General features: G+C 46.2%; 1 protein-coding gene across 10 annotated transcripts; it reads left to right on the top strand.

The window, feature by feature from the left end:
* Window positions 1-60,534: 60,534 nt before the first annotated feature.
* INF2 (inverted formin 2) lies at window positions 60,535-136,252 on the top strand. Of its 10 annotated transcripts, none has more exons than XM_083731393.1 (23): window positions 60,535-61,135; window positions 99,014-99,422; window positions 101,720-101,835; window positions 103,145-103,304; window positions 105,801-105,834; window positions 107,297-107,438; window positions 108,658-108,799; window positions 110,617-111,516; window positions 112,601-112,746; window positions 114,164-114,225; window positions 114,615-114,717; window positions 114,835-114,920; window positions 116,836-116,936; window positions 119,211-119,281; window positions 120,232-120,339; window positions 120,469-120,539; window positions 121,591-121,711; window positions 121,829-121,993; window positions 123,113-123,215; window positions 125,136-125,300; window positions 127,566-128,327; window positions 129,759-129,833; window positions 132,716-136,252. In XM_083731393.1, the coding sequence occupies exons 2-22, from the start codon at window positions 99,029-99,031 to the stop codon at window positions 129,830-129,832; spliced, it is 4,026 nt and encodes a 1,341-aa protein (XP_083587519.1). In that variant the 5' UTR covers window positions 60,535-61,135; window positions 99,014-99,028; the 3' UTR covers window position 129,833; window positions 132,716-136,252. The 10 variants fall into 10 exon arrangements, 9 of the variants coding, with proteins under 9 accessions (XP_083587519.1, XP_083587517.1, XP_083587522.1 ...); XM_083731396.1 differs by having other exon boundaries at window positions 60,659-61,135; window positions 110,617-111,315; window positions 111,352-111,516; window positions 129,756-136,252; XM_083731395.1 differs by having other exon boundaries at window positions 60,659-61,135; window positions 125,139-125,300.
* The last annotated feature ends 7,927 nt before the right edge of the window (window positions 136,253-144,179 follow it).

Raw genomic sequence — 144,179 nt, 5'->3', positions numbered from 1 at the left:
GTCTGAATACCGCATGCTTTGAATCTGAATATTTAAATGCAGCAAAATATATCTCTGCAAACTGTTCATTTTCCAGGCTGCCGGATGTGCCGGAATTAAGAACGGTTCCTCAGCAATTCTTTTCTTGCTCTGTAATTTCTGCACGGCCCAAATGCTTTCAGCACAAAAGTGCTGCCACAGTGGTGACCATCAAAGATTTATATAACTGTGTTGCAAGTCAAGACATGTTTCCCTCTGGAAAAGGAAAAGGGGGGGGGGGACCCCAAACCTGTCAGTGCTGCTATAAATGTAACCTGAAGTATGAAAGCAGAAATCAACGTGTCACTTATCACTGGTAATAAAGGTCCTGCTGTCAGAACCCTGCTGACAATTTTTGAATCTGAAGAACAGGACAGGATGAAAGCCAAGCTGGGGTGTTTTTCCCCTCCTTCCCCACTGCTATATTCTTCAACATGTCGTTGATGCAATAATAGTGCATTAGTGGTAGATTTATCTTGGGCTGTCCCTGCATTTTTATGCTTTATTAGTTGTTCTGTGACGCTTCCCCAGTCATATTTGCATTATTGCTATTGGTGGAGGGGAGACTTGCACCAGAGCACAACAAAAGTGAAACAAAAGAAATGAATTGGTGGTGTAAAAGGTTGCAGTTTTCCAGAGGGAAGCGATGAGCAATGCACTGATTGGAAAGGAAGTACAGTGGTACCTCAGGTTACATACGCTTCAGGTTACAGACTCCGCTAATGCAGAAATAGTACCTCTAGTTAAGAACTTTGCTTCAGGATGAGAACAGAAATCATGTTACGGCGGCACAGCAGCAGCAGGAGGCCCCATTAGCTAAAGTGGTGCTTCAGGTTAAGAACAGTTTCAGTTTAAGAACAGACCTCTGGAAGGAATTAAGTACTTAACCTGAGGTACCTTTGTAGCATCATAGAATCACAGAATAACAGAGTTAGAAGGGACCCCAAGGGTCATCTAGTCCAACCCCCTGCAATGCAGGAATCTCACCTAAGGCATCCATGACAAATGGCCAGCCAAACTCTGCTTAAAAACCTCCAAGGAAGGAGAGCCCACAACCTCCCAAAAGAGACCATTCCACTGTCAAACAGCTCATACAGTACCGTCAGAAAGTTCTTCCTAACATTCAGTCGGAATCGGCTTTCTTATACAGTCATACCTCATGTTACATCTGCTTCATGTTACATTCTTTCAGGTTACGTCCCGCGGCGTCCCAGAAGTACTGGAAAGGGTTTCTTCCAGGTTTCACTGCTCGCACATGTGCAGAAGCGCAAAATGACATCATGCGCAGAAGCAACAAATCACAACCCATGCATGCACAGACGCGCAGACGTAGATTGTGTTCTGCTCATGTTGCGAAAGGGCCTCCGGAACGGATCCCGTTCACAACCAGAGGTACCACTGTAATTTGAATCCATTGGTGCGCCTCCCATTCTCTGGAGTGGCACAAAACCAGCTCGCTACATCTTCCATGGGCCGTGTGGCATGCCCACCCCGAAACATTTGCATGTGCACAGTCGTGAGAGTGGACTCCCAAAACACCCCCCACCCAGATAGCCACCATGAGCCCAAAGCTTCATGAATGCGCAATAATTTGCAAAGGACACAAAGGGGGATCTGCAAACCATTCTTCCCATAAAGATTCAGGCGCAGCAGACTAATGTTCTCTCCCTCTCTCTATATATATATCTCCTTGCTTTCTTCAGAATGAAACAGCTGTGTCCCACCCCTGACATTCAGCTAATAAAATATTACAAAAATACAGTGTTTCATATTAAAAAATGTTGCATTAATACAAAATTACTAATATATATATATATATATATCAATACCAAGTCATTTTCCTTCTGATACACCCTTTCTCTGGGTTGTCACCCAGCTCCAAACAAACTTTCAGCTCCCGCACAAAATTCTCACAATGAGAAAAGGACAGCACATACCACCCTAGGCTTTCCCTCTAGACTTGCTTTTTATGGGCGGGCCCAAAGTGGATGCCTGCAGCTGTGTCCCATTTAGCTGCCCTCTCCACACCCAGTTCCAAGTGCAGCAGGTTTGCTGAATTTCCCAGGGGGTCCAGAGGATAAGAAAGGGGACCCCCTCCACCCTCAGCTAATAGAATATTGGTTGGTGTCCGTCTGTCTCAGGAGACAATGGAGGGGGTAAAGCCAATCCATTGGAGAGTCGCAGCGCCTGCTGTGGCTGTAGAGACTGATGTAGAAGAGACATGTTTTGTTGCAGCTGGGGCAGAGGAAGGCCTTCGAACTAATCCCCAAATCCACTTGTTTTCTCTCCTGTGTCAGAACCAAGAAGGCAGCTACATCCTGAGCTTGAGAATCAGTTAGAAGTCCAAACAGGAAGTAATAATCCATTAGTACATAATGCCCTCTTCTGGTTATATTTGAAGATACGATTTTTAAAAAATAAAAAGTCAGAAGAGATAGTCCTGCTTCCTCCAAAGGGGGCAAAGGGATATATATCATTTGCTCATGGAAGTCAAATTTTGTTAGCTGATTTAATCCCAGAGCAAAAATTAATCAGACAGTCCGGCTAACTGCATCAAGGAAAGCAATAAATTATCCTGCCTCCAACCTAACAGCAGCATTAATGGTGCAAAAGAGGGAGGAGCTTTGGGGTGATTAATGGCTCTTTAAGTTGCCTAAAGGGGCTGTGAAGCTTCCTGCTGACTGGCAGTGGGACCACCCCACCCCCACTTTTGCATTAAAAAATAGGAGAATGGTGCCTTTGGAAGTGATTGATTTGCCACATGCAGCTCAGAAGGAATGTGATGTGCCTTTGTGACTGCAATAGACGGAGGATTCCTGCTTCATGCCATGGCACCAGTCCTTTGTGCCACTGGAGCTTGCTCCTTCTTCAGAGCCTGTTGGAACATCAGTTCCCTTGTGGGAAGAGATTTAAGCTGTGTATGCACTATACCCCTTCATGGATCACTGCCTTGCCGTGGCGAAGGGGCTTGAATAACTCAGAGAAGCTATGAACTATGCCGTGCAGGGCACCCCAGATGAACAGGTCATAGTGGAGAGTTTTGACCAAACGTGATCCACCTGGAGCAGGAACCAGCAAGCCACTCCAGTATCCCTGCCAAGAAAACTCCATGGACAAAGACAACAATGTATGGAAGTGAGAGCTGGACCATAAAGAAGGCTGATCGCCGAAGAATTGATGCTTTTGAATTATGGTGCTGGAGGAGACTCTTGAGAGTCCCATGGACTGCAAGAAGATCAAATCTATCCCTTCTTAAGGAAATCAGCCCTGAGTGCTCACTGGAAGCTCCTGAAGCTGAGGCTCCAAGACTTTTGCCACCTCATGAGAAGAGAAGACTCCCTGGAAAAGACCCTGATGCAGGGAAAGATGGAGGGCACAAGTAGAAGGGGACGACAAAGGACAAGGTTGTTGGAAAGTGTTCTCGAAGCTACCAGCATGAGTTTGACCAAACTGCAGGAGGCAGTGGAAGACAGGAGTGCCTGGTGTGCTCTGGTCCATTGGGTCACAAAGAGTCGGACATGACTAAATGACTAAACAACAACAACATGCACTATACATTTAAAGCACATTCTGACCTCACCTGGAAGAATCGTGTACCAGTGGCCAAACTTAGTGGTGAGCTGGATGGGGGCCAACCAGCTGACTCTGAATCCTGGGAAAATGGAGGTGTGGTGGGTGGGGGGATTGTGGGAACGTTACGGATGGTAGGAAAGGATATATTGAATAAGTATTATCCTTCCTTCACTTAGGCTAGTAAGTGGTGTAGCAGAGCACATTCCCCTCAATATATGTGGAAGCTAGTCTGCAGATTCGTTTGAATCTCTCAGTTAAGTTTCCCCTTTGATCCCTCTTAAAAGGATAAAGACACAAGAGTCTTTCTGAGTAAAGTAACAAAAAGTTTACTCACATTTCAGTTCACGATTTGATCCCTGAAAGGAAGGCTTTGCTTAATGGCTACACAAAGAAACTGTGAGTTCATCTCATGTGGAGCCTGAACTCATGTGCTGCTGGCTGAGAGCCGGCCGAGAGCAAAATTACACTGAAACAACAAAATGGCTGCAGGAGAGCAGCATGGCAGCAAAAGGTAAGAACAAGACAACGGCAGTATCAAGATGAACAAGAGACAAAACTGCAAGTGAGAAAATGGCTGCATGACTTGGCTCTTTTATGGAGTCAGCCAGAGCCATGCCCATCTCCCAGGTCACATGCAGGGGGAAGATGCTCCAGACCAGTGGAACAGGAAGTTACACTGACTGGATGTCCCCCTGCCTGTGTCCACTCTAGGGAAATAAGGAATGTTGCATTTGACTGCACCAATGGATTACATCCCACAGGGATGAGATCCTCCAAGTGTCCCTATTTTCCAGGGACAGTCCCGAATTCACAGAGGTCGTCCCGGTTTCTAATTTGATCCCGGAATGTCCTTTTCCTTAGGACACCCTTATTTTCATCAGAGAAATGTTGAAGGTTATGGAGTTTTATGACCCCTGAGCCAAGAAAATAAGTAACTATACAACCTTAAGAAGACATCTGAAGGCAGCCCTGCATAGGGAAGTATTTTAACATTTAATGTTTTATTATGTTTTTATTTATGTTGGAAGCCACCCAGAGTGGCTGGGGCAACCCAGTCAGATGGGTAATGCTGATGTAAAAAAGAGCTGTAGCATGACTTCTTCCTGTACCTGTGAGATAATATGGGGCAAAACCCAGATCATTTGGGATGAGCTTCTGCTAGAACTCCCCCATTCTTTACCCCAGTGTTTGGGGAAGGTAATACAGCCATGGGATGGAGACTCAGTGTGGGATCCTTCCATGTTTTTTAAGCACTAAAATGTTTCATTCATCTGCTCAGTTGCAAACTGCATGAAGAATTAAGATGCACAACTCTGGTTTGCAAGCCTCAGGTTGTAAAGCGTTCGGCGTCAGAGTGACATTGCACCACCAAAGGGTTTTCTGAAAGAGCTACCTTGAAAATAGGATCTGATCAAGTGAGACATCAGGAAACAAAGACTCGCGCGATGAAATTGCAAACAAAGCAGCATATCTGGAATCTGCAAAGTCAAACTTCATTTTCCAGGGAAGACATAAGCAAATATTTGGTCCAGTCACAGCAGGGATTTTATTAAGCCCTATTTTACTTATTTCCATTTGTTTGGGTGCCTGGGAGATTGTCGCTGAGGCTTCCCGGCACAGATGCATGTGAATATTTCATGCCTGATAAGCCTCAACATGAAACAAGTTTGCCTCACAGTCAGCCAGTCTGCTAGAGAGGCTGTGGCAATCAAGATGTATTTCTGCTTGTTCAGGTGGGGAGGCCACTGTTGGTTTCTATTTCCCTCACTGAGCAGCAACTGCAGTCACAAGACACTGTTTTGCATTCCACAGTTCAAGTTACTGTTGGATTCCCATGGGAATGGGAGACTGGATGTGACGTACACTGGTTTCCTGTTTTTCACTGTTCTCTCGGTGTTCTTTGTTTCCGAGAGGAGTTGCTTCTCTGCTCTCGCAGAGGCAAGATGCATGTTTGTATTCTCTCAGCATAGAGTGTAAATAAAATTAAGAATGTAGCACATACTGCTTATCCTTCCGCTGTGTGTGACGACGCTCTGCTTGGGCTCAAGATAAGACGAGCCTGTATCAGCTTCAGCTTCAGATGGGCCAAAGCTGGTCAAAATCTCACAGCCACAACCGCTGCTGCTGCTGCTGCCGCCTTCAACATCTGTGGGAAGACTTTTTTAAATGCAGTTCATCCTATTCCAGTTCCCCATCTGCAGGATTGGTCAAGCCTGAACTGTATATGAAGTTAACTTTGTGGAATATGTGAGATACACCCATAAACACATACTAGAAAGTTGGAGGATTCAAAGATGCTCCAAATTTGCACACTTCTTGATCACCTCATCTGTCTCCTGAGAAATCTCTATGTGGGACAAGAAGCTACAGTTAGAACTGGATATGGAACAAAATTGGGAAAGGAGTATGACAAGGCTGTATATTGACTCCCTGCTTATTTAACTTATATGCAGAATTCATCATGCGAAAGGCTGGGCTGGATGAATCCCTAGCTGGAATTAAGATTGCCGGAAGAAATATCAACAACCTCAGATATGCAGATGACACAACCTTGATGGCAGAAAGTGAGGAGGAATTAAAGAACCTTTTAATGAGGGTGAAAGAGGAGAGCGCAAAATATGGTCTGAAGCTCAACATCAAAAAAACAAAGATCATGACCACTGGTCCCATCACCTCCTGGCAAATAGAAGGGGAAGAAATGGAGGCAGTGAGAGATTTTACTTTCTTGGGCTCACCAGACGGTGACAGCAGCCACGAAATTAAAAGACGCCTGCTTCTTGGGAGAAGGGCGATGGCAAACCTAGACAGCATCTTAAAAAGCAGAGACATCACCTTGCCAACAAAGGTCCGTATAGTTAAAGCTATGGTTTTCCCAGTAGTGATGTATGGAAGTGAAAGCTGGACCATAAAGAAGGCTGATCACCGAAGAATTGATGCTTTTGAATTACGGTGCTGGAGGAGACTCTTGAGAGTCCCATGGACTGCAAGAAGATCAAACCTATCCATTCTGAAGGAAATCAGCCCTGAGTGCTCACTGGAAGGACAGATCCTGAAGTTGAGGCTCCAAGAGTTTTGCTACCTCATGAGAAGAGGAGACTCCCTGGAAAAGACCCTGATGTTGGGAAAGATGGAGGGCACAAGAAGAAGGGGACGACAGAGGACAAGATGGTTGGACAGTGTTCTCGAAGCTACCAGCATGAGTTTGACCAAACTGTGGGAGGCAGTGGAAGACAGGAGTGCCTGGCGTGCTCTGGTCCATGGGGTCACGAAGAGTGGGACACGACTAAACGACTAAACAACAACAATTGCAGCTGAAATATAGTTTATTTGCTTGCTTCAGCAGGTATAGAACTCGTTTACACCTGCTAGTGGTCAGGATGTGGCCATGTCGCTTGAGTCAATGTGTAAAGACATAGAAACATGGACCAAATAAGGAGAAAGGTAAACAGGGGTGGTGGTCAATGAAATCAGAGTAATGGGAGATGTCAACAAGGGTGGAGATTTTAATTGTTTAATTAGGCAGTTGTGATAGGCTGTAAACCTCGCAAGTACCCAGCCAATGGGGAAACAAGGGAGGGAATATAATATAGGGGATATAAGCTTGTGTTTTGCCAGTTTGGGGGGGTGCCTACTCTGGACACCCGCTCTTGCAAGAACGTTTTCTGATCAAGAAACTCGTTGCTGCTTCACCAATTTTGCTCAGGTTTTATTTTGAGGATCTCAAGACCCACGTCTAACAGCAATCAAACCCGCAGCCTTCGTGTTATTAGCACCATGCTCTAATCAACTGAAATAGAAACCTAGACGGTACCCTTGTTTAGGGAAACTTTTAATGTTTGATGTATTACTGTATTTTAATATTTTGTTGCAAGCCACCCAGAGTGGCTGGAGAAGCCCAGCCAGATGGGTGGGGTATAAATAAATAATAATAATAATAATTATTATTATTATTATTATTATTATTATCATCATCATCATCATCATCATCATTCCAGGGGCTCCAGATCCAGCACAGACTTGATACTGGATCTCGTTATTCTGCTTTGGGTTACATGGGCAAGAAAAATGTGCCACCAGGATTGCACTTATTACTATTACCATTGATATTCAATTTACATCCAGAGTGGCAATAACTCCCTGATCACTTGTTTGGAGTGAGGAGGTCTATATCTAGGCTCCCCTTTCAAAGCCATCCAAGTTGGCGACTATTAGGAATGAGGATGTTACTTTTACACATACGTAAGCCACAATGCTGCAACTGCTAGACAACCTCAGACAGCCCAGACTTGCTTACATTCATCGTTTGAACAGCTTGTGGTTAGGATGCTTGTAAACAGGACAGCTTGCAGCTGGAATATGGTTTATTCGTGGGCTTCAGCTGGCATAGAATTCGCTCACACCTGTAACTGGGACAAGTAGTGGTCAGGATGTGGCTCTGTCGCTCGCGTCAGTATGTAAATGCATAGGAACATCGATCAAACAAGGGAAATAATAAATAATGTTAGTAGGGTAATTAGGCAGTTGTGATAGGCTGCAACCCTTGTAGTACCCAGCCAATGGGGAGACAAGGGAGGGAACCTGCGCTTGGGGTATAGGGGATATAAGCTTGTGTTTTGCCAGTTTTGGGGGTGTGCCTACTCTGGACACCCGCTCTTGCAAGAACGTTTTGTGATCAATAAACTCTTTGCTGCTTCACCATTTTTGTTCAGATTTTATTCTGAAGGTCTCAAGACCAACTTCTAACAGCGACCATCACTGCCTCCTGTGGGAGTGAGTCCCATAGTCTAACCATGCCATAGTCAAAACAAAAAAAATTCCTTCCAGTAGCACCTTAAAGACCAACTAAGTCAGTTCTTGGTATGAGCTTTCGTGTGCATGCACACTTCTTCAGATACACTGAAACAGAAGTTTCCAGACCCTTCTATATAGTGAGAAGGTGGGGAGGGGTATTACTCAGAAGGGTGGTGGGAATGGGTGATTGGCAGATAGCTGTGATGAGCCTGTTGACGACTCTTAACGACTGCAATAGGTCTTACAGGAAAAAGCAAGGGGTGAGAAGGTAAAAAATGGCTTTGTCATGTATAATGAGATAAGATCCAAGGTCTTTGTTCAGACCAGGTGTCTCCATGGTTTTAAGTTTGGTGATAAGTTGCAATTCAGCAGCTTCTCTTTCCAGTCTATTTCTGAAATTCCTTTGTAGTAAAACAGCTACTTTGAGATCTTGTATAGAATGTCCTGGGAGATTGAAGTGTTCCCCTACTGGTTTCTCTGTCTTGTGATTCCTGATGTCCGATTTATGTCTGTTTATTCTTTGGCGTAAGGTCTGGCCTGTTTGTCCAATATAGAGAGCTGAAGGACACTGTTGGCATTTGATGGCATACACAATGTTAGACAATGAGCAATTAAATAGTCCCGAGATGGTATGTGTGATGTTGTTGGGGCCAGTAATGGTGTTGTCCGGGTGTATGTGGCAGCAAAGTTGGCATCTGGGTTTATTGCAGGCTCTGGTTTGGTATGTTTGCGATGGTAGCTAGAGGCATGTAGATATGTTTGTCGGTCAGTTGGTTTGTGTGGCAAGTTTCCTCCCCCAGTTGAAATGAAGACACAGAAACGTTGCTTTAAGGTTAATGGGCGTGAAAGGCCACAACTTTATTGATTACGGAATTGAAGGTATTGGCCTTAGGCATTGGCTTCTATCGACTACCCGGCATGGTGACCGGGAAGGGTTGAACACACCGCAGGAGTCCTGTTGAAGTACGCCAACTAGGATCCCACGGGTGTCACCGCTCGGGGGCGTGCCGGAGGCCCTACCTCTCCAGGCTTCGGACAAGGCCACGCCCCCCTTGGAGTCCTCTACCGGACTACCCCTTCTCGTTGGGGGAAGGTGATGGCGCTCCCTTCCCCCCTCCTTTTCCTATAATTTGCCCCATGCCAATGCCTAACCGCCAACACCATGAAAGTTGTGACGATTGCTACGAGGTAGGCGAAAAAACCAACTGGCAGGAAGTGCGCCAATTTGGAAAAATTCCTACCAGGCCCCTTGCGGCGACCAACCGAAGTCCATAGCAAGGCCAATTCTAGCTAAACCTAAGGGTGGGTGGGATGGGAAAACCGCTCAGCTGCTGGGCGAGGGGAAAAGAGGGCGGTCCCTGGGCGTGCCTGGCCTTAAGTAGCCCAGGCCGCGCCTCCCCTCGCCCGCCGATTGGCGGGCTGGGTTGCAGGCATGCCCAGGGATTCCCCCAACTCTCGCGGGGGGGCGAGGGAAGCCCCCGCGAATGTGGGAGTGTCCTGCCCACAACACCCTCTCCTCTTCATGATCGGAAAGGGCTTTACGGTATAAGGTGGTGTAAATACAGGATGGGCGCATAGACACCACCTTATACCGTAAACCAACTGACCGACAAACATATCTACATGCCTCTAGCTACCATCCCAAACATACCAAACAGTCCATTGTATATAGCCAGGCACTACATTACAGCCGCATCTGTTCCAATTCTACAGACAGAGACTCTCACCTAAGAGATCTACAGCAAACCTTTTTAGAACTAAAATACCCAGCAGATGAAGTTAGACAACAGATCAACAGAGCCAGACTGATACCCAGAGAGAACTTGCTGCAAGACAGACCCAAAAAAGAAAATAACAGAACACCTCTAGTCATCACATACAGCTCCCAAGTTAAAACAGTACAACGCATCATCAGAGATCTACAACCTCTCCTGGACAATGACAGTTCTCTTTCTCAAGCTCTGGGAGGAAGACCTTTCATTGCCTACAGACAGCCACCCAATCTTAAACAACTCCTAACCCACAATAATACTACAACCAGACCTAACACGGACACTGGCACCAGAGCCTGCAATAAACCCAGATGCCAACTTTGCTGCCACATACACCCGGACAACACCATTACTGGCCCCAACAACATCACACATACCATCTCGGGACTATTTAATTGCTCATTGTCTAACATTGTGTATGCCATCAAATGCCAACAGTGTCCTTCAGCTCTCTATATTGGACAAACAGGCCAGACCTTACGCCAAAGAATAAACAGACATAAATCGGACATCAGGAATCACAAGACAGAGAAACCAGCAGGAGAACACTTCAATCTCCCAGGACATTCTATACAAGATCTCAAAGTAGCTGTTTTACTACAAAGGAATTTCAGACGTAGACTGGAAAGAGAAGCTGCTGAATTGCAACTTATCACCAAACTTAAAACCATGGAGACACCTGGTCTGAACAAAGACCTTGGATTCTTATCTCATTATACATGACAAAGCCATTTTTCACCTTCTCACCCCTTGCTTTTTCCTGTAAGACCTATTGCAGTCGTTAAGAGTCGTCAACAGGCTCATCACAGCTATCTGTCAATCACCCATTCCCACCACCCTTCTGAGTAATACCCCTCCCCACCTTCTCACTATATAGAAGGGTCTGGAAACTTCTGTTTCAGTGTATCTGAAGAAGTGTGCATGCACACGAAAGCTCATACCAAGAACTAACTTAGTTGGTCTTTAAGGTGCTACTGGAAGGAATTTTTTTGTTTTGACTATGGCAGACCAACACGGCTACCTATCTGTAACTGGAACTATGCATTGAAAAAATGTCTTCAAGAGCTTTCTTTTCAACTGAGGCGAAGCCTGTCTGATAAGTAGCAGGAGGGAGTTCCAAAGGATAGATACCACCACCTAAGCGCCCAATTGCGACATCCAATAGCATGGACCTTCTGATGTGATGGTAGCTGCAGGAGGACCTGTTTTTGAAAAGACAAACATTTCTGGTTGTGCCCTACGTGGATTGCATTTTCACCATACCCTGAATTGCAGAAAGACCATAACCACAAATACTTTTGCGTGGTTCTTTTAAACTTAATAGCTCACATGGGCTGCTCTCTGAATTACTGCCTCTTATTTTATGGCGAAATTAATATTATATACACAAGAGCACTTTTAAAACACCCAATAGGGTAAAAGAAATGATTGCTATGTTGAAAAATATAAATTTTTATGCTTGGGAGTTATTAGCGAAGCCCCATTCCCTACTCCATTAACGCGCTGTAGGCTGAGTTTTTTTTTTCCTTTGACCTTTTATTTTCAGATGGGTTGCAGCCTGTTATCTCGCCACTTTAATAAAACCATGATTCACTCATGTTTTTTAACAGCCTACTAATTTGTCTGTGTTCCTATATTATATTGGGTTTCATAACTTTTATATGGAAATCAATAAAAAAAGATCCTTTTGCCTATCTCATTTAAATCACTGAATAATTAAACAGTCTTATCAATCCACCAGCCCTTTCCATCAGGATGACTAAACTGTGGAGATTGGAACCAAAAAAATTGGTACTTTCAGGCTGTCACTGTTTGGGGGATTCAATCACATAGCAACAAATTTAGGCTACATGACTAAAGTGGACCAGGAGGTCTATCTGCAACAATCCTGGATAACAAACTATTTTAAGCCTGTGGGCACATTTGGATTTTTGAGCGAATGCTCGCCATCCCCTCTAGCCACTCATCCAACTTCCTCCTCTAGCTCTATGTACTTTTCGAGGGAGAAAAACATAACTAACTAACTTTCCACCTGCCTTGCTCCCCCCCCGCCCCCCGGCCTGGGTCTCCTCATAAGGAAGCTGGTCCTGGAGGAAGAACTGTGAGGGGACAGACTCCATCAGGCAAGGCCTTCTTCCACCTGCCTTGCTCCACCCTCTAGTCTCTGCTTCTCAATTTGTATTGTATTATTTCATGTACTGTGGCTTGCCATTACTTTATTGATTATAGTTTAGAAATTATTTATCGTAACTGTTCAGGGTGAATTTCTGTAACTTTTATATGCTGATATCATTTTATACTACTCTAATGATTCCTGAATGTTACTTTTTGATGTAGGATGTTTGTTTTAAAGTTATGTTTTATTATCACATTTTTGTATTGTGTTAGATTGTTATAGTAAAAGCTATGGTTTTCCCAGTAGTGATGTATGGAAGTGAAAGCTGGACTATAAAGAAGGCTGATCGCCGAAGAATTGATGCTTTTGAATTATGGTGCTGGAGGAGACTCTGGAGAGTCCCATGGATTGCAAGAAGATCAAACCTCTTCATTCTTAAGGAAATCAGCCCTGAGTGCTCACTGGAAGGCCAGATCCTGAAGCTGAGGCTCCAATACTTTGGCCACCTCATGAGAAGAGAGGACTCCCTGGAAAAGACCCTGATGTTGGGAAAGATTGAGGGCACAAGAAGAAGGGGACGAGATGGTTGGACAGTGTTCTCAAAGCTACCAGCATGAGTTTGACCAAACTGTGGGAGGCAGTGGAAGACAGGAGTGCCTGGCGTGCTCTGGTCCATGGGGTCACAAAGAGTCAGACACGACTAAACAACAACAAAGATTGTTATAAGATGTATATTTTTTGTTTCTTCAGCTTGTAAACTGCCTTGAGTATTGTAAGATAGAAAGACGGTATACAAATTAAAAATGTTGATGTTAATTATGTCATGGACTTTTTGCCCAGATGCTTCATGGGCAACAGGGGAAGAGCTCAAAGACACCAGTGCACCCATGGACATTGAAAGGTAAAAAATATAAAAGGTAAAGGGCCCCTGGATGATTAAGTCCACTCAAAGGCAGTGCTTTTTGTCTAAAAACAATGTTTAGGGGTACTCACATTAAACGCTCACTTCCATCTGAAACTCAAGCAACACCGTGACAGGAAATGAGGCCGCCATCGGGGATAGCAATGGACCTGACAATTCACTGTGCTAGAGAAGAAACTAATTTTTTAAACATTTTTTAGTTTCTTCTCCCGTTAGAGTCACAAAAAGTTCAGGGGTATGCGTACCCTGCATCCTCCCAGGAAAAAAAGCACTGGTCAAGGCAACTATGGGGTTGCAGCGCTCATCTTGCTTTCAGGTCGAGGGAGCCGACGTTTGTCCACAGACAGCTTTCTAGGTCATGAGGCCAGCATGACTAAACTGCTTCTGGCACAATGGAACACCATGACGGAAACGCCATTTAGCTTTCCGCCACAGTGGTAACTATTAATCTACTTGCATTGGTGTGCTTTCAAACTTCTAGGCTGGCAGGAGCTGGGACAGAGTTTCAACAGTTTCAGGAAGATAGCCGCTCTTCTGAACCAGCCTTCCACAATTTTTTTTTGTTTTTGTGTAGTCATTTAGCCGTGTCTGACTCTTCGTGACCCCACGGACCAGAGCACGCCAGGCACTCCTGTCTTCCACTGCCTCCCACAGTTTGGTCAAATACATATTAGTAGCTTCGAGAACACTATCCAACCATCTCGTCCTCTGTCATCCCCTTCTCCTTGTGCCCTCAATCTTTCTCAACATCAGGGTCTTTTCCAGGGAGTCTTCTCTTCTCATGAGGTGGCCAAAGTATTGGAGCCTCGGCTTCAGGATCTGTCCTTCTAGTGAGCACTCAGGGCTGATTTCCTTCAGAATGGAGAGGTTTGATCTTCTTGCAGTCCATGGGACTCTCAAGAGTCTCCTCCAGCACCATAATTCAAAAGCATCAATTCTTCGGCGATTAGCCTTCTTTATGGTCCAGCTCTCACTTCCATACATCACTACTATACGGACCTTTGTTGGCAAGGTGATCTCTCTGCTTTTTAGGATGCTGTCTAGGTTTGTCATTGCTTTTCTCCCAAGAAGCAGGCATCTTTTAATGTTGTGACTACTGTCACCATCTGCAGTGATCATGGAGCCCAAGAAAGTAAAATCTCTCACCACCTCCATTTCTTCCCCTTCTATTTGCCAGGAGGTGATGGGCCCAGTGGCCATGATCTTTCTTTGTTGAGCTTCAGACCATATTTTGCGGTCTCCTCTTTCACCCTCATTAAAAGGTTCTTTAATTCCTCCTCACTTTCTGCCATCAAGGTTGTGTCATCTGCATACCCTACAACTTAGGACCTTCCAGATGTTTGGGACCAAAACTCCCATCATCCCCAATTATTGAACATAGTGACTGGGGCAGATGAGACTTACAGAATCATAGAACTGTAGAGTTAGAAGAGACCCCGAGGGTCATCTCGTCCAATCCCCTGTGATGCAGGAATCTCAACTAAAGCATCTCCCACAGGTGGCCATCCAACCTCTGCTTTAAAACCTTCAACGGAGAGCCCTCCACTCTCTGAGGGAGACCGTTCCACTGCCGAACAGCTCATACCAAGGCAACAAGATGGGGAAGGCTACTCTAAATCAAGGCTCTTCCAAAAGAATCCCATTCTAAAGTACTAATCATCCTATCTCATGTGATCTATCACCACAGCATGAAATGAAAACAATTTTTCTTGTGTATCATCTCCCCCAAAGCAAATAAAGGCAAGACTTGACTTTGAATTAAGGTTTAATTAGTCATTCATATTGATGAAGCACTCATATGGGTTTGCCATATATTTAAGTAAAACCCCTAAACATCTCCCACCCCCAAAAAAATAATCTGGGCAGATGGAAATACATCTTAATAAATTTGGGTAAGAACTATCTATTATTCATCTGTTCATGTATAATTTCTCATTCCTCTTTATTCCAGACAGAGGATGCATGGAGACATCACTTGAGATTGATACCCCAGTCATAACTGTTGTCATCTGACCAGGGCCAGATTTAGGTTTGATGAGGCCCTAAGCTACTGAAGGTAACGGGGTCCTTTATATGTCCAGCTGTCCTTTGTCAACAAGAAATTGTCGCTGTTTATTGTGTTATATGTTATATGGTAATTTATGGATCTAATAGGTATCTAAAGCCATTTGCACATAACAAATAAGAGCCTACACAACTCAAAACACTGTTGCTGTATGTAGGTTTTATTTTATTTGTTCTTTTATCTTATATTTTGGAAATGTACATAAAGTTATTTTTTCTTTTAATTTTTTGGGGGGCCCCAAGAGAGTGGGGCCCTAAGCTATAGCTTGCTTAAAGGTAAAGGGACCCCTGACCATTAGGTTCTGGGTCATGTGGCCAGCATGACTAAGCCGCTTCTGGTGAACCAGAGCAACGCACAGAAACGCCGTTTACCTTCCCGCTGGAGCGGTACCTATTTATCTACTTGCACTTTGATGTGCTTTTGAACTGCTAGGTTGGCAGGAGCTGGGACTGAGCAATGGGAGCTCACCCCATCATGGGGATTTGAACTGCCGACCTTCTGATCGGCAAGTCTAGGCTCTGTGGTTTAACCCACAGTGCCACCCGCGTCCCTATAGTTTGTTTAGCTTATTCCTTAAATCTGGCACTGTATCTGACAGGCTTTGAACCTGGCTTGAACCAGATGCTATAGGACTCCCAACATTATTTATTGTCTATGCTGGCAGAAGCACATCTCTGCTCTCCCTGCTTTGATATCAGATATGGGGAGCCTCAGGCCCAGAGACTAAATACAACCCTCCAGGCCCCTCTGCCAAACCACCAGGATTCTCCCTAAGCCCCTCACCTCTACAGTTGCTCTTCATCCTCTTCAAGTGCTTTTGCCGAGCTGAAATGTGTTCCTTGAACTGTGAAAGTGCTTCATCCTTGCCGGAATGGAGGACAGTGGCTGGAATGTGATCTATTGAACAACAGCCCAAGCCACACCTGTACCTCCGCCTACTTTTCCACTGGCCCTGCCCAGTATTGGCATGTGGTCCCTGGAAAGTTGTCCATGAGACTGGGATAGATCACCCAGCTCTGGTATAAAGGTAGCAGGAGGAGAAGTTTGGGGAAACTGCAGCTGAAGAAACCCACAATTTGTGCCTCCTTTGTCATGCCTGAAGAGAACTGTGGAGTTTAAATTTTAGATAACAGACACATTCCTAGCACTATTTTCCTCCATTATCATGGGAGCAATGTCAAAGTGCTTTGCTACTGCTGTCATTTTAAATTTTATTTCAAAACTCTCATACGGAGTCCACTTGTCAACACTGTAACTCCATAAAATCCAAACCAAAACATCATAATACTAATCATTGCTGCTGAATGCATCCCCCAACATGCATATCCCAATTTAATAATATATAAACCTTACATACATAAAATTCTCATTTCTGTTTAGTTCATGACATAATCCATAAATGCAGACCACATTCCATTACCATTCATTATCTGTTTTTTTCCCCTTCTCTTGCGTACTATCAATTCATTTCTCGCCAGCTCAGCAGCCTGAAAAAATCACACATAAACTTCCAGAATATTTATATCCTTCCAGGCGGGCAACACCATTTACTTTGCTATCAATGAAACCTGTCGAATAAAAGCTCTCCAACAGAGCCCACAGTGGAGAATTCTCCAGAAACGAATCCCTTTAGTGTCAATTCACAGTTGGGGTTGGGGGAGAAATTCACTTTTGTTTGCATTTTAATGAGAAACTACCTCATTTGCACTTCTCTGACCAAACTCCAAGCTGAAACAGAGCTATCCTTCAAATCCGCCTTTCTCTGAATCTTGCAATGCTGTTCTCCAACCAAACAACTGGTGAAAATAACATATAAACATGCATTGTGTTAGAAATACATTGAGCTCAGTGGGACTTATTTCTGAGTAGATATATACACAGAACTGGACCATTATTGTTTTGGACTGCAACCCTACTTACCTGGGAGTAAGCCCCACTGGATTCAGTAGGACTCACTTCTGAGTAGAAGTAGTTAGGGTTGCACTGATAGGTGTTTTAAACAGAGGTTGGCTGTCATGGATGCTTTAGCTGAGATTCCTGCATTGCAGGGGGTTGGACTAAATGACACTTGGGGTCCCTTCCAACTCTATGATTCTTTGATTCTATGATCTTGTAGTGCAACACTATATTATTAGGATGATTATTGTTCTATGAGCCGCCCTGAGATCTCCGGGTATAGGGCAGAATATAAATTCTCTCTCTCTTTATACATACAGTCATACCTCTTGTTACGTTCAGTTCAGGTTATGTTCTTTCAGGATACGTCCCGCGGCAACCCAGAAGTAATGGAACGGGTTACTTCCGGGTTTTGCCGCTCGCGCATGTGCAGAAGTGCAAGGTGACGTCACACGCATGCGCAGACACACAGATGCGGGTTGCGTTCTGCTCATGTTGTGAACGGGGCTCCAGAACAGATCCCATTCGCAACCAGAGGTCCCACTGTATATATATTTGTTAGTTGCTTTTTCTTGCCCAAGGCAACACAAAGCGACTTATGATATGTATTCAGTGGTCTGTGTTTGCCTGTGCTTGAGTCTGAACTAAGGATTCTGAGCCCCTGTGTTCTGATTCGACACATATTCTCCAATCACAGAACATTTCAGGATTTGGGCCTCTGCCATTGGCCCTTAAACTCTGAGTCATGATTCGCAGCTTGGAAGTTTAGACGGCCAATCATGTTGGGAGCAGGAGTGGCCCAGGCCTTCAGAAATGTGTATAAGCAGTTGCTTTGTCCCTGTTGTCCAGTTCTGTTAGTTCAATAAAGGTTCTTGCTGTTATCACTGTGCCTTGTGGGAACCCACCTATACTTCAACTTACAACCTGACTAAGCAGACTATATATACAGTATCTACATAAAGGCAGACTTCCTTGGATTCTGTCGGGCTTACTGCCAGGTAAGTAGGAAAAGGAGATGAAGGAGGTAAGGACAGGTGACCCCACCTAGGCCCGAAGTCACCCCCCCCCCCAATAATCAGCCCAGGCCTCAAAACTGTCCAAAATTCCTTTTGTCTTCTAAAAATCCACAGCTAAAGTTTTCCTCTGTTTTCTCACAAGATGCATAGGCAAACCATTACTTTTATCAGTACAAGAGAGCTTCAAAAAGGCTAATAAATAGACTCTGTCAGAGCAGGCCTAAGAACTGACTTTTATCTCATTCAGTTGCAACATCTCTGGACATGCTGAACTGTTCTCATTCCCCTTTCCTGGGAAGGGTTCCAAGAGTCCACAATAGTCCCAAGAGAGCTTTCTGTACATGCTCAGGAACCTCAACATGGGACAGGACTCCTGAGGCAGGAGAAAGGGGAGGGAACTAGAAGGGGAATATATACTCTGTGCACATGACTGTGAACTCGTGCATGCTTTTTGTGAGTTATCACACTTGCTCCTTCTACCAGTTCATGGATGGTAGAAATAAAGCTTTTTCTCTGAAACTGTTCCTTGAGTGTCTGTTGACTCCCATCTCCCTTTCCCGGGCACAATATTTTTTCCCCACCCGAGGGCAAAGCCTCATAAGGCTACAGAGAGAAGTCATAAATAGTCCATGTAAAGGGGTCTTTTGAAATATATATATTGATATATTCCATCCCATTTCATTAGGAGCAGTGATGCTTGGGAAACAATTCTCAGTTGTTCCATTTTCCTCTTGCCCTACCTGAACTTCATTGATAGGACTAAGCTATTTACTTTGCATTCCACATACCTCTCAGACAGCTAGATCAAAGCTGCACCGAGATAAAAATGCAAACGGGCTTTAAAACAACAGCATCAGAGAGAGACGTCAGAGGAAATATCCAAAACCTACAGAGAAATTTGCATGTACAGATGCAGAGAGGTTGAAGGTGGGATGTTTGCAAAGCTTCCCCAATATTGAACATCAATAAAGAGAGAGAGAGTCTGCATGAAAGTTCAATTTAGAGCTCATTTGTAGTATCTGGAGTGGGCCTGTGAGCAATGAGATGAAATATCCTCTCAGCCATGTCGTTCCCTGGGTCCCTTTCAGCACAATGCTGTCTCTCAGCCCAACTAACCTTTCAGAGTTGTTGTTCACGGGGGCCTAACATGGTGCCCATGGATGTCAGTATGCCCATTAAGACCTCCTACAGGATCTGTGAAAGGCCTCAGTAAATATCCCCTCAAGAATCTGCAATTCATCAGCGACGGTTTGCTCTTCCAACTCAGTTCCTGTTTGCATTGGCTCAGCCTCTCCTATGTTGAACACACACCTTTAAACAAGCCCACATTTCATTGGGACTGGGCAGAGGGAGAATGGTGGAGACCGCCTCCCTCAAATCCTGACCCTTCTAGGGGGGAGGAAGAGGAAGACAGTCGAGATTGACAACAGGGGTTTGAGGGAGGTCACAGCTCAGAGGCAGATGAGGGGTAAAGTTGGGAAACCATGGGAGAGCCAGAGCAACAGCTGCCTGACACGTTGTTATTAGAAAGCATCCCAGACCCTTCATCTCCCAGAACCCGGCAAGCCTTAAAAGTAGGAGAGCAAAGAGCTCAAAGACAGAGGGCACTTAGAGGCACCTGTAGAGGAGGTGATGATGGTGGTGGTGAATGACGAAGTGGGAGAGAAGGTGTGTGGAGATTAACTTGGGACAATACCATTATCTAAGAGGCTGGGTTCTATAGCCTCTCTGTGTAAAGTTTGAAATAAAAAAGGACCATAAGAAACTTTCTCTTATCTTTGAAAGTCGGTATGGTGTAGTGGTTAAGAGCGGTAGACTCGTAATCTGGGGAACTGGGTTCGCTTCCCCACTCCTCCACATGCAGCTGCTGGGTGACCTTGGGCTAGTCACACTTCTTTGAAGTCTCTCAGCCTCACTCACCTCACAGAGTGTTTGTTATGGGGGAGGAAGGGAAAGGAGAATGTTAGCCGCTTTGAGACTCCTTTGGATTAGTGATAAAGTGTAATATCATATCCAAACTCTTCTTCTTCTTCTTTATACTTTCCTGGGGAACCAACCGGGAGCCGCTGACAGCATCCTGACAGGTACCAGGATTGGATACCCAATAATAATAATAATAATAATAATAATAATAATAATAAAAAATTTTATTTATACCCCGCCCTGCCTGGCCAAAACCAGGCTCATAGTGACTAACATCAAATATATAGCATATTACCATAAAATCAAGTAATCAATTAAAATACATCCTAAAATCAAATCAGAATCAATGTGAAATCCAATCCGATGGCAACCCACAAATTAGGGATGGGGACCTTAAATGCTCACCAGGCCTAACTGTTTATACTGATCTTATATGAGCCTGTGAGAAAAGTTGGGGGGTCACTTTCATGCAAGTTCTTATAAGGAGAGGGGGGGAGTCAGACTGGACCCCGGTCAAAGGCCTGGCGGAACAGCTCTGTCTTGCAGGCCCTGCGGAAAGATGTCAGATCCTGCAGGGCCCTGGTCTCTTGTGACAGAGCATTCCACCAGGCCGGGGCCACAGAAGAAAAGGCCTTGGCCCTGATCGAGGCCAGTCTAATCTCCTTGAGGCCCAGGACCTCCAAGATGTTATTATTTGCAGACCATAAGGTCCTCCGTGGGGCATACCGGGAGAGGCGGTCCCATAGGTACGAGGGTTCTCTCTTCTATCCTGACTAGAGGAGAGGTGCAAAGAGGTTCTCTTTCATATTCCCCACACACATCTTTTGATGCCGTGCTCCCGTGCGAGCCAGCTGGGGCTACCCCACACCAGCAGCAGTTCCCTCAGTGAGCATCAGCACCTCTTAACTCCTCCTCTTCCCCATCCTTGTCTTCTGTCATCATCTTCTCCTCCTCCAACAGGGATGGCATCGGGTGGGTGCGGCCTGGCCTTGTACCACCAGCAGCTCCCCCTCCAACCCCTCCATGGGCTCTGGCTCGGCTGCCTTCTTTCACACAAAACACACACATCTTTCAGTGCTGGTCTCTCTCGGGTACTAGCTGACTCATGCGAAAGCGTGGCATCGAAAACCGGACATTTGGGAATCCAATCAGAAGTTGGGGTGGCTTCTCTAATTCTGGGGTGTTCTGGTCAAATTGGGACGGTCAAGGGGTATGCTCTTTGTGAGCAATGACAGCAGCGGTTGGTGTAGGATTTTGTGCCGTGCTCTCACAATAAAAAATGGGAAGATGGCATCTGGGAAGAGGATGCCCTGAATTTTGGCTCCAAAGTGTTGGTGGGTATGTAATGCCTACCCGAGCAATTATGCCTCTGTAAACCAGCTCCATTCTGAAGGAAATCAGCCCTGAGTAGTTCCATAGTTGGGCTGGAAGGACAGATCGCGAAGCTGAGGCTCCAATACTTTGGCCACCTCATGAGAAGAGAAGACTCCCTAGAAAGGACCCTGATGTTGGGAAAGATGGAGGGCACAAGGAGAAGGGGACGACAGAGGACAAGATGGATGGACAGTGTTCTCGAAGCTACCAGCATGAGTTTGATCAAACTGCAGGAGGCAGTGGAAGACAGGAGTGCCTGGCGTGCTCTAGTCCATGGGGTCACGGAGAGTTGGACATGACTAAACGACTAAACAACAACAAACCAGCTGCTGGGTTTTGCATTTGGGCAGGGTGCTGATGTACTTAGGTCCTGCTTGCAAGCTTCTCATGGACATCTGGTTGGCCACTGTAAGAAGAGGAGGCAGGACAAGAAGGGCCATTGGCCTGATCCAGCATGCTCTTCTTATGTTCATAATAATACTAGAAGAAGAAGAGTTTGGATTTGATATCCCACTTTATCACTACCCGAAGGAGTCTCAAAGCGGCTAACATCCTCCTTTCCCTTCCTCCCCCACAACAAACACTCTGTGAGGTGAGTGGGGCTGAGAGACTTCAGAGAAGTGTGACTAGTCCAAGGTCACCCAGCAGCTGCATGTGGAGGAGCAGGGAATCAAACCCGGTTCACCAGATTACGAGTCCACCGCTCTTAACCACTACACCACACTGGCTCTCACCAACCATAGTTGGGCATTTTTCACTTGCACTGATTTCAATACAGTCGTACCTTGGAAGTTGAACAGAATCCGTTCCGAAAGTCCATTCAACTTCCAAAACCAAATTGCAGCTTCTGATTGGCTACAGGAAGCTCCTGCAGCCAATCAGAAACCACGGAAGCCCCATCAGACGTTCAGGTTCCAAAAGAACGTTCGCAAACTGGAACGATCACTTTGCGACGTTCGGGAGACAAAACCTAAGAGTTCCAGGGCGTTTGACAACCAAAGCACAACTGTATAAGAATAAAGTATGTCCTTAAAAGTGCAGAATTTTTGCCCGCTGCAACAGATCCCAAGCAAGCATATTGAATGAGCAGCATGCAAATCCGAAACAAGAAAACAAAGCATTTTGTATACAGTCAACACCATTCACTGGTAGCAAAAGGCCTTTAATTGTTTTGCAGTCTACAGAATACCAATAAACGCATGAGCTTCTGTGGGACCAGCAAGAAAACGGCATGACAGCATAAATAATGTTTTCTCTATTTTTATGCCAAGTTGGGCGGAGAGGAATCTAGGCATTAAGGGGAGAAAAGTGAAGGTATTGTTTGCCTGAGCACAAAGGAGAAATCCATTTAGTTCTTATCTCCTATAAATAGAGACATTCCAGGAGATAATGTACAATATTCTTCACAATGCCTTATTCACAGAGACATAAACCATAGTCGGTGGGTATTTTAAGGGGAGGGGGGGAGCTAAAAAATTCAGCTGTTATAAGGAATTGTAATTTATGGAGGAACATATGACATAAAATATAAAGCCCTGAATCCCCAGTCTAGCAAGGTTGAGCCACACTCTTGCATGCCAATTACACTATTTTCTGTATTCTGTGCACACAGGAGAAGAAAGGCTGGGGAACCTATTCCAGTGTCTTTGAGAAGGGCTGCAGCTCAGGGGTAGAGCTCCTGCTTTGAATGCAAGTGATGCCAGCTTCAATCTCCACCATCTTCAGGTAGAGCTGGGGATGTTCCCCGTCCAAACCTGTGCCGGTCAATGTGGATGATACTGAGCTAGACAGGCCAATCGTCTGACCCAGAATAGGGCATGAGGCCTTTGTCAAACAGGGCTACAGATGAACCATATGTGGTTATTCTTTGTTTTTGTTTTTGTTGTTTTTACAGTGGTACCTGGGTTCTCAAACTTAATCCGTTCCAGAAGTCTGTGCCAACACCAAAGCGTTCCAAAACCAAGGCGCGCTTTCCCATAGAAAGTAATGCAAAATGGATGAATCCGTTCCAGACTTTGAAAAACAACCCCTCAAACAGCAATTTAACATGGATTTTTACTAACTAAGGAGACTATGGATCCATAAAATGAAAGCAAGAAACAATGTACTGCAGTCACACAGTCAATCAATCAGTAGCTGAACTGGGTTCCACACAGTCATAAAAACAAAAGGGCCGCAAAAACAAAAACGCAAAATAAATAGCAAAAACAGACAGACCTCAGTGTAGCACTCAACATGGAAGTGTGGCACTCAAAACGGAAGTGTAACTCCCCAAATGGAGCATGTTTGGCTTCCGAAAAAAGTTCGCAAACCGGAACACTTACTTCCAGGTTCGCAGTGTTTGGGTTCCAAGTTGTTTGAGCACCAAGGCATTTGAGAACCAAGGTACCACTGTACTTTAACTCTGCACTGTGTGATGAAGTGTTTTCTTCTTTGGTCCTGAGTCCTCCTACACTCAGCTTCATCAGGTGTCAATAATAATAATAATAATAATAATAATAATAATAATAATAATAATTTATTATTTATAGCCCACCCATCTGGTTGGGTTTCCCAAGCCACTCTGGGCAGCTACCAACAGAATTAAAAGCACAATAAATCATCAAACATTTAAAACTTCCCTAAACAAGGCTGCTTTCAGATGTCTTCTAAAAGTCAGATAGTTGTTTATTTCCTTGACAACTGATGGAAGGGCATTCCATAGGGAGGGAACCACTAAAAGGAGGCCCTCTGCCTGGTTCCCTGCAGCCTCACATCTCACAGTGAGGGAACCGCCAGAAGGCCCTCGGAGCTGGACCTCAGTATCATGTCTGAATGATGGAGGTGGGCTATATTTAGGGCTTTAAAGCTCAACACCAACATTTTGAATTGTGCTCAGAAACATACTGGAAGCCAGTGAAGATCCTTTCGGAGCTGTGTTATATGGTCTCGGCGGCCACTCCCAGTCACCAATCTAGTTGCCGCATTCTGAATTAGTTGTAGTTTCTGCATTATGAGATGGCGTGACCTATTTTTCCAGCACTGTGCATCATTTTACACATATTCATCATATTTCCCCTTTCTTGCCTTTTCCATAAATGTAGACGCACTAGATGTTGTTACCTTTCACTATAGGGGAGTTTTCCCATCCTGCTGATGGTTCTACTTGTCTTTTGTTTCTATCTAAGTATTTTCTACTCTGATTGGTCAAGGCTCTTCAGAATTTCAGGCAAGAGCCTTTCACCTGCTTGAAAATGTAGAGGACTGAGCCTGGGACTTTTTACATGGAAAGCAAGGACTGTTCCACTGAGCTGTATCCATCTTCCAAAGGTGGAAACTTTGCAACCGAGAGTACTTCTACCCAGATTTCACTCTAAAAAGCATGCAGTGCATCCAGTAATAGAAAGCGAGAGAGCAGCTTTTTTGATTCATGGAAGAAACCTCAGGCAACGACATTCAAAGCCAAGTTCTCCAGCCCTCTAAAGACAGTGAGCTCCACTTCATCAATCACTTCTTTTCACCTGAACAATATTTAAGGCTTCCTTTCTTTGGAATTTCCCAAATAACATGTGCCTTTTACACAGAGGTTTCCACTGGCATGTCCTTGGGTGGATCGTTGTCTCCCTCTTGTGTCAAATGGGCAGCAGTACAATCCGTTTCAGCAGAACAGAAGTCATAGAACATGGATAGGCAAACTAAGGCCCGGGGGCCAAATCCGGCCCAATCGCCTTCTAAATCCGGCCCACAGACGGTCTGGGAATCAGCATGTTTTTACATGAGTAGAATGTGTCCTTTTATTTAAAATGCATCTCTGGGTTATTTGTGGGGCATACGGATTCATTCATTTCCCCCCCCAAAAAAAATATAGTCCGGCCCCCCATAAGGGCTGAGGCACAGTGGACCGGCCCCCTGCTGAAAAAGTTTGCTGACCCCTGTCATAGAAGTCAGAAGGGACCTCAAGTCCAATTCCCTAAAATGCAAGAATCTCAGCTAAAGCAGCCATGGCAGATAGCCATCCAACCTCTGCTTAAAACCCTCCAAGGCAGAAGAGTCCACAAACTCCTGAGAGAGTCCATTCCACTGTTGAACAGCTCAAGTCGATAGTGCTTTCTCCAGGGATGCTGCTGCTTAGTCTGAAATGCATCTCTGGTTCTTTCTCCCTTCTTCTGTCACATCTGACCTGCTTAGAGGGGTCAGACAAACAGATAAGTGACAGCACAGGTGCTGAGTAGCGGCCAACATGGAGGAGAGAGCTGTTGTCGTACGTGATGCGCATGATGTCAAGTGCATCATGCACTTCATGCACTGCGTGCGTGATGACCGCCTCGTCGGCCTCTTCCCAATGTAACCTTTGCCCACCAGGCTGCGTTGGTCCTGCACAGCCCATGCCAACATCCTGCCAGGCCTCCTCTGCCCCCTCAAGATGGGGGGGAGGGCTGAGCTGTGTCCCAGTGGACATTGGGGGGTTGTAGAGGCCTCAGCCCCATGGCGTTGGGCACTCCTCTCGCTTTATTGGCCAAGGGAGCCGGCGTACAGCTTCCGGGTAATGTGGCCAGCCTGACTAAGCCACTTCTGGAGAACCAGAGCAGCGCACGGAAACGCTGTTTACCTTCCCGCCAGAACAGTACCTATTTATCTACTTGCACTTTGATGTGCTTTCGAACTGCTAGGTTGGTAGAAGCAGGGACTGAGCAACGGGAGCTCACCCCATCACAGGGATTCAAACCGCCGACCTTCTGATCGGCAAGTCCTAGGCTCTGTGGTTTAACCCACAGCGCCACCTGCGTCCCCATCCCAGTGCTTAATGCCCTTTAAAAGCTGCGTAATGGCCTGATTCTCACCTCATTCTGTACTTCTGCAGCTTGGCTTCACAGTACACACATAGCATTACTACTAATGATGGGATAGGTGACTTTTTTCCCTATAGAAGATTGCATTACCTTTTTAGGTTATTATTATTATTATTATTAATTTATACCCCGCCCATCTGGCTGGGTTTCCCCAGCCACTCTGGGTGGCTTCCAACAAAAGATTAAAAATACATTAAAACATCAGTCATTAAAAACTTCCCTAAACAGGGCTGCCTTCAGATGTCTTCTAAAAGTCAGATAGTTGTTTATTTCCTTGACACTAGTTTAGTTGCTACATTCTGGATTAGTAATAGTTTCCATTTTATGAGATGGCATTACCTATGTACTGGGAGCCAATGCAGGTTTTTCAAGACCGGCGTTATGTGGTCTCGGCGACTGCTCCCAGTCACCAGTCTAGCCGTTGCATTCTGGATTAGTTGTAGTTTAGGTAATTTACTGCAACCCTACTCTGGCGGTGGGTGGAATAGGAGCTAGCAGTGGGCAGGACAAAAGCCAAAAGTGGGGGGAGCTCCCATTTTTTCCTGTCTGTCTCTTAATTCAATGCCCCCCTCTCTCTCCAACATGAAATACCATAATGCCAAGGGCTGCATGAAATTAACCAATCCTGCCATTGGTGCTTAGGCTCCTCACCCCAGCTGCAACTATGGATGGAACTAGGTCAAGGGAACGGAAGTTTTGGAACCGACAACTTTTCCATTTTCCTAACATCTTCTCTCAATCACCCTACAACGTCCTTTCTGATTCCCCTGTAGCAGGCAGCCCTGAATGTCAATGAGTGGCAGCTATCTGCTATTATAACATATCTCTGACCTTGGGAGAGATGCCTAATCCATATTCATTACGCCATTTAATTCCATCATTAGCTGCTCTGTATACCTAATTTATCACCCTAACCATGTCAGCCATAACTATCATCAAAGAAGAGGACCTTTCAGTTTCTCCTCCCACATATTCAAAGTATATATAGTCATAACATAAGACACCCATTCTGCAACTACTTTAAAGTGTACTGACTGCTAAAGGTTTTTTTTAAAAAAACAAACAAACGGAAATGCAGTTTTCAAATAAGTAATTAAATTCTCCCTGTTCCATTGCTGGTTGTCCAACTTACTACATGTTTAACTAGAGTTTAGATTCATATGTTAACTTACACCATTGACATGTGGTCTAGCTAGACCAGAAATCTGGAACATCAAGTCAATGTACCGATTGTGGTCCTCCAAGTCTCCCTACTTTGCCCTTGGAAGACTCCCCAGGCTGGACCCCCTCACCCCAGGCTGCAGCCCATCTTTGGTCCTGCTCCACCTGCTCTTTGAGTGTTTTTACCTGGCAGGAATATGTCCTTGAACTATGCTCATGTGGGACATTATTTCATTCAAACCAACAATTCATGTTTTGCCAGATAGGCACGTGAAGGTGCTGAGGCTCACAGAGCTTCCCTATAATTTGCTAGAGAGAACCCTGGGAGATCACTTCCTTTGTTTGCCTTAGCAGGAAGCTGTAACACTGCAGCCTGGGCAGCCTCCTCTTTCTTCATCATGCTTCCAAGCTGAAATCAGGAGCTCAGGCGCCATTTTTGAACTTACATTTTGTACTTTTGTAACTTGGATAATCGTTATAAACCTGCCTTCATTTCGCTACTGTAATTGCAGCCTCAAGACCTAGATTATGTAAGTAAATACTACTTTTATTTCTTCACAAAACAATGTGTTTGTGATTGTGGTTTTAAGGGGGAGGAAAGGGGTATACCAGGAAAATCCAGCCTTCCTTAGAGCATCCTGGTTTATTGTTTCTAGAAGGTTAAATAGAACTTGTCTTAGCTTCCAAGTTTTAGCTGCTGATCTCACTCACATGAGCAAGGAAAGATGATAACTAACCAATATGTTCTTTCCCAGTGTCTAAATCCATTCCTATAGATCATGCCTCTTGCTTCCCTGGATGGAGGGTGGAAATATGGTGTGAGAGAAAGTAAAAAAAACAAACCTCTGACTTCTCTATGGCTGGAATCTACCTACTGTACAACCAGTGCCCTGTCCACAGCAACTTTTGCCTCTGCCCCCTCCCCCTTCACTTTGGTCTTAACCATCTCTGGCACATGACCCACCAAATGTTGTCCATGAAAGCATGCTGTTCTCAGGCTGCCAAAGGTTCCTCAACCCTAATCTAGTGCAACTTCCTGTGTCCCACACTGGCCAACCAGATGTCTCTGAGAAGCTCACAAGCAGAGCAGGGAGGCAAATAGCCTTTTCTTCCTATTCATTCCCCGCAACCAGTATTCAGAGGCATATTGCCTCAATTCCAGGAAGTGTCATCCAAGCAACACAACTAGAAGGAGAGAGTCCTTTCAAGAGGCAGGGGGTGCCTTTCTCCTGACCAGTTATGACCCAGGTGGATTTAATCCTCCTACTCATGGATGCAAAGTGATTTGTCACAATTTTTCTTAGTACTGTTTGAGGTAGTGCATGGTTACACTGGTTGTCTGGCATGAATGGTGAGTGAGATTGGGTGAGGGGCTGTATGCATGTTGTGCTGATCGAACTTTTGCATTATACTGCCTTCTTGTGCTCTGATTTTATTTGTTTTTATATAATGTTTATGAATATGGAAATTGTTTATAGATCTTGTTAGTGAATGAGTACTTTCGGTGTGTGGGTGTGTGTGTGTGTGTGTGTGTGTGTGTGTGTATACACATATTGGCTTATATATTTATCTTTTGTAAATTGCTTCAAGTTATTTCACATAGGAAGCGGTCTCTAAATGGAAATTATCATCATCAACTTTGATGATGGTGGGTTCTGACAAAAATGGCGTTGAAATGTAACCACTGGGGGGGAAAGAAACTCAAGAGAGCAGGTATGCTCAGAGGAACGCAGAGGTTTGCAGAAGGGCAAAAAATATTAAACCCCCTCTTACCATACGTCCAAGTTTTCCGGACATTTTGCCGATTTGCCAAAAATCTGCCCGGCTGCCATTTTCCTACCCAATTCCCATACGTGTCGGGGAAAACCCAGAAACATGGTAGCCCTAATTTAAGGGCTGCCAGAAAAGCCAACCTATTGGGGTTTGAATATTCTCAGTGGCAATAGCAACTTGCCAGTTGGAAAAGAAAAATGGGAAAGTGAATGGAGCAAAGAACTAGTCACCCAGCGAGCTTCATGGCAGCCGTGCCAGATTACCAAATAGGTAGAATAGGCACCGGCCAATGGGCCGCATGCCCTTTAGGGGCCCCACAACAAAAGATTGTTGATTTGATTTTGAAAGAAAATTACAACCAAGCTTTCTTAGTTTTAGGAGATAAAATAGGAGAGGGCACCCAAGATTTTGACTGCCTAGGGGCCTCCACAGAGTTTAATCTGGCACTCTATGGCAGAGAGAGGGTATGATCCTGCGTCTCCCAATTCTAGGCCACATTCACACAATACATTTAAACAGTGCTTTTTTCTAATAAAAAAAAGTTTAGGGGTACTATCATTTTCCTACTCATATTTAAATACTGCCCCTCGATGAGGCCAAACTTAGATTCACAAAATGTTTAGGGGTATGCATACCCCTGTGTCCCCCCAGAAGAAAAAGCACTGGATATAACAGTTGTAACAGCCAATCCTTCTTTTTACTGGGAACTCTGTAAAGTACAGCTCTGTCGGGGCAATAGGTATCTCCTAACAGTTCTCAGCACCCTCAAGAAACTACAGCTCCCAGAATTCTTTGGGGGAAGCCATTTACTGTTTAAAGTGCTTTAAATTTATGGTGTGAATGTGGCCCTAGTCCAGTACTCTTAACAAGCGCTCTTAAATATAATGGGTTTGAGTGGTTGTTGTCGTTTGCAACTTAATCTTTCATATGTCCAAAGAGCAGTGTTTTGGACTTTTGGAAGGCGGCGGCAGCAGCACGGGCTTTATAGAAGTGAGATTGAAGAAAGCCAATTGTTGTACCTTGCAGAAGCCACTAGGTAGCACCAGAAGGAAACAAAATTCACAGGGTCCTTAAAATAATCTTTGCTGGAGCAGGAGCCTGACACTTAAGAACAGACTAGTGAGTCTGCTGGTGGGAGCTGTGGGGAGACCCCTATTCCCCTCCCAGAGCTATGATTCCAATGTTTTCTGGGAAGAGGGAATGATGGTTAAGGCGCTGTGGAAATATTATGGGGATAGGCAGGAGGGGAATAGTGGCCTCCTAAGTCCCATGGGCTGCAAGAAGATCAAACCTCTCCATTCTTAAGGAAATCAGCCCTGAGTGCTCACTGGAAGGACAGATCGTGAAGCTGAGGCTCCAATACTTTGCCCACCTCATGAGAAGAGAAGACTCCCTGGAAAAGACCTTGATGTTGGGAAAGATGGAGGGCACAAGGAGAAGGGGACGACAGAGGACGAGATGGTTAGATAGTGTTCCCGAAGCTACCAGCATGTGTTTGACCAAACTGCAGGAGGCAGTGGAAGACAGAAGTGCCTGGCGTGCTCTGGTCCATGGGTCACGAAGAGTCGGACACGACTAAATGACTAAACAACAACAAACACATCTCAGCACCCTTGACAAACTACATCTCCCAGAATTCTTTGGGGGAAGCCATGACTGAAGTGCTCTCATAGCCCTTTAAATGTATGGAGTGACCAGTGTGTTTGTGTGTCTGTGTGTGTTGGTTTTGTTCACTTCCCACTATTTATTTATTTTAATCTCATTTATGTACCACCTTTTCTTCCAAGGAGCTCAAAGCAGTGCCCATGGTTCTCCTCCTCCCCATTTCATCCTTACAATGTTTATTCCCTCCCTTGTTCCTGATGTAGATCTTCAATCACCCCTGGCTGGGAAGGGGAGCCATTTTGCGGTTCGCCTCAGTCGCCAAAATGTCTTGGGCTGGTCCTGGCCAGCCTTTCTTAAGGATGACATTGTTCTAACTCTCGCAAAGTAGGAGTCCATTAAAAAAAGAAAGAAAGAATAAATGCTATATTTTATGGGGGTAGAAACAGGTTGTGTCTGGAACATTGGTATTTGTGTATAGTGTCCCTGGGAATCTGCCAACCAGGAAAGGAAATTCAAAAGCTGTTCCCCATTAACGTTTTTCATTCTGCGGAATGATTCAATTATGTCCAAATCTGGTTGGCGGAACCAGAAAATGGCAACAGGCAGCTGCCTTGTGTCAAGAGGCCAGATTCTGATCCTGGAAAGGGCCTGCCAGCTGCAGCTGTGAAACTGCTGGCTTGTGCGTTGCAAATTGGCCTCTAATTTACACCACGGGATGGGAAAGCGCCTAGCTCAGCTACCATCTGTACTGTGTAAGTGGGGATTAATCCATTCGGAAAACCCTGGATCCCAGATGTATCTGATGCAGCAGCTGAGAGCCTGTGATGAGATCCCAGGTGGCTGATGAAGTCTTTGCCTAGAGGAAAAAGTCCCTTTTTTTTAATCAAGGCAGTGCTCATCAATGGGGGAGTCACAACTGTGGCAATGAGTCATCTATAGAAAGCGTTTTGAGTGTGCAGAAGTTTTTTCCCTCCCAAGTGCTATCTTTAAGACCCAGCTGTGATGGTAATAGCTGGCCAGCTAATATAATAATTTCTAGATCTCACAAGCGAAATGGAAAGATGAGAGGAGGGGGGAGATAGGCTTTTGTGTCGTTCATAATGATAGGATTTGAACCCAGATGTCTCACATTCGTTCAGCAAGCTTTTTGCTGGGCTGCGACAGTGATTTATGCAAAACTGGCAAACTACGCAATTTCATAGGTGAGGCAAAGTTGCATAGGCATTCCTCCTTTGCTTCTGCCCATCAGCTTGGCTTTCCTTTATTATACTGCAGAAGCAAAACTCTGGCCCGAGGGCCTAATGAGGTCGACCAGGCGACCCAGTTTGGCCCACAAAACAATTTCAGCCAAACCATGCCCATGTCAGGTGTGGGGAACACGAAGACACAGCGAGGCCAAAGGGATTCACATTGCAAGCCCCAACATCAGCTGATTATCTGTGCAAACAAAGACGGGTCACCTAATATCACTGTGATGTTGGATGATGTGATGTGAGATGATGGGCCATATAGTAAAGGTAAAGGGACCCCTGACCATTAGGTCCAGTCGTGACCATCTCGCTTTATTGGCCAAGGGAGCCGGCGTACAGCTTCTGAGTCATGTGGCCAGCATGACTAAGCCACTTCTGGCAAACCAGAGCAGCACACGGAAACGCCGTTTACCTTCCCGCCGGAGCAGTACCTATTTATCTACTTGCACTTTGACGTGCTTTTGAACTGCTAGGTTGGCAGGAGCAGGGACCGAGCAACGGGAGCTCACCCCGTCGCGGGATTCGAACCACCGACATTCTGATCAGCAAGTCCTAGGCTCTGTGGTTTAACCCACAGTGCCACCCGCATCTCTAATGGGCCATATATCAAACTTCAAAGGAAAATAGATGTAAGATCAGCTGTTTAAAACCAGTATCATAGGAGCCATCTCCTAGGGACCGAGGTCCCTTCAGCTCCCCCAATATAATATTTGGGGGGCCGGGCACCCCTAAAGTTGGTGGCCATTGCCATTCAAATTGTGTGTGTGCACCACGTAATGTGATTGATTATGTGGGGAGGGGCTTACCTGCCCACCCCCCGAGTATTTTATTCAAGTTGGCACCCCTGACCAATATACATAATGAAATTGAATCTCAGGTTGAAGAAGGCTGCCTTCTGCGGTCAGTCTTTGAGGGTGGCTGAAATATACTCAGAGTCGCAAAGTGATTTCATGCTCTTTATTCAGCTCATAGTGGTGAGGAGAAATGAATGGAAGTCCCCTCAAAGTATCTGCTTTATATACATTATTTACACAATGGGCTGCACATGATTGGCTAATTCTGGAATTCTACTGTAAGCCAATCAGGTTGTGGATTCACTTCTATCTGGAGCATGATTGGGTGGTTCCTGCCAACCAATCATACTGTTGCATTGTTCTAAGGCCAATCAGACTGCTGTATTCTGAATCCTATTGTTCTAGGACCAATCAGACTGCTGCCTTTTGGATCCTATTGTTCTAGGACCAATCAGACTGCTGCAGTTTGGATCCTATTCAATTCAGTACATAACAGTGGCATTGCCTCATGTGCTGCTTCCACACGTCTTGTGACCAAATGATGTTTGCCCTGACCGCCCCCTCCCCCAACATAACAATGGAGCTACACCTATGAGTCCAACTGGCTGCAGAACAGGCAAGGAAGACCACAGTTGGCCATGAGGTGCAGAGGCAGCAAACAAACCCAAGTTGCTGCAATGTCTGGTTCCTAGGTCGCAGTTCCTTATTCCTAGATGCTGGTTCCTTCTTCAACACAGAGATGAAGTTTGTATGCTCTGAACCACAAAGTAGCCTGTGGGCTACTCCAGGTCGTACATTGTGATGGCCTGGGAATCCGATTCAGAGGCTGAACCGGAGGAATCCCAGGCTGCACAGGAGTCCCCACCTCCAGGGCCGGCTGAACTGGGGCAGGGCCTTGATCCTGAAGCACCTGTATCTGTGTCGGATCCTCAGGAGCAGGCACCAGGTGAATCCACTCTGGCTCCAGAGGTGGTTGAGGACTCAGTGCCTACAGGTGAGTCTCCCCCTGGGCCCAGTAACCCTTCAGCCTCTCCTGAACTGCAGAGGCTGAGGGCAGAGAGGCAAAGGGAACTGGTTTCTCCCAGGAGGAGTGCTCGCCTTAAGGCCAGGGGAGGCGGGTCTCCTAGGGGCCGGGACAGCCCCTGGCCTCAGAGAAGATAAAGGCCAGTCAGCCCGGTCCCAGGTTGCGGAAGCAACGTCGTTGTTGAGTACCTGTTCCTGCCCGGACCCAGACCTGACCCTCCAGTGTTCCTGTCCCCGCCCGGCTTCCGGCTTCGGACCTCACCCCGCTCCTTGTGAACTGTTTCCAGGCTAGTGACCCAGGACCGGACTTTGACTACGCCAACGGTAACCTTCCCCCCGGGACCAGCACATACATCCTCTGTGGCGTCAGTGGTCTCTCCAGCCCAAAGTATTATTTTTGTGGAGCAAGCATTCACACATGTTGCCCCCAAATTGCACTCAGGAATAAGGAACTATGCATTTGCAACCTGAAATAAGCTTTGGGTCACCTCAGATCACAGACCCACATCATTGGGAGGTTGTGCCCCATGAGATGTCCCCCCGCGTTGTCTCCCTTCCAAGTGCTTCTTTTGGACAAATTGCTCACAAGCTTGTGGCACAGGAGGTCAGTGTATCTGGCTGTTAACCAGTTGGCTGCGGGCAGGATTCTTGAATTGCAGGGGGTTGGGATGGATGACCCTTGAGGTCCCTTCCAACTCTACAATTCTATGATTCTATTCTTCTATGACTGGCAAGAGAGCCAGTGTGGTGTAGTGGTTAAGAGCAGTAGATTTGTAATCTGGTGAACCGGGTTCGCGTCTCCATATGCAGCTGCTGGGTGACCTTGGGCTAGTCAGACTTCTTTGAAGTCGCTCAGCCCCACTCACCTCACAGAGTGTTTGTTGTGGGGGAGGAAGGGAAAGGAGAATGTTAGCCGCTTTGAGACTCCTTCGGGTAGTGATAAAGCGGGATATCAAATCCAAACTACTACTACTACTACTACTACTACTCTTGTTGTTGTTGTTGTTGTTGTTGTTGTTGTTGTTGTTGTTGTTGTTCTTCTTCTTCTTCTTCTTCTTCTTCTTCTTCTTCTTCTTCTTCTTCTTCTTCGATGCTGCTGTGGCCCTCAGACACTGCCTAGCCTGGCAGACCATTGACACTTCATCTACCCTAAGCAGCCAGATGGGCGGGATATAAATTTTATTTCTTAATTAATAGGTACAGTCATACCTCAGGATAAATACGCTTCAGGATAAGGATTTTCGGGTTGCGCTCTGCGGCACCCCGGAAGTAACAGAGTGCATTACTTCCGGGTTTCGCCACTCGTGCATGCGCAGACGGTCAATATGACATCACGTGCATGCGAGGAAGCAGCAAGATGCCACCCCCGCATGCGCAGATGCGCTGTCATGTCTTACGTTCCGTTCGGGATGCGAATGGGGCTCTGGAACAGATCCTGTTAGTATCCCGAGGTACCACTGTAATAATTAATGGATGTTGTCAGCTTAATGGACAGGCTTAACTTTTGAACCAGATAATTTTAACATTTTAACCAGAAATGCAATACCTGCGGCCGGAGAGAATTCTGGGATGGTTCGAATGGGGCAGCCACAGAAGGGCCTAATCATTTGCTGGTGCCAGGAGATATAACCTTCAGTTGCTTATCCAGGCTACTTTGAAGGAACTCTGAACGAGGAAACAATTTCAAGACAAACAACGCTGACATTGTTTCCCAGTTCCCAGTTCCTACTCCCCGGGGTGGCCACTTTCTTGTGCTGGGTGGAGGCTGGGGAGAAAACAATACATTGCTGAGCCTTCAAACCCAACCTTACTTTATTGCAACATAAGTGTAAACGGAGGGGAAAGTCCTACTGCAAAAAGATTCCAGTGTTGCAAAAGGTTGGTCTATATGACCCTCATGGTCCCTTCTATGATTCTACATTTGTGAGAATATTTCCATTAGAACACACCCTCTTTAGGAAACATACATATCACAGACTATTTAGTCTCTAGCCAACCACTTTCTACAGTGGTACCTTGGGTTAAGAACTTAATTCGTTCTGGAGGTCTGTTCTTAACCTGAAACTGTTCTTAACCTGAGGTACCACTTTAGCTAATGGGGCCTCCCGCTACCGCCACCGCGCGATTTCTGTTCTCATCCTGAAGCAAAGTTCTTAACCCGAGGTACTATTTATGGGTTAGCGGAGTCTGTAACCTGAAGCGTCTGTAACCTGAGGTATCACTGTACAACCAACTGTCAGCCCTGTACAGTGGTACCTTGGATTACATAAGCTTCAGGTTACAGACTCCGCTAACCCAGAAATAGTACCTCAGGGTAAGAACTTTGCTTCAGGATGAGAACCAAACTTGTGCTCCGGCGGCGCAGCGGCAGCAGGATGCCCAATTAGCTAAAGTGGTCTTCAGGTTAAGAACAGTTTCAGGTTAAGAACGGACCTCCAGAATGAATTAAGTACTTAACCCGAGGTACCACCGTACTGCACCATCTCTCATCCAACCATAGTCCTTGAAGGCACTTACTCAACCCAGATTTTTTCCATGCATGCAAAGACCTCCTAACACCTTATTTGGAGTTGTTCCTCGCTCTAACAATCAGTCTTACGTTCCTCCTAAACTGATTCTTGCCAGTTTTGGTAGGCAGGTCTCACTCTTACGCAGTGACACTGGCCTCACGGATAAAGGGTTTCACAGAATATCAGCTGCAAGAAGAAATTCTATTGCCAAAAGGTTTCTCCTTATATTCAACCAAAATCTACCCTCCCCTGACTTAAACTTATTTGTTTCGATTTCAACCCAACATACACAGGTTTGTGTGCAATTCTGCCCAGCATACACACGTTTGGGGTGCTATTTACATGAATATACGCACTTTTAGGTATGCTTTACCCTGGTAAAGTCGTTTTTGTACACATTACACAGCTAGGGAACTGCATTGCAGAATGAATTCTGAAAAGTGAAAATTTTGAATGGCAGCTTTCAGTTTGATCATTTTGCCTTTGCAGCCAAATTGAATTGAATTTCTCCCCATCCCTACCCAAACCAGACAGGCAGACCAGTTGAGAGTCCTGGGAAACAGCCTAAAATTGCTTGCTGTGAATTTATCATTCCTGGTAGCTGGAGCTCCTCTATCTCTTCCTCAAGCAGGATAAGAGAGGCTGTCATCTCCATGTGGTTTCCCCTAGGAAATGAGCACAACCTTTTTTGTTTAGTTTTAAATTCCAGTGACCCCGCGAGCTAAGAATAACTGGAGCAGCAGAACGAGACGGGCCTCGCTGAGCTGTTTGCTTTGTGAATCTTCGCTCAGAGCATGTGTGCGCAGGTTCGCATCTCATTACGAAAACTATGTCCTTATGAAACCTCAGGCAAGACATCTTGGGGCAGAACAAGAAATGTCTTCCTGAAGGATGATTCTATTTTGCAGTTCAGTCAGCAAGTAAGATGGCAAATGCTGCTGTTTCTGCTACACAGATGATTTCTTGTTAATCTTCAGCTCAATAAGGCAAACGCCACCCACTCTCCTCGGCACAGCTCCTGAGCAAAAAGATGGGTTTTTTAGCTGCATTTGACTTAAATGCAGTTTTCAACCTTTTTGAGTCTATGCCTCCCTTGACCAACTACATTTCTTCTGCAGCTCCCCTGTGGGGCTCAGGAGCCCAGTTATGCCACCCCCCTGCCTGCAGAGCCTGCAGCCCCTCACCCAGGGCCGGATTTAGGTTGGATGAGGCCCTAAGCTACTGAAGGTAATGGGGCCCTTTATATGTCCAGCTGTCCTTTGTCACTGTTTTTTTGTTGAATATATGCTATATGGTAATTTATGGACCTAATAAATTTTCACATGCAGAACGTAGGCACTCTATACAAATGAACAAACCAGTGATATTTTAGGGAGCAGCACCGCAACCCCATAGTTTCTTTTGACTGGACTTCACCGTCCAGGGGTACTTCACCTTCACCTTTTAACCTAAGAGTATGCTCCACTGATCTCAATTGGGACATTGAGCAGAGATGGGGAGGATTGCACTATGAGCAGGATCCCACCCTGATGGGTGAGTCCTCCATGATGTTGGTTAATCCCCCTTTTAAGCCTGTCTAAACTAATAATAGGTAGATGGAGTCCTTTACCTTTACCTTTAGTACCCGCCAATAGATGGCAAGGTTAGTGTTATCTACTGAAGTTCTCACCCTGGGCCAGCAGGGGGATACTGAAGATAGTTTTCACTCAGGTCCACATATGCAAATAAGGAATTGAAAGTGACATTCAGTGATTGGATAGTTACAGAAAGTTGTTACTGTTGCTTTGTAGTTGAGCTCTATATAAGCAGGCTGGCTGAACCCTTCAGCCCAGTTCTGTTCTGGCTTGTGAATAAACAAGAGCTGTTTGAAGAATCGCTGTGTCGTCTGATATGTTCACCCACAACTTTACAGGTAGGGAGAATGCACACAATGAACCAGGCACAGGAAATCCTGTTTGCTCCCCTGCTTTCTGATGCCACGAGACTTTTGGGTGTTTATGCTGCAAAAGACTGACACGGCTACTCCTCTGGAAGTAAATTAATGGTGACCTTAAGGTTGCCAACTTGAACCCACTCGCCCGCCAATCTCCGACACGGTTGCTATGCCTTTGACAACAGGGACGCAAGTAGCAGCTGGACATATTCCTTGTACAGGCAAAGCTTCATGCATTAGCAAAAGGGCAGAAACATCATTAACCAAAGTACATTACACTGAATGCACCCGGAGAGGGGAGTTGCACCAATCCTCCTCAGTCCCACTGATTTGTCAAAGAGGCTGTGCAAAACTTCAGCTTCCCTTCTGCTTTACTGAGCTAACGGCAACTAATGGGGGAAGCAGGGAGAGGGATTTAGAGCTGGGAAAATGCAAAGCAAGAACATTTTAAACACCCTCTCCCACAACGCCTCTTCTGCAGCCTTCGAAGCAGCCCTGTGAGTCTGCAAACGGCTATTGAACTAAAAACCCGCAGAGTTCCTGATCTCTAACCTCCAGCCCTGTATCTTAAGTTTGCTCTGAAAAGGGGCACCCCAGGCCTATCAGCTTGTCTGGCGGCTCCAGCCCAGGTGCAAACAAATCCTTTATAGGCGGGGACAAAGAGATAAGGCATGGAAATTGCACATTCCAGTACAGAGCAAAGAGAGCTGGGATTGTGAATTCGGGTGCAAACAGAGATGCGTCAGTGGCACCACCCCAGGATCGGGCCAGTTATGAAGGTGACTCAGAGAGGATGGTTGAGTCATGGTTCCTGTTTGGTGTGGGGGACTAGAAAAGCAGTAGGCAAGCAGGTTGCGGAAAAATTCGCTGCATTAGAGGGTTTCCCCCAACTCTTTGGTTTAATTTCAAACTAGGGTCTCCTCCAGATTGTCAAGCCTTTTGCAGGAGGGATCCAGTCGCATACAGGAAATGTAGGCTTGTGCAGTGAAAGTGGATTAAAGTTGTTGTTGTTTGGTCGTTTAGTCATGTCCGACTCTTCGTGACCCCATGGACCAGAGCACGCCAGGCACTCCTGTCTTCCACTGCCTCCCGCAGTTTGGTCAAACTCATGCTGGTAGCTTCGAGAACACTATCCAACCACCTCATCCTCTGTCGTCCCCTTCTCCTTGTGCCCCCCATCTTTCCGAACTTCAGGGTCTTTTCCAGGGAGTCTTCTCTTCTCATAAGGTGGCCAAAGTATTGGAGCCTCAGCTTCAGGATCTGTCCTTCCAGTGAGCACTCAGGGCTGATTTCCTTAAGAATGGATAGGTTAGATCTTCTTGCAGTCCATGGGACTCTCAAGAGTCTCCTCCAGCACCATAATTCAAAAGCATCAATTCTTCGGTGATCAGCCTTCTTTATGGTCCAGCTCTCACTTCCGGATTAAAGTACTCAGGTGCAACAAACCCACTTCAAAAGATGGTCAAAAACACGAGACGTTTTGCAGAGTGAAAGGGAAATGCACTAAAAAGTGTGGGATTAACCATTCTCCAATAGAAGATGTATAATAAGCAGATCAGAATAAATGAATGCTCACAAACAAATCACAATGAACACTCAATAAAGGCTGGAGTAGGGTTGCTTGCCGGACACGGGTGGCGCTGTGGGTTAAACCACAGAGCCTAGGACTTGCTGATCAGAAGGTCGGCGGTTCGAATCCTCACGACGGGGTGAGCTCCCATTGCTTGGTCCCTGCTCCTGCCAACCTAGCAGTTTGAAAGCACGTCAAAGTGCAAGTAGATAAATAGGTACCACACCAGTGTGAAGGTAAACGGCGTTTCCATATGCTGCTCTAGTTCGCCAGATGCAGCTTAGTCATGCTGGCCACATGACCCGGAAGGTGTACGCCGGCTCCCTCAGCCAATAAAGCGAGATGAGCAAGATGAGCGCCGCAACCCCAGAGTCGCCCTTCCCGCTAGAGCGGTACCTATTTATCTACTTGCACTTTGACGTGCTTTCGAACTGCTAGGTTGGCAGGAGCAGGGACTGAGCAACGGACACTCACCCTGTCGTGGGGATTCGAACCGCTGACCTTCTGATCGGCAAGTCCTAGGCTCTGTGATTTAACCCGCAGCGCCAGCCGCATCCCTTCACTTTATACTGTGCGGCTCCATATAATGCATTTTCCCATGTCTCTAACACCACAGTTCCACTACTAATAGCAGTTTTTTTTCTTTTTTTAAATATAATTTTAATTAATTTTTGCACAAATTTTCCAACATAACAACTCCAAAGCAACATCACAAATCTTTGGCTATCACAGCCTAAGACTTGCTTCAACCCCTTCTAATGGTTTTCTAAATTTCTTTGTGGTTTTGTGTTTTATTACTATGCTTATTGCTATAAACCCAAGTTTTTCTTAGTCCTTTTCACAATAATTTATAAAGTCCTCCTCACAGAACTTCTTGTAACAGTAATAGTAGTTTTTTTAGCCCCTTCTCTTTTGTCAGCTCGTGGGTGAAGGAAACTGCCCTCAAGTTGGGTGGAAGCCATGAGTCACAGTATTCTCGCAGCCGTGCCAACAGCTGCTGCACTTACTGCACGAGTCTTGCCTAATCCCAGCTAAGCCGTGAGATCATCATTTCCACATAAGCTTACATGTTTATTCACTAAAACCTTTTGTTCTCACTTCCCTTTTCTCTCTCTCTCCCCCACCCCCATGACCAAAAAGAATTTGGGCAGATAGATACCAGTGGTACCTTGGTTTAAGAACTTAATTCGTTCTGGAGGTCCGTTCTTAACCTGAAACTGTACTTAACCTGAGGTGCCACTTTAGCTAATGGGGCCTCCTGCGCCGCCGCTGCACGATTTCTGTTCTCATCCTGAAGGAAAGTTCTTAACCCGAGGTATCACTATTTCTGGGTTAGCGGAGTCTGTAACCTGAAGCGTCTGTAACCTGAGGTACCACTGTATATTTATTGGCAACATTCCGTGTATAAGACGACCCCCCAATTTAAAACTTTTTTTTAAATTGGGGGGAAATATCGTCTTATACACAGAAAAATATGGTAGTCCTCTCCCCCACACTTTCACAGACCATACAGTAGATTATTCAATGGCCAAAGGCCTGGGTAAAAAGGAATGTTTTTGCCTGGTGCCTAAAGACATGCAGTGATGGTGCCAGGCAAGCCTCTCGAAGGAGAGCGTTCCATAGTTGGGGAGCCATCACAGAAAAGACCTGTTCTCTTGTTGCCGCCCTCCGAACATAGAGAAGGGCCTCAGATGACAAGCGCAGGGGTCTGGGTCGGTTCATATGGGGAGAGGTGATTCTTAAGGTACTGAGGTCCTGAGCCATGTAAGGCTTTATAGGTCAACACCTATAGGTCAACACCTACGATTGTGTGGGCCAGAATTATCCGCCTGACGTAACTAACACACGCTGTGGATCTCTCACCTTTTGTGTTGTAGGAACATAGGAAACTGCCTTATACTGAGTCAGATCATTGATCCACTCAGCTCAATACTGTCTACATTGACTGGCAGCAGTTCTCCAAGGTTACAGGCTTTCCCAACCCTGCCTAGAGATGGTGAGGGTTGAACCTGCGACTTTCTGCATGCAAAGCAGATGCTCTCCCGCTCTCCCGCTGAACTAGGCCCTTCTCCAAGGAAATGGCCACGATGACTCGTTAACTCAGAGGGCTAGAGCACAGTGCTGCTAACACCAAGTTGTCGGGATTGATCCCCTTACGGGCCACCTGCATATTCCTGCATTGCAGGGGGTTGGACTAGATGATTCTTGGGTCCCTTCCAATTCTATAGTTCTAGGATAACCTTTGAAAAGCATCTGAGAATGCTCCCGATTATAAATCTCCACAGAGCACAAACTGTGGTCCACAATGATGGACCCACGCGGTCACTTTCCAGAGTCAGACTGCATCCATTTCTTATGTTTGGATAGTAAATAAAGCCTCAGTAACAGAGCACAGAGCATCTTCCTTTTTTGAGAAGGCTAATAATCTCGTTTTTAGCTGCTCAGACGTCACCCTTTTGGTTTACAATCAAACATGACGTCTCTCTCTCTCTTTCCAGAACAGGCATAATTCATAAGCTTTCTGCCCTTTTGTTCACTCTCCAGCTGACAAGCAGAGACGGCCCTTTGTCAAGCCGAAGGCCCAGCGCATTAAAAGACTTGCCTTGTATGCAAAAGAGGCCTGTTGTTTACATCTGCTCCCGCCTAACACCAAAGACCTTTTGACACATCCATCTCTCTCTTTCCTTCCCCCACCCCTGCCCCTCCCTAAAAGCCATACATTCGGTTTGAAACCCACTCACAGAGGAGAACTGTCTGGTGTGCTTACACCAAATGTTGGCTTCATTTAGGAAAAGCTGGCAAAGGGACAAAGGGACGCAAAGGACTGGCAGCATAGAGTTCAGGGCCAGTTGCCTCCACAGTCATACCTCAGGTAACGTTTGCTGCAAGTTGCGCGTTTTCAGGTTGTGTCCCGCGGCGACCCGGAAGTACCAGAAAGGGTTACTTCCAGGTTTCGCTGCTCACGCATGCGCAGACGCACAAAATGATGTCATGCGCATGTGCATGCGCGGAAGTGGAAAATCACGACCCATGCATGCGCAGACGCACGTTGAGTTCTTTTCAGGTTGCGAAGGGGCCTCCAGAACGGATCCTGTTCGGAAGCAGAAGTACCACTGTACTCCAGTTTGGGCAGAAAGAGAGAGATTGGTGAGAAGGGATAGAAGCATAGAGAAAGTGAAAGCAGGCTGGGTCTTGGAGACGAGAGGATATCAGACACCCAGACTCTGCCTGGAGAGTTTGGGAAGACCGCTCACCTTTCGCGGTGCGCAATGTTGCGGTCGGGCATTCGGGCCCTTGCAGTGATCTGGCTTGGGGGCGGGAGATTGATGCCCCCCTTGCGCCAACCCCCAGCCATGTCACACCCACCTGGACAATCAATGCCGTGGGGAGGGGGCTTTCCTCTCTCACCTCCTCGCCGGATCTCCCAACCCACTCACCCTCTTTTTAAGCTTTGGTATGATACAACCTGGCTATGGGCAAATGTCAGCCACCTTATTGTTGGGGCCAGGTTGGAATTTTTCCACTTGGCAAATTGGCACCTGCCATTTGGTTCTCGCCTACCTTGTAGCAATCATGAAAACTCTGTAAGGTTAGGCATTGGGTAAGCCTTTGTTTAAGGGAGGGGAGGTTGTAGCCAGTGTGGTGTAGTGGTCAAGAGCGGTAGTCTCTTAATCTGGGAAACCGGGTTCGCGTCTCCGCTCCTCCACATGCAGCTGCTGGGTGACCTTTGGCCAGTCACACTTCTCTGAAGTCTCTCAGCCTCACTCACCTCACAGAGTGTTTGTTGTGGGGGAGGAAGGGAAAGGAGAATGTTAGCCGCTTTGAGACTCCTTAAAGGGAGTGAAAGGCGGGGTATCAAATCTAAACTCTTCTAGCCTCCGCCCACCCCTCCTCTGTAAGGGTATCCTGTTACAGGGATCCGGGGGTGCATGTGGATCCTGTCCAAAGCCCGAACATGGGCTACAGGGGTCAGCAAACATTTCAGCAGGGGGCCAGCCCACTGTCCCTCAGACCTTGTGGGGGGACCGGACTATATTTTGAAGGAAAAAATGAACAAATTCCTATGCCCCACAAATAACCCAGAGACACATTTTAAATAAAAGGACACATTCTACTCATGTAAAAACACCCTGAATCCTGGACCGTTCATGGGCCGGATTTAGAAGGCGATTGGGCTGGATCCAGCTCCCGGACCTTAGTTTGCCTACCCATGGGCTAGGGCCATGCCATGACCCCAGTGCCCCTATTTGATGTAAGTCATAGGGCTCCCCCTTTGGGTGGTTTACCTTTAGTGTGACTCCCTGCAGATGAGCGGGAGTCAAGATATAGCCTGGATTCACCCAATGCCTAAGCCTGTTTTAGCCTATAAATCTAAATACTGGTGTCTGTGTACAGTCAAACCTCGGTTGTCGAACGTAATCCGTTCCAGAAGCCCATTCGGCTTCCGAAATGTTCAACAACCAAGGCACAGCTTCTGATTGGTTTCAGGAGCTTCCTGCGCTCAAGTGGAAGCCATGTTGAATGTTTGGCTTCCGAAAAACATTCAAAAACCGGAACATTTACTTCCGGGCTTTCGGCGTTTGGGAGCCGAAACATTCTAAAACAGAGGCATTCAGGATCTGAGGTTTGACTGCGTTTTTTTCATCAATAGGGAAGTGCGGGGCACGGGACCTTGGCATGCAATGGACCCTCACTCAGTGCCATGAACAAATGTCATTTTCTGGATGTAGAAAATGCTCAGGAGTCATCAGAGGGGTAATCATGTGAGTGTGCAGCTTTGCTGACATTGCATTTATCAGGAGTTCACTGCCGTCTGCAGGAGAGCTTCTTCTGCAAATTCCAAATATCTTGGAACCACCACTGTAACTTGGAGCAAGGTTTTTTGGTGTCTCTTCCCTTGTTCTGTCAAGCTATTATGACAGGCACTATAGTTTCTGGAAACAACACAAGGTGTTTTTGCTCTGACAGACCTTCCCAACTTGATGAATACGGAGATGGGTATCTACCTGGCATTGGGGTTTTTTCATCTGCTGCTATTTTCTGTCTCGTTTTAAAGTAGTTGGGATTTTTAGCTGTTTTTATTGCATGCTGTACATCACCTGGAGACATGTGTGGAAGGTGATGGATAAATATTAGTATAAATAACATACAAAAATACATTGTTTTAAGGAAAGCTGCTTCTAAATTTTGAACTGAGTGGCTGGGGAAACCCAGCCAAATTGGCAAAGTATAAATAATAAAGTTGTTGTTGTATACTACATTAGTCAGAATTGCAGACAAAAATGTGTAAATTGTGAGAAATGAACATTAATACACTGATTAATTTTCTTGATGCTTTTTTAAAAAAAAATGCAGTCCATTGTGGAAATGCGACACTTAACTGGGAGCAAGCTGCATCGAACACATCAAACACACTTTTGATTGAGTACTCATTTTTCATCTGCTGATGTGCCTTCACCTGTATAAGAGTGCACTTTAAAACCTTTATGCAGGAGACACTGCACAAATGCCACTGAGACATAATTTGATCCTGCATCCAACCAGGAGTTTCTTTCTTTTCTTTTTATGCAAACACAGCAGAATTGCATGTTCCTTGTAAACTAACCCGCCTCCCCCAGTCATCTGAATGACAATGGACCTTTTCTGAAGAGAGAATTCCCAGCCTTCAGGTCCATGTTTTCAGCACCATTTATTCACAAACACGCATCAAATGTTTGACCAAAGCTCTTGGTGCTGTGAAGGTGGAGGCTGAGCAGCGGCTCCTCCCGGCATGTGATTCTGTAGCAGGCCAGGTGTTTTATTCCGTGTTTCTGCAATCACATCAGGCAAGAAAGAAGAAATCTGGGCATCTTAGCTGCACGGGTGGAAAAAGGGAGCAGGGAATTTCTGTGGGTGTAGTTTGTATAACGTTGCTATACAATCTATCCCCACCACCCTTGACACTGAATCCAGGAGATATTGGGTATAAGGAATCTCGCATGCCTCCAATCAGCAAAGGGCAAGGCTGAAACTAACAGATAATCAGGGAAAACACAGTTTGTGGTTTCCCACAAAACAGTCAAGCTCTTCCCCTTCCTTTCCTGCTCTCCCTCTCCCTCCCTCTCTCCTGCAGGGGCAATCATAAGAAACTAGCTCCACCATGTAGGTTTGATTCCCAAGCCATCTTTGCACATGCATAGAAATTGGAAGTACAGTGGTACCTCAGAAATTGAACAGAATCTGTTCCGGAGGCCTGTTCGACTTCCAAAACATTCAGAAACCAAAACGCACCTTCCGATTGGCTGCAGGAAACTCCTGCAGTCAATCGGAAGCCGCGTCGGACATTCAGGTTCCAAAGAACGTTCACATACCAGAACACTCACTTTGTGGCATTCGGGAGCCAAAACGTTTGACTTGCAAGGTGTTCGGGATCCAAGGTATGACTGTAAAGAACTTTGTTTAAAAAACCGATGGGACCTGTGTGTTTTATTTACTCTTTTTAAGCAATGTTAGTGGCGTGTGAATGAGACAGAACAGGGGATGGAGAAGCATTATCAGAGGTCAAGGATATATTGCAGGCAGGCAAAAACAGTCAAAGAGGATGTGATGCAAGACCAGTGAGGGGTGTGGCCTGGAAAGAGAGGGGGTGGCTAAAGAGGGGGGTGGCCCAGGAACTGTCCCAAGGGCCAGCAGAGATGCCTCGAGAGCTCCTTCCCACCCCCAAATAAAGCACTGATTATGTTATGTAGTGAAGTTTCACCCTGGGCCAGCAGGGGGATACTGTATATAGTTTTCACTCAGGTCTGTAGATAGTTTTCCCTCAGGTCCGCGTCAGTTATTTTAGGCGGGAACTCTGGGCTGTTGTTACAATGTTGACAGCCGGCTGCCTATAAAAGCAGGCCGGCTGAGCTGTTTGCAGTCAGTTCTATTCCAGTTTACGAAATAAAGAGCTATTTGGAGAAATCGCTGGTCGTCGGCTATGTCAACCCACAACTTAACACTGGCGACGAAGGTGGGATCGATGGACATCAGAGCACAGCCAGATGCGGCCAGCCTCTGAACTGAGCTGAATCACTGAGCTGAATCACAGAGCGAAATCACTGAGCGAAATCACTGGACAGAACCAATTCAGAGCTGACTGTTCTGGCTAGAGCACTGTGTTCCATCCATCGCCCTTCACGCCGGCATCGGAATCATGGCTTCACTTGTGCCTCTACCGCCGTTTGCGCCAGCCTCTGAATCATGGGATTCCTACCTCGCTCGGTTCGACTGCTACCTCCAAGCCAACGAGCTGACAGCAGTATCAAAGGATCGTAAGCGGGGCCTATTCCTCAGCCTCTGTGGGCCTGAGGTGTTTGAGACGGCCCGAGCATTGGTTGCGCCCGAAGCAGTCCAGGCAACACCATGGGACACGATCCAAGAGAAGCTCCGCAACCACTACGCACCAAAGCCGTCCAAGATTGCTGCCCGCCATGCGTTCTACCACCGGAACCAGGCAGAGGGGGAGTCAATCAACAACTACACCACCGCCCTGCGACAAGCTGCAATGCACTGTGAGTTCCGAGACTTAGACGATGCCCTGATGGATCGAATCGTCTGCGGGGTCTGGGACATCCATCTGCAACGGCGTCTCCTCGCCAAGCCAGACCTCACGCTGCAGAAAGCCATTGAGGAGGCTGTGGCCTCAGAAGCTGCTGAACGCTCCGCCCAGGAGATCCGCAAGTCCAGCAGCCAGCGTCTTGCTAGGGAGCCAGTTCCGGTGCATCATGAAGAGGCCAGCAGTGATGAGGCATCCTCCAGTGAAGGCGATGACGTGCACCAGACAAAGCGGGAGCACAGGAAGTTCCAACAGAAGTCCAAGGGCCAACCGGAATGTGCCGGCTGCGGAGGCAACCATTCCCGTGCCAAGTGTCGATTCAGAGACGCCATCTGTAGGAAGTGTTCCAGAAGGGGCCACATCGCTAAGGTCTGCCGATCGGCTCCGTCTGACACCCCCCCTTCATCGACTCGCAAGTCCAAGCCTTCACTCCAGTCTGCCAAGGAAAGTTGTTTCGCTCTCACCAACTGCCGCTGCCCGTCTGGAACCACGATTGGCCAAACCGACTCGCCTACGCGACGCAAGCTGAACGTCACGGTGCTCATTGAAGGAGCTCCATGTGACATGGAGATCGACACCGGGTCTGCCCTGTCCATCGTGTCGTGGAGCACCATCAAAAGACTGGTACCCAGAGTGTCCAAAAGGCAACTTGACTCTCACCGCGTACACCTGAGAGACTACCAGGGAAACGACATTCCCGTGGTAGGCGTTGGCCGGTTCCGGATTGCCTTCAAGGATTTTTCGGGCCTGCTCCGGTTGGTGGTGGTCGAAGGTCAGCGGCCAAGCCTCCTAGGGCTAGACTGGTTTGATGCCCTCGGCCTGGAAGGCATCAACTGCATCTCTAACGCAGAGACTGAGGGTCTGGTCAAAGACTTTGCCGAGGTTTTTGACGGCACCTTGGGGCAATATACAGGTACGCCCATCTCCTTTAGCCTTGATCCACAAGTCGCCCCCATCAAGCTAAAGCCACGCCGGGTTCCCTTTGCTCTCAAGGCTAAGGTGGACGAACAACTGGACAAACTGATCGCCCAAGGAGTTTTGGAGCCGGTTGACCACGCCAAGTGGGAAACCCCCATCATCACGCCTGTCAAGCCAGATGGGTCGGTGAGAATCTGCGCTGACTACAAGTGCACGATCAACAAGGCACTTCAGCAGCACGCTTATCCGGTTCCTGTTGTCCAACACCTGCTGCATTCCCTGGGTGAGGGTAAGGTCTTCGCTAAGCTGGACCTTGCCCAAGCCTATCAACAACTGCCAGTCGATGATGCCACTGCTGAAGCCCAGACGATCGTCACCCACCGGGGGGCATTCCGTTGCCGCCGGTTGCAGTTCGGGGTGAGTGTGGCTCCTGGCATCTTCCAAAGCCTTATGGAGCGTCTCCTGCAAGGGCTTCCGGGCGTGGTACCATATTTTGATGACGTCTTGGTGTCTGCAGACTCACACCAGCAGCTGTTCGAGCGCCTCCGTGCCGTGCTGACCAGGTTCCAAGAGGCCGGGCTCAAGGTAAAGAGGGAGAAGTGCCAGATTGCTGTTCCACAGGTAGAGTTCCTGGGCTATCTTATTGATGCCTCCGGCCTTCACCCGACCACATCCAAGATCCGCGCTATCCAGCAGGCCCCCAACCCAAAGAACAAGACAGAGTTGCAGGCATTCCTGGGGCTGCTGAACTTTTATAACATGTTCCTGCCCCACAAAGCCACAGTGGCTGAGCCTCTTCACCGACTCCTTAGTACAAAGACGCCTTGGGCCTGGGGTCATCGGGAGACGGCGGCCTTCAACGCGGTCAAGGCTCTCCTTTCATCAGACAGTGTGCTGGTACAGTACAGTGAATCCAGGCCGCTGGTCCTTGCCTGCGACGCCTCACCTTTTGGCATCGGTGCTGTCCTTAGTCACCGTTTTCCAGATGGAAGAGAAGCACCACTCGCCTACTTTTCCAGGACACTATCTCCGACGGAACGGAATTACAGCCAGCTCGACAAGGAGGCATTGGCACTTGTGGCTGGAGTGAAGAGGTTCCATGAATACCTCTATGGCAGGACTTTTGACCTCATCACTGACCACAAGCCACTCCTGGGCCTCCTCGCCGGTGATCGTCCAACTCCACCGGTCCTCTCGCCACGCATGCTGCGATGGACTGTTTTCCTGGCTGCCTACCACTACCGGCTCATCCATCGCCCGGGGAAATCGATGGGCCATGCCGACGCCCTCAGCCGTTGCCCTCTTCCAGCATTTGTGGAAGACCCGGCTCCAGCTTCATCGCTCCTTCTGATTGAGGATCTTCCGGCAGCGCCTGTATCAGCTGCCACTGTGGCCTCTGCGTCTGCCCAGGATCGCACCATCAGCCGGGTGCTCAACTGGGTGTGGAGGGGGTGGCCACAAGGGCCTTTTGCCCTTCGCAACCAGACAACATGAACTCTCAGCTCATTGCGGCTGTCTCCTGTGGGGAGACCGCGTCGTGATTCCCCAGGGACTCCGTCAGCGCGTCCTGGAGGCTCTGCACGTTGGCCACCCGGGAATTGTCAAAATGAAGGCGTTGGCTCGGTGTTACGTCTGGTGGCCTAATATGGACGGTGCCATCACTGCCTGACAGATTACATCCTATATTCGCAACTTGTTCCAGGTGTAGAATTGTATTTGTATATACAGGCCATCCCAGCACAAGGAACACGGAGTACTCATTTTTCATCTGCTGGTGTAGCTTCACCTGCTTGCAAACCACCCGTCCTCCCCCCAAAAAACTCTCATAAAATAGATCCCAGACACCTGGAATCTGCTCTAGGCTACTGGTAGCATCAGCATCTTAAAATGCAGGTTTATTAATTATGCCCAGCAGGTGTTATTTAATCCTGTGGGAGTACAGATGGCGCATAAAGAGGAAGAAGCCCTGGTAACCCGAAGGACGCTGTATCTGAATCTCTGTCTGTCACCTTTAGATTCTCTGTTACAGGAAATGAAATCTTGGCAAGAGCTGCTTCGCATTTCCAAGCTAGGAAGCATTTGCTCCCAGGCTCCCGGCCTTCGAGCCAAAGAACATTTACAAGTGGATTATGCTACAAATCTGCGTTTCAGAAGTGCTATTGTACGATTACTCAGCTCTTCACTTCAAACGGAACCTGGGCTTGATGAGCACTCCATAATATTATAGGAAAAGGACATAAAACATGAGTCATCCAACAAGCAGTAGAAAAACCCAATTCACAGAGCCAAGTGTGGTGTGGAGACTCCGAACTTCCTCCAAACGCAAACTAATTAACAAAGTCCCAAGTGTTCCAAGTCAAAGGCTCTCCAAGATTTTGCCTTTTGATCTGCCTTCAAGCCTGAAGTGCATAACAGAACACTGCTGATGGTATTATTTTTGAACAAACCTGATTTGTAAAACAGAATGGTTATGCTGGGACCTAACCCACACACCCTCCTCCCTACAGTTTTACCTATACACTTGTTCAGGGCTTAGATATTAGCAAGGATTTTGAACCAATATTGCTATGCCCACAGACTTGTTCCAGCATCAGCCCTCCAAAGTTTCATAGAGTTGGAAAGGACCCTTGGGATTATCTAGTCCAGTGTTTCCCAAACTTGGGTCTCCAGCTGGTTTTGGACTACAATTCCCATCACCCCTGACCACTGGTCCTGCTAGCTAGGGATGATGGGAGTTGTAGTCTGAAACCCACTGGAGACCAAGTTTGGGAAACACTGATGTAGTTCAACCCTCTGCAATGCATGAATATGCAGTTGTCCCATAGGGGATTGAACCTGCAACCTTGGCATTATCAGCACCACACTCTAACCAACTGAGCTATCCAGGCTCGGTTGTTCTATTATAATAATAATAATAATAATAATAATAATAATAATAATAATAATAATTTATTATTTATTCCCCGCCCATCTGGCTGGGCCTCCCCAGCCACTCTGGGCGGCTTCAATAGAAACCAAAAGTACACTAAAATATCACACGTTAAAAACTTCCCTGAACAGGGCTGCCTTAAGATGTCTTCTGAATGTCAGGTAGTTGTTTATCGCTTTGACATCTGCTGAAAGAGCGTTCCACAGGGCGGGCGCCACTACCAAGAAGGCCCTCTGCCTGGTTCCCTGTAGCTTTGCTTCTCGCAATGAGGGAACCACCAGAAGGCCCTCGGCGTTGGACCTCAGCGTCCGGGCAGAACGATGGGGATGGAGACGCTCCTTCAGGTATACTGGACCAAGGCCGTTTAGGGCTTTAAAGGTCAGCACCAACACTTTAAATTGTGCTCAGAAACGTACTGGGAGCCAATGTAGGTCTTTCAAGACCGGTGTTATATGGTCTCAGCGGCCGCTCCCAGTCACCAGTCTAGCTGCCGCATTCTGGATTAGTTGTAGTTTCCAAGTCACCTTCAAAGGTAGCCCCACGTAGAGTGCATTGCAGTAGTCCAAGCGGGAGATAACCAGAGCATGCACCACTCTGGCAAGACAGTCCCTGGGCAGGTAGGGTCTCAGCCTACGTACCAGATGGGGCTTGTAAACAGCTGCCCTGGATACAGATTTGACCTGTGCCTCCATGGACAGCTGTGAGTCCAAAATGACTCCCAGGCTGCGCACCTGGTCCTTCAGGGGCAGTTACCCCATTCAGGACTAGGGAGTCCTCCACACCTGCCCGCCTCCTGTCCCCCCAAAACAGTACTTCTGTCTTGTCAGGATTCAACCTCAATCTGTTATCCGCCATCCATCCTCCTCCAAAGGATCATCGTGTCCAACCCTCCGCAATGCAAGATGTCTAGATGCTGTTGATGGGCAACTTCAAATTCTCTTCTTAGGTATCTTTAAACTGGTCTTAGACCAGGCAGCCCTACCAACAAAGGCTTGCTTGAAATAGAGGACTGTCCTCTGTGGAATAGGGCATTTGGCCACTCTGAATGATAAAGGCCTACCTCTCATTGAAGTAGGAAAAACTGTGTTTGGGGTGTACCCAGGGGCAGATCTCCTGTGAAACTAATGGAGCTTCAGGACCCCAAATCCTGGAGGGTCCCCAGAATCAACTTTAGTCCACATTGCTTAAAATATTGGGATCTAGTAGACCCAATATGAGTGGTCCAACTCAAACTGATTAATTTCAACAATCCGAAAGTTTGAGAGTCAGTAGCACAGATGCTGTAAAGGTTTGGTGATCTGTCGTGAAACAACCTCAATGAAGAAGATAGCAGTGGCGATCCAGACCTGGTTGCTGGTTATGAAGGGGCCCCTATGACAGTTCGAGCATCAAGACCCCTCAAAATGTAGGTCCACCACTGGCTGTACCATTTCACAATGCAGGTGGGGAGTCCTGTAGCTGAACACTTCTCCATATGAAGGGTCTGAATAGACCATCTGGCTAAGATCAGCCAGTGAGCTTCATGGTTGAGTGGGGATTCGAACCCAAGTCTCCCAGGTCCTCATCCAACACACCAAACACTGCGCCACGCTGGCTCTCAGTGGACCGTGGACCTTTCATGCTTCGTGTTAGTTTTCCCCACAGTCCATAATCAGCAGCTGGAGCACTTTACAATCTCACTGTACATTGTACGGGAACAATGCAGTACAATTCATCTTTGATATTTTCTGTGAGCAGGCAGCAGCAAAAGGCTGATAGGAGGCAACACACCCTGTACTCAAATGGCTCCGCCAATCTGAGATTTAGAATATGTACACACATTATAAACAAGTGTGTGCAAAATTACTGCAGAGTCCACACACCCTCTTGGTAACCAGAGGCATGGGAGGAGAGTTAAATTAAAAAAAAAAAACCCAGGTTGTTTTCTGGAATGAAATACAAAGGAAAATTCAAGCTGATATTCTATACCTGTTTACCTAAACTCATTGAACTCCGTGAGACTTTACTCTGAGTAGGGAATGTTACTCTGCTAAATGGTAAACTTGTTAACCCAAGTTAGAAAGGGTATTATCAGACAATATATCCTCTCCTGCATCCCTGAACATTCCCACAGATCAAACATGACAGGTGGCCATCCAAGCTCTGCTTAAAAACCTCCAAGGAAGGACACTCCACCCCCTGAGTCTGTTCCACTGTCAAAAACCTCCTACTGTCAGAAAGTTCTTCCCATGCACGTAGAAAACAGCTTACGGTATAAAGGTAACATTACTTGCTTGTTCTGTCCACTTTTGCCTCTGTTCCCACCCATCACAGACATGTGGCTCCTATAAATAAGGTTGTCCTGGAGAGAATGTGGTTCTTGTGAGAAATAGATTTCTCACCCTCTGATCTAATGAATTTGTGGTAGAGGTGTGATTTGAACCAATGGCTTTTTGATTCACAGCTCAGTGCCTTGGCCATTAGGCCGCGCCAGCTCCCAAGGAAGGCAGATCTATTGGCCATAACAGCTAATAGAGATGAGGTGCTGCCTTCATTTTCTGCTTATGAGATTCCCAGAAGCTTCTCAATAGCCGCTGTCGGAAAAACAATGCTGGACTGGAAGGACCTTTGATCTGATCCACCTCTCCTTATGCTCTTAAAATGCAGAGCCAAGTTGATCAAATTTCCCCAGAAAAGGGTTTTGCAGCATTGCAGGACCTGCACACTTCTTACCCCTGTTAATGTGGATTGTGTGACCTCCATCTAATGTCAAAAGGTTTGGTTAGCCACAGAATTCATCATGCGTTGCATTACGGATGAAGTCTGCAACATCGCCTTTTTGGAGTCTCACTTCAGCTTTTCCTGCTGAAAAAAAAATGCCCTGGGAAATGCTATGATGATTCGTCACCCTTTCAAAGGCAATGACTCAGGGGAACTCCGAGTATTCATGCAAACACTGGTTGCCTTAGTGCCTGGTTTGCAACTGCAGAAGGTCCCAGGTTCCTGTTCCCACCATCGCCAGGTTTCCCTGGGGATAGCTCCAGTCTGAAACCCTGGAGTGATGCTGCCAGCCCGTGCAGGCACTGCAGAGCTACACCAGCATTCTCCTGTGACATATGACTTGTGACAAGAAGTCTGCTCATCCCCTTTTGGTGCAGTGGTGTTGCGGGACGGAGGAGGCTTCACTGGGGCCCCAACAAGGGAATTCAAACTGCAGTGTCCTTCCTGATAGGCGGAGGGGGCATAAACCAATATAACTGGACCAGAGCTTCCAAAAGAATTGTTTAATCTGTTTCTGTGCACAATGACAGAGGCAAGAATAGTCTACGCACAAAAATGGAAGGAGGAGGAAGTGCCAACAAACAAAGAATGGCTTATGAAGATGATGGAAAAGCTGATATGGCTAGACTAACCATGAGAATTAAAGAACACAATGGAGAGAGAGAAAATTTGTGAATGGAAATATTCTGTAGAATATTTGGGGGGGAGAATCGTGGTTATGTTGAAACGTATGCAGGATTTGAAGCATAGCAGCAGATGAGAAGTGGTCGTTTAAGCATTTATAATTAGCATATATAATGGGTAAAATATAAGCAATATAGCAGCTTTATAAGGTAAGAAAAGAACAGCATGGAAGTGTGGGTGGCAAGTCAACTGCTATGAGATATATGTTCTGGTGGTTGTTTAAAATAATTTGAAAAAAATTGAAAAGCTAATTTTAAAATGTTAAAAAAGGAATGTTTTCAAGTAATATCAATTCTACATATGGAACTGCTGTCAGATTCTATGTATGGAAATGGATTGGATCCCAAAACCTAGGTTGCCATGCTAACCATGGTCATTTGCACATGGTTAGGATTGTAGTGTAAGATGGTTGAAGACTTGGGATCCATTCCAGACACACACACCCCTCTCTGGAAGATTATTAGAGCCTGGAAGAATTCTAATGTCCAGAGGAGCAGGTGTGATGGTGGCATTTCCATACACTGCAAACCGAAAGTCCAAGAGTCTTGTTAGCACAAGGATGGTAAAATGAGGAAATCCCAATGAAAAAACAGTGGCATGAAAAACAGATGAGCTATGCGGTATTGGCTAAGTTGACATACAAACTGTGCGACAAGGACAATCGTGACTTCATGGAAGAATGGGAACTTTTTATAAATTATCTAAAAAGACAACAAAATGATTTGGACTCCTTGGCAGGTTTTGAATAAATGTCCACAAATTTATTAGTTGAATACATAAGGCAATGATATGTACAGTTTTATAATATGCAGAGAACAATATGTGCAAAGAAACCAGAGAGCGGAGCTGAGGGAAGTCCTTGCGGGGGGGGGGAGGGAGAAAAAAGGGAGGAATGTAAATGGTTATATTGATTGATAATTTGTTTGTTAAAATTGATACACACACACACATTTCCATACACCACCAATTAAATTAACTATGCCACTATGAGAACTAGCCTGTGGAAAGAAATCCAAATGAGTAAACCAGCGCCAAGGTGTCTGGAGAGATGCCAATCTAGAGAATTTTGGCAATGTAAACTTCTAAGCCTTCATTCTCCTAAAACCCAGAAAACACTTTTTTCTCTCACTTCCAAATGGCACACATTTGCAATAGGGATGAGGTAGAAATTTGATCTGGCTCGCTTTTAAAGATGAACCTACCTAATCTGCAGTTTCTGAAGCATGTCACAAACTGAAACGCAGCCATAATTCTAAAACTGCAGTTCTCGTAATTCTGCAATGCCGTTCTCAGGCAGAGGAGTGTGCTCACTTGCATACACTAAAACTGATAAAGTAGGGCAAAGTACACCTATAAATGCATATTGTTAGTGAACATCCTCGGTCTGAAGGGTTTTTAAGTATTTGTTACCAATGGGGTAGGATCTGCTACCCCATTGTCTTTTTATCTGTGTAGATGTGTTTGTTTGTTTTCTAGAAGACACAACACAAAAGGAAAAGGGGATGAGGAGGGAAGAAGAGATAAGCAAGCTCAGGCACCTTTTCATAGAATCATACAGTCCAACCCCTTGCAATGTAGGAATCTCAGCTAAAGCATCCATAGCAGGTGACCATCCAACCTCTGCTTAAAAACCTGCAAGGAAGGAGAGTCCACAACCTGAAAAACTTTGAGCACTACTTTAATATCTCAGCTTCTTTACTACTTGCAAAGAAGGCTTAATCATTAGGTTCCTAAGTTACGGAGGCGGGTGTTCAATTTAATGCTTTTTTTTTTTTTAGGGAACTTGAAGTTGTGCAGGTAAAATGGTAGATGGATCCCCATAGCGTTGATAATTATTGTAAATTAGGCTTCTGCTTGTTCCTATTAAGAACGCCTGGGGAGTATGGTGACTCTGAATAGTTCCCGGCCCCTTTATTATTGCTTTTTTTTTTTTTTTTTGGCCAGATTTCAATTTTGAATTAGAAGGCAGGAGCCTTGAAAAGCATCAAAAACGAAGCAACAAAACACTCAAGCAAGGAACGGGGAGGTGTGTGCCTGCCCACACAAAGGACAGGGCTGGAAGCTTCTGAAGGAAATCACCAGCAGAGCACAATTCTCCCTCTCCCTTCAGCTTTCCTGAGTTTCATTCCCCCCCCCCCCCCTTCATTCACAGGGCTGCCTCCAGCAGAAGAATTCCAAGGGGGCAGCTATAATTAGCATTCAAGGCACAGTACCCCACATTTAAAGGAGGCAATGATGACTTATCCTAGGCTCAAACTGGATTTGACAATCACGTTCGTTCAAACATGCGCCTGGCCTGTTGATATATCATGGACCGCCACCATGGACATGCTGAAAAGGAAAGCCAAGCAAGTTTAAAAGTGCTTATTTTGGGGCAGGAGTTTTGTTGCAGACACAGGGGACGGGGTATGTGATAATGCAGCTGCATGCAGCTTTAAGAATGTAAACAAAGAAGGTTCGGCCACGTTCGGCTAATTAGAGGGAGAAATGGCGTATCTCTGAATCAGATAACAAGGGAAGAAGATAACGTGACTTGGATGGTAAAGTCAAACTAGAAGACGGCTCCTGGTTTATTATGCATGCAGTGGAATGAGGGGGCAGAAACCTGCGACAGTAGACTGCAGACACTTCGCAAAGAAGGTGAGAAGTACTATTGTGAAATGTTCTCCCACATAGACCACGAATTGGTCCAATCCCCTTTTAAGGACATATCTAGTGGCAGAGAGTTCCATAGGAGGCAGAATGGCAAGGCAAGGCAGAGAGCCTGATATAGGTTCAGCTAAGACGGCCTTATTCTGTAGTGGTGCACAGGGCATCGCTGGCAGTGGGGCAGTTATGCTGTGTAGGAACTGGAAGGGCTTTCATTCTCCCCTCTCCCTGATCATGTGTGGTTCAAAACTCCTACACAGCACCTCTGAACTTTCTTACTTTCCCTGCGCTGAAGGAGTTTGGCCTAGATGACCCTTTCGGCCCCTTCCGACTCTGTAATAATAATTATTATTATTATTTATTATTTGTAGCCGGCCCATCTGGCTGGGTTTCCCCAGCCACTCTGGGCAGCTTCCAACAAAGAGAAAAAATACATTAAAATGTCACACAGTAAAAACTTCCCTAAACAGGGCTGTCTTCAGATGTCTTCTAAATGTCAGGTAGTTGTTTATCTCTTTGACATCTGATGGGAGGGCGTTCCACAGGGCGGGCGCCACTACTGAGAAGGCCCTCTACCTGGTTCCCTGTAACCTCACTTCTCGCAGCAAGGGAACCGCCAGAAGGCCCTCAGCACTGGATCTCAGTGTCCAGGCTGAACGATGGGGGTGGAGACGCTCCTTCAGGTATACTGGGCTGAGGCCCTTTAGGGCTTTAAAGGTCAACACCTTTAAGTCTAATATTCTATGACTTTCTCCTACAATCCATTGTTCTGTGGCTAAGAGCCATTTGGGCTCATTCAGGGGAACAATAACAAATGAAACTGATTTGTAAAAATCTTACATGGGGGAAAAATACGAGAGAGAGATATTGCGCACACTTTTGTAAATCAATAAAATATTTAATAAAAAAAGAAAAGCTAAAAAAGAAAAAAGAAATGCTCGCAGCAGCTCTGCCAGGGTGGGGGTGGTGGAGATTTGCAGCCCCCTCAATCTTATTGGACTATGGCCTCCATCACCCATGATCTCCGGCCATGACAGCTAATGGGAGTTGGAGTCCAGCAAGATCTGAAGGGAAACAGGTTTCCCATCCCAGACCTCACCCAGGCTCTTGTTGTTGTTATTGTTTAGTCGTTTAGTCCTGTCTGACTCTTTGTGACCCCATGAACCAGAGCACGCTAGGCACTCCTGTCTTCCACTGCCTCCCGCAGTTTGGTCAAACTCATGCTGGTAGCTTCGAGAACACTGTCCAACCATCTCGTCCTCTCTCGTCCCCTTCTCCTTGTGCCCTCCATCTTTCCCAACATCAGGGTCTTTTCCAGGGAGTCTTCTCTTCTCATGAGGTGGCCAAAGCATTGGAGTCTCAGCTTCAGGATCTGTCCTTCCAGTGAGCACTCAGGGCTTATTTCCTTCAGAATGGAGAGGTTACATCTGCCCAAAAACATTTTCCAGGGCTGAATCCTAACGAAATCCTGGAATGGAAACTTCCAGTCCTAATGGCCACCCTCACGGTAAACAAGCAGTAAAACAGTGCTCTCACCAAATCAAACAATATTGTGGCGTTAATACAGTGTCAGCATGCGACAGCGGCTACACAGGAAATGGCTTCGACTGGCTGGTTGAAACAGGTGTGGACACCCAATGGGTCTCAAACCCTCGGTGGGTTAGGGACTTTCCCTGCAGTCAAAGACAGGCTGCAGCAGATTAAGTGGATGAGTCCCTAACCCTAATATTTGGGAGAGGAAAACGCTAAGGAGTCAACCCTACACAAATCTGGAGTGGGGGCCCTAAGATGGTTGGGTGGTGCCTTGTACACCTCCCTCCGGCAACTCCTGAAACCAAGTTGGAGGCAAACATATTGCTCTGCTTTCCTTTGGATCACATCAGCCAGGCCAAAGTGTGTGGGGGAGGGAGGGGTTCTTGTCATCTGACCAGCCCAGGACCTCCATACACACTGCCCAGACTTGACCACAGGAAGGTCCCTTGGGTGCCACTCACACAGGGGTTTGACTTCACGCCCAGAGGTGCACCCCATTGTCTCTCAACACAGATGCCAACAGAATGGTAGGCTTCGTGGTTGCTCCCATCAACATAGCTCTGTATACTACAAGGGACGTGGGTGGCATTGTGGGTTAAACCACAGAGCCTAGGACTTGCCGATCAGAAGGTTGGTGGCTCAAATCCCCGTGAGCTCCCGTTGCTCAGTCCCTGCTCCTGCCAACCTAGCAGTTTGAAAGAACGTCAAAGTGCAAGTAGATAAATAGGTACCGCTCCGGCAGGAAGGTAAACAGTGTTTCCGTGTGTTGCTCTGGTTCGCCAGAAGCGGCTTAGTCATGCTGGCCACATGACCCGGAAGCTGTACGCCGGCTCCCTCGGCCAATAAAGCAAGATGAGCACTGCAACCCCAGAGTCGGTCACGACTGGACCTAATGGTCAGGGATCCCTTTACCTTTACAGTGGTACCTTGGGTTAAGTACTTAATTCGTTCCGGAGGTCCATTATTAACCTGAAACTGTTCTTAACCTGAAGCACCACTTTAGCTAATGGGGCCTCCTGCTGCCGCCGCGCCTCCGCCGCACAATTTCCTTTCTCATCCTGAAGCAAAGTTCTTAACCTGAAGCACTATTTCTGGGTTAGAGGAGTCTGTAACCTGAAGCGTATGTAACCCGAGGTACCACTGTACTGTATACTGCACACAAACACCTACATCCCAGAACTGAGCCCTGCTTTCAAATCCGGCTGAATAAATCACACAGAATTATAGGATTATAGAGTTGGAAGGAATCCGCGGTTCATCTAGTCCAATCCACGGTCATGCAGGAATGTCAACAAGCGGTTCCCCCAACCAATTTCAAACCATATCAGACCCTGCTTAGTTTTGCTAACGTGCAAGCGGTTTCATCGCTGCCCCACTGACTTCCGACTACCTAAACCCTTGCGCTGCAGCCAAATAAAGTCTCCTCCCATCCCAACGTGGGTCGCGCCGTGGGAACACGTCCGCGCCAGTGATTTCCCCATAACTAAAAAGAACGGGGCGTGTTGTGCGGCGTGGGAAGAAAAAAGGTGACATTCGGACAGCTTGGCAAAAAATAAATCCATCAGGCGAGGGGAGGCGTTCCTTTCAAGAGCAACCCGCGTGTCAGCCGCCACGTGTGAAGCGACCCTCTGCGCCCTCCCTGCGTAGGAGTCAAGGAAAGACCTTCCTTCTCCGGAGCCGCCTCCGGAACGCGCCTTTCCCTTCTCTGTAGCAGGCAGGACAAGTCACCTCCGGTGCAGCCGCCGAGCCTGCCTGCCTGCCTGCCTCGTAACCGGCTGCCAGGCAGCTCCAGGCCCCGCCTTGCGGGCGCTGCCGCCGGGCGCCCAGCCCTCCTCTTCCCCCGCGCCTTCCACGTGGGAGCGCGGGCAGGGCTCTCCGGCTCCCAGCGAGTTTCTTGCAGGGTGGAGACGCAGCGGAGCTTGACTGGCTGGCGGCAGCAGCAGCGTCTTGATTTCGTCCATCCTGGAAGCCTGTCTGCGGGGGGATCCACTGGATCCCTTTTTCGCCCGCCCTCGGCTTGTTATTTCCCCCTGAGCTTTTCGCGCTCGGTCCGCGAAGGAGTCGAGGAGGAGCCGGCGGCGAAGGATGTGGCTGCCATCCCCGGCTGGATCGAAGAAGTAAGAAACGGAGGAAGGAGAAACTAAGGAGGGGAGCGGTGCTGTCTCCACCCGGGTAAGATCCCACTCGGTTTCCCAGGGGTTGAAAAGGGAGCCTTTGGGTGGGAGGAATGCTGGACGTACGAAGGTTGTGTTTATCGACTATATAGCAATTTGCAAATTATTAAATAATGATAGAGAATAGATCAAAGGAGCCTTTTTTTTCTTTTGCCTCGCAGCAAATACTCAGTGTCTTAATTCCTCTCGTTGTTGTTGTTCTCCCTCTCTTCAGTACTCTTTGTAACAGATTTATTTGCGGAATAAGCTCCCCTGAACTAGAACTCACTTGACCAGCTGTGTCTCCTTCCCTTTGCTGCGACTTCTTTAACTCACTCCTAGTTCTGAGCGATCATGGAAGGGCTGGTTTTCCCAAAGCAACTCCATCACTTGGGCTGTTGCCAACTGGAGTTCCCTTGACTTTGATTTAGTTGTGCCTTAGTGCAAGCATGGGGAAATCTGTGGCTGCCCTCCAGGGTGCTGTAGAACTACAACTCCCATCATCCATGACCCATTGGCTGTGCTGACTAAGGATGATGGGAACTGGACTCTGACAGCATCTTGAGGGCTGCACAACTGCCCTTGATATATTCACTTGTATGTTTGTGTAGAGACGTCCTGTTTCCTGAGCATTCATTCTGATTCCTATGCAAGGAAGTTAGATGGTGTCGTGTCAAGCAAGGTGTTGTCCCTTACTTTGCAGTGTGTCTCCTTGTCATTTTCTTTAGCCTCAAAACTCTTATCTTTTTGTGGAATCGGGTTTGACATGCAAGACTTCCGAATCAGCTTTCATTGTGCAACAGGAATTTGCTGGCATGGGATTGATTCCCACCCGAAATTTGTGACAGCCTAGAAGCGCAGAGAGTGAGAGAGAGGTGGCACATTTTTCTTCTTCTCATTCATGGGCGTTCTGTTGGTTAAGTGACGATCAGTAGGCAACTTGTAGAGGATATTTGCTTAGTTAGTGTCCATTCATTTGCCCTCAAGGCTATAATCTCATGCGTATGGTTCCAGTGAATATGTACTTTCTCCCACATGCATAAACTTAATGTATGTGTATTTACTTGAAAGTATCACTCACTTCGGGACGCAGGTGGCGCTGTGGGTTAAAGCCTCAGCGCCTAGGACTTGCCGATCGAAAGGTCGGCGGTTCGAATCCCTGCGGCGGGGTGCGCTCCCGCTGCTCGGTCCCAGCGCCTGCCAACCTAGCAGTTCGAAAGCACCTCCGGGTGCAAGTAGATAAATAGGGACCGCTTACCAGCGGGAAGGTAAACGGCGTTTCCGTGTGCGGCTCTGGCTCGCCAGAGCAGCGATGTCACGCTGGCCACGTGACCCGGAAGTGTCTCCGGACAGCGCTGGCCCCTGGCCTCTTAAGTGAGATGGGCGCACAACCCCAGAGTCTGTCAAGACTGGCCCGTACGGGCAGGGGTACCTTTACCTTTACCTTTATCACTCACTTCAGCGTGCCTACTCCCTCTCAGAATTACAGCCTTCAAATCCTTTCCCACCTTCGCTTTAGGGCAGGTTATGCAAATATATCTCTGAATAACTTTATCTTTGAAACAGCTGCATGAAAAAACGCTTAGGCTGAGGCCTTGCTCCTATGCTATTGGGAGAGGTGTGGTTTACCACTCACTGCCCTCTGATTGCTCCCAGAGTACTCCTAATAACACCTGGTCAGGGCAAAATGTGTGGCTGGGTACACATGATGCGTCGTTGGAAGGATGGGTTGCTAGTGTGTCAGGTAAGTAACTCTGTGATCTGCCCCAAATCACATGGGCAGAAATTGCAGCTGTGACCCGGAGCTATTTATTTATTTTAAAACATGGATACCTCTCCCCTTCATCGGGTCTGATTTGCAAGGCAGCTAACAGTTGTTGTTTTTAAAATAAATCACAGCGCAACTGAAACAAGCATAAGATGTAGGCAGTGGCATTGCCTCATATTTATGGAGTGGAGGATAACAGTATCAGTTAAAAGGAGAGGAAACACTGATTTTTGCAAGCTGAACAAACAGAGGAAGAACGTTCAGTGTGAGGCTGTCATGGGAAAGTGACAGTCATGTGACAGACAGTGACCCTTGTGCCTCAGAGACAGTGACTTAAGAGTATCCACAATCCAGCGAGCTTTGTGGGGATAAGAACATAAGAGGAGCCTTGCTGGGTCAGAAGATGAGTCCATTGAGACCTGCATCCTGTTTCCAGCTAACCAGAGAAGACCACAGAGCATGGAGGTATCAGCCCTCCCTGAGCAACTGATATTTGGAGGTATCCTGCCCTTGAATATGGAGGTTCAAATAAGATAGCTGATAGGCTTATCCTTCACAGTTTCATTGAATCTGCATAATAAAACTGAGTTGAGGCTGGCATAGATTGAGCCAGACCATTGGTCAATCTAGCCCAGAGTTTAGTTTTCCAAACTTGAGTCTCCAGCAGGTTTTGGACTACAATTCCCATCATCCTTGACCAGAGAGAGAGAGAGATAATAGAGGTGTCTAGGATTAAACATAGGACTTTGTGCAAACAGGTCATATGATCTATCACGGAGTTGTAAATCTTCTCCTAATTTTATTTGAACCTGGATCCCTTGCTCTAAACCCAGCGCTGCTGTGCTATGATGACTATTATGTTTTGATTTGCATAATTTGTAATGTCACTGCATATTAGGAACTAGATGGTCATTCCAACCACTTCCCTCTGGTAGCAGTGACCGGCACCCCAATCCTAAACCTTTGCTCCGTCTTGTTGCCCCATATCAGAGCAATGCTGCAATGATGATAGGACGTTTGTATGAAGTTGCACAGTTGCAATTAACAGTACACCCTCTCCGAAATTACGAGCTGCCTCAGCAAGTTTTTTCACCCCAACCATCTCTGTTTCTGACCGATGCAATTGAAATCTAAGAAGAGTGTTATCTCCTCCTTCCAATTTCGGCTGACGCATCTATCTCCTCTCTGCTTCGCACGCTTGTCCCTGAATAAAAGCTGGCATCCCCTTTCAGTTTGTTTTCCTCTGAATATGATCTGTACTTCAGTACATGTACCAAATTACATCCGTTAGCTTTTATTTAAGCCAGAAATATAAACCCGAGATTTTTATGATTAGCTTTTATTTTTGCAAAGTTGTTTACGCTGCAATTTGATAGCTGCTTCCCTTCCCTTCCTCCTCCCCACAGCTGCCCCTAAAAACACACAGCCTGACCCCAGAATCTACCATGCAAGGCAACAAAAAGTAGAGAGACTCTAGTGCAAGGCCCTTGCCCAGGGCAGTTCCAAAACTTGTGCTGTTGAACACCTAGGCTTCTCCACTACCCTAACTTGCTTTCCCGAGGCCTCGCACGCTTGCTTGCAGGCCAAGTGGGGGGCAGCAGTGGCCAGACAGAGGGGTGACTTTTGTCTGCACATTCCACCCTTGATGGCAGCAGCATCCCTTAGCAATGTACACATGTGAATGGTTCACCACAGATCTAACCCCATAGAGAGGGCATGCCCTCTTGTATTGTCACAGATAAACCATGTGTTTCTTTTTAAAAAATATATCTTTATTAATTTAAAATATATACATTTATGAGAAAACAGACGTACATACAAGTAAACAAACATACAATCAAACAAATAACAGAAAAATCAAACAAACCACACACTATAAGCTACAAGAAGATTAATATAATTATCATTATATATACTCCTGATACTGAACACAATTATAAAACTTATAGAGAAGAAATTTAAAACTGACTTCCAGTTAATCTCACTATACTTTATCTATCCATTACTTTATGCCGCACAGTTACATAAGATAAACCATGTATTTCAACGGGGGCAGCTTGGCTATTTATCTGCCAGTCATCAAGTGAAGAAATATCAGGCAATGTTCATATATGTGTGAAGCAACCCTAAGTGGAATCTTATCAATGTAAGTGGCCAAAGGGTCCCTGAGACCATAGGAAAGGGCTGTAGCTCAGTGGTAGAGCATTAATAATAATAATAATAATAATAATAATAATAATACACCCATCTGACTGGGTTGCCCCAGCCACATGGGGTAGCTTCTAACAAAAATACAGGAAAACCAACAGCATCAAACGTTAAAAGCTTCCTGTACAGGGCTGCCTTCAAATATCTACAATTTCCGCCCCGTTATCTAACTCACTGACTTCTGCCGTGAGGGCATTCCACAGGGCGGCTGCAACTACTGAAAAGGCCTTTGTACGCAGAAGGTTTGGGGATTGATAATCTGTTCTCAATCCTCCTAGTGATGCAGCAATAAAACTGCCAGCACATTTGCAAAGCTAAGCAAATGGGTCCAGACCAGGGTCTGGTCTGGTTTCAAATTGGATGGGGGGGGGGTCGTGTGTTGAAATTCCTGCAATCATTCCCAATGACCATCAGGGTCCCTTCCAACTCTACCGTTCTATGAATTCCAGGAATCCTCTAAGCTTCCATTTCACTGGATGGCTCCGGTTTCTCGTTCTCTATAAGGAGATGAGGTTTGCCCTTGATTGCCCTTTCTCTGCATTGTGCATTCTTTTATACACACCTGTCATGGAAGGGGAACCATGCATATAGCCTTGATCTCCTCAGAGAAGAGGCAGGATATAAATAGGACGAATGGATAAATATACCCATCCAACATGATCACAAAATATGAACACGAAGCGTCCGTGCACATCACGTTCCAAAGCCAACATAGTCCAGTCATATTATAGGATGTCAGGAACAAGCTTCTCCCCCTTCTATCACCCATCCATTCAGAAGGAATGGAAGCAGCTGCTTGGAGGGTTTCAATGGCCGGTGATTGTAAATATAGCTGGGAAACGAATAAGCTAAAATATATATTTGTACTTTCTTATGGAAAATGGGGTTGGGCTGCTTTCCTAAAAAAAGCACTTCCTGTGTTCTAAAAGTAGCTTGTAAGATAGAAGATGAAAACCAGCAAGAACAGCTCCTCCATACGATGGGGCCATCACCCATATTACGGTTTGTCAATATGGTAGCATTGCCACATTGGGTTAGACGCAGTGTTTCTCAACCTGTGGGTCCCCAGATGTTGCACTACAACTCCCATCATTCCTAGCCAGCAAGGCCAGTGGCCAGGGATGATGGGAGCTGTAGTCCAACAACATCTGGGGACCCACAGGTTGAGAACCGCTGCCTGGTGCTGTTAACACCAAGGTTGCAGGTTCGATCTCCAGGTTTGCGCCCCAGGGAGGCCATTCCGGTGCTCCTCACGCAGTGGCTTGACTTCACCACTGGAGGCGCACTCCATTGTCTCTCGTGACAGACAGATGCCAAGTACAACAACTGGATGGTCCTCTGTCATGGATGGTTTAGTTGAGATTCCTGCATTGCAGGGGGTTGGACTAGATGACCATTGGGGTTCCCTTCCAACTTTATGATTCTGTGAAAATCTGAGGCAGGAAATAAATAGGAAAGGGAAAATGCAAGTCATGGGGCTGGTTGCCCAGGATTTTCTCTTGTGGCAGCTGCAGTGGTGGCGGTTAAGGCTTAAGTTATAAGTAGCTACACACCCAGTTGCCTCTGGCAAGTGAGAGATGACTTGTCAACATCCCGTTGGTGGACTAGGGAGGGACCAGTAAGAGCAGTGAAATTAACAGCGTGTAAAGGCATTGTTTATACCATCCCATCAGAGAACATGGCACAGTACAGAGTTGCGTAAGGTGGGGGAATTACTGGAAAGTTTTTTAAAGGTGAAAACATGGACTACCATTGTACAAAAGTATGCCCAGTTACTCTGACTGAAAAACTTACACACACACCTCAAACTTTGCACGTTAAAAGGAAGGAAACATGGAGACATTTACTGCAGATTGGTATATCTTTATTCTGTATATGAACAGAAATGTGAATAACAGAATGTAGTCCAGAATACAGCAGGATACCTGGACTGCAGAACTACATATCTCGATTTCCCCATTTGGACTCACAGATGTGGAAATGTTTGTTTATGCACTGTGTACCTGAATGGCAAACCGTGTTTAACTTCCCTGAGATTTATAATAACCAGTGCTATTTCTCTAGAAAAAGAGGTGCCAGAACTCTCTATGAACACCTGGTTCTCTTAGAATGACAATAGCACCCACCTGAGAGGTGTTGGAATTGAGTTCCGGTGAGTTTTGGCAGGGGGAAAAAGCCCTAATGATAATAATAACTGTGTTAAACAAACTGGTCACATCTTCCTCCTAAAGTTGTACGTGATGAACACTGCAAAGTTTTCGTTTTGATGAACAGAAAGAAATTACACACACACCCCACTGGCCTAGACAGGTACCTGCCCCCAAGGTGCTCCCAAGTCACACACACAAAAAAAACAGGCAGTGTGGAAAATAACAGAGGGAGGAAAAGGAGAGATAATGCTAAGGTGGGAGGAATGTAGGCCAAAGAAAATTGCAAGCTTTACAGCTGTGCGTCAGGCCCTTCCTCAGGTAGAGAGGAAGGCCACAGGGTGTGGGGAGTTGGCTGGGTCCGAAGACAGATCCCCACTCTGCCCTTCCCCATCATGTAATTTCAGAGCAGCGTGACAGCCCTGTATTAATAACAGGTCCTAGGAACATAGGACAGTCAGCCAGCACTGTTGGTTCTGTACCATCTGTGACACAGAGGAGAAATCACAGACGTCTGCAATCAAAGGCTATTATTCCTCAAAAGCAAGCTTGACGAGAAATGCAGAAAGCTGTATCATATCCGGCTGGGCTCTTTAGATACCTAGCCCAGAATTGTCTGCTTTGACTGTTGTGGGCTTTCTGGGGTCCCAGGGAGAGGGGGGGTCTTCCCCAGGGCTATTTTTCTAGAAAAAGAACTCGCCACGATGAATGCCTCCCTTGCTTTCTTACCATGTCAATGGCGCCCACCTGACAGGTGAGTTCTAGTGAGTTCCAGCTGGGGGGGGAGCTCTGGTCTTCCCCACCCTCTGCCCCCTGATCTTGTCATCCATGGAGATGCTGAGGACTGGGATTTCCACACACACACACACAGGACTTTGTAATTTAGCTACAGTCCCTCCATAGAGCGGTCTATCATGGGAGCACAGGAAGATATTGAGTCAGGCAGTTCATCTATCTCAGTATTGTCTGCACTGACCGGCAGTGGCTTTCCAGCATTTGAGCCCTACCTGGAGACACTAGGAACTGAACTCACGACCTGCTGGATGCAAAGCCAATGCTCTCTCTTATTCAGAGAATTACAGATTACTTGACTATGCTCTGTTGGATCTCAGATAGAATGGTAGAATTGTAGAAGAGGAGTGGGGTGCCGAGGGTCATCCAGTCAAACTCCCTGAAGTGTAGGACTCTCGATGAAAACTTCCATGACAAGATGGCCACCCAACATCTGCTTGAAAATCTCATTCTCCCACTTTAATGAAGGTTATTTGAGGCCTTCGTTCCACTTCGCCTTCAGAAGGGTGGCTAGCTGGGATGCGGGGCAGAGCCTTGTGAGTAGGGGTGCCACAATTGTGGAACGCCCTTCTCCATAATGCCCAGTTGTTATTATTATTACTGTTATTACTATTACTATTATTTGAATTTATATACCGCTCTATACCCAGGGGTCTCAGGGCGGTTCACAAAATAAAACCACAAAAAACCAAAATAAATACATAATAAAATATAAAATAATACAAAACACAACACAAAATACCTCAAAATACATAATAAAAACAAAAACAACAACCCAGTAGCGCCCCCCACCATTAGCTCCCTCTCTCTTTACCTGTTGGGTGAACAGTTAATATATTTTTATTTTACCAGGCATTTGAGTTGTTTTAATTTTCTTCTTGCAACTATGGATGGTTTTAGTGTCGTTCCCATTTTTAGCAAAACAAAAAAACATTCCTTCCAGTAGCACCTTAAAGACCAACTAAGTTCGTTCTTGGTATGAGCTTCCGTGTGCATGCACACTTCTTCAGATTTTTAGCACTTAGTTTCTCTGTGTGTTTTCTTACTGTTTTGATATATGGTAATTGTGTGCTTTGTATTTGCTTTAATTGCATTACCGAGATAGCTCTGTCCTCGGAAGAGCACGAGACTCTTAATCTCAGGGTTGTGGGTCTGAGCACCATGTGGGGCAAAAGACCTTTGCATTTCAGGGGGTTGGACTGGATGACCCTTGTGGTCCCTTCCAACTCTGCAGTTTGTGCGATTCTTTGTTATAAGTTACCGAGACAGTGGTGGAGCAAATTCTTTGCACACAGAAGGTCCAAACTACAACCCATGGCATCTCCAGCTCAAAAATGGAAATATCTCCCCATTCCTGAGACCATGGGGAGCTGTAAAAACAGTGTGGTGTAGTGGTTAGAGTGTTGGACTAGGATCTGGTAGAATCATGTATTTCAGCTTATTGCAGCAAAAGGTGGATATAAATGCAATCAGTCAATGAGTGCATACAAGAATATTTTTTTTAAAAAGTCTGACAGCTGCATTTACATAGCCATCTAAAAAGGCCAATTAGATCAAATAAAAGAGCAATATACCGTTCCTGCTGTCATAAAAAGAGCTATTTTAAGTTGAATAGCTTTTGTAACAATGAAGGAATGTTGGGTGAAGGCGGCCTCAAATAAATGCTTTTTTAAAAACCTGGTTTGACATTTGCAGCATCCGATTCTCCTGTGCCTGGAAAAGACCCTGATGTTGGGAAAGATGGAGGGCACAAGGAGAAGGGGACGACAGAGGACAAGATGGTTGGACAGTGTTCTCGAAGCTACAAACATGAGTCTGACCAAACTGTGGGAGGCAGTGGAAGACAGGAGTGCCTGGCGTGCTCTGGTCCATGGGGTCACAAAGAGTCGGACACGACTAAACGACTAAACAACAGCAACATTCTCCTGTGCCACCCTTGCTTTCAGCTGTAATGGAGTGCCCCCCAAAAGGTGATCAGGGCAAGGGAAATCAAGTCATATTTTGAGACCCCCCCAAAAAAAATCTTTGCAGGATAAAACATAGCAACTTCGCATTGCAGCTCAAACCATATTTTATCTTCAGTTGATGCATTTGGGGCAGAGGGGTCAGATAACTTCCACTGCAACCTCCCCCCTTCCCAATATTGGAAGAACTTGTGAGGCAGGTTGTGGAGCTGTGCAGACATGCGCGGTGGACCTGCTTCCACCATCTCTGCGTTCAAAGCACATCAGAAAGGGCTCTAAGCGTGTATACTTCCCCAAAACACATAGAGGCTGTGGGTGTGGAACAGGGCTTGCTCCATGTTCTTTCACCATGGAGTCATCCAAACACACTTTTTTGTTGTTTAGTCGTTTATTCCTGTCCAACTCTTTGTGACCCCATGGACCAAAGCACACCAGGCACTCCTGTCTTCCCCTTTCTCCTGCGGAGTAGCTTCGAAAACACTGTCCAACCATCTCGTCCTCTGTCGTCCCCTTCTCCTTGTGCCCTCAGTCTTCCCCAGCATCAGGGAGTCTTCTCTTCTCATGAGGTGGCCAAAGTATTGGAGCCTCAGCTTCAGGATCTGTCCTTCCAGTGAGCACTCAGGGCTGACTTCCTTCAGAATGGATAGGTTTGATCTTCTTGCAGTCCATGGGACTCTCAAGAGTCTCCTCCAGCACCATAATTCAAAAGCATCATTCTTCAGCGATCAGCCTTTTTTATGGTCCAGCTCTCACTTCCATACACTTCCAAACACCCTTAACCCACCCCAAAAGAAAACTAAGCTTCTGTTTAACTTGGAAGTTCTATTGAACTCAATGGAACTTACTCCCAGATGAACCTGTGTGGGGATCAAGCTTTGCAGAATCAGTTTGGTGACTCAGGGCACCATAAGTAAACATGGTTGTCAGAAAGACAATTAAGCTGACCTTGGAGGGGTTGCAACCTTCCCCTCTTACAGAGGCTCATAAATCCTAGTTTAACGTGCATTATGAAATTGTTGCACCATCTGTTTGGTGATCTTGTCTAGATATGAGGGGCTGACTCTTGGCAGTTCAGATCTTGGCCTCGAAAATGGTAGGGCAGTGAAATCTTTGAGGGATGCCTTAGGCATGGAAACCTCTGAGAAACTACACTGACTCTGCAGGAATATTTCTTTAAATATACAGTTCTGAAGCTTTGGGTGGCAACCAGAGGAAACTGCTGTTTGCTGAAACAGAATCCTTCAAACTTTGCTCATGTGGTTTTTCAGAAAGTGCAAATTTGGTAGGGTTGCCTATAAATGCAGTTCTCTGGTAAAGAAATGTGTGCAAAATAAAAAAAATGCATATACTAGGGTAAAGTGTATGCGTATAACTGTATATATTTATGCATAAAACATGCAAAAGTTCATTATATTAGGGGAAAGGTAAAGGGACCCCTGACCGTTAGGTCCAGTCGTGACCGACTCTGGGGTTGCGGTGCTCATCTCGCTTTATTGGCCAAGGGAGCCGGCGTACAGCTTCCAGGTCATGTGGCCAGCATGTCTAAGCCGCTTCTGGTGAACCAGAGCAGCACACGGAAATGCCGTTTACCTTCCCGCTGGAGCGGTACCTATTTGTCTACTTGCACTTTGACGTGCTTTCAAACTGCTAGGTTGGCAGGAGCAGGGACCGAGCAACGGGAGCTCACCCTGTCGCGGGGATTTGAACCGTTGACCTTCTGATCAGCAAGTCCTAGGCACAGGGGAACCAGCAATCAAATACAGTGGATGCTCGGGTTGTGAACGTGATCCGTGCGGGATGCAAGTTCGCAACCTGCGGAGTTTGCAACCCGCAGCGGCGCGTCTGCGCACACACGGGTTGCGATCCATTGCTTCTGCGCATGCGCGAAGCGCAATTTGGCACATACCCGCAACCCCCCCCAAACCTGGAAGTAACCCGTTCTGGTACTTCCAGGTTTCGGTGGGTCCGTAACCTGAAAAAACACAACCTGAAGCATCTGTAACCCGAGGTATGACTGTAGATTAGGAGAAATTCACACCATGGTGCTGATGAATTTTCACAAAGACACTGTAAATAATAATAATCACAAACTGGAGTGGGCATGTGGAGAACGGAGCTTAAGACTGGAGAAATGGGAAATGGAGAGATGCTGCAATGGACAGACTCCTGGAAACCTTGCACACACAATGTGAAGGGCTGGACACGACTTGAGGGTCAGGGAGAGACCTGTGTTGCAACATTCTCCTCTCTAGCCAAGAGGCACCGTCAAGATTCAAGGACCCTTTCCAGCCACGCAAAACCATTTTGAGTGTGGAGCAGGACCACATTGTTGTGGTCTGGGGAGACTTCTGAGGGCCACATGGAGAGGCCCAGAGGGCCACATTCAGTCCCCAACCCTCAAGTTCCCTTCTGCTGCCGTACCGGGTCAAATGAGTTCCCTATGCGTGGAACAGATAAAAATCTGTTTCTCATATGACCTGGTTTTACCCCTGTCTCAGTATGTTCCACAGGGAGCTGCAGCCCATCGCATGTTTACTGAGTTCACGCAGCACATTTTTAAGCGCAGACATGAAACAGCCAACAGCCATGCGGCGCTCTAGGGGCAGCAGACATTTGCTGGTTTCATTATTCTTAAGGATTTTAAAACCTTTTGGCTTTGCTGCCTGCCAGAGTGCACGAGAGAGCGGTGGAATTGCAAACATCTTCTGAATTGTTTGGAGGCTCTTACGTAATTGCAGTGCCCGGGGGGGGGGGGGCAGGAAAGTATACAGAAGATTGGCTCAGAAAAAGTTGAGCCTTCTCCCAAGTATAGCATCCTTATTTCCCCCTCTTTTTGAAGTTCATTAAGCTGGCTTTTCCCCCAGCGGTGCTTCTGTGAGTTGGGTGTGGCCGTCTGGCAACTTCTCGTCTAGGTGACGATGCTGCAGGAATGTTGTTGTTGTTGCACCAGGAGGGCACAGCAGGATTTGGGTAATTTTTATCCCATTGACAAAGCGCTTGAAGCCGTAAAAGAAATGACTTGCGCGTCGCAGACTTTCTCTGTAATGGTTTCCAGATGCCGGTGTCTGTAGACAGGTAGCCGATTTGATGGGAAGTGGCTATAGAAACGGGAATAAAAAAGGGAGTTTCTGAGCGTGCATGGGCATATGTCTGCTCGCCCACTGTTGAGTCATCCTAACATATGCAAGCGCAAGAGCGATTGCCATGGAGTGTAATTGGAAACGTGGTTTAACGAGCCTGCGCTGCAAATTGGCAGCCTTGTCCTTTTTCTTCTGGGGGTGGGGTGGGGGAATGAAAGTCAGGGAAGGTTCTTAGTTGGTGGCTTGCCTCCGAGATGAGATCAGCACTGCGCCTACGCTTGCCAAACAGCTTCCGCGACATATTGAAAAGATTTCTTGACTGCCAAAGTCTCCAAGAGCTGAATGCAACCCCTCTGCCCTCCGAAACAGTATCTGGAGTTGCATGCACTCTATATTGGAAGAAAAAAGAAAACTACACCAAAAGTAACCCATATTTTGTGTAGAGGTGTCGCCTGTGTTTGCAATTCTGCGGTTCTGAAAACAAATTTGCTTGACACATCATTCTCAGGTGCATTGTGAATTAAGGGTCAAACACACACACACCCTGCCAAGTTTGTGTGGGGCTTACGATACCATGCAAGGTTCTGCAGATATGTTGTCAGAACAGACCCCTTGGTAGTCAAAGGTGTGAGAGTTCTCTCACGTTGACCCCTTCCTCTAGTTCAAGACCACCTGATCAGCAGCAATATGTTTCATGAATGTTGTCGCCATTTGTGTCAATGATCTCACTTGTACGGGAAGAAGAAGAAGAAGAAGAAGAAGAAGAGGAGGAGGAGGAGGAGGAGGAGGAGGAGGAGGAGGTGAGGTGAGTGGGGCTGAGAGACTTCAAAGAAGTGTGACTAGCCCAGGGTCACCCAGCAGCTGCATGTGGAGGAGCGGAGACGCGAACCTGGTTCCCCAGATTACGAGACTACTGCTTTTAACCACTACACCACACTGGCTCACTGGAAGGCACTAGGTTGGAGAAGACTGGCTGATAAATACATTTTACAACTCATGTACTCCCCCCCCCCCCCGTATTGCTTTGCCACTTATATGGTCCATTGACCATATAAGCTTTGGCAAATGCCACCTCATGCCACTCTGTCCTTAAACTCTGAGAATGCCTCTTGCTTGTCTGGGTGGAAAGTAGAGGCTGAATTAGCTTACTGCAGAAAGGTAAAACTTATGCTCAGTGCTTTTGCCTCACACCTTGCCCATTGCTGGTGTATGACACTTAAAGGGCTGCACAGAATGGAATGGAATGTGCCCCTCGGGCTGAAAAAGGTCCCCACCCTCTGCTTTAAAGCAGGATGAGGAACCCACTGTCTTCCAGGTGTTTGTTTTGTTGTTGTTGTTGGTGGTGGGTGGTGTTTTTTCCCCCACTTTGACATACAGTGGTACCTTGGGTTAAGTACTTAATTCATTCCGGAGGTCTGTTCTTAATCTGAAACTGTCCTTAACCTGAAGCACCACTTTAGCTAATGGGGCCTCCTGCTGCCGCCGTGCCGCTGGAGCACGATTTCTGTTCTCATCCTGAAGCAAAGTTCTTAACCCGAGGTACTATTTCTGGGTTAGCGGAGTCTGTAACCTGAAGCGTATTTAACTTGAAGCATATGTAACCTGAAGCGTATGTAACCCGAGGTACCACTATACTTTATTCATTTACACAAGTAAAACTGATTTACACACTGGAAGCCTTAGTAATAAATGAAATCCAAATAGAATTCTTAGTAGTACAAAGTGTGTGTGTGTGTGTGTGTGTGTGTGTGTGTGTGTGTGTGTTTAGGTTAGGAAGAAAAGGGGGAAGGAGGAGGGGGGAATGGTGAGTGGGGTGGGGTCAGGTGGCAATGCTTCCATTCTTCTACTTGGTGTATGTGTGGGGTTTTGCGTCAGCGTCACTTGTGTGGGTTCTCTTTACTATTTGCTAGTTTTATTTATTTGGTGGTGAGAGAGGTTGGTGTGGCCTAGGGTGTGGTTGGTTGTCTTTGATTAGCTGTAGTGAAACTTGTTTTTGTATGAGAGTGGTGTGTGTATATGTTTGGTTCGGGTTAGCCAGATTGATTCGAATGCTGTTAGCGGGTTCTTGTTGTTGTCTTGTTGGGCTGTGTACGTGATAAAGGGGAACCATACTGGGGTGAAGGCATCTTCTTTTATTTGTCCCTGTGTCGTGTCAGTTTCAGTTGTTCGTTAGTTTTTCTAATAAGGCTGTTTCCCATACTATTTGATACCATTGGTCCATGCTTACTCCTGACAGATCTCTCCAGTGTCTGGCTGTGATGTTTCTAGCTCCTGAGAGTAGGTGGGTTATGAGCTCTTTGTGTTGTGAGTGGGCATCATTGTCTTGGAAGATGTTTAGTAGGGCCAGTTCTGGGGTGACTTCTAATACTTGCTTAGTTATTTTGCATATTTCTTGTATGATTGATGTACAGAAGGGTTGGATTTTAGGACATTCCCACCACATGTGGAGGTATGTGCCTGTTGAACCACAACTTCTTTCATCCCTGACCATTTGCAATGTTGGCTAAGGCTGGTGGGTGCTGAAATCCATCAGCATTTGGAAAGCCACAGGTGCCCTGTCATTGAGAAAACCACAAGTTTCGACTAAAGCTGCTGCGGTTACAAAGATAAACAGCGGCTTGAGTGGGCAATGCTTGGTGGCGTTATTCAAAACTCTTGTTCAATTCAAACAAACAGGTTTTTAGTTTTGTTTTACAATGCCAAGGTTATAGCTGGATAGCAGTTCCCTTCATACTCCTCTTAAATACAAACTTGGAGATGGGTGCCAGATCTGACCACCCAATAGCTGCCATTGTTTTGAGGTGCCGGTCCTTTATTTCAGAGGTGGAAATGCACCTGCATGTAGATATTTGTTGTTTAGTCATTTAGTCATGTCCGACTCTTCATGACCCCATGGACCAGAGCACACCAGGCACCACTGCCTCCCGCAGTTTGGTCAAACTCATGCTGGTAGCTTCGAGAACACTGTCCAACCATCTCGCCGTCTGTCGTCCCCTTCTCCTTGTGCCCTCAATCTTTCCCAACATCAGGGTCTTTTCCAGGGAGTCTTCTCTTCTCATGAGGTGGCCAAAGTATTAGAGCCTCAGCTTCACGATCTGTCCTTCCAATGAGCACTCAGGGCTGATTTCCTTAAGAATGGAGAGGTTTGATCTTCTTGCAGTCTCAAGAGTCTCCTCCAGCACCATAATTCAAAAGCATCAATTCTTCGGCGATCAGCCTTCTTTATGGTCCAGCTCTCACTTCCATACATCACTACTGGGAAAACCATAGCTTTAACTATACGGACCATAGCTATACGGACCTTGCATGTAGATATAGCTTTGGTATTTCTGCTCATTGGAGTGGCCAGTATGGTGTAATGATTAGAATGTCAGACTAGGACCCAGGAGACCAGGGTTCAAATCCCCACTCAGCCACAATACTCACTGGGTGATTTTGGGCCAGTCACTGCCTCTCAGCCTAACCTGACTTCCAGGGTTCTTTTCAGGATGGGAGGAGAGCTAGATGTATGGCCTTGAGCTCCTTGGATAAAAACATGGGCTACAAATGAAGTACCGTATTTTTCGCTCTATAACACACACCTGACCATAACACGCACATCGTTTTTAGAGGAGGAAAACAAGGGAAAAAACATTCTGAATGAAACAGTGGATGTATCATTTTTGTGCTTCATGCTGTGGCCACAGACATGTGATCTGATGGTGAATTTGGGCTGACCCAATGCAAAAATCCTGAGAATCCCTGTGCATCCATGGTTTGTAACCACGTTTTTGCACCATTGCAGCCCCAGGCAACAGTGGGTATGTGATTTGGGGGGGCAGGCTGTAGCCATGGACATGCTATGTGATCTGATGGTGAATTTGGGGTGACCCAATGCCAAAATCCTGAGAATTCCTGTGGATCCATGGTTTGTAACCACGTTTTTGCACCATTGCAGCCCCAGGCAACAGTGGGTGCGTGATTTTGGGGGGGGCAGGCTGTAGCCATGGACATGCTATGTGCTCTGATGGTGAATTTGGGCTGACCCAATGCAAAGATCCTGAGGATCCATGTGGATCCATGGTTTGTAACCACGTTTTTGCACCATTGCAGCCCCAGGCAACAGTGGGTATGTGATTGGGGGGGGGGGCAGGCTGTAGCCATGGACATGCTATGTGATCTGATGGTGAATTTGGGGTGACCCAATGCCAAAATCCTGAGAATTCCTGTGGATCCATGCTTTTTAACCACATTTTTGCACCATTGCAGCCCCAGGCAACAGTGGGTGCGTGATTTTGGGGGGGCAGGCTGTAGCCATGGACATGCTATGTACTCTGATGGTGAATTTGGGGTGACCCAATGCAAAGATCCTGAGGATCCATGCTTTGTAACCACATTTTAAGTGGGGAGCGAAGGAAAAACAAAGAAGGGGCATTAGAGGGGTGTGCAGAGAAGCAGCTGGCTAAGAATGCAGGAGAGGGATTTAACGGGAGGGAGGAAAGAAAGGCAAAAGTTTCCCCCCACCCAAGCCAGCCATCTCTCTCTCTCTCTCTCTCTCTCTCTCTCTCTCTCTCCCTCCCTCCCCCTCTCTCTCTCCCTCCCCCCTCTCTCTCCCTCCCCCTCCCCCCTCTCTCTCTCCCTTCCCCCCTCTCTCTCCCTCTCCCACAGCAGCACCGGAGCTTGCCTGGAGGGGAGGGGCTTTCCCTGCTCTTTGTTCCGTTTCAGCAAACACAGCAACGAAACAGAGGAGGGTGGGCAGTAAGACCCTGAGGCAGAATGCAGGAAAGCAGCCGCTTCCTCTCCGTGCAGCGTGCAGCGCCGCGATTTGATTTTTGCATGATTTTTCGGCTCCAGGGACCACACATTCGCTCTATAACACGCACAGACATTTCCCCTTCCTTTTTAGAAGAAAAAATCTGCGTGTTATAGAAGGAAAAATACGGTAAATAAAGGATAAGTAGATCTCCCTTCCACATGGCCCATTTGTTGTTGTTTTTTATATAACTTTTATTAGGGGGTTTTTTAACATACCATTTTCAACTGTAATTAAACATATTTTTACATCTTATTCAATTTTTTTGACTTCCATCAGTCCTGTCTGAAAATTTTCCAATCTAATCTCTTAGTATACATTTGTTGTTTTCCCTGTTACATTTAAAACTCATAACCAATATCTCTATTCTTTATCTACTTTGTATTCCTCCTTGCAAAACTTCTTGCAGTCCTGCTAGCGTAATTTGTTGGTTACAATTGCTTTTCAAATAGTTCATATACTTCTTCCAATCTTCTGTAAATCTCTGGCCCCGCAGGTTTCGAATCCTTCCTGCCATTTTGTCCAATTCTGCATAGTCCATTATTTTCGTCTGCCATTCTTCTTTCGTCGGAGTTTCTTCTTGTATCCATTTCTTCCACGTGGCCCATTTGAACAAGAATTTGAAAATGCAAGCACAATAGAGAAAACTCACCATGCAGTGACTTTAACACGATTAAATAATGGTGTTGGCCTTTGGCCTTGGTTGTGTGTGTGTGTGTGTTTTTATGGGCTTTTCATAGGTGCTTATATTAGCCTGTCTTTTAATCTGCATGCCTTCCCTCTCTGGTGTGGGCAAACCCCTGGAGACGGCACATTATGAGAGAGCACACATATTAAGTTGACTCAGCTGTGTCTGTTTGCCGCGATAGTGGGAAACAACCAGGTTGCTGTCAGTTACGGCGAATTATTTTTAGCAAGTGAAACGGGGCTCTTTCCTTCTCTGTGGACTTTTGCTTTGTGCTGGCGGAAGTCATCTTGCGGGCTGCTTCCTGCTTATCTCTCCGGGAGGCCAATTCCCCCTCTGCTAAGTCATGCAGCCTCCCACCTCCTCCAACCTTGCGTTGCATTTGCATCATCTGTTGGTGCATCCAGATGGAAAAGCGAGTTTGCATTCTGCAAGGAGGCTGTGTAAATAATATATCAGCTGTGGCCGCGCTCCTGATTCTGAACCCAAGAGCGATGTACCCAAATCCCCATTGAACTCAGACACTGCTTTTTCTCCTTCCCTTGGTAGTCACTCTCAGGTTCACGGCTACTTCCTTAGTACAGACACCCTGGGGAAAATCTTGCTGCTCATCCATAAAGGCTGAACTGACATTGTCACTCCCAAGCTTCATCCCCCAATGCCCACTTCTTCTCTAACCCTTCACCTGTGATGCAGCTGTTTCTAAGCCATGGGTGACTAACTTTTTTGATCTTGAGGGCCATACTGGCCTATGAGCATCCCTGCAGGGCTGCGTGTAAAATAATACTTGCCAAAGTGTAAAAGTGGGCCTGGCCAAGTTCTTAATTTTTCTCTCTTTTTTTTTACCCCAAAAGAAAAAAACATTTGGGGGGGGTCTTGGGAGGGGTGTCACAAAAACCTTTCGGCATCGTGGCATCACATTAGAGGAGCCTCAGAAGGAGTCAAGAAATTAAAGATGAGACATTTGATCTCAGGGGTCGCAAATAAACTCACATGCGGCCTGCCTGCCATAGGGAACCATCTCTGCTCTAAGGAATGCTAAGCACTTTACTTTGTGCTAATAATAATAATAATAATAATAATAATAATAATAATAATAATTTATTTATACCCCGCCCATATGGCTGGGTTTCCCCAGCCACTCTGGTTGGCTTCCAACAAAATATTAAAAACACAATACAGCATTAAACATTAAAAGCTTGCCTAAAAAGGACTACCTTCAGATGTCTTTTAAGAATAAGATAGTTGCTTATTGCCTTGACATCTAATGGGAGGGCGTTCCACAGAGCAGGCGCCACCACAGAGAAGGCCCTCTCCCTGGTTCCCTGTACTGTAACTTCATGTCTCGCGGTGAGGGAACCGCTAGAAGGCCCTCAGGGCTGGACCTCAGTGTCCAGGCTTAACAATGGGGGTAGAGACGCTCCTTCAGGTATACTGGGCTGAGGCTGTTTAGGGCTTTAAAGGTCAGCACCAGCACTTTGAATTGTGCTTGGAAATGTACTGGGAGCCAATGTAAGTTTTTCAAGACTGATGTTATGTGATCTCAGCAGCCACTCCCAGTCACCAGTTTAGCTGCCACATTCTGGATTAATTGCAGTTTCCGAGTCACCTTCAAAGGTAGTGCCACGTAGAGCACATTGCAGTAGTCCAAGTGGGAGATAACCAGAGCATGCACCACTCTGGCAAGACAGTCCATGGGCAGGTAGGGTCTCAGCCTGCGTACCAGGTGGAGCTAGTAGACAGCTGCCCTGGACACAGAATTGACCTGCGCCTCCATGGACAGCTGTGAGTCCAAAATGATTCCCAGGCTGTGCACTGGTTTGAAAGGTTGTTAGTCACCTGCGACTCCTAGAAGCTGTCTTCATGTGACAGCGGCCACACCCCGGGAACAGCTTCGACTGGCCAGCTAAACCAGGTAAGAGTAGCTGATGGGTCTCGAATCCTCAGTGAGTTAGGGATTTTCCCTGCATGCGAAGACAGGTTCTGGCAGATGAGACCAATAGTGGGTCCAACAGCCAAGAAGGCGGTTTCTGCGTGTGCTGTAGAGGGAAGTGAGTGGCAGATGGGGTTCGTCAACCTGGGAAGTTAGCTTATCTAGGAGAAGGAAAACTCTGATCCTAAACCTCTGCTGCCCTGCAAGATATATTCGGGAAAAGAAAAGCCTAAGGAGTCAACCCTACGCATATCCAGTGGAGTCCCTAAGACGGCTGGATGGTGTCCCTTGTACACCTCCTTCCAGCAACTCCTGCAACCAAGACACACCTGGTGTCAAATGTATTGGTCTGCTTTCCTTTGCACCGCATAAGCTTTGCACCCCTGGGAAGTCACTTTGGTGCTAATAATAATAATTATTATTATTTATTATTTATACCCCGCCCATCTGACTGTGTTTCCCCAGCCACTCTGGGTAGCTTCCAACAGGATATTAAAATACAATAATCTATTGAACATCTATTGCCATTACCCCCAGATGTGCACTCCAACCTCTCCACTGATGTAGGGAAAAGGTCTCTCCCTTGCTTGCTTTCACCTGGATGCTATTTTAGCTTCTATTGCAGTTCAGCATCAGCTTTTCATGCAGAAGGTCCTGGGCTTAATCCCTGGCGTCTGCAGGTAGGATTGGGAAAGATCCCTGTCTGAAACCCTACTGCTGCTCAGTGTAGACAGTACTAAGCTAGATGGAAGCAGTAATGGCAGCTTCCTACGTTCCTCTGGAAGTCCCAGAAAACCAGGACCAAATGGGCCCATTTGGGAGTAGTCCACAGGTTAGTGGTAGAACATCTGTCCCTGGCATCTCCACCAGGTAGGGTTGGGAAAGAGCTGCTGCCAGTCAGTGCAAACAGTATTGAGCTAGATGGACCAGTGGTCTAAATCAATATAAGGCAGCTTCCTATGGTCTTGATAATTACAATGAAAAATTATTATTACTGTCAATTATTAACACCAATGAAAAAGACAGGCTAGTTTCATTGCATTAGACTGGCTAATCTCTTTTGGTATAAGTAATATGCTACATATGTTCCTGCCACTCCGGCAATAAAAGGATAATTTGCAGGTTTTCCGTGACCTCTCTGGGTTTCTTCCTATAATGAAGTCTGCAATATCGACGTTCTGTCTTGTGCATCCTTTGCTGTTGTCCATTGACAGTGTCCTGTGAAGTGAATGATTATTTGTTCTAAGAGCGCAGCCCAGCAGCAAATTCTTATGAGGATTTATGGATTGCGCTTCCGAAAATAAGCCTAACAGAAAACGCTGTTAGAGATGTGAAATCCATAACAAATTATGATGTCTCCTGTATTACAGAAACAGCTCTTCAGTCTCCTTCCTTCGTTGGAGAAAGTGGCTTGGGAGATAATGTTTTTGGGGGAGGGTGGTTCATTTCCCAGAACAGTGAACACAGCCTTCCGTCAGGATGAAACTCTGTGTCTCTATGGAAAGGCCAGGTGGAGGGCATTCAGCCCTGGGGAGAGTAAAGCAATGATAGAAGTCCACTGGCCCTCATTCTTTGCTGATGTAAACCAGCATTATGCCGTGCATGGACATTACAATCATACCATATATTTGAAAAGTGCACAACTTTCCCCAAAACATCAATAGAATTGTAGAGTTGGAAGGGATTCCATAGGTTCATCTTGTCCAACCCCCTGCAAAACTACAGATCCCAGGATTCTTTGGGGTAAACCATGTGCTTTCAATGTATGACGTGGATTTGACCCAGGCAAACTCTTTTCTACTCAGAACTACATTTGATAAAATGTTTCTGCACCCCCATCCATCTGACTGGGTTGCTCCAGCCACTCTGGGCAGCTTCCAACAGAATATACAAAAACACAACAGAACATCACACCTTAAAAGTTTTCTGATACAGGGTTGCCTTCAGATCTCTATGGAAGGTTGTGTAATTATTTCTCTCATTGACATCTGACGGGAAGGAGTTCCACAGGGAGGGTGCCACTACTGAGAAGGCCTTCTGCCTGGTTCCTTGTAACTCGCAGCGAGAGAATCAGCAGAAGACCCTTGGAGGAAGACTTCAGTGTCTGGGCTGAATGATGGAAGTGTAGAAGCTCCTTCAGGTATAGGGCTTTAAAGGTCAGTATCAACACTTTGAATTGTGCTCAGAAGCGTACTAGGAGCCAATATAGGTCTTTTAGGACCAGTGTTATATGGTCCTGGCAGCCACTCCTAATCACCAGTCTTGCTACTGCATTCTGGATTAATTGTAGTTTCTGAGTCACTTTCAGAAGTAGCCTTCAGATGACTTCTTAAAGTCTGATATTGGTTTATTTCCTTGACATCAGATGGGTGGGCATTCCACAGGGGGGCACCACTACCAAGAAGGCCCCCCAACCCCACAGATCTGTCCACCAAGGTGGTAAGTGGAGCTCAGACAGAGGTGGTGCCATAAGGCAGAAAAAAAAGGTTGGAATGGATCTGCAACTTCTGTCTGTGATGGAGGGGTCACTTCTTCCTTACTGCCACTGCTGGAGCCAGTCGCCCCACCGCCACTCCCAGACAGAGAGAGATGCGAACAGAAGCTGCAGGTCCATTCCAGATCCATTCCAGCCTTTTTATTCTGCCTACATCTCTGTCCATCTGCTTTCCATTGTTCCTGTTATTATTTTTTAAAGCATTAGGGGGTGCCTGGGCATGCCACCTCCTCGTGTCTATGCTATGGATAACCTTATCCTCTTTGAATCTATTGAATCCTCACAATCAGTTGCTGAAGGCAGCCTAGCTGAATTTTCCCCATTCCCCTGCCCCACTGCGGCCATCTGTGCAGCACCCCACCCCAGTCCAGGGGCTCCTTCTACCCTCAGGAGCAGCTTCAAGGGGCATAGGAGGCAGGAGTGAGAGGAAGAGCCCACTCTGTATGACAAGCACCCGTTTTCTCTCTCCAGAGACTTTTTAAGACTGATGTTTATATAATGTTCGCACTGACATCCTGTTGAGCTTTCCGATACAGCACAATTCGTTGACAGGATAATGGATTTAAAAGCCTTCTTTCCTTCCTCCATCCTCATTTTTTTTAGCAAGCAGTCCCTCACTGCACAGCAATAAAAATGATGGAAGTGCAACATTACACTGCTATTTTAGTGTCGTGGTTTTTCTCAACAGTTGGGCGGGGGGTGGAATCTAGTGTGAACAGTCCAATAAATTAACACCTCAGTCCTGTATTTTTGCTTATCTGGGAGTAATCCCCATTCAACTCAATGGAGCTTACCTCTGAGTAGATAGTACAGGATTGCACTGTTAGCCTCTTTGCCTGAGATGGAGTAAAGTTTGGAGCTGCCATGTCCCTTTAACGAGCTCATCAAGTGCTGTGCCCTCCCTGTTACTGGGCAATGAGCATATGAAACCATCTTTGCTTAAGACTGACCATTGGTCTCTCTAGCCCAGTCTTCCCCAATGTGATGCTTTCCATTTGTTTTGAGCTGCAACTCCCATCAGTCCCAGCCAAGGCTAATGCTGTCTATTCTGATTGGCAGTGGCTTTCTACCGTTGTAGTCTAAACCACAGAGCCTAGGGTTTGCCGATCAGAAGGTTTGCGATTCGAATCCCCACTATGGGGTGAGCTCTTGTTGCTCGGTCCCAGCTCCTGCCAACCTAGCAGTTTAAAAGCACACCAATGTGAGTAGATAAATAGGTACCGCTCTGGTGGGAAGGTAAATGGCGTTTCTGTGCGCTGCTCTGGTTTCGGCATTCCGTTGCTTAGTCATGCTGGGCACATGACCCAGAAAAACTGTTTGCAGACAAACGCCGGCTCCCTCGGCCTGTAAAGCGAGATGAGCGCCACAACCCCAGAGTCGTCTGCGACTGGACTTAACTGTCAGGGGTCCTTTACCTTAACCTTTAAATCTAGACTCTCAGGCATACGATGTTCCCATCACTGGCTACCTGGTCATTTAAGGCAAACCTGTAGCCTTCCAGGAGGTGCTGTGTTGTTTTTAATATTCGGTTGGAAGCCGCCCAGAGTGGCTGGGGAAACCCAGCTAGATGGGCGGGGTATAAATAATAAATTATTATTATTATTATTATTATTATTATTATTATTATTATTATTCTGAACCACAACACCCATCAGCCCCAGCACGTATGGCCAATGGCCAGGGATGATGGGAGTTGTAGTTCAGCGACATCTGAAGGGCCAGAGGTTCCCTACACCTAATACTAAGGCAGCGGTGGGGAAACCTGCTGTCCGTGGTCCCCATTAGGTCTGCCAGCGCCCTCCATCCAGCCAAGTGGACAGAGCCGTAGCTGGGCCAGAAGAAGGCCTTAGAGCAAAACCTTGCAAAACCCTGTGGGAAGCACTGTGCCCATCCCTTCACACAACCCAACAGTCAGCTGATAGTTCAGTTGGTAGACAATGAGACTCTTAATCTCAGAGTCGTGGGTTCGAACCCCACACTGGGCAAAAGATTCCTGCATTGCAGGGGGTCGGACTTGGATGACCCTCATGGTCCCTTCCAAGTCTACAATTCCATGATTCTAGGATCATCAGTGCTTTGCAGGCAAAAAGTGCTGGCAATTGGGTGATTGACAGGTGGGTAGCCCCGCCCAGGTCCAGTTCTGCACTGCTGCTTTAAGGGGAGACAACAGCTATTGCATCTGGAACTTTCTGTGGGCATTTGCCATTGAGCTATGCTGCCTCCCTGAAGTGACCATTGATATCACAGTTGTCAAGCCGTCCTGGCTTCTCATAATTCATTTAAAAACAGCTGAAAGTCCTACGGCTCCTTGAAAGCTAACAGGTTCGCTGTTGTGCAAGCTTTCATGGTTTAGGTGAACGTTTGATGGAATTTCTAAGGAAATAAGCCGATGACTCACAACATATTTGTTACTCTTTAAGCCGCCCCGGGATTCCTTTCAAGCTGCAGCAAACTAATGCGGCTTCTTGGAGTGGTTTGCCGACTCCCTGTGTATCCCCCCTTTCCCCATTGAATGCGTCCAGTTTAATGGATTCAAAGTGGGTTAAGCAATGTATTTTTAAAAAATTGTATAGCACAGGCTTCTGTTACATCAAACTATAATAATAACATGCCTTTTGAGCAATGTTAGCCTTACTATGAGTAGACCCATCAAAATCAATAGCCCTAAATTAGACTGCTTGCAATGAGTCTACTCTTGAGTAGAACTAGTACAGTGGTACCTCTGGTTACGAACTGGATCTGTTCTGGAAGCCCAGCCATATTCCGAAAACTTCGTAACCGGAGGCGCCCTTTTGCGCACACACACGCACAATTGAGCGCTTCTGCACATGCATGCGCGGTAAAACCCAGTTTGACGCGGCCGTAACCCAAAGATTCCGTAACATGGAGGTTACGCAACATGAGGTCTGTATTGCATAAAACTCCAAGGGCTGTATACATATACTGAAAACTCCCCCCCCACACACACACACAAATAGTGGTTGAACTGATATATTTTATTAAGAAAATAAATAAATAGAACCCACTTAATATGGTCCAAATCAAGGTTTCCCAAACTTGGGTCTCCATCTGTTTTGGGACTACAATTCCCATCTTCCCTGCCCACTAGTCTTGCTAGCTAGGGAGGATGGGACTTGTAGTCCCAAAACAGCTGGAGACCCAAGTTTGGGAAACACTGGAAATGTATTCAAACAAATACATTGTTTACCAAGTCAGGACCAAAAATTGTTCACATGCTCATTTTAGTACATCAGAGCCAAAGGGCAGCATACTCTGGCCTCCACTGTTCCCCACTGCCTCCCACAAAGAACTGAGTTGGGCACATCTGTCAGCCACAGAAGGGGCAGCTGCTAAAAAGAATATTCTGCAGCAACCGCTAGGTACTCTAAGGGTGTTCACACATGTTACATTCAACGAGTGTACAATCCTGGTACCTGTGCATGGAAATAGTTGAGCAGTACAGTGGTACCTCGGATTACATATGCTTCAGGTTACATACGCTTCAGGTTACAGACTCCGCTAACGCAGAAATAGTACCTCTAGTTAAGAACTTTGCTTCAGGATGAGAACAGAAATCATGTTACGGCGGCACAGCAGCAGCAGGAGGCCCCATTCGCTAAAGTGGTGCTTCAGGTTAAGAACAGTTTCAGGTTAAGAACGGACCTCCAGAATGAATTAAGTACTTAACCCGAGGTACCACTGTACACTCATACAGTTGTTTGACTCTGATGCTGAAGAAGTGCAGATGAACACTTGTTGGGACCATAGCTTGCATCTGCTTTGCACTCAGAAGGTCCCAGGTTCAGTCCTTCGCCTCTTCTCCCTGTAGACCTGGGAAAAATCCCTGTCTGAACCATTTGGGGATGCTACAAGTCAATATAGACAATACTGAGCTAGATGGACCAATGTTCTGATTGGTGTAAGGCAGTTTCCTAGGTTCCCTTTTCACACAAACACTCGTACCTGGGCAGAGACAGCTGGTCCCTGTGTTCAGTGAGCAAACGTTCTGTAACTGCAGAATTATTAAACCACTCCGGGTTTAATGGTAGTTCTGTGAGAGGAATCATAGCATTGTAGAGTTGGAAGGAACCACGAAGGTCATCTAGTCCAGTCCCCTGCAATGCAGGACTCTTTTGCCCCAACGTTGGGCTCGAACCCCAAAACCCTGAGATTAAGAGTCTCCGGTTCTACCAGCTGAGCTATCCCAGCAGTAGGGGTCTCCTAACAACTTGCAGCACCTGTAACAAACCATAGTTCCCAGAATTCCTTGGGGGAACCATGACTGTGGTTGAAAGTGATGGAATAGTGCTTTAAATCTACTGGGTGAATGTGGCTGTAGTGCCAAATACTGGGGAGCAACAGCGGGCATAGATATCAAGGGTAGACAAGCTGTGAATCTCCAGATATTGTTAGACTCCAAATCCCATCAGCCCAGCCAGCATGGCCCATGGTCAGAGATGATAGGAGCTACAGGCCCAACAACATCTGAAGGACTGTAGTTTCCCAGCTCCTAGTACTGTTGCCTTGATGACCTCCTTATGGGCTTATCTGGTTGGCCATGGTGCGGGGACAGGATCCTGGACTCGATGGACATTTTTTTTGTGTGCTCCAGCAGGGCTCTCCTTCTGGTCTCCTTGCTGTAAAACAGATGGTCTTGGGAATGTTTCCTGAATCCGGATGAACATTGATATTAAACAGGACCAGAAGAAAAGAAAAACGAAGTGTACTGAGTACATACTGTACATATCCTAGCAGGGAAACAAAATAGGGATGGTGAGAGCTATTATTGAACTGATTTCAGCCGGAAAGTGAATGCAAGCTTTCGCTTCAGGGTTTTTCAGAGCTTATGTTGATGCTGGAAAGTGGAAAAATACTTGAGAGACAGCTTCAAACTTGCATAGTCCTTGACCCCCTCCGTGTGATGAACTGTGTGCAGAGCAAGTTCAGTCAGCAAATGTGTTCGATTTAGACCAGGTGTGGGGAACCGTTCTCCCTCCAGGTGTTGTTGTTGTTAGTTGTTTAGTCGTGTCTGACTCTTCGTGACCCCATGGACCAGAGCATGCCAGGCACTCCTGTCTTCCACTGCCTCCTGCAGTTTGGTCAAACTCCTGCTGGTAGCTTCGAGAACACTGTCCAACCATCTCATCCTCTGTCGTCCCCTTCTCCTTGTGCCCTCCATCTTTCCCAACATCAGGGTCTTTTCCAGGGAGTCTTCTCTTCTCATGAGGTGGCCAAAGTATTGGAGCCTCAGCTTCAGGATCTGTCCTTCCAGTGAGCACTCAGGGCTGATTTCCTTCAGAATGGATAGGTTTGATATTCTTGCAGTCCATGGGACTCTCAAGAGTCTCCTCCAGCACCATAATTCAAAAGCATCAATTCTTCGTCGATCAGCCTTCTTTATCGTCCAGCTCTCACTTCCATACATCACTACCAGGTGTTGCTGAACTCCCATCACCCCTGACCATTGGACAGGCTTGCTGGGGCAGGTGAGAGCTCTAGTTCAGCACAACCTGGAGCATCAAAGGTTCCCAATATAACTAATTTAGACTGATTCCAGAATCCAGCTTTTCTGGCAACAGGATCCCTTTACCGCAGAATTATATCCAGCTTAAATCTGCAGCTCTTAACTTTGATCCAGCTCAACTTTCCCTGATCCAACATCTTCTCTGCGTTGATAGCTCAGTTGGTGCTGATAACACCAAGGTTGCAGGTTCGATCCCCATATGGGACAGCTGCATATTCCTGCGTTGCAGAGGGTTGGATTAAATAATCCTCGGGGGCCCTTCCAACACTACAATTCTTTGATTCTATGACAAATAACTTCCTGCCATTGTTGCTCTCTCTGGTCTAATAAAAAGGGGTGTTTGTTTTTCAATGCTTTCTTTTGGGGGGGAATCTTTAATGGGGCAAGGATTCCTTATACTGCAAAATTGATGACACTATATAAATAATGATAAAATAATGGTTCAGTATAAGGCAACTTACTGTGTTCCTCCAATATTCTTAAATGTGATGTCAGGTGCAATGGTGCAATTAATGTGCCATTTCTTGTTATGTATATAGCAGCCTTAAGGAAGCTTGAGCAGATTCCTGAGCAGGGTGAGGAGATGGAATGTACCGTATTTTTCGCTCCATAAGGCGCACCGGACCATAAGGCGCACCTAATTTTTAGAGGGAGAAATCAAGAAAAACAATATTATGCAGGGGGGAGGGATGGATCCCTCTCGCAGTCTTGGCTTCTTTAGCCGTGCGCAGCCTCCCCCAGCTGGAGAGGTTTAAGGAGCGCGCGGCTCCTGTGGGCTTTTCTACGAGGAGGGAGAAGGGACTGACCGGCTGTGTCAGTCCCTTCTCCCTCCTGGGGAAAAGCCCGCATGAGCCGCGCGGACCTTGCGGGGCCTTTCCTGCCTCTATCCCCCCTGCATTCGCTCCATAAGATGAACACACATTTCCCCTTACCTTTTAGGAGGGAAAAAGTGTGTCTTATGGAGCGAAAAATACGGTAACTCTTTCCTTCCCTGCCATGGTACCAGACCAAATGAACGCTCACTCCACAGCTGCTTTTTGCATGTCCTTGAAATGTAAACAGCAGCTTCAGTGGGGATTCTCCTCCCCCCCCCCCAAAGGATCAGCTGCTGTGGGTAGACTTTAAGTCTTTCCTTCCCTACCATGATACTTAAAATCCCCTCTCCAAAGCAGCTTATCACATTTCAAGAGATAGCCCCCATTGGCATCCATGGAAGTTTTCCTTGAAATGCAAATAGCAAATTTGAAGAGGGGTGTTTTGTATTTTTATCAGAGTTCATTGCTTAGAGACAGACAATTAAATTCTTCCTTCCCAACACAAAACTTGCTCGACCTGCACCTGAGCTGCTATTTGGGAAGCAAGAAAGCATGCATGTTAATTGTTTTTGTGCAATTAACGTCACACCTACTTTTGCCCTGAGATGCAGAACGAAGTAACAGAAATGCAAGGCGCTCCCCCCCCATAATTTGGGGAGTATTAATGCATTCACCCAGCATCCAGTCCTCTTGCCAATTCCCATGAAGAATCAATAAGCTGCTTTTGAGTCACAGCTCATTACTGAGGAGAGCATGTCAGGATGTCAGAAGCAGAAAGAGTCCTGCAGAGTCATAAAAACACCCTTTTAGATGTGGGCATGCGATTAAAGCAGAAAAGAACTGTGCCACTGCACATATTGAGTCTGCCTGATTCAGGCAGGCAGCTAAAAAAGCCAATGCAATTCTGGGCTGCATCAAGAGGAGTATAGCATCTAGATCAATGGAAGTAATAGTGCCACTGTATTCTGCTCTGGTCAGACCTCACCTGGAGTACTGTGTCCAGTTCTGGGCACCACAGTTCAAAAAGGACACTGACAAACTGGAATGTGTCCAGAGGAGGGCAACCAAAATGGTCAAAAGCCTGGAAACGATGCCTTATGAGGAACGGCTAAGGGAGCTGGGCATGTTTAGCCTGGAGAAGAGGAGGTTAAGGGGTGATATGATAGCCATATTCAAATATATAAAAGGATGTCACATAGAGGAGGGAGAAAGGTTGTTTTCTGCTGCTCCAGAGAAGCGGACACGGAGCAATGGTTCCAAACTACAAGAAAGAAGATTCCACCTAAACATTAGGAAGAACTTCCTGACAGTAAGAGCTGTTCGACAGTGGAATTTGCTGCCAAGGAGTGTGGTGGAGTCTCCTTCTTTGGAGGTCTTTAAGCAGAGGCTTGACAACCATATGTCAGGAGTGCTCTGATGGTGTTTCCTGCTTGGCAGGGGGTTGGACTCGATGGCCCTTGTGGTCTCTTCCAACTCTATGATTCTATGATTCTATGATTCTAGGTGCAGTGCCGGATTTACGTATAAGCTAAACAAGCTATAGCTTAGGGCCCCACTCTCTTGGAGGCCCCCAAAAACATTAAAGGGGAAAAAACTGGATGTACATTTCCAAAATATAAGATAAAAAAACAAATAAAATAAAACCTACATACAGCAACAGTGGCAAATGGCTTTAGATACCTCTTGGGTCCATAAATTACCATATGGCATATATTCAACACACACTAAAGCGACAATTTGTTGTTGACAGAGGATAAAGGGCCCCATTACCTTCAGTAGCTTAGGGCCTCATCAAACCTAAATCCAGCCCCATTCAGGTGGCAACGCTGTAGACTTTTGTTGGGGAGTTGGACCATAAAGAAGGCTGATCGACGAAGAATTGATGCATTTGAATTATGGTGCTGGAGGAGACTCTTGAGAGTCCCATGGACTGCAAGAAGATCAAACCTATCCATTCTGAAGGAAATCAGCCCTGAGTGCTTACTGGAAGGACAGATCCTGAAGCTGAGGCTCCAATACTTTGGCCACCTCATGAGAAGAGAAGACTCCCTGGAAAAGACCCTGATGTTGGGAAAGATGGAGGGCACAAGGAGAAAGGGACGACAGAGGACGAGATGGTTGGACAGTGTTCTCGAAGCTACGAACATGAGTTTGACCAGACTGCGGGAGGCAGTGGAAGACAGGAGTGCCTGGCGTGCTCTGGTCCATGGGGTCACGAAGAGTTGGACACAACTAAGCGACTAAACAACAACAAGCCCCACTGAATTTAAGAAGGCTTCCTTTTGAGGTGACGTGGTGCATAGGACCGCACTGCCAGTGGCTAACGTGTTGGCCCTGAATCCAGGTTCCAATGCCACTGTGGGTGGAGATTTGTACCAGAGACTTCCTGGTGCTAGCTGGGCTTCCTAGCCACTCGCTGCTCTCATAATCACACCCTTCCTTGGAGACCATCGTGTAATTTTGAGTAAGGAGGCGATGCATCACTGCCCCAACACGAGAGTAAACATAGCAAGAGTCCAATGGCCCATTTAGTCCAGCATCCTTCTTTTTCACAGTGGCCAATCAGAGGTGAATAGGAAGTCTGCCAGCAGAACCTGAGTGCAAAAGTGCTCTTCCTAATTGCAGTCCCCAACCCCTGGTATTCAGAGACAGTTCCGCTTCCAACAATGGAGGGGAAATGTTATCATTGTGGCTAGTGGCCACTGGAAGCAGTACCCTCCATGAATTTTGCCTGATCCTTTTTTTAAAGCCATCCCAGTGGGAGGCAATCCAAAAGGTTGCTCTTTTTCTTTTCCAATTTAAAAACTCAAGGGGGAAGGGGAAGTCAACTACATCTGTTCACATATTTCCTCTCCACTGTGTGCAAAGCCACAATACACACTACACACACACATGCACACACCCTTTAATCTGCACTGAAAATGTCTTGTTTTTTGTTTGTTTTTAACTGAAAAGGTAGATCCTGGGAGTAAGTGCAAAATGCAAAAATCAACTGACAGGAAAAGCTGAAAGTAGCATAATTAAAATGCAAAATATTGTGTATCTGAAGAAGTGTGCATGCACATGAAAGCTCTTACCAATGACAAACTTAGTTGGTCTCTAAGGTCCTACTGGAAGGAATTTTTTTTTATTATTATTTTTTGACTACTGCAGACCAACATGGCTATCTATCTGTAACTGGAAATATTGTATATTATTGAACTATTAAACAGGTAACGCTCACTGTTTCTGTGAAACTTCGGAACCATGCAGCTAATTTCTTAAATCTAATCCTCCTTGATGGCTTTATTTGATGCTTACCTCATTCCAGCTGCTGTGTGTGAAGGAGAGAGAGAGTAAATGGATACAGCTGATCTCTGTTCTCATTGCAAAGGCAGAATTAAACTCTCTATTGCATACAAAAGCAAAAGAACAGTTAGCAAACATACCACTGCTAGTTTTAATTCTTTCAATAGTTTGCAAAGTGCTCATTACCTACTAATACCCCATTATTCCCAACCCATTGACTGAGTCATTTACCAGTTAAACTCTCTTTGTGGTCAGCTTAAAAGCGATTAAAAGGAGACGGGTGTTAAATGGGTTGTAAGAACTGCTGGTGGTTTGGGGGGGGGTTGTGGCCAAATTGTGGCAGCATCACACCTTCTCACTCTCATGCTGAAATGGGGACATTTTGGCCCTCCAGATGTTGTGAAACTGCAGCTTCCATCCTTTCTGGCAACTGGCCATGGTAGCTGGAGGAAATAAAGAGAAAACTTTTGCTCCCTCTTTCGCAACACCAGAACTTGTGGATATCCATTGAAGCCAAATGTTGGAAGATTCGGGACAGATGAAACTACACTGCACATAGATAAAATATATGACTCACTCCCACAGGAGTAAGTGATGGGATTCTGCTGGCATAACTGTCAGTGGAGATTGGAGAGTGATTTGGTTTGATTCACATTTCAATTTGGACCTATTTATTCTGCAATTGGGACGCGGGTAGCGCTGTGGGTTAAACCACAGAGCCTAGGACTTGCTGATCAGAAGGTCGGCGGTTCGAATCCCTGTGACCGGGTGAGCTCCCGTTGCTCGCTCCCCGCTCCTGCCCACCTAGCAGTTCGAAAGCACATCAAAGTGCAAGTAGATAAATAGGTACCGCTCCAGCGGGAAGGTAAATGGCGTTTCCGTGTGCTGCTCTGGTTCGCCAGAAGCGCCTTTGTCATGCTGGCCACATGACCCGGAAGCTGTCTGCGGACAAACGGCGGCTCCCTCGGCCAATAAAGCAAGATGAGCGACGCAACCCCAGAGTTGGTCACGACTGGACCTAATGGTCAGGGGTCCCTTTACCCTTTACCTTTTTTTCCTGCAGTTCCCGATACAGCTCCTTTTCCTCAACTCTCACCTCATAGTACATCCCATTCCTGCAAACTGTCAGTGGGACAGAGGGGAAGTGGGTAGGAACAATGGAGAAATTCACTGTTGTTGGCATTTAATAAGAAACTACCCAAGGCACACTTTTCGAGCCAGTAGGGAAATAGAAACACAGTTATCCTTCAAAATTCACACTTCTCTGATTTTTGCAATATGGATTTTGGAAAAACGAGAAGCTGAAAGAAACCACAATTAAAAGAACATCTTTGCACATTAGGAAAAGTGCTATGAAGGTTATGGTCGTGATGGTGATAGCTGTTTTCATTACGAAATAAGCTCAGCCTAGATCTCTACCCCACCCCACTTTGTGATACAACAACAGTCATAGGCTTTCTTAGTTCCACACGTGTCCACCTGGATTTATTCCAAGGAGCTGCCTACACTGAGGTCTTTTAGACACAGGTGGAGAGGAAACGCTTAACTCAATGTTATTACTTAAAGAAAAGTGACAAACAGGAAACCGAGTCCAGGATTTCCTGCTTTACTTTGGTACTAACCCTGCATAGACATGTTAAATCAACAAGAATGACAGCATCATTTATTTTCAGTTTTGTGTGACGGGGAATCTTATATTGTCTTACAAGCCTGTCTTCATTATAACCAAGTGAAAACAAGAAGGCTGTGTCACTGCATGCCTCATTTCATAGCTTGGTTTCTCCATTCCTGGATGAGTATTAAGTGGTGAGCGTTTCAAATAGCAGACATAACTGTGTTCCATTGTTTGGTTTACTTTCAGCTGTGATAACCTTGCCTTCAAGAGACTCGGTTTTTATTATTCTCCTGAAGAATCCCCCCTCAAAGCTGTGTGTTAATGCCAATTGAACAGATAAGCTTGCTGTCATTTGTGGTTTTAAAGCAGAGGCTTTCAAACCTTTTAGGCCTTCAGGGAATGCTTTTTTCTTTCTTTCTTTCTTTTTGACACACTATTATTCTTCCAGACAGTAGAATTTTTTTCTGGTGGGATTCAATCACATACATACTGGCAAATTCAGGTTGTGCAATTGAAGTGAATTTGGTGCTCTTCCACAATAAGCTCACTTCTTCTCAAAATCAATACCTTTTGCGATCACTAAAATGGCAGGAAAACACGCCAGAAAGTGTGTGGGGTAACAAATTGCTCGATGTTGTCTAACATCCCTGCCATCAGATTGAACGCTCCATAAAGAGGCAGTTTCATCTTAAAACCACCTAAAGTTTGTGCATTAAACAGGTTGTCAGGAAGCAGCCCCTGACTGACCTGTTGAGGAAACGGTGAGCACCAGGCAGAGAATTAGGAACCATGTTGTGACTGGTTCATGTTTGGCTCATGTAAACATGTTAAGAACATAAGAAGAGCCTGCTGGTTCAAGCCACTGTCCCATTTAGTCCATTATCTTGTTCTCATCATGGCCAACCAGATGTATGGAGGAAACCCACAAGCAGGGCTCGATCCCAAGAGCACTCTCCCCTGGAGGCTCATAGCCATTGATTTCCTTCTCCATTGATTTCTTCAACACTCTTTTGGAGCTATCCATATTGGTGGCCACCAGGGCCTCCTGTAGTTTAACTCTGTGCTGTGTGAAGAACTATTCCAATAATGTTGGGTCACATTGCTGTGAATGAAGAACAGGGCCTGCCCTAGCATATGAGGTAGCTGCCTCAGGCGGCAAATGTTAAGGGATGGTGAGCTGTGGGGTAGGTTTGGAGGATGGAGCTGTGTGTAACCATGCAGCCTGCCGTTTGCTCCTTAAGCTAGCTTCAGGTGCGGTGGAGAAATGTTGTGTATGAAGTACAATTCGACTGCCAGACCAGCTACCTTCTGCCCATGGAAGGAGTGGCCAGCGGTGCCATCTTTTCCTTCACCTCAGGCAGCAAAATGGCTTAGGCCTGTCCTGATCAAGACTGTGCCTTAGAATGTACATCTCTGCTCTGTTTAAAGGTCCTGTGAGGAGCTAGAAACTTTTGAAATGTTGTGTGTGTGTGTGTGTAAAAGGATAAAGCTAATTTCATTGTTTCAGGCTCTTGGTTAATTTTATTAAATTATTCTTTGCTCTAAGTATCAAATGACAGCTACAGTATTTGTTAGTTGACCAGAAATTCATCCTGCAAAGCTGCCCTAGAATATCCTCCCACTCGGGAAAGTGAAGATTACAAGACATTTGATTTTATTTCTCTTAGCATTTTCTCTCTAAAGGGTTTGTCAGAAGAGGCAGCTTGGAAATGTTAAAGAAGCCTTTTAGTCGCTGCTTAGCATTCAGACTTGAGGAAGCAGAAGACAGATTTATCTCCTCTGCCCCCACAAATTCCTCATCCCTCTTCTCTGCCAAGGCCAGAAGGGCTTGGCTCAGAAGGGGTCAGGAGAAGGGGCTATTTCCAGAGCTCCTTGGAAGAAGCCAAGGAGTTCTTCTGCTGGAAATAGTTGCTCCTCAACATATCCTTTGCTCCCTGGTGATTTTATTTGCCATGTGCATTTTCTCCTCCTAAGCTTCACGGTACGCGCACAAAAAGCTTATTCACTGTTTCACATTTTCCAGCAATGCTGCCTTGCTTTCTTTTCTTTTTCTTTTTCTTTTTTTTCTTTTTTTTTTTTTTTGTTAGCCACCAGAGTGGTTTAGCAGCTGGGCTGTTGTCCAAGCTATTTGGAATTCAAGAGTAGCAGAGAAGGCGAAAAACAAAGAGCCTGATGCTTAACCCCTGTTTTCACTTATTGGACATTCTCATCCCACCCTTTTCCTGCAAGGAATTCGATGCCAGCAACATAGGAAACAGCCTTGGACCAAGCCAGACCAATTGTCCATCTGGCTCAGTGTTGTCCACTCTTCCCTGCATGTATGGCTCTCCCCCTCCAATCCATTTTATCTTAACAACAACCCTGTGAGGTAGATTAGAGAGACTGACAGGCCCAAGCTCACCCAGTGGTTGGGTGGGGTTTTTGACTTGAGTCTTCCCAGTCCTCAGGGATGAGGGTGGGGAGGATCTTCAGATCTCATTGGCCTCCGACTGCAGCCTCCAAGAGCTGTTCAACAATAAAACAGCCTTCCTTGGAACATGGTGGACTCTCCTTCATGGGATGGCCATCCATGAGCGATTACCGTATTTTTCGCCCTATAGGACACACTTTTTCCCCTCCAAAAATGAAGGGGAAATGTGTGTGCGTCCTATGGGGCGAATGCAGGCTGGAGAGCGAGAGGGGTTGGTGCGCACCGACCCCTCTCGCTCTCCAGGCTTCAGGAGAGCCCCACCACCAGCCCCACAAGCTCGGGGGATAGCGGGGAAGCGGAACTCCGCCATCCCGCTGTCCCCCGACCTGGTTTGGAGGCTGGCGGCAGGGAGAAGCCTGCTCCTCCCCGTCGCCAGCCCCGCAAGCTCGGGGGACAGCGGGAGAGGCGCAGCGCGCCTTTCCCACTGTCCCCTGACCTGGTTTGAAGGTTGGCGGCAAGGAGGAGCCTGCTTCTCCCCACCACCAGCCCCACAAGCTCGGGGGACAGCTTCCCGCCCCAGCCCCGCGCCTGGGGGGGGGATAAAAAAATTCTTTATTTCTCCCCAAAAAAAACTAGGTGCGTCCTATGGGCTGGTGCGCCTTATGGGGCAAAAAATACGGTATGTAGCTGTGATCCCTGCGTTGCAGGGGGTTGGGGGTTGGAAGTCCCTTCCACTTCTACAGTTCTGTGAGTCTTCATCTCCCAATTGACGATGCTAGCTGGGAGCTAATGGGAGTTCGAGACTCTAGACCATGGATAGGCAAACTAAGGCCCGGGGGCCAGATCCAGCCCAGTCACCTTCTAAATCTGACCCTCGGACAGCGTCTTTTTACATGAGTAGAATGTGTGCTTTTATTTAAAATGCATCTCTGGGTTATTTGTGGGGCATAGGAATTTGTTCATTTCCCCCCCCCTTCAAAACATAGTCCGGCCCCCCACAAGGTCTGAAGGACAGTGGACCGGCCCCCTACTGAAAAAGTTTGCTGTCCCCTGTCCTAGACTCATTTGTTGCTCATTTGACATCGCAGCCAGTAGGTGTGCCTGAGAATTGCACCACTGCATTCCACGTAGTGCTTGCTGCACAAATAGGGAGTTTCTGCCCCCCCCTCTCCACACACACCCCAGGCACTTTTTGAAGACTTCTGTTGAGTTGTTTGGTAACCCAGTCAGTGGATTTGAAGTGTGTTGGCTGCAGTACAGGAGCTTGATCACATGGATAAGGCTCTGCAGAGAGAAACTGGAAGTCCAGCACATTCCTTTGTGGTGACACATCTGTGTTGTGGGGGGAGAGGCTTTAGCAGCAGCCGCTGAGTTTTATCTGAAAGCTGTCAACGTTTTGAAAGTTGAGGCACTTTTTGCGGTTCCCCCATGCCCCTAAGGTTTGGCAGAACGTCATCAGGGGCTGAACCTCCAGCGGGACGGCACCTGCCCTGTGGAACTCCTTGCCACTAGAGGTTCAGCAGCAGCCATCTCTACTCGTATTCTAAGAACTGTTATTATTCAGGCTGGCTTTTTGCACCTGAGATTCTTTGCCAGCCATCTCTTGCTGATGTGTCTGACATTTTTTAGACTCGTAGAATTGCTGAGTTGGAAGTGGGACCCCATGGGTCATCTAGTCCAACCCCCTCTGTAATGCAGGAATCTAAAGCTTCCATGGCCAATGGCCATCCAATCCTTTATTGTAATGCGGTGTTTTATAGTCTGTGGTGCCGCCTTGAGATGAGTTATATAGAAGTGCAGTTTATGGATATTTAAGTAAATAAACCAACAATAAATATATTTTTAAAAAATAAATGTTTATTAGAATTTCCAATTTAATACAAAAAACAAAAGTACAAAAATACACAATTAGAAAATACAAAAACAAATATAATTTCCAATACTTATTTCTATTACCTTATTTCTCGGACCTCCTCTCACCTCCCCCTTTTGTATTCCAGTTCAAATCTTAATTCAGCAAATCCTTATTGTAACTTATTATAACTTATTTTAACTTATTACTCCATTTTTACATTACAGCTGGTAAACACTTAATTTCTGTCCAACAACTTTCTAACATTCATTAATTTTACAATATTTCTGCAAATAATCTTTGATTTTCCTCCAGTCCTCTTCCGCCAACTCTTTCCCCTGGTCTCGAATTATGCCAGTCATTTCTGCCAGTCCCATATAGTCAATCATCTTCATCTGCCATTCTTCCAGAGTGGGTAGATCTTGTGTCTTCCAATATTTTGCAATCAATATTCTTGCTGCTGTTGTTGCATACATAAACCAACAATAAATAAATGCCTGAGCTTCTCTCTTTCTCTCTCCCACTTTTAGGAGTCACCGGCCAACATGTCTCTCAAGAAGGAAGGTGTGCAGAAGAAATGGGCGGCCTTGAAGGAGAAGCTGGGTTCTCAGGACTCGGATCAGACGGAGGCCAACCTGGAAAACGCAGAGCCGGAGCTGTGCATTCGCCTCCTGCAGATCCCTTCTGTGGTGAACTACTCAGGGCTCAAGAAGCGGCTGGAGAGCAGCGACGATGGCTGGATGGTCCAGTTCCTGGAGCTCTGCGGACTGGATCTCCTGCTTGAGGCCCTGGACAGGCTTTCGGGGAGGGGGGTCTCCAGGATCTCGGATGCCCTGTTGCAGCTAACTTGCATCAACTGCGTGCGAGCAGTCATGAACTCTCAGAAGGGCATCGAGTACATCGTGAGCAATGAAGGCTACGTCAGGAAACTCTCCCAAGGTGAGAGAATGTTTCCCTCATTCGTTCCACGCAGTGTTTGCAGGCACTGTTTGTAGTGGGACGCGGGTGGCACTGTGGGTTAAACCACAAAGCCTAGGACTTGCTGATCAGAAGGTTGGCGGTTCGAATCCCCATGATGGGGTGAGCTCCCATTACTCGATCCCTGCTCCTGCCAACCTAGCAGTTCGAAAGCATGTCAAAGTGCAAGTAGATAAATAGGTACCGCTCTGGCGGGAAGGTAAACGCCGTTTCCATGCGCTGCTCTGGTTTGCCAGAAGCGGCTTAGTCATGCTGGCCGCATGACCCAGAAGCTGTACGCCGGCTCCCTCGGCCAATAAAGTGAGATGAGCGCCGCAACCCCAGAGTCGGTCATGACTGGACCTAATGGTCAGGGGTCCCTTTACCTAAAATATGTAGTTGCAGTGCAACAAAAGTAGACCTAGACCATGGGTAGGACAAACTAAGGCCCGGGGGCCGGATCCGGACCAATCACATTCTAAATCCGGCCCACGGACGATCCAGGAATCAGCGTGTTTTTACATGAGTAGAATGTGTGCTTTTATTTAAAATGCATCTCTGGGTTATTTGTGGGGCATAGGAATTCGTTATTTTTTTCCCTTCAAAATATAGTCTGGCCCCCCACAAGGTCTGAAGGACTGTTGACCAGCCCACTGCTGAAAAAGTTTGCTGACCCCTGACCTAGACAATAAATAAAACATTTAGAAATACGCAGTGCTTTTTTCTTTAAAAAAAAATGTTTAGGGGTACTCTCATCTTAATAATCATAATTTATTTATTTATTTATACCCCACCCATCTGGCTGGGTTTCCCCAACCCCTCTGGGTGGCTTCCAACAAAATATAAAAATACAATAAAACATAAGTCATTAAAAACTTCCCTAAACAGGGCTGCCTTCAGACGTCTTCTAAACGTCAGATGGTTGTTTATTTCTTTAACATCTGATGGGAGGGGTTCCACAGGGCGGGCGCCACTACTGAGAAGGCCCTCTGCCTGGTTCCCTGTAGCCTCACTTTTTGCAGTGAGGGAACCACCAGAAGGCCCTCGGAGCTGGACCTCAGTGTCTGGGCAGAACAATGGGGGTGGAGACGCTCCTTCAGGTTTACTGGACTTTCTTTACTCAAGAAAATCTCCATTATAGTAATTTTCCTACTCATATTGAAATACTGCCCTTCAATGAGGCCCAGCTTTCATCTGTAAAACACCATGCATCCACATTCTACACTGCTCCACACATTAAACACTCGCTTCCGTCTGAGACTCAGGAAACACTGTGAGAGGAAATGAGGCCGCCATTGGGGGTAGCAACGGAACTGACGGTTCATCGTGCTAGAGAAGAAACTTAGAATTTTAAATTTTTTAGTTTATTCTCCCGTTAGATTCACAAAATGTTTAGGGGCATGCATGTTTAGGGGCACTCCTAGAAAAAAAAGCACTGGAAGTATGCAACCAAACTGAGCAGGGGCACAAGCAGGTGGGATTTGTGCCTTCCTGAACCAAGCCATTTCCTAAGTTGTTGTCTTGAGGTTAGACTAGGGTTACCAGACGTCCCCGGTTCCCGGGGACAGTCCCCGGATTTGCAAACCTGTCCTCGGACAAACTCCGTGCCTGGAATGTCCCCAGATTTGCAAATCTATCCCCGGGAAACGTGGCAGCGGCAGCCTCAGCAGCCCAGAGTCAGCCTGGTAGCGCAGTTGGCTCTGGCTGGCTTCAGGAGCTGCTCGCTGCCGCCACCACTGCCGAAGGGGAACCAGGGACGTCCGGCGGTACAGATCTCCTGCCCCCTTTGTTTTGACAGATCGGGGGAGGCTTGGGAGTCACGGGCGGGTGGGCGGGCGCGTGGTTTCTCTGCCAGGCAAGGCGCAAAGCCCTTCTTTTGCAGCCTGTGAAACGTAAATGTGCAGAGTTTTTTTAGAAAACCAGGCAACAGCCACCCGCCCGTGACTCGCGAGCCTCCCCCGATCAGTCAAAACAAAGGAGGAAGGGGGCAGGAGATCAGGGAAGGCTCGGGAGTCGTGGGTGGGCAGCGCGCCATTGCCCAGTTTTTTAAAAACTCTGTGCATTTATGTTTTACAGGGTGCGAAAGAAGGGCTTTGCACCTTTATACAATATAGATGTGTGCTTGGGCCCAGGGTCTTTTGCCTTATCATTCCTACTACTGACTCCCTGTTGCTATTCAGCTTAAAAAAAAAAAGTGTTCCCGGATTCATTGAAAAAAATCTGGTCACCATAGGTTAGACGTACCCTCATTGCTGACCTCGGTCCCTCTGTCTCTGCAGCACTTGACACCTCGAACGTCATGGTCAAGAAACAAGCGTTTGAGCTCCTGGCGGCTCTCTGCATTTACTCAGTGGATGGTCACGCTCTGGCATTGGACGCCCTGGATCATTACAAGGCAAGCAGAAAGTCAGATGTATTGTTAAGGACACAATGTACACACACATATGAAAATGCCCTGCTGAATCAGATCAAAGGTTATCTACTCTAGTGTCTTGTTTCCCACAGCGACTAACTGGAGGCCTCCAGGAATTCCGCAGGTAGAGCTTCGCATAGGGATGGGTGGATTGGCCACTTTGAAAGTGGTTTACCTAGCAAATGTAAATAGATAATAATAATGAGATTTAGTAGTGGGGAAAGATAGGGGAAGGGCTGTAGCACCCTTTACATGCATAACGTCCCAGCTTCAATCTCCAGCACCACCAGGTAAGGCTGGGAATATCTCCTGCCCAAAACCCTGGAGAGCTGGTGCCTGTCAGTGTAGGCAGCAATGAGATGGACCAATGGTCTGACTCTGTATAAGGCAACTTCCTGTGTATCTACTTATGTAGGCTCTTGATATAGAACGATATGGGGAGAGCTGTAGCTCATCTAGTTGGGCATCTGCTTTGCATGCAGAGGGCCCCAGGTACAATATTAACATTAATATCAGTATTAATATCAGTGTTGATATTAATGTTAATATTAACCCAGCTGACTGGGTTTCCCCAGCCAGCATGTACAAAAACATAATACAGAGGTACCTTGGAAGTTGAACGGAATCCATTCCGGAAGCCCGTTCAACTTCCAAAACATTCGACTTCCAAGGCGCGGCTTCCGATTGGCTGCAGGAATGTCCTGCAGCCAATTGGAAGCTGCGGAAGCTGTGACAGATGTTCGGCTTCTGGAAATAATTCGAAAACCGGAACAATCACTTCCAATTTCCAATCGTTCGGGAGCCAAAACATTCCAGTTCACAGGCATTTGGCTTCCGAGGTTCCACTGTAAAGCATTAAATGTTAAAAAGTTCCCTATACAGGGCTTCCTTCAGATGTCTTCCAAAGGCTGTATAGTTACTTATCTCTTGCCTTCTGGAGAGCCACTGCCAGCCAGTGTACAGTAGACAGTACTGAGCTAGAAAGAACCAATTGCCTGACTCATTTTAGAGCCGCTTCCTGTGTTCAGCTGTTTATTAAAAGACTATAGCTAAGTTGTAAAGCACTTACTCTGCAGGGGGGAAATCCCACGGTTGGTCATCAGCATCTCTATGGATGGCAGTTGATGGGGAAGAAAACCCTTCTGTGACCCTGGAGAGCCCTTGACAGTCAAACGTAGGCAGTCCTGGGCTCAATGTCCAAAGGGTCTGGGCAGTTTTGATGCAAGAGGCTTCCCGTGTTGCTCTTGATTTTGAACCTTGATTTGACGCGTCTGCGATTTCTGTGTCACAGACGGTGAAGAACCAACAGTACCGCTTCAGCGTCATCATGAATGAGCTCTCGACCACTGACAATGTGCCCTACATGATAACCCTCTTGAGTGCCATCAACGCGGTCATCCTGGGGACAGAAGAACTGAGAGCTCGGATGCAGCTCCGCAATGAGTTCATTGGTAAGGACGGCAATCCGGAAACCTAGAACATGATGCAATGTCAATGACTGGGGTTCTAGGATGCTGTGGTCTACGTATATATAGACTAGTCATATACAGAAGGGACGCGGGTGGCGCTGTGGGTTAAACCACAGAGCCTAGGGCTTGCCAATCAGAAGGTCGGCAGTTCGAATCCCCGCAACAGGATGAGCTCCCATTGCTCAGTCCCAGCTCCTGCCAACCTAGCAGTTCGAAAGCACAAAGTGCAAGTAGATAAACAGGTACCACTACGGCAGGAAGGTAAACGGTGTTTCCGTGCACTGCTCTGGTTCGCCAGAAGCGGCTTAGTCTTGCTGGCCACATGACCCGGAAGCTGTACGCCGGCTCCCTCGACCAGTAAAAGCAAGATAAGCGCCACAACCCCAGAGTCGTCCGTGACTGGACCTAACAGTCAGGGGTCCCTTTACCTTTTTAGTCATATACCCAAGACATATAGCTGATTCTATGTGTAACTGTGAGCAAGGAAAATACTCTAACATTTAGAGTGGAGCCTTCCATGTGCATTCCTGTCGCCATCTGCCTTTTGAGCATTTGAATGTTGAGGCACATGCCTTGACGCACCTTTCCTCTACTGAACCACCCTGGCTCTCAATGAGAACTGAGCCCCCGCCCCCTTGTTTAACTTCTAGTTTCTGATTTTCTTTCTATATGTTGCATGGCAGTTTCTAGGGCATGGCTGTTTCAGAAAAGGCTCCCCTTACCCTCTTCCATCATCTGATACAATCAAACCTCGGAACTCGAACGTAACCTGTTCCAGAAGATCATTCAACTTCTGAAATGTTCGAGTTCCAAGGCACGGCTTCCGATTGCTTGCAAGAGCTTCTTGCACTCAAGCGGAAGCCACGTCAGACGTTCGAGTTCCGAGGAACGTTCGGAAATCAGAATGTTTACTTCCGGGTTTTTGGTGTTCAGGAACTGAAATGTTCAGCGCCAGAGCCTTTTGAGTTCTGAGGTTTGACTGTAATTAGCTACCAGACTATGTTCAAGGTTCTGGTTTTGGCGCATAAACAGGTTGGGACCAGGAGACGCATTCCGCACAGTGTTAGGAATCAGGTCTTCGGTGTTCTGGCTCCTGCCTTTTAGAATTGCTCCCCGTTAAATATTAGACAATTGTCTTTTCGATCCCTACTAAAGGCCTTCCTCTTTGAACAAGGCTCTTAGGATGAGATCTTTCCCAGTCTGCATCAGCTTTGGAATTATTTTCAAGACATTCAAAATTCATTTTTATTGTGTTCTCTCTTGCTGTTTTAGAGGGACACGGGTGGCGCTGTGGGTTAAACCACAGAGCCTAGGACTTGCCAATCAGAAGGTCGGCGGTTCAAACCCCTGCGGCAGGGTGAGCTCCCATTGCTCGGTCCCTGCTCCTGCCAACCTAGCAGTCCGAAAGCACGTCAAAGTGCAAGTAGATAAATAGGTACTGCTCCGGCGGGAAGGTAAATGGCGTTTCCGTGCGCTGCTCTGGTTCACCAGAAGTGGCTTAGTCATGCTGGCCACATGACCTGGAAGCTGTACGCCGGCTCCCTCAGCCAATAAAGCGAGATGAGCGCCGCAACCCCAGAGTCGGTCACGACTGGACCTAATGGTCAGGGGTCCCTTTACCTTTACCTTTACCTTTTACTTTTGCTGTTTGCTACACTGGGCTCCTTTGTGAGGAAGGGTGAGATTTAAATAAATAGAATAAGTTTGTTAGTAGGGCTGGGCACAACCTGGTTTTTAACATCATGATATATCACCATCTAAACATCGCAATATACTGGTCTATCACAATGTCTGAAATAAGGAAATAGCTATGTTAAGGCATTGGCTGGCTTTGTGGTTTGTCCCTCATCTTTATTTATGCATAGCACACAGACACATGTCTGTGAGTGAGGTCCCTAATAAGGAGGATTGGCGATAAAAAATGATAGAATATTCAAAGTTTGCAGGCCTAACAAGTAAAATAAGGGAGCAAGTAGATCAAGTATAAAAGTAGAGTGGGGAAAATTGTGGCGTATTTGGAAAATAACTGTAAACATGTGGAAACGCTAGCAGTATTAAGGTAAATTCAACAGTAAAATATGTAATAAAGGAAGAATAAGGGGAGAAATCAAACTAAATGGATATACTGTATAAGAATATGCAGGAATAATGGGAAAAATCAAAGGAACCAGGGAAGGGGAAGAAGGGAAATCATTGAATGTTTTATTATAAAGAAAGATATTAATAGTGGAAATGTATATTTGAATTTGATTTTGGAAATGGTGATAAAAAATATATAATAAAAAAAAAAAGATTCGCAATATATTGCAAGGTCAAATATTATGAAACCAATATCACAATATGGACTTCAAACTGGATTTGGACAATATATTGATATATCGCCCAGCCCTATTTGCTAGTGATTGTGTTCTTTTATGTCAGTGAAATCTTGGGTCCATTAGACCACTCTTCAACACATTTTTAATTCGCTCCTTCCAGGTCTTCAGTTGCTGGATATTTTAACCAAGCTGAGGTGAGTCATTTATTACCTTTCTGACTATATCCATTGAGATTTATTTTGCAGCAGCACATCATTTCAGGATGATCATTCCCTTGTCGGTACAAATCTTCAGGCCAGCCATTATGTCTGCGGTTATTTCTGTCTAGCTCCAACCACTTTGCATGACAGACCTATGCATCAAGAGATTCGGGCTTGAATAGACTTGTACCACCATTACATTTCCTTTGAAAGCTGTGCTGTGCTCACATTTAGGGACTGATGGATCGCCGTATTTAGATCCCGGAAGGAATTTTCCCCCTAGTCAAAATGACTAATAACACTGGAGCGTGCTGGAGATTATTACCATCTCCATCATTTTTCTAAGACCCCTCAATCTTTTTCTTGCAAATAATGACAATATAGGTATGCATTTTCAGTTTGATTTTTGCTACCATGAGGTCTAGAAGCATGCTTTTTCCAAACCCATCAGTTTCTCCTGTGACCACCTAGGATTTCTTCATACTCCAGCCAAGCAACTCCAGTCCCAGCTGACCTAGGTGGAGACAATTTCTCTAGGCGGGTGGCCCAGTTTTCATGATTAAGCACTGGCTTAATAAACTACTTCCAAATTCGAGCTCGTTTGGAAGCCATTAACTGCAGTTCCCAGTTCAAATTCTAGCTCGTTTGGAAGCCATTAACTGCAGTTCCCGGTTCATACATAATGAGAAGCAGTAGTTAACAGTATCCAAGGTTATTGAGCCAGGATTTGATCCATAAATGTCTCTAGCTACACCCACCAGTAGGAAACCTCCATTTATTCCTCCTTCTCATTTATTTTTGGTCCATGGGTGCATTTTAATGGAAAAGGACACTAGCGGCACTTGTAACGAGGCAGAGCCATGGGTTTGCCCTCCTGACCCTAGTGTAGCAATGGCTTACCAGGACTGGGTTGAAACAGGGCAGTGATGAGGTCAGAGTCATACAGCTGCACTGGGTGGAGAGATGGATTGGCAGTGGCAGTCCTGCCAGCATAGCGGGATTGGCCCCAACCTTACCACCACCTGCATCCCCATCCAGGTAAACACCAGTGATGCTGGTGTCTGGAGGGTAGCTGTGCCCCAACCATAGCTGTCAACCTTCCCTTTTTTTTGCGGAATATTCCCTTATTTCAGCGCCGTTTCCCGCTGCTATCCTGGATTGTTAGATATCCCATAGACTGTCCCCGGGACAGGTGAGGCTGCTGATCCCTTATTTTCCACAGGATTCTCTGATTTGCAAATTGACCCGCCGTCCAAAAATGTTTCAGGAGACTTAGAATATAAAGAGGTTTCCCTAAATATGTGTATTTCACCTTCTCAGTATAGATGCTTGTATTAAGGAGAACAGGAAGTAGTTGAGATTTGGGGACACCCTCTCATATCTGTATGTAACTCAAAATGAGCTCAGTTTTTTAACGGAGGGTTTTGCAAATATCTACTGTTCCGGGTCTCTGCAGAGATATAGAGGATGAGGACTTGCTTATCCAGTGTGAAACGTTTGAGGAGGCCAAGTCCGAAGACGACGAGGAATTGCTGAGGATGTGCGATGGGATTGACATGAGCAACCATCAAGAGGTTTTCTCATCCCTGTTTAACAAAGTGAGTGGGGGTCTTATTTTTAAATGCAGCTTTAAACATTTTAAGAACATTCCTGTTCTGTCCCCCCCCCCCTTTTCCAAAAAGCTAATACAGTCATACCTTGGGTTGAATGTGCTTCAGGATGTGCGCGTTCCAGTTGTTCTCCGTGGCAACCTGGAAGTAACAGAGCGTGTTACTTCTGGGTTTTGCTGCTTGCGCATGCGCAGATGCTCAAAATGATGTCATGTGCATGCACAGAAGTGGCGAAAAGCGACGCGTACGTGCGCAGACGTGCCGTCGCTGGTTACGTTTGCTTCTAGATGCGAACGGGGCTCTGGAACGGATCCCGTTCGCATCTAGAGGTAACACTATAACAAGTATCCATTAAACCTAATAAATATTGGATATAAAGCAATAAGCAATAAACAAATGAAGCCCATTAAAAACTACCATATCAATTATTACTGTTATTATTATTATTAAATATCTATACTGCCCTTCATCCGAGCAATATAAAAACGCAAAAATGCACGCCATAATAACAGACAAATGACCCCCACACACAAACTGTTTAAAAGGCCATAGATTGTTTAATTAGCCAAAGGACTGGGAGAAGAGGAATGTTTTTGCCTGATGCCTAAATATATGCAATGAAAGAGCCAGGAGAGGGAAAGCTTAGTCAAAACAGAAACAGCTGCAACAGAAGTTAGAAGATGCAACGAGTCATGCTGGGCCAAACCTAGGGGCTGTGGAGCCCAGCATCCCCTTGCCACAGTGGACAGCCAGATGCCTTTGGGAAGCCTACAAACAAGGTGTGAGAGTCTTCTGCCACCATTATGCATGGTGCTTCAGATCCTGAAGGTGGCAGGTAACCATCTGGCCTTGTCCTCCATGAATATTGGATGTGATATAGAATGCGATCCTTGGTTTCATTCACAGTCACACTGCACCATGGAGGTTGGTGAGCAAGGTGCCCATTTCTCCTGAGGTTTATACATCCCTCGTGCAGAGATGCCCTCTTGTCATACATGCACACAAGAATTTGCCCACACGTATCCTGTGCCTGCTTCCACAGCTGGGAAATTTGGCTCGGCCCTTATATCCAGCACCAGCAAGGAATAACTTGACAACCCTGGGCTTACAACAGCATAGGTTTTAATGGCTGGATGGGCACCCCTGCCATGTAACAATGACTTACGATCTGGAAAGCTTAACTTGTGGTGGCTGCTTTTTGTTTCAGGTGAGCAGTTTTCCAGCCTCCATCCAACTGCTGTCCATTCTCCAGAGCCTCTTGCATCTCGAACCTTCCCATCGCTCCAGCCTGTTGCTGTGGGAATCCTTAGAAATCCTAGTAAGCAGAGCCATCTTGCTTGCAAATGACAGTAAGTGGAAGCTCACTGTAACCTATGATGCAGCCTCAGTATTGTCTTTGTGTTGTTGTCATCGTCGTCGTCATCTTCTTCTTATTCTTTGGCGATCACTCATAGCTGAATAAGATTGTCTTCCATGAACACAGTTTTAACACTGAGTCCGTAAGTGACTGTGGAGGCCAATTCTGGATCCACACGTCCTTCCATGGTGGGGACATGGTTTCTGGGCAAGAGTTGGTCACGGTGAGGGTTTGCCAAACATGCCTTTCTCTTGGCACATTTCTCCCTTTTGCCCTGAGTTTGTGCTTCTTCAAAGTCCATGACACCTTTGGTAAAGGCTGTTCTCCAATTGGAGCGCTCGCAGGCCAGTGTTTCCCAATTTTTGGTGTTTATACAGTGGTGCCTCGCAAGACGAAAAGAATCCGTTCCGCGAGTCTCTTCGTCTTGCGGTTTTTTCGTCTTGCGAAGCAAGCCCATTAGCGGATTAGCGGATTAGCGCTATTAGCGCCTTAGGGGCTTAGCGGATCAGCTGATAAGTGGCTTAGCGGCTTAGCAGATCAGCTGATAAGCGGCTTAGCGGATCAGCTGTTAAGCGGCTTAGCGGATCAGCTGATAAGCGGCTTAGCAGATCAGCTATTAAGCGGCTTAGCGGATCAGCTGATAAGCGGCTTAGCGGCTTAGAAAAAGGGGGGGAAGGGAAAAAACCCACAGGAACTCGCAAGGCATTTTCGCAAGCCCATAGGAAATTCGTTTTTGCGAAGCACCTCCAAAACGGAAAACCCTTTCGTCTAGTGGGTTTTCCGTCTTGCGAGGCATTCATCTTGCGGGGCACCACTGTACTACCTTTTTTTAGATTTGCCTTGAGAGCATCTTTAAACCTCTTTTGTTGTCCACCGGTATTTTGCTTTCCATTCTTGAGCTGTGAATAAGTAGTTGCTTTGGAAGACGATAATCAGGCATCCGAACAACATGACCAGCCCAACGAAGTTGATGTTGAAGAATCACTGCTTCAACACTGGGAATGTTGAGAATATTGTTTCTGGTTTAGGACTATTTCTATTTTTAAAAGGATATTCTACAAAGGGAAACATTCTACAGGGGAAACATTTCCCTGCATATTTATATTTATAATGTCTTTTTCCCTAACAGAGGCTAAAGACAGCTTACAGATAAAATAGAAACAGCTTTAAAAAATGGTGGTGGTAGGGAAATCATTTTTAAAAAAAAATTATAGAATTAAAACTGTATATAAATAAAAAATTAATATATATATTGTATTCATATATAGTTTTAATTCTATAAGTGTGACACATACAGATAATTACAATAAGAATGACAGGGTATCAGCCCTTTTGTTAGAAAGCAGTCACTTCCCCAAAGCCAGTAGAAGGGCAACAAGGAGGCAGACTATCTATTGGTCTGCCTTCCTACATTCCGTGGCAAAGAAAGTTGTGTCTAGCTGTCATCTGAACAGAAAGTGCATCTAACAAACCCCTGTGATACCCATCATTTATATTCTCATGAAGGAATGGCAGAGCTTCCGGCAGGGTGCAGGGTAACATCATCATTTGAAAACCACCAACCCAAAGTACCTCTAATAAAGCCAGGGGACCTGTCCATCATTTTTGATAGAGGTGTGCAGCTGAGGAGATACTTGGCTCTTCCACAGTGGTTTTCTACGGCCACCCCAAAAGTTCCCTCTACCAGCCATTGGACTGGGTATCCCTTGTTCTGCAATAGTAGGCGTAGTAGTAATAGTTGCTGTTTGAGCAGAAAGAGGCTTTGAACTGGTTCTAAGGATGCCTTAGATCTTCTCCCCTTCATTGCAGTACAAGGCAACACCGTGGAAGAAGTCATGGAGAGGCTGCTGTCCATCAAGAAGAGGCCAAAGAAAAGAAGTCCAGACTCCTGGCGAGGCGCCAACAAAGTGAATGAGAGCACTCAGACCAATGAAGCTTCCGAGGGTCTTCCAAACGCCTGCCAGAAATGTCCTCTTCCCACGACTTGCTCTTCCGGTGAACCACCCAACCCAGAGGCTCCAAATATGTCTGAGAGCATTACGCCATCCCAGCTACTGACCTGCTCGGCATTGCCTGGGCAAAACTCCGCTCCATCGAGTGTCCCTCTACTGCCACCACCTCCCCCTCCGCTTCCTGGAACAGCCAGCATGGCATCACAACAGCTGCCACCACCGCCTCCACCGCCACCTCCAGCTCCCCCTCTGCCTGGCATGGCGGGGGGCCCTCCCCCTCCCCCCCCTCTGCCTGGCATGGCAGCAATTCCTCCACCACCCCCACTCCCAGGCATGATAAACGCGCCACCTCCAGCTCCCCCTCTGCCTGGCATGGCGGGGGTCCCTCCCCCTCCTCCCCCTCTGCCTGGCATGGCAGCCATACCGCCACCGCCCCCACTCCCAGGCATGCCACCTCCTCCACCCCCTCTGCCTGGTATGACTGGGATTCCTCCACCGCCCCCACTCCCTGGCATGGGAGGTGTGCCGCCCCCTCCTCCGCTCCCTGGCATGGGAGGTGTGCCGCCCCCTCCTCCACTCCCTGGCATGGGAGGTGTGCCACCGCCTCCACCCCTCGCAGGCAACGTGGATGAAATTGTGGTTGCCCGTGTCGAGGTCCCGCTTGGGTACAACAGGCCCTTCCACAAGAGGGTGAAGACTCCGACGCTAAGGATGAAGAAGCTGAACTGGCAGAAGCTGCCCTCCAACGTGGTGAGAGGTAAGTTGTGCCAACGCCACGTCCCGTTCGCTTTGTCGCCAGCGCAAATTCTCTCCCCGTGCAAGCCTACCTGCATGTTAAGGTCCTCCTTGCAGGTCCTTTTTTTTTTTTAATGATGTTTATTAAATTTTTGTTTAACAATAAAAACATATAATAACATAACATTTTCCGATATCCATATTTCTTACACTTCCTTGGACTTCCTCACGACTCTTGTTCCTGCTTTATAAACTCATAAATTTTGCCAGCAAATTATTAACTTAATTTTGTTTATATAATAAAATTTTCCAATATTAATATCCCAAATTCTGAAATTTAACAACTCTCTTATTGAAACTTAGTTATAAAATACTGTTTATCCAAAATTTGACTTTTCTTTCAATTACAAATTACTTGCAGGTCCTTTTCCACACGCCAGCTCCTCCTGAAGCATAGACAGTAGGGTCTTCTCGGTGGTAGCCCCAGTGCTATGGAACTCTCTCCCCAAAGATGTATGCCTCGCTTTCCTCCCTGTCATTTCGACAGCTGCATGTGGCCACCTTGTCCTGATAGGCTTTCGAGCTGCCATGATGCCTGGCTTGAACTTGGCATATTTATTTATATGCTATAGAATGCTGCTATTTTGACGTGTTTGTAAAAACAAAGTATTTGGCTGTCTCTTTTTCATATATCGTCATCAATTTTAGTATCTTCAGCTCTCCTGCTGAGATTTCTTTTTAATGCAAATTGATGGATTGCAGCCACAGCCATGCAGATTCTTTCCGAGAACGTTTTTCCCCCAAACAGTGTTGAAAATGGGGCAGCAAATAACTGCCACCCAAGACTATAACGAGTACAGCTTATCATTAATGCACGATAGAAAGGACAGCTGGAGAGGCCTCCGTAATTCAGTCCAACTTTACACTAGTCCTGTGGCATCTTAAAGACTTCAATGCCATCAACTTTTTTATTTTCTACTGTACTATTTTCTTTTTCTTTTTTGCATCCAATATCTAATAATTTTCCTGCAGTGCATCATTTCAAGGGGATATATGCAAGGAGAAATTGTTGTGTGCCACCTGCCATAATGCCTTGTGTCTTGTAGAGGGACACTCTATGTGGGCTTCTGTGACAAGCAGTAGTGAGGAGACCATTGAGCCGGACTACACGAGCATAGAGCAATTGTTTTGCTTCCCACAAACGAAGCCCAAGGAGAAACAGGCAGCCCCGGTGAAGGTGGAACCGAAGGAGGTAAGACCATGATCCATCTGGAGAACTGCGCAGTCTGTCCCAATGATACCAATAAGACTGCCTTGCAGATAGCCATTCGCCTGTGATGATGGAGAATCTCCTTAAGAAGACCAGGCAAGGAAGCTTGAAGTTGGGGAGGAAAGTTGCTTCTGTTCTATCATAGAATGATAGAATTATAGAGTTGGAAGGGACCCAAGGGTCATCTAGCCCAACCCCATACAAAGCAGGAATCTCAACTAAAGCGTCCCTGACAGATGGCCATCTAACCTCTGCTTCAAAACCTCCAAGGGAGGAGAGTCCACCACCTCCTGAGGGAGACCGTTCCACTATCAAACAGCTCTTCTCCTCAGAAAGTTCTTCCTGGTGTGTAGTCGGAATCTCCTTCCTTGTAACTTGAAGCCATGGGTTCGAGTCCTACCCTCCAGAGCAGGAGAAAACAAGCTCGCTCCATCCTCCATGTGACAGCCCTTAAGATATTTAAAGATGGCTATCATAAATCCTTTCAGTCTCCTCTTTTTCAGACTAAACAAACCAGCTCCTTCAGCCTTTTCTTCCGTAAGGAAACCGGGCCAACAGCCCATCTAGTCCAGCATCCTGTTCTCACAGTGGCCAACTGAATGTTTCAATAGGAAACTTGCAAACAGGACCCTAGCACAAGAACATTCTCCCCTCCTGTGATTTCCAGCAACTGGTGTTCAGAAGCTTAGCTGCCTCCAGCTATCGCTGCAGGCCAGAGCCGTCGTAGTAGCCATGAAACTGTTTGATCCTCTTTTAAGTCCATTAAAATTTGTCTAATCCTCTTCTTTTCTTGCGGAAGGGCCATAGCTCAGTGGTAGAGCATCTGTCTTGCATGCAGAAGGTCCCAGGTTCAAATCCCATCATCTCCAGGTAGGGCTGGGAAAAGAGACCCCTGACTCTAACCTTGGAGGTAAAAGGTAAAGGATCCCTGACCATTACGTCCAGTCATGACCAACTCTGGGGTTGTGGCGCTCATCTCACTTTATTGGCTGAGGGAGCCAGCGCACAGCTTCCGGGTCATGTGGCCAGCATGACTAAGCCGCTTCTAGCGAACCAGAGCAGCACACGGAAACGCCGTTTACCTTCTCGCTGGAGTGGTACCTATTTATCTACTTGCACTTTGACGTGCTTTCGAACGGCTAGCTTGGCAGGAGCAGGGACCGAGCAACGGGAGCTCACCCCATTGCAGGGATTCGAACCACTGACCTTCTGATTGGCAAGTCCTGTGGTTTAACACAGCGCCACCCGCGTCCCTGTAACCTTGGAGAGCTGTTGCCAATTCGTGTAGGCAGTACTGTGCCAAACGGACCAATGGTCTAACCATTAAGAAAAAGTGGCCGATTAACTTTGTGCGCTTCTTTGTAAGAATGACCAAAAATGTTTTCCTTTTCCGAAATAGATCACGTTTCTGGAGTCCAAGAAGAGTCTCAATTTGAACATCTTTTTGAAGCAATTCAAGTGGTGAGATCTCGTTTCACGATTGTAAAAAGAGCATTAAGGTCAAATGTTGATGAAAAATTAGCACTCCTTAGCAATCCTAGTAGATGCTGCAATCCTGTGGGGGGTTTTATTCATGTAATTCAATAGGATTTAAGGAAGTGTGGTTGTCCAAAAGATTGTAACCTGTAAATTTGTGCAAATTTTGCCCTGAATCCAGAACCTCATACGTGCACGCAAATAATTCCCACAAGCAGCCATCTTGATTCATTTAAATAACAGTAATGGCATATTTTGACTAGTTTTTAGCTGAAGTATTCAGCCCAGATCTCCCTGCCTCCACTCCCAGTTCATAATCCCCTGTCCCCGCAGGGCAGTAGTTGCATCTAACCAACAATCTCTTTGATCGATAGCCCAAATGTGGAGGTGGTTGACATGATCCAGAAGGGCGACCGAACGAAGTTTGACGTGGAGGTTCTCAAGCAGCTGCTGAAACTCCTACCTGAAAAGCATGAAGTAAGCTGTGCCCTAAACACACATAAGCAAAGTCTTATTTCAGTTCTTCTCTGTGTGGCAGTGAGTATGTAAATGCAGTGATGTTCTTGGAACTTAACCCTTCTGCTTTCTTCTCAGATAGAAAACCTGAAATCCTTCAAAGAAGAAAAGGACAAATTAGCAAATGCAGACCAGTTCTATCTTCTGCTCCTTGGGGTTCCTAGGTAATGGAAAGCCTCACATCTTTTAACAGGGGCTGTTAAGAAAATTAATCCTATGTTCTAACAGATTAACAGAGGCCCTAACATTGTATCTGTGGGCATCAAGGTTCACCTCCCAATTTATTTGTTTTAATTGAGAGTTTTTGGCTTTTGTTGCTTAGTGAGGAGTTGTCTGTTTTGAGGGAAGGTTGGGGGTTTTTTTGTCCTGCCTGCGTTTTATTAGTTTTTGGGAAGTGGAGGCCTTTTATGTGTAGTACCATAAAGGATGTTTATTCAGAATCTTTTCTCTTATAACTTGAAGCCATTGGTTTGAGTCCTACCCTCCAGAGCAGGAGAAAACAAGCTTGCTCCATCTTCCATGTGACAGCCCTTGAGATATTTGAAAACAACAACAACAACAACAACAAATTTATTATTATTTATACCCCGCCTATCTGGCTAGGTTTCCCCAGCCACTCTGGGCGGCTCCCAACAGAATATTAATAACAAAAAAAGCGATAAAACATCAAACATTAAAAACATCCGTAAACAGGGCTGCCTCAGATAGCGGTGCCATTTGTTGTTCCACTAGTGTTGTATACTCTATATATTGTTTGACTACAACTCCCATCATCTCCTACCATTGACCATGCTGGGTAAGACTGATTAGAGTTGTACTCCAGAGCCCCTGGGGTCCCCACATTGGCTCCCTCTAGAGTAAAATGATCTTGAGCTAAATAGGCCAGTCACATGGTTCAGTATAAGACAGTGACATATGTTCAGCCTACATCAGGTATACTGCTTTCAGATTTGGAGGTTCCACCTGCCTCTGGTGGCTAGTAGCCGTGAAAAGACCTGTCTCTGTTAATGTGCCTGAGAATTCAGCTATCTAGAGGTGCCTGCAGGGAAGCTGGGCCACTTATATCAACTTAACATAGCTTTGACCAAGCTCCTCCTCAGCAAGAGCTAGCCTAAAATAATATCAACTCTTAGTTCTGATTAAATGCACAGCATTTAACACTGGTTATCTATTTATTATTATTGTCATTCAACCCGGACACTGTCATTCAACCCGGTTCCCTCACTGCAAGAAGCGAAGTTACAGGGAACCAGGCAGAGGGCCTTCTCGGTAGTGGTGCCCACCCTGTGGAATGCCCTCCCATCAGATGTCAAGGAAATAAACAACTATCTGATGTTTAGAAGGCATTTGAAGGCAGCCCTGTTTAGGGACGTTTTTAATGACTGATGTTTTAATGTATTTTTACTGCTTTGTTGGAAGCCGCCCAGAATGATTGGGGTATAAATAATAAGTTGTTGTTGTTTTTATTAAATATTATCTTGAGTTACAAAAGTACATACCATATTTTTCCATGTATAATTTCCATGTATAATTCCATGTGATATGCTTTTCCATGCTTTTCAACATTTACATGCAGCCGCTGGGAGAGATCATCAAGAGGTTTGGGCTGGGTGTTCATCAGTATGCGGATGATACCCAGCTCTACCTCTCTTTCAAATCAGCAGATTAAAGTGAATAAGTGAAAAAAGGGGGAAAGGGAAAACAGAAGAAGAATAAGAAAGCAAGGATAACAACCAGTACAGTGGTACCTCGGGTTACATACGCTTCAGGTTACAAACTCCGCTAACCCAGAAATAGTACCTCAGGTTAAGAACTTTGCTTCAGGATGAGAACAGAAATTGTGCTCCAGTGGCACGGCAGCAGCAGAAGGCCCCATTATCTAAAGTGGTGCTTCAGGTTAAGAACAGTTTCTGGTTAAGAACAGACCTCCAGAACGAATTAAGTACTTAACCTGAGGTACCACTGTATAAAGTTGGGGGAGAAGAGAGAGCAGGGAAGAGAAGGGGGCAGTGCACTTTCATCCTTTCAGCATAGTGTATGTGCGATGTTTTTGTGCCAGCATCACTGTTTCTGTTCCAGCTACCAGCTGCGGATCGAGTGCATGCTCATGTGTGAAGAGACGGCCGTTCTGCTGGAGATGCTGCAGCCCAAAGCCGAAACCATCAGGAGGGCCTGTGAAGGTAAACAAGGGCTTAACCCGTAGGTAGATCTTGTGTCAGTTCTTTAAAAATGTAGTATAAATACTGACAACTGGGAAACACTGGCCTACGAGCGCACCAGTTGGAGAACAGCCTTTACCAAAGGTGTTGTGGGCTTTGAAGACACTCGAACTCAGGACACAAGGGAGAAAAGTGCTAAGAGGAAGGCACGCTTGGCAAATCCACACCGTGATCAACTCCCGCTCGGGAACCAATATCCCACTGTGGAAGGACATGTGGATCCAGAATTGGCTTCCACTGTCACTTACGAACTCATTGTTAAAACCGTGTTTATAGAAGACAGTCTTACTCTGCTACGAGTGATCGCCAAAGAAGAAGAGATCTTTTGGGCTCCCTGATGTTTGGACATCCCATCTCAGATGGCAATATTCAAAGAAATCAGACTCCCCCGGAAGGGTGTTCTACGACAGTCCTATATAGAGTAGACCCATTGAAGTTAATGACTAACTTGGGTTCATTTATAGGTAGGACTCGGTCGAATGCAAGAATTGGCTTTTTGAATGAGAAACCAGGTCATACGCTGCCCCAATGCACAGATCTGTGTTTGTGCAGGAAATGCAAACTTTAGCTGTCTTATGTACTCGGTGCCTCCAGATTAGGCTAGCACAGATCAGCCGAGTGATGGTGAATGGAATGGAGCCACGATCCGTTCGGCATGCAGTGTACTAATCCCATCTGCATAGCAACAGTTTCCAAAGAAACCTCAGCCCATAAATGAGCTGTAGGTGCTGGTGCCCTTCACTTGAAAGCCGGCTTCCTGGCTTAGAAATCTGTTCTCCTCCATACCCCCCAAATTAAGGCATTTTGCTTACTCACGCAAAGATAACTCTGCAAGGGAGGACTGGGGGCATGATGGCAGGCTTCACCTCTCTGTATGATTCCTAACCTTTATTTGGGAAGGGCTGTAGCTCAGTAGCAGAGCATGTGCTTTGCATGCAAAAGGTCCCAGGTTCAATTCTCCGCATATCTAGGGATTCAAATGTCTCTTGTTTTGAAACCCTGGGGATCTGCTGCCAGTCAGGGTAAACTGCACTGAGCTAAATGGACCAGTGATATTTACTCGTCATAAGGAAGCTTCCTAGACTACTGGTTCTAAATCTGATATAGGAATCTTCCATGGCTATGCATAAAAAGAAAGTACTGTATTTTTCGCTCTATAGGGCGCACCTGACCATAGGGCGCACCTAGTTTTCAGAGGGGGGAATCAAGGGGGGAAAGATTCCCCCCGCCCCCCAGCTCTGGGAGCAGCGGGCAGGCTGTACACAGCCTGTGAGCTTCTCCCAGACCTTCTCCCTGCTTTTGCGGGAGGTGGGGGAATTCCCCCATCTCCCGCAAAAGCCCACAAGAGGAAGAAGGGACTGACTCGGCCAGTCAGTCCCTTCTTCCTCCTTGGGGAAAAGCCCCCAAGAGTGGCGCGCTCTTTAAAGGCTGTGCGGCTCCTGCAGGCTTTTCTACGAGGTGGGGGAATTCCCCCACCTCTTAGAAAAGTCGGCAGAAGCCGCACAGCCTTTAAAGAGTGCATGGCTCCTGCGGGCTTTTTGACCGAGCTGCTTTCCCCCACCGCCAGCCTCAAAACCAGGTCAGGGAGCAGCGCCAAGGCGTCGCGCCCCTTCCCGCTGTCCACCGAGCTTGTGGGGCTGGCGGTGGGGGGAAGCGCTGCTTTCCCCCACCACCAGCCTCAAAGACCAGACTCTCCTGGCTTCAGCGAAAGCACCGCAAAGCCTCCGGAGCGCAGGCTTCGCGTTGCTATCACTGAAGCCAAGAGAGCCTGCATTCGCTCCATAGGACGCACACACATTTCCCCTTAATTTTTGGAGGGGAAAAAGTGCATCCTATAGAGCAAAAAATACAGTACTTTTCCACACAATACAAACTGTGGAACTCACTGCTGCAGGAGGCAGTGATGGCCACCAACTTGGATGGCTTTAAAAGAGAACTGGGCAAATTCATGAAGGAGAGGGCTACCAATGGCTACTCGCCACAATCATAGAATGGTCAATGGATGGGACCCTGAGGATCATCTAGTCCAACCCTCTGCAATGCAGCTTGCCCATACAGGGATCAAACCCGCAACTTTGGCAATATCAGCACCATGCTCTAACCAGCTGAGCTATCCACTCTCAGAGGCAGTATTTCTCTAAAAACCAGTTGCTTGGAATCACAGGTGGGCAGAGGGCTGTTGCCTTAAGGTCTTGTTTTCAGGCTTTGTACCAATTAATTTTTTTCTTCCCCCAGATCTCCTCACCAGCCAACGGTTGCCTGTTTTCTGTCAGTTGATCCTGAAAGTTGGAAACTTCTTGAACTACGTAAGTGATAGTTTAAAACATGCATTTTAGAAGTGGCCTTAGTCTTTCCCTTCCTTTCCCTGCGATTTAGGGATGGGGGAGAGAGATTTGTTTCAGTTCAGTTTTAAAGGCAAACCTACATACGTTTGTGCTTCTTGCAAACCAAAACATAGTTATCCCTCCAAATTCACACTCCTCTGAATTTTGCTATGCAGTTCTTCAGTTGGGTGATGTTTACAGAAAAGGCACATCCTAGAGCAAAGTGTGTGTAAAAATTCATTATTAATAATATTTAAAATAATAACATACAAGAAAAACCCCATAAGCCTCAGGTTTCCCCCAAATTCCGACCATGAAAAGTTAAAGTGCAGATTATATTCGCGACCGGTGCAGCAAAGCACCGTCCGTCCTACGCTTAGTCCCCTGTCCACTCCCCCAAGGCCTGGAAGGGAGAGAGCGAGGAAGTAGAAAGGCTGCCAGAACACAGCAAAGCTAAACCCCGCCCCCCCCAGTATGCAGTCAGGAGCAGCGAGGAATGGAGCGGCTTATATTTGGGTATTTTTTCTTTCCCTCCCCCCTCCAATTTTAAAGGTGCAGCTTATATTCAGGTGCGGCTTATATTCGGGCCAATACAGTATTTTAGGCGAATTTTTCATGAGTTTTTTTATGTAAGAAATGCACAAACTGATGCGGAAATTTGGTGAACGGAACTTACAAGATTGGAAAAATGAGAAACCGGCAGAAACCAAAATAGGCCGATTCACCTGTCCCTACTGACTCTGTCGGAGACAGCATTTCTCTATATGCCAGTTGCTAGCAATTCCTTGTGGAAAGAATTCCATGGCACTCAGAACCTGCTTGCAGACATCCCATAATCAAATGGCTGGTTAATGTGAGAACAGGATGCTTGTCTAGATGGGCCTTTTGCTTGAACCAGCAAGACTCTTATGGTTTTTTTCTTCTTTCCGTAGGGAAGTCACACAGGAGATGCTGACGGCTTTAAAATTGGCACTTTGCTCAAGCTAACAGAAACAAAAGCAAACCAGACTCGCATTACGCTACTCCACCATATTTTGGAGGTATTTCATGGGTTTTATATAATGTAATTTTATGTTGTGTAAACCACCCTGAGATCTGCGGATGGAAGGCGATATACAAATTTAATTAATAATAATAATAATAATGTTTTCTTCTCTTTTTTTGCTTAGGAAGTAGAAAAAAACCACACAGACTTGCTGCAGCTTCCCAAAGACATTGAATATGTTTCAAAGGCAGCAGGGTAGGAATGCATTGTGTGCATGCATGCATGTGGGCGGGTGTGTTTAAAAAAATGTAACGTTGTTGCCAAGGAAAAAACTGAGACTAGCAAATAAACTGCCAGGACTTTGGTCTTTGAACATCATATAGTGGTGCCCCGCAAGACGAACGCCTCGCAAGACGGAAAACCCGCTAGATGAAAGGGTTTTCCATTTTGGAGGCGCTTCGCAAAACGAATTTCCCTATGGGGTTGCTTCGCAAGACGAAAAAATCTTGCGAGTTCCCGTGGGTTTTTTTCGCTTTTTTCGCTTTTCCCCCCTTTTCCTAAGCCACTAAGCCGCTTAACAGCTGATCCGCTGATAAGCTGCTTAACAGCTGATCGCTAAAAGCCGCTAAACCGCTAATAGCGCTAATCCGCTAAGCTGTCAATGGGCTTGCTTCGCAAGACGAAAAAACCGCTAGACGAAGAGAATCGCGGAACGGATTCTTTTCGTCTTGCGAGGCACCACTGTACTTCAGAGCCAGAGTGGGGAACTTGCAACCCGCTATAGATGTTGTTGAACTGCCAAGTCACGTCAGCCCCAGACAGCAGAGCCAATTGTCAAGGATGATGGAGACTGTAGTCCAAGATTTGGCTAGAGGTCCTCTATTTCTGTTTCCAAATGTACTGTAGTGAACTTCCTCATAGTTTTTAATCCTCTGCCCAAGACCTACAGTTGCCTGACCCTGATCTCAGGAAAGAGCTTTTATGTAAAATTGGCAAGGGCCTTTATGTACAACTTGTTGGTGCTGGGTTTCTTTATTTTTAATTATTTTGCTTTTAATTTTTTTTAAAAAAATTGCTATATGGTTTTATGTTTTTGCATAGTAAACCGCTGTGATAGATTTCTGTTATATAGATAGACACACACACATACACTATATTTTGCCTTGGGATTTTGGGGTGCAAATATCTCCTATCAATAAATAAACTTCCAATGGGAATTTTATCCCACACCAGCCCCACATAACTCCTAGTTCCTCCCAGGATTAGCAAATCCAGACGCCAGAACTTGTGGCCTATTCCTTTTCAGGATCAACCTTGATGTGATACATTCTGAATCCAGTTCCAATCTGAAAAAGCTGCAGGATCTTGAACGGAAATTGTTGTCATCAACGGAAGACGTGAGAGCCCAGTATGGAAAAGCCATTCAGGTGGGCGTGCAACAGGCTCACTGCGCTTAGAGGCCTCCGCCATTTTGCCAGGGCAGTCTGCTGCTGTGTTTGTTGAATTGTTTTTTTTAATTCTGACCTAAATCAAATGTCTTTCAGGAGAGCATCAGCGCTAACAAGAAGTTGGAGGCCGAGTTCGAAGTCATTGAAACGAAGAAAATAAAGCTTGCCAACTACCTCTGCGAGGACCCAAACAAGTTGTCTTTGGAAGATATGTTTAACACCATGAAAACTTTCCGGGATCTCTACATCAAAGCGTTAAAGGTTTGAGTTTGAGAATGAAATAGTGGGATCCTAAAAACTGTAAGGAATAGGAGATAAGGTGGGGAATCTGTTTGTGAACTGCAACATCAGCATTTAGCGTGTAGGATTACAATATGTACAGAAAAGGAAGCGCAGGGAAAATCAGATAATGCTTCTGGCAGTGGAGATAGAATTTAGCCATCGTGGTTAGTAGCTGCTGTGGCAGCCTGATAATAAAGCAAATCTTTGTTTTCGTGTTTTTGTTTTTTTAGAAAAAAGAAGTAGGGCTTGTTTTTCTAAGGCAGAGCTCTACCCAAGTGGTATCAGAGGAAAATGATTTAAAGTTACTGTAATGTCATGGAACTGCCATCAGAGCTAGAGGTGGAGGGAAGGCTCCAGAGGGATGCCGGAGAGGGTCCCAGTAGGGAGAGAGGCAGCCCATCTGCTGGGGAAGGAAATCAGCGTGGGGGATTCGGAGAGGAGGCCAGCGGGGAGAGCACGGGTACTCCGCTGCCCACTCCCTCCCTGCGCAGAAGACTTCCGCGCAGGGAGAGTAGGAGGAGACTTGGCGTCAAAGAACTTCTTTGCTGGAAGAGATTCAAAAAACGCCCACTGACGGATTCTGCCAGCGACTGAGACAGCCACGAAGTGAAGGGCTGTCCAGACAGAAAGGGTTCAACCAGGCAACCAAGCCAAGAGTGGCGGCAACTTACGCATGAGCAACCCCTAGAACTATTACACGTAATCATTATTATAGACAGATAAAAGAGATTTACTCTACCTGATTATTTTGTGGATATGTTACAATAATATATAAAAGTCTCAGCAGAAATTAGTACTTGTACAACCAATGTGCAGAGAGAGGAGATGAAGTATTGTAACATAATTATGTTGAATTTAATTGAATATTGAAATGAAAATTGGGAAATCTAATGTATTTGGAGCAGCAATGGAAGGATGGAAAAAGAAGGAACATCAGGGTGGTGGGAAGTCAGTTTTTAAGTTTGTATTAAATTTGTATTAATTTGGTGACAATTTGTTTTTGGTTTTTTAAAGGAAAATCAATTAAAAATAATTTGCAAATAAAACTAAAGCAAACCTTTGATATGCCCTTTACATGCCAGTGTCTCCTACCCACAGGAGAACAAGGACCGAAAGGAGCAAGCGGCAAGAGCTGAGAAACGGAAGAAGCAGCTGGAGGAAGAAGAGGCGAAGAGGCAGAAAGGAGAAAATGGAAAGATCAGTGAGTATCTCGATGGGCTTGTTAACGTAATGCAGTAGGTGTTTGAGCAAGAGTGCTCTTGGTCATGGAAGTTCTGCTCAGTGCCTTGCTGTCTTCCCAGGTTATTTTTACAAACATGGATCAGGAAAATCTGTTCGAGTACTCACTAGTGCAGTGGTTTCTCAGACTTTTTTTTCTTTGGGCCACACTCATTAATTTTATTATTGATAACAAATGCATTGGAAAACAAAGAGAAACAACTCCTAGCAGTGCTTTGTTTATAAGAGTATCACTTGTTGCTCTTGCTCTCGTTTTGAAAAGATTGTGGAAGCAGGCACAGGATTTTGTTGTGGTTGTTGTTTAGTCGTTTAGTCGTGTCCGACTCTTTGTGACCCCCTGGACCAGAGCAAGCACGCCAGGCACTCCTGTCTTCCACTGCCTCCCGCAGTTTGGTCAAACTCAGGCTGGTAGATTCAAGAACACTGTCCAACCATCTCGTCCTCTGTCGTCCCCTTCTCCTTGTGCCCTCCATCTTTCCCAACATCAGGGTCTTTTCCAGGGAGTCTTCTCTTCTCATGAGGTGGCCAAAGTATTGGAGCCTCAGCTTCAGGATCTGTCCTTCCAGTGAGCACTCAGGGCTGATTTCCTTCAGAATGGATAGGTTAGATCTTCTTGCAGTCCATGGGACTCTCAAGAGTCTCCTCCAGCACCATAATTCAAAAGCACCAATTCTTCGGCCATCAGCCTTCTTTATGGTCCAGCACTCACTTCCATTCATCACTACTGGGAAAACCATAGCTTTAACTAGACGGACCTTTGTTGGCAAGGTGATGTCTCTGCTTTGAAAAGATACCCAATCATATTCTGCAAAAAAATAATAATAATGGTGATAGTATGCTATACTGTGCTACACTAATATGTTAAAATGTTTCTTTGAAGCTTCCCACCACATCCTTTGAGAACCACTGCTTCTAGTGCAACACAATATGATGGATTCAGTTGCCACAAAAAATGGCAAACTCCAAAAGTTTTTCAGAAGACAATTGACAAAGATTAGACTCCAGCAAAGCCAAAGCCAACTTTAGCTTTCTAACATGGAATATTGCAGGCTGGCCTAAAAAGGGAGCTGACCCTTTGTTAAATTCATCCAAGATTATGACATTTTTACAGGAGACCTGGAGTACAAGTGAAATAGATGTTAACGGCTTTTCCTCGTTCTGCCTCTCAGGATCACCAATATGATGGATTTTGGGATCATGTAGCCATACTGCTAGGGAAAGAATAATGGTGTAGGCTGCCAGAGGGCAGCACACTGCATGGAAGGAAATTAAGTAAAAAGTTTCAATTAAACTACAGTGGTACCTTGGTTCTCAAACGTCTCCGTTGACGAATATTTCGGAACCCCAATGCTGAAAACCCAGAAGTAAATGCTTCTGTTTTTGAACGTGCCTTGGAAGTCGAACGCTGCGTGTTTTTCAATTTTCTAAACTGAATTTGCAGGCAGCCCTTTGTGCCTTGGTTTTCGAGCGCTTTAGAACTTGAATGGTCTTCCAGAATGGATTATGTTCAAGAACCGAGGTACCACTGTATTCTTCTTCCACCGACCAGATGATGATGATAATAATAATAATAATAATAATAATAATAATAATAATAAATTATTTATATCCCGCCCTCGCCAGCCAAAGCCGGACTCAGGGCGGCTAACAACAGTAAAATAAATACAACATGCTCTCCAGATGTTTTGGGCAACAACAATTAACAGCATTATCCTCTGTGGTTTTGTCTAATCCTTTCTTAAAGCCATCCAGGATGGCAGCCATCACTACATCTCGTGGCAGCTTAAATATAAGTACCTTCTTTTTGAAATTCAGAAGCCCCAGCATGTCAGCAGCCTGTCGCACTGATCGTCTGGCTAACTCTCTCCTCTATTTCCAACAGCAGTTAAGAAAGGAGCTGTGAAGCAAGACGAAGTGTGTGTTATCGATGCTTTGCTGGCTGACATCAGGAAGGGGTTCCAGCTGAGGAAAACGGCCAGGAACAAAGCCGATACAGACACACCCGCGAAGACATCACCCAGTCAACCACAGAAAGGGAAAGAAAATGGTAAGAACAGCAAATCCAAAAGTCGTAGTAATACAGTCGTATCTTGGTTTTCAAACAGCCTAGTTCTCGGACGTTTTGGCTCCTGAACGCTGCAAACCCATAAGTGACTGTTCCGGTTTGAGAACTATTTTTGGAAGCCGAACGTCCAACAGGGCTTCCATGGCTTCCAATTGGCTGCAGGAGCTTCCTGCAGCCAATCGGAAGCCGTGATTTTGCGAACATTTTGGAAGTCAAATGGACTTCCAGAACGGATTCCGTTCGATTTCCAAGGTATGACTGTAGTAGCAATTGCTGTTTCTGCTGCTGCTGCTTCTGTTGTGAAAACTAACATGCTATTACCCATCCTTTACCCTGATATCCCATGGCAAGATAAAATACAACATTAAAACAGATTTAAACAACTTGCAATCGCAAAAATCCACCCATCACTACAATGAAAATGGGTTTTTTAATTTTATGGGCAGCCCTGTCCCATAAAACAATTGCTCTTTTTGGCGGCAGCCAGGGGTGGGGTGGGGATTTTAAGAACATAAGATTTCCTGCTCGCTTAGGTGGCAAAGGTCCACCTAGACAGGCATCCTGTTCTCAAAGTGGCCTACGGGACCTGATTCCAATGGGAAGTCTACAAGTAGGACCTGAACACAACAGGTCCCAGCAACTGATACCCAGAGCATCTGTGCAATTCTGCTTGGTGTGAGTAGCATTTCATCTGACTGAGCCCCTGTGTGGCGGAATATGGAATTTACCATTTTGGAGGCTGGGACTAGACGTCAGGGCAAATAGGAGGCTGAGCTAGAAAGCAGCAACCCAATGGCATTCAATTTATATCCCACCATCTTCTCCAAGGAGAGGGACGCGGGTGGTGCTGTGGGTTAAACCACAGAGCCTAGGACTTGCCAATCGGAAGGTTGGCTGTTCGAATCCCCGTGATGGGGTGAGCTCCCGTTGCTCAGTCCCTGCTCCTGCCAACCTAACCATTCGAAAACACGTCAAAATGCAAGTAGATAAATAGGTACCGCTCCGGTGGGAAGGTAAACGGCGTTTCTGTGCGCTGTTCTGGTTCGCCAGAAGCGGCCATATGACCCGGAAGCTGTACGCCAGCTCCCTCGTCCAATAAAGTGAGATGAGCACCACAACCCCAGAGTCGGCGACGACTGGACCTAATGGTCAGGGGTTCCTTTACCTTTACCTTCTCATTTAACGCTGACAACAACCTTGTGAGGTAGGATAGGCGGGAAGGCAGTAACCAGCTCAAGGTCACCCAGTGAGTTTTATGGCTGAGTGGGGCTCTGAACCCTCTTCTCCCAGGTCCATAGGAGTCAATAAAATATTTGAGGGGGCTGGGCCCCCCCAAAATTGATGGGCTTTGCCATTCAAATGGTGTGTGCGCACCGCATCATGTGATCAGTTATGTAGGATGGGGCTTACCTGCCCCCACCCAATATTTTATTCAGGCGGGCACCCCTGCCCAGTTCCAAGGGTGATGCTCTAGCTCAGGCATAGGCAAACTCGGCCCTCCAGATGTTTTAGGACTACAACTCCCATCATCCCTAGCTAACAGGACCAGTAGTCAGGGGTTATGGGGATTGTAGTCCAAAAACATCTGGAGGGCTGAGTTTGCCTATGCCTGCTCTAGCCACTGCACAACACTGCCACATCAACAGTTACTCAGCATGTGGCTTCATATCACATTTCCCATCTCCCCCAATGGCAGGCGGTAGAATAAAGGAAGGGCAGGGAAACTCGCATTACTAAGAAAGAGAGGTCAGGGTTAAACCACAGAGCCTAGGACTTTCCGATCAGAAGGTTGGCGGTTCGAATCCCCGCGATGGGGTGAGCTCCCGTTGCTCAGTCCCTGCTCCTGCCAACCTAGCAGTTCGAAAGCACGTCAAAGTGCAAGTAGACAAATAGGTACCACTATGGCGGGAAGGTAAACGGCGTTTCCGTGTGCTGCTCTGGTTCGCCAGAAGCGGCTTAGTCATGCTGGCCACATGACCCGGAAGCTGTACGCCAGCTCCCTCGGCCAATAAAGCGAGATGAGCACCGCAACCCCAGAGTCGGTCACGACTGGACCTAATGGTCAGGGTCCCTTTACCTTTACCTTTAAGAAAGAGAGGGGGAGAAACCAGAAAGTCTTGTTGGGGGCTGGTGCTAGGGAAACTCAGGAGCAGCCTGAACGTTTGCCCGACAGCGTGTTTCTTTCTCATTCACAAAAAACCCTCAGAGATGGATCTGATCCTTGTGTATTTTGTCAATTGTTTTCAGGCCAAAGTGTCCAGCCTGCCAAAGACCCAGCGAAGGAGGAAGGGGGAAAGGATGTGGTTGCGCAAACTAAGCTCCAGAATCAAGTAGAAAAAACAGCTTCGGATGTCGTAACCCCAGTTAAGACGCAGGAGGCTGTCGCTGCTGACCCCGTGGCTTCTGACAAGCCCGTTCCCGGAGTGGGGAGTGGGAGATGTTCTCCAACCCGGCCTGGTACTGAGACGAATTCCTTGAATTCGTTTCCACTGGAGGGAGGCGGAAAATCAGGAAACGACACAAGCATGCAAGACGGGGCCGTCCCTTGTAGCACCCAGGACAACGTGGACTTCAATGACTTGGTGTTGTCCCAGTCGACCTCCTTCATCAAGTTTGGGAGCAGCACCTCGGGCCTTGGAAGCGAAACTATTTCATTAAGCTCTGGAGACCCAGCTGGCGGAACAGAACTGGTTCGTTCGCAGAACGGCTTAAATCCAAATGACCAGGTGAGCGGCGCCGTCAGGAAAGGCAGCAGAAAGGAGGAAGAACCTGGACATACCACAGAGCTACTATCTCCGGAGGCGCCGAAAGAAGCGATCAAGGAAAACAAAGAACCTTCTATAGACTCTCTGGTGGACATCTCTCAGGAGAAGTCCTTCTCGGAGGAGCCGGTGACAGGTTCTTCGTGCTCTGCGGCGGTCCCCCCGGAGCAAGCCCTTGCCGACAAGGAGGGCCAAAGGGGCTCCTCAAAGCGAAAGAAGAAGAAGAGGCACAGCAAGAGCAACTCAAGTAAGCCCTTTTTGAATTGTAATTGCTGGAGGTCAAGACTGAGCCGAACTTAGCTAGCTCGCTCACGGGCTTCATTCAGGCAGACCTGCCCTCTCTCTTTTGGAGATTTTCAGGCATGGGGGAAAAGGGCAAAGCGTTCATCCCCTTTGGGAATGGCAGCCACACTCCCAACTACTGCCTGGCACATTTATTTATTTATTTATTTATTTATTTATTTATTTATTTATTACGTTTTTGTGCCGCCCGTTATCCATAGATCTCAGGGCGGTTCGCAACTTCAAGATAAAAAAACCATGGGCAGAAAGGACTGGCAATAGTCTGAGGTAGCTTCAGATGTCGCCATTGCATAGCCAAATCTGATTGGCTATGTAACGTCCTTGCGAAGTCAACTCCGACCGAGGGCGACGCTTCCGTTCCCTTCCTCATGATTTGACTTTGTGACACAGCCAATGAGATGGGGCCGCCTGGCGATGTTTGTAGCCAGCTCCGAGGGTTCTGTCTGCCCTCCCTCTGGCATCTTGAGGGTCAAAAAGAAAAAAAAACAACAACAACAGGTGCACACTGGTCCAGTAAATAAGTGGTGAGAAATCTGAGTGGCTGGGAGAACATCTTCCGCTCTCCACCAAATCCCGTTTCGAAACAGAATATCTGAGAATTGTTGGCTAAGTGTTATTGGAGATATACTTTTATATAACAGACAGGAAGCTGAAGCTTATTTACAGTGGTGCCTTGGTTCTCGAACTTAATCTATTCTAGGAGTCCATTTGACTCCTGAAACAGTTCAAAAACCAAGGCGCAGCTTCCGATTGGCTGCAGGAGCTTCCTGCACTCAATCGGAAGCCGCATCCGGGTTTGCGGTGTTTGGGAGCTGATTTGTTCTAGAGCCAAGCCGTTTGAGTACCAAGGTACCACTGTATATCTAAATTAGATTATTTCTCCCCCCCCCCCCATCTAATCCCATGGGAAGCCCACAAACAGTGCAACAGCACTCTCCTCGGTTGTGATTCCCAGCAACTCATACTCAGTGTCATTCTGCTTCTGCCAATGGATGCAGATCATAACCATTGCAGCTGGTAGGCATTGACAATAGTTATTGAACCTCCAAGAGAATAATTACAATGTCCTGCAGCTGGACTTCTGCATTTTCATTCCTTGCAAATGCACTTATCCATCTTACAAAAAAGAAAAGAAAAGATGGACGTCTGCCTTTCTGCTCCAGAGCTCTTGCTTAACTTGTATGCAAGCGACATCAGTTAATTAATTACGACTGATCAACTAAAGCTCCCGAGGTTAACCGGCTAAGACGTCTTTAATCGAGCGACTTCTTTGTGACATCCCACTGACTTTCGGCCCAAACGGCCATGTTGTTAACAGTTTTGGTATTGCTAATCACCTGGCTACATTCAGCGTCTCTCTTTTATTTGAAAGCAGTGGTTGACACTGATTTAAAAGCGATGGTTGATACTGGAGATAATAAAGCAAAAAGAGGTTGTGAGTTGCAGTGAGGTATGTAAACCACCGGGGGCAGCTTCTCTATGTGAACTAACCGTCGCGTTTGGGACTTCCCATGCCTAATGATCATTGTCACGTAAAGCTGTGCTTCTGCCTCTGTAATGGCTAATTATATGCGCTATATTCTTTTCGTGTGTGTAATTTTGCCATCCGGGTCCAGTCTCTGTAGCTACTGGAGTCACTAGCAAGACTCCTAGTTGCTCAGGATTGAGTCCAAGGTCTTACCTTTTTTTTGTGTCAAGCCAATCACCGTTTCCTCACAGGAAAATTTTCGTCTCCTGTTGAATCGTTTAATGTTGTCAGGCGTGTGGGGATTACGGGTGTCCTTTTCGTCTTGATTTCTGTTTTCCATACCTTAAAATCCTGTAAAAATGCAATTTCAGTTATGTTCTCCTTCTTTCATGGCAAAATAGAGCTTTGAGTGAAGATTTCGGCCCAAACCATTCTACACACCGAGCCCACTCCATTGCTGAAACGCTATAGTAATATAACTCTAGGGACACGGGTGGCGCTGTGGTCTCAACCACTGAGCCTCTTGGACTTGCCGATCTGAAGGTTGGCGGTTCAAATCCCTGCAACGGAGTGAGCTTCCATTGCTCCGTCCCAGCTCCTGCCAACCTAGCAATTCAAAAGCACGCCAGTGCAAGTAGATAAATAGGTACCGCTGTGGCGGGAAGGTAAACGGCGTTTCCATGCGCTCTGGTTTCCGTCACAGTGTTCCATTGCACCAGAAGAGGTTTAACCATGCTGGCCACATGACCCAGAAAGCTGTCTGTGGACAAATGCCGGCTCCCTCAGCCTAAAAGCGAGATGAGCGCCACAACCTCATAGTCACTTTTGACTGGACTTAACCATCCAGGGGTCCTTCACCTTTAGTAATATAACTCTTATTGTTCACACAGTGCTTTGGCAGGTTGAAACCACTTCTCATGTTTGCAGCCCCTTAACTTGGACTAATGTGGTTATCTCAAACTAAAGATTCCTAATTCAAAATGCACATTGGTCAATAGCCAGTAGAGAAGGTAGGAAGAAAACAGAACACATAAAACACAATAGTATATATACATTAAGTATAATATTAGATGTATGGTTGAATCAAAACAAGACAGTCCTTACCCACAGGTTTACAAGGTGTTTTTGAGGAGTAACTTCATGGCCCACGTGCTCTGCCTTCTTAGGGTTGCATTTAAACGGGTCTTTAAAATAGAGGACTGTCCTTTGTGAAATAGGACACATGGCCACCCTATTCCAAACAGCAGGGTCACAGTGCACAGACAGGCGTATCCAGTGCTTTTTTTCTAAAAAAAAATAATAATGTTTAGTGATACTCCCATTTTGACTCAAGAAAATCATCATTTTATAGTTCAAATCGGGAAAAATAAATCCAGTACAGACATACCTTGGAAGTTGAACGGAATCCGTTCCAGAAGTCCATTCAATTTTCAAAACGTTCAGAACATAAAGCGTGGTTTCTGATTGGCTGCAGAAGCTCTTGTAGCCAATCGGAAGCCCCATTGGACGTTCGGCTTCCAAAAATAGTTCGCAAACCGGAACAGTCACTTCCGGGTTTGCGGCATTCGGGAGCCAAAACGTTTGAGAACTAGGCCGTTTGAAAACCAAGGATAAATGGACAAAAGTACAAAGATTCACAAAATGTTTAGGGGTATGCGTCCCCCTGCGTCGCCCCCAGAAAAAAAGCACTGGGCGTATCTGTGAGTCACCAACCCACCACCACCAAAGACTCCTCTGTTCACTGGAGCTGTGACATAAATCTGGATCAAAGTCCTGATAATCTGATGGTGGGTTTGCGCTGTTGTTGGATAGCCAAAGGACTCTTCAGTTCTTCCATTGCTCACTGAGACTCCACTCAGATTTTGCCTTCGGTGGTGTAAAGCAGGCATTCCCCCCATCTGTGGCCTTTTAGATGTTGCCGCACTCCAAGTCCCATCACTTCCAGCAAGCATGGTCCGTTGTCAGGCACAATGGATGTTGTAGTCCAACATGCCTGGAGGGTAGAAGTTTGGGGAGGACAAAGTGTCGAGAAAGAAGAAGAAGAATATCCTGAAATTGCATAGTTACTCCTCCTTTGCCTTCTGATTGCAAGCCACCATAACATAACCCAATGAACCAATGACATGTGATCTCTAAACGCCTTGTTACATGACCAGTCTGTTTGTTTTACCAGGCCTTCCATTCCCACACCCTTACCCAGCTAACTCTGTAAATACCCGTCCTGGAAACGATATGGAACATCTCTCCCAAGAGATCCCAATAATTGTCCAAAAATGGCCAGTCTTTTTCCATAAGAGCACTTTGTTCAGTAGATATCCTATTCAGAGTTCCCTATTCTCAATCACACACCCTGCAAAAAAGGGAAATCTTCCAATCAGTCCATGAAGATGAACAAAAATCAAGAAGCTCAAGTACAGTTTTTAAAAGAAGTTATAAAATGTTCATCTTAATAGCTATGCTGTCAATATAGCCTTTATATGCATAGTGACTTTGGCGTAAGAACTGCTTCTGTTGGAGGCTGTTGTAGACATTTTCATTCCACACCTCCCAGTAATGCATTCACTTCAAAACGCAAGTCAAGGCAGAAAATCATTTATCCGCAATATTTATAAACTGCTCCCTCTCCCCCAACATAGAACCAAAGTGGAACTCTCAAATTTCATTATCCCTTTCAACTTGGGAGGTTTGTAGACTGCTAAAACTCTCAGCCCTCTCCCCAGGAAAAAAATGGCACATGAAGCTGCAGCAGTGTTAGAGCTAAACAGATTGCAGCGCGGACAGAGATCATACATGATCCTCCAAATTAAGGAACCCCTTTGCTTCAAAATGGCACTAAGGAAACTGATGTGTCCTTTCCTTTGCAGGTGGCGCAGCGAGACAGAAAAAATAAAAAGAAGCACATTCTTCAGTAACATATGCTATGGAAGGTAGCCATGTAACGGGGGTAGAGGTGGGGTTGTTTTTTTGTCCTAGGGTGACGGTGGGTATGTAATAGGTCGCACCCAGATGCAAGAGATTTCCAAACATACGTGCCTTATGCGAAGTTCTAATTCTATACAAACTCCCTCCTGGTTTCATGCTGTTGTGACAGGCCTCTAGTCAGTGCCACACTAGATGAACCACTCTGGGTAACTCACAGATCGAAGCCCAGGGAGATGCGCCCTAAATGGTGCCTCTAGAACCCAATGGCAGGGATAATTTAAGCCAACACTGTCAACTTCCTATTGGAAGTGCTTCCATTAAATGACTGTATAAATGGGCGCTGGCCATTGAAAGATATGCGGGACCAAGGTTGTGTTGTTGTTTGTTGTTTGTTACTGTTGTTACATGAAATGCAAATGCTCTGCTGTGTCTGTTCCTACAAAGACCCACGCTCCTGTTCCAACTGAAATAACAAATTTGGCAATGCTATAAGGCCTCACCAGACTCAAGCAAGCAAGTTGTGCAGGAAGGCGAACAGGAAATCCCAAGATCTTTTTCTCAAAGCTTACTCTTTCAAACTTGTAAACGTACCAAATAATACACAGTTCCCATTTTAGGTAATAGCACTGATATACTGTATACCTTGTCATGGAAGCCTTAGAGAACCCAAAGTCAGGAAGCTAAACAAGAACTTCATTGATTTTTAAGCAAGAACAGAACTGCAAAAGGAAGTGCCTGACTCCACTCAGATACAACTAGATCTAGTGCCACCTAGTGACTAAACTTTAGAATGGCATTATCCATGCAGACCTATTCTGCATAAACTCCCAGCATTTATGCATCAAGCACATCATCTGCTGTGTCAATGACTAGCCATGGGCAGCTGCCACAGGTCAGCAGGGAGTTGAAGCCCAGGAATGCACAGAAACACTTTAGAGCAAGGAAGACCTTGTTGTTCAGTCAAGGTCCCAGCTCAAACAGGAAACCATTTATAGCCCTTCTGTGCACAGCCTGGATGGGCAGGACCAGTCTAGAGACTTAAGAATACTTTACTGCCAGGAATATACTCCAGTATGTGGCTTTGATAGCCTGCTTCCAACACGACAGTTGCACAGAGACATACTAGCTCCACCAAATCCCGACATAGTGTTCCATCTCCATGGACAATAAGTCCATCAATGGCTACGAGGCACAATGGCTATCTTCTGCCTCCACTGTTGATGGGAATCACAAGCAGGGAGAGAGCTGTTCTCAAGTCCTGCTTGCGGGTTTCCCATCAGTGTCATGTTGGCCACTGTTAGAACAGGATCCTGGGCTTAGTCTGATCAGGCAAGGATCTTCTTATGTTCCAATTACTTCAGACAAAAAGCCCAGTCTACACAGGCCTCTGAATGAAGTGGTCAGGTCCTAAAGAGATAAAATGGGGCTGCATGACTTCAGAACGAGGTGATGTTTTTGGATGCTGCCTTATATATATATATATATATATATATATATATATATATATATATTATTTTTTTAATCCCTGGAAGTAGAAAATTAGCACAGCTGGCTGGGCTAAATCTCCTTCCCCCTGGGGAGTGGCAGTTTTGAATGCAGGCTTGGATTTTTTTTAAAAAAAAGGAGAGAAATCCCTGAAAGTCGGAAGCTAACACAACAGACCCGGCTAAAGCCCTTTTCTCTAGATAAGCTAGTTGCGATAAACTGAAATCCGTTCAAAAGCTACGACTACCCCCTTCCTGCAGCCTGTGGTAATAGTCGATTCTGCCTCACACAGGATGGATCTAAACTCATGGTTTATAAAGTTAAGGAAGGGTTTTCGTAACACAGATGGACACATTGCATCCTACTTTTAACATTCATTATTAAAATGTGGCACAAGAGGGCGCTGCAGAGCAACCAGGAACTGGCAGTAGGGAAACAGCATTTTTATGGAGAAAACAAGGTGGGGAAATGCTTTTAAATTGCCAGAATGCCCTGTGATGTTTTGGAATGATATATCATTCTAATAACATTAAACAGGTCAGTGTAGATCCAGCCTGAATCAGCTGCACTCTTGACTGGGAGGGTGTCCTAACTTTTTTCCTGCCTTCAGCTCAGGAACGCACGAACCCTGTGCCCCACAACTCTGTGTGTCTTTGCCAGAAAAAACACTTGCCAAAGTATTAACATCCTTAGCTCCCTAAAAGCTTTTCACTCAAAACCTTTCCATGAGAAACCTCTGGATTTCAAAACCTGCTTTGTTTGGGGTTGTTGTTGTTTTTCACAGCCTGAACTCGAGGGATTCTGTACAGGCTATGTGGCTTTAATGAACTTAAAACCTTTTGGTGTTCACTAATTGGAACCTTACATAATCTATCCTAAGAAGTGATTTACGTCATTGTTTATTTCTGTTGGATATGTACATAGCTGTCCCCTTCTGTATATTTTACCCAGGTGACATTGAAATATTACATTGAAAGTATGGAAATAATTTTATATGCTGAGCTTAGTAACAATATTAATTGCACACATTCTTGTTAATGACTTACAAGAGGCTAGACACTCTGCTGAACAGAGATGGATGTCGTATGGTGGCTTATTTTGCCTAACACTGACTCGGAGGGCAGCCAGTTCTGACCATTTCTTTTTTGGTGATCACAGGATTTCATTTTGTCGAAAAGATCACGAGAATACTTAGGGCACCTTAAAACTGGTTGTGCATGTCATATTTTGAGATGGTTTTGTTTGCCAAGTCCTGTTATCTAGCCCTGACCTAGCCTTGGAACAGCTAGACATTTATCTCCCTGTGGCCAACCACCTAGGCAAAACCCAAAAAAGTAGGTCAGGGCTTGATCTCTGCAAGGCATAGTGAGCAGAAAGGGACACATTTCAGGCAAACAACAGAGCACCAGACCAAACTCATGGACCAAACAAATGCATAGACAATAGGGAGCTGTGGGGCTGGATTGAGGGAAGACCGATACTCAGTGGTAGACCATCTGTCTGGCATGCAGACGTTTCTAGGTTCGTTCCCAGCCTCTCCAAGTAGAGTTAGGGGTGTCACCTGCTAGAGACCCCAGAAAAGCCACTGTCAGTCCAAGAAGACAATACTGAGCTAGATGGATGAATGGTCTGGTTCAATATAAGGTAGTGGGTTTCGCCGCTGCTGCTCTCCTCTAGGGTAACCAGATTCAAAGAGGGATGGACTCCTGTACTGTCAATTGAGTGGAACAGAGTGTAGCTGCAGTCAAACATCCCTGCGTTCCAGGTTGCACCTGCCACACTTCCTGTTTCTGTACAGTGTTACTGTCCCTCCACCAACCCAAGATGGAAGAAGCAGGAATTCAGTGGGACTTTGGTAGAAAGCCTTGGTTTTTTAAGGAAGAGGGCAGCCTTGTCCAGCTCTGGATGGACTAATGATGATTTCTCAACGTAACTTCTCCAACTCTGTGTATATGCCTACTTCCTCAGTGCAATAAACTGGCTTATATTAAATACACTCCTCTAAGTCTGCCTCTTTTTTTAATTGAAAAAAAGTTACATGAGAATTATGGTTTGTTATATTTTAGGGTTCCCCAAAATGGAACCCAAAGCGGCACACACAAAAATGAAAATACGAAAAGTGCTAGAATGTGCAGAATTGCGATCTCCTGCCAACCCCTCCAGGTCCATCAAACACCACTCACAACGTGGCTTCTTCTCTTCCCAGTTGAAGTCCTGCATCTTGGGAGTAAGACCCATTTGCATTCAGAGCGACTTGCTTCTGAATCCATGAGATTGAGATTTCTGCTCCCAAGTGTGGCAAAACCCATGTGGCATTTGCAGAAATACTAAATTTAAAGTGTACATTAGGAGATATTCAAATATATAAAAGGATGTCACATAGAGGAGGGAGAAAGGTTGTTTTCTGCTGCTCCAGAGAAGCGGACACGGAGCAATGGATCCAAACTACAAGAAAGAAGATTCCACCTAAACATTAGGAAGAACTTCCTGACAGTAAGATCTGTTCGACAGTGGAATTTGCTGCCAAGGAGTGTGGTGGAGTCTCCTTCTTTGGAGGTCTTTAGGCAGAGGCTTGACAACCATATGTCAGGAGTGCTCTGATGGTGTTTCCTGCTTGGCAGGGGGTTGGACTCAATGGCCCTTGTGGTCTCTTCCAACTCTATGATTCTATGCAGGTGGCGCTGTGGGTTAAACCCACCTAGCAGTTCAAAAGCACATCAAAGTGCAAGTAGATAAATAGGTACCGCTCCGGCGGGAAGGTAAACGGCGTTTCCATGCGCTGCTCTGGTTCGCCAGAAGCGGCTTAGTCATGCTGGCCACATGACCCGGAAGCTGTACGCCTGCTCCCTCGGCCAATAAAGCGAGATGAGCGCCGCAACCCCAGAGTCGTCCACGACTAGACCTAATGGTCAGGGGTCCCTTTACCTTTACATTAGGAGAGACGTACAATAAAGTGCCTAACCCACCCTCTATGCCAGTGACTCAATGTTATTTTATTTATTTTTGTGATTATATCTGACCTTTTCCTCCAATGAGCAGAGGTTGGATGGCCATCTGTCATGGATGCGATGGTTGAGATTCCTGCATTGCAGGGAGTTGGGCTAGATGACCCTCAGGATCCCCTCCAACTCTACAATTCTATGATAAGGTGGCATGATAAGGATTCTTCCCCCTCTCCATATTAGCCTCACAACACCCCTTTGAGGTAGGTTAGGTTGAGAAGCAGTGACTGTCCCAAGGTGAGCTTCACGGCTGAGTGAAAATTTGAACCCAGGTCTCCCACATGCTAGAACAGCGCTCTGATCACCACAACACACTGGTTTGTTTTTTACACAGAATGTTTCCATGCTGCTGACTCAAACCACACACTAAGCAGTTTGTAAGTGAAACTGTAGATATATCACTGTTAGAAGCCAGAAAGCAAATTCTATACACACAGAGACACACACCTCAGAAGGTTTTCAGAGCGGCATCATGCAATATGATATCACATCACTTCTGGGAGGGTGCCAGAGATGTTAAAAAGCAGAGCAAAAACAAACAAACCCTCAGCCATCTCATAAATTTCAGGTAAGACTCAGCCCATGTCTTCAAGAAAGGTCAGCCCACTCCTAGCTCATGGGCAGTGGAGTCAAGGGGGTTGCCTAGGCTGCAGGTGGCTCTCTGGAGGGTGTGGACCCCCACACTAACAACTGTTTTTCTGGCCCTGAGTCAAAGAGGATGCCTGTCAGTATATACAGGCCCAACACTTAGGTCCTGGAGAGCAGGAAAGTGATCTGAACAAGGGGCAAGTTTGAGGCATCTTAGGTTCTAGAGCGTTCAATGTAGCATCCATTCTCCTAGCGCAAAATTCAGCAATTCCGGGCGAACGTTCCTCTGCCGGGCCAAAGTCTGCAACATTTCGAGAGACATGCTCAATTTAATTGCGAAATCCATGGCAGTCCTACATATTTTGGTAAGCTTTTCGATTCAGCTCTCCTCCAACCACCACCTCACTTGTATCCATAACGTAGCTTCATTTATAAAACTCTTAAAATCAAGATTATGCAGCCTCTGGAAATCTAGGTGTTTAGTTTAATTCAGCTTTCCTCCCCCCCCCCCCCACCGCCGCCCCACCGCCACAATTAACCAACAGGAGAACAAACATCTGGAAGAAAACTAGGCATATTCTATATGAAGTATGTTACAATTTGCCCAGCAGGTGGCTCTATCTTCCCTCGAGTGAGCAGCTGACAATTTATTTATTTTTTGTCCCATGCTGCAAGTCAACATAAATGGAGTTTACTTATGTATGGATCGATTAATGCATTTACTGTACTTATAGCTCGCCTTCAAGACAGCATATGTGGTTCTTCCCCCTCCGCTCATTTTATCCTCACACCAACCCTTTGAGGTAGGTCATGCTGAGAGACAGTGACTAGCCCCCAGGTCACCCCAGAGAAGCATCAGGGCCAAGTGGGGATTTTGTGGGGTGTAAAAGTGCAGTCAAAAGTACAACATTCCTACAGTGGACGTGTTAGGGGATGTTTTGTACCACTCAGGAGAAGACTTCCTGTTTCCTCCTGAGCTGGGACAGACTTGAAGAGGGTGGGGTCTGTTGTACCAGCATGGAGGAGCACGTGGCCTCCATGTTCTGATCAGAGTGTGTTCTCCATTTTGTATGTTGCTGTGTGTTTGGAGAAGTGACTGCTTAGTCACAGTCACTTGGGATTAACTTCTTTAAGGAATGTTGTTTTTGTTTAGTCGTTTAGTTGTGTCCGACTCTTCGTGACCCCATGGACCAGAGCACGCCAGGCACTCCTGTCTTCCACTGCCTCCCACACTTTGGTCAAACTCATGCTGGTAGCTGCAAGAACACTGTCCAACCATCTTGTCCTCTGTCGTCCCCTTCTCCTTGTGCCCTCCATCTTAGTTAAACTGCTCTGCACTGCGTGTCAACACCACACCGGCTGAAATGAAATTTTGGCCTAATGCTCACCCTTTGCAAGACAATCTCCCCATTTTTCCTCTCTCTTTTCGAGGTTTTTGCATTAGCACCTTCCTACTTAAGTGACCGGGATGCGGGTGGCGCTGTGGGTTAAATCACAAAGCCTAGGACTTGCCAATCAGAAGGTCGGGGGTTCAAATCCCCGTGACGGGGTGAGCTCCCATTACTCAGTCCCAACTCCTGCCAACCTAGCAGTTCAAAAGCACGTCAAAGTGCAAGTAGATAAATAGGTACTGCTTCAGCGGGAAGGTAAACGCCGTTTCCATGCGCTGCTCTGGTTCAGCAGAAGCGGCTTAGTCATGCTGGCCACATGACCCGGAAGCTGTACGGCAGCTCCCTCGGCCAATAAAGCAAGATGAGCACCGCAACCCCAGAGTTGTCCGCGACTGGACCTAATGGTCAGGGGTCCCTTTACCTTTACCTTACTTAAGTGACCAGTGAACAGTTCACAGGAGAGGGGAGTAAAGCCACGTTCCAATTTACTTTTTTTTAAAAAAACTAGAAGTTCTTGCAAAAATTGACAAGCCATTTCCCCCAAAATGCATTTTTAGATTTTTCACTAATCAACGTATAACTTCTATGTGGTTATTTTCACAAATATATGCATTTTACACACACTGTGTCCCCTGATATACATATGGCTGGAAAAGAGCCTCACAAACTTTGGAAAAGTGAAAAATTTGAAGGGTATCTGTGTTTCATTTTGCATATTATTTCCAGAAGTGCAAATGACTTTGGTTCACATTAAAATGGGCAGGGTATAAATAATAAAATAATGATATTAACAACGAGGCTGATCCAGATCTCCCCCCCCCGTGTGTGTGTGTGTGTGTGTGTGTGTGTGTGTGTGTGTGATGACCCAAACAGCGAGTTGAAATGAACACATTTCAAATTTTGCTATGAAGAGTTTGCATGCAGCATTTCAAATTTGAATTGGGGGTAAATTTCTACCTGAAAATTGGAAACGTTAGTGCTTTAGACTTGTTGGCATTTCTTGCTTTGATGCTGGCAGGTGCCAAGTATGAAATATAATAAGCTGTCAGTTGTCAAATCCTGTTTAAATGCCTTAGCATTTCAGCTGCAAAATATTAAGAATGTTGCAAAATGTTGCATCGGTAATTGTCAGGTCCATTAAATATGGCTGCATCTCAGCTGTCAGCTCTAAATGTCATTTCGTATTTTGCCTGTGGTCAAGCGCCACTGAGAACAAACTGTCAAACACCACATATTGAAACACAGTTCTCCGAAATGGATATAAGATATGCAATGTCATTTTCACTAATATATGCATTTAATGGACACTTTCCCCCTAATAGGTACATTCTGAACACATTTTCTTTTGGTTTGGGAATGGCACTGCAAAACTCAGAGAAGTGCAGGTTTCTGCAATTCAATTCCCACAGTGTTTAGGGCATTGCAAATGAGGAAGACTCATGTTAAAAGGTGAAGTCGAGCCAATTTCTCCCCCAGTCTGCAATGCTTGCTTTTTGCAGGCCTGAGCTAGCCTGGTCCCCTGACCGCCAGCCATCTATCAGTTAACAGGCCACATACTTTAGCTTACAGCATGCACATGTGTCACTCTGCTCATGGGATGCCATGAGTGGTATTTGGGTGAGTAGAAAGCAGGCACTAGCTAAAGTGGTGAGATGTCAGGATGCTGTCCTTTCTGGTGCTGAGGTCAGATTATTATTATTAATAATAATAATAATAATAATAATAATAATACCCTGTTCATCTGGCTGGGTTTCCCCAGCCACTCTGGGCGGCTTTCAACAGAATATTAAAATACAATAACCTATTAAACATTAAAAGCTTCCCTAAACAGGGCTGCCTTCAGATGTCTTCTAAATGTCAGGTAGTTGTTTATCTCTTTGACATCTGATGGGAGGGCTTTCCACAGGGCGGTGCCACTACCGAGAAGGCCCTCTGCCTGGTTCCCTGTAACTTGGCTTCTCGCAGCAAGGGAACCGCCAGAAGGTCCTCAGAGATGGACCTCAGTTTCCAGGCAGAACAATGGGGGTGGAGACGCTCCTGCAGGTATACTGGACCACGGCCATTTAGGATGCTAGTCCAGCCATCCGTAATGGCAATGGGGGGGGGAGGCAGTGTGGTAGCAGGGATCAGGGCTGTGGGGATGCACTGGCAGAGCTCATCCAATGTTTCTGCTGGTGTGTCTACACTGCCCTGACCTTGCTTCTGCCCTCTACTGAAATGTGTGCAGAAGAGGGCAACCAAGATCAAGGGTCTGGAAACCAAGCCTTATGAGGAACTGTTGAAGGATCTGGGTATGTTTATCCTGGAAAGGAGGAGACTGAGAGGAAATAGGATAGCCATCTTCAACTATCCTAAGGGCTGTCACATGGAAGAGGGAGCTAACTTGTTTTCTCCTGCTCTTGAGGGTAGGACTCAAGACAATGGCTTCAAGTTACAAGGAGATTCTGACTAAACATCAGGAAGAACTTTCTGACAGTAAGAGCAGTGAAACGGGAGGCGGCGGACTCCCCTTCCTTGGAGGTTTTTAAGCAGAGGTTGGGTGGCCATCTGTCATGGATGCTTTAGCTGTGATTCCTTCATTGTAAGGGGGTGGACTAGATGACCCTTGGGGTCCCTTCCAGCTCTACAAAAATGCAGGAAATAGTCCTGTCATTTCACTAGTAGATAGAAATGCCATCAAAGCTGTTGGATATCCAACTGAAGATCTTTATTCTCTAAGAAAAGCATGAAAGATCTTTACAAGAACAGAGAACGTTGATGCTCAAACAATTATGGACATTTTATGGTATTAAATAAAGCCAGCTTTTTCAAAACTATACTAAGAAGAGAGAGAGAAAGATGTTATTTCTCCATAAAAGTAAACCTCATGCCAAATTTCTTCACATGTCATGATTAGTGGGTGGTGGTTGTTGTCTGTCCCCAGAATAGAATTGAAAATGTGTGTGTGTCATGGGACTGGCCTTACGAAACAAAACATCCTAACTACAGCAGGGTTGTCATTTCAGTCTTGTGTGGTCAACGTCTTGTTTGTTGTTGAAGAATCCTCATGGTCCATCTTTGTCTTTTGAATCTGAAAAGCAATGTTGCATACTCTGTGGTGTTGCATCCTGACCACTTACCAGGAAGTAAGCCACATTGAACCCAAGTGGACTCATTTCTGAGAAGATGTATATAAGGTTGGGCTCGAAGATCACAGCCACACCATACATTTACAGCACACATAGATTCTCCCAAAGAATCCCAGGAACTGTAATAATAATATTATAATAATTTATTATTTATACCCCACCCATCTGGCTGAGTTTCCCCAGCCAATCTGGGCGGCTCCCAATCAAGTATTAAAAACAATGCAGCGTTAAATATTAAAAACCTCCCTGAACAGGGCTGCCTTCAAATGTCTTTTAAAGGTAGGATAACTACTTATTTCCTTCACATCTGAAGGGAGGGTGTTCCACAGGGTGGGCGCCACTACCGAGAAGGCCCTCTGTCTGGTTTCCTGTAACCTTAATTCTCACAATGAGGGAACAGCCAGAAGGCCCTGGTGCTGGACCTCAGTGTCTGGGCTGAACAATGGGGGTGGAGACACTCCTTCAGGACCGAGGCCGTTTAGGGCTTTAAAGGTCAGCACCAACACTTTGAATTGTGCTCGGAAACTAACTGGGAGCCAATGCAGACCTCTCAGAACCGGTGTTATGTGGTCCCAGCAGCCACTCCCAGTCACCAGTCTAGCTGCTGCATTCTGGATTCATTGCAGTTTCCGGGTCACCTTCAAAGGTAGCCCCACGTAGAGCGCGTTGCAGTAGTCCAAGCGGGAGATAACTAGAGCATGCACCACTCTGGTGAGACAGTCCGCGGGCAGGTAGGGTCTTAGCCTACGTACCAGGTGTATCTGAAGAAGTGTGTATCTGAAGAAGTGTGCATGCACACGAAAGCTCATACCAAGAACTAACTTAGTTGGTCTTTAAGGTGCTACTGGAAGGAATTTTTTTTGTTTTGTACCAGGTGTAGTTCACAAATCTACAATTCCCAGCACCCTTATGGAAGCAAAGTTCCCAGGATTCTTATGGGGAAGCCATAGGCCTTTAAATGTGCCATGTGGGTGTGACCTGCGTTAGATGTCCTGTAGATCCACTGGATTCCATGAGGCCATCTGAAGTCCTATTGATTTCCAACTCTCAACATCCCCAGCCAGCAAAAGCAGCAGCCAGAGATAGATGGGAGCTGTAGTTCAACAGCCTATGGAGGGCTACAGGCTCCCCAACCTTGATGGCTTTAAAAGAAGATTAGGAAAATTCATGGCTAATGAAGGTTACTACCATGATGGCTCGGCTCTGCCACTACAGTTGGAGGCAACCATGCTTCTGAAAGCAGTTGGTGAAAACTAGAGGAGGGGGCAGGGCCCTTGTGCTCAAATCCCACTTGTGGGTTTCCCAAGGGCATATGGTTGGCCACTGTGGGAACAGGATACTGGGCTAGTTGGGCCATTGGCATGATCCAGAAGGCTCTTCTTACGTCCATCTCGGATGTGCAGTGAGATTGCATCCAAAGACAATCTCAGTATAGAAGATCATTCTGGAGCATTCTTCCCCCTGGGGCCATTTTCACTGACAGTTAAATCGCCTGCATTTCCGACATCTGCCAACCAAGTTTGATACCAATGGCTGCCTTTCCCTTTTGATCCAATTTTAACAACATCCACAGATAACGCAAGAAAGCTGTGTTGGGTGTCACCTCTGGCAAGTTCTTTCTTTTCTTTCTTTCTTTCTTTCTTTCTTTCTTTCTTTCTTTCTTTCTTTCTTTCTTTCTTTCTTTCCTTCTTTCCTTCCTTCCCCTGCCAGGCACAGATGGGGAGCTCAGAAACTGGCACCATATTTGGGCAGGGGCCTAAAAGTTCCTCTGGACAAAGCCAATCCCTCCAGCCATAACAAACAGAAGAGCAT

Source organism: Podarcis gaigeae, assembly GCF_964106915.1.
Source record: "Podarcis gaigeae genome assembly, chromosome: 1".
Lineage (NCBI taxonomy): Eukaryota > Metazoa > Chordata > Lepidosauria > Squamata > Lacertidae > Podarcis > Podarcis gaigeae.
Note: the sequence above shows the minus strand (reverse complement) of the source record. Positions and strands in the feature narration are given on the sequence as shown.

What these genes read in the sequence shown, in the direction of transcription:
- INF2 (XM_083731392.1), top strand. Translation starts at nt 99,029, where the DNA reads ATGTCTCTCAAGAAGGAAGGTGTGCAGAAGAAATGGGCGGCCTTGAAG. An exon ending in TTTTTGAAGCAATTCAAGTG is followed by an intron (nt 114,226 to 114,614) that starts GTGAGATCTCGT and finishes TTTGATCGATAG; the next exon opens with CCCAAATGTGGAGGTGGTTG. An exon ending in TTGGAAACTTCTTGAACTAC is followed by an intron (nt 119,282 to 120,231) that starts GTAAGTGATAGT and finishes TTCTTTCCGTAG; the next exon opens with GGAAGTCACACAGGAGATGC.